Source organism: Pagrus major, chromosome 1 (assembly GCF_040436345.1).
Source record: "Pagrus major chromosome 1, Pma_NU_1.0".
Taxonomy (NCBI): Eukaryota; Metazoa; Chordata; class Actinopteri; order Spariformes; family Sparidae; genus Pagrus; species Pagrus major.
The window spans coordinates 5,732,900-5,877,078 of NC_133215.1; the positions used below are offsets into that span (position 1 = coordinate 5,732,900).

Sequence of the window (144,179 nt, forward strand, 5' to 3'; positions counted from 1 at the left end):
AAAAATTCTCATTTTTTTCCTTCATGTTTTCACAGATGAAAAAATAAGATGAAAAAAGAAATTCCTGAAAATAAACGCGACTTACATTCATACACTGATAGTGGTGCCTGCATGCAAGGTGCCGATCAGCACATTAGGAGCAGTTTTTGGGGTTCAGTATCTTGCCCAAGGACACTTCGACATGCAGACCAGGGGAATCGAACCAGTGACCATCCCATAACAAGATGCTGGCTCTATCCCTGAGCCACAGCGGCCCCTAACAAAACAAAAATCCTGGAAAAATCTCCCGAAAAAAGGAAAAATTTGAAAAAAAAATTATAACAGCTTTTCACAGATGAAAAAAGATGATCCTGGCAGAACTTTTTTCCACCAGTTCTCAAGTCATAAACACAGGAGAGAAAAATATGTAGACCAGATTTAGAAAATGGATCTGGAAAAAAAAATTCTACTAACAAAACAATAATCCTGAAAAAGAAAACCTCCTGAAAAAAGGAAAAAATTCTCCTGAATAAACAAAATCCTTAAAAAAAAATTCCCTGATTTTTTTTGGTCATGTTTTCACAGGTGACAAAAAAATTCCCCAGTTATCTCGCTGAGCGTCGGCTCCACCGGCTGACTGCAATCTCCCTCTCCACCAATCTTCTCCACCAATCTTCTACTTCCAACCCGGACCAGTGTCTGACTAGTGTCTTTGTTTGAGATATGTAAACCAGTTGAAAGTAACTCAGCTGCAGTACAATTTGTGAATTTGTAAATAGACAGACAGTGTGTTAGCATAGTAGGAGGAAGAAGCCATTTTCTTTGATAACCCCTTTTCTCCTATTTATGCTGATTTTAGGAGTTAGGTTTGTTTATATTTTTGATTTGTGGCAGGAAGTTAGGGTAACAGATTCTTGTGTTTGTTGTGTTGGCCTTGTTCTCCCTCTGAAGAAAAATAAATGCTACTTTGAACGTAACTCGTCTGTGACACTGGCTTTCTTGGGAGTGAAAAGAATGGGGAGACACACATCACATTATGTCCCTGGGTTCCCTTAGACCAGGGGTGTGACATCAGACTTAAAATGGATCACTACAAAAAACTTTTTTTTTTTATTCGTCTCCTGACAAAACAAAAATCTTGAAAAAGAAAATCTCTTTAAAAACGGAAAAAATTCTCCTGAAAAAAACATTCCCCTAACAAACCAAAATCCTGAAAAAAGATTCTCCGGATTCTTTTTTCATGTTTTCACAGATGACAAAACATTTCCACCAGTTCTCAAGTCATAAACAAAGGAGAGAAAACTATTTAGATCAGACTAAGAAAATGGATCTGGGGGAAAAAAAATAAAAAATTCTCCTAACAAAACAAAAATCCTGAAAAAATGTTTATTAAATTCTCCTGAAAAAACAAAATCCTGAATAAAAATTCTCATTTTTTTTCCTTCATGTTTTCACCAATGAAAAAAGATGATGAAAAAAGAAATTCCTGAAAATAAAAGAAAATCTCTTGAGAAAATTGAAAAATTCTCCTAGAAAAATTTTCCCCCCAAAATAACTTCTCCAGAAAATAAATCTCCCGAAAAAAAGGAAAGATTTCTCCTGGAAAAAAAAATTCATGAAAGAAAATCTGAAAAAAAAGGGCAACACTTTTTTTCAACCAGTTCTCAAAATTCATAAAAACAAGAGAGAAAACTATTTAGATCAGACTTAGAAAATGGATCTGGGAAAAAAAAATTCTACTAACAAAACAAAAATCCTGAAAAAGAAAATCTCCTGATCTTTTTCCCTTCATGTTTTCAGATGAAAAAAGATGATGAAAAAAGAAATTCCTGAAAATAAAAAATTCTCCTGAAAACAAACTCCTAACAAACAAAAAATCCTGAAAAAAGAAAATCTCCTGAAATTTTTTAAAAATTCTCCTGAAAAAACTCCTAACAAAACAAAAATCCTGAAAAAAAATCTCCTGAAAAAATGTTAAATTTCTCCTGAAAAAATGTTAAATTTTCCTGAAAAAAGAGAAAATTTCTAAAAAAAACAAAATCCTGAAAAAAAATTCTAAGAAAAAAATCCTGAAAAAAAATTTCTCCTGAATTTTTTTTTTAAATTCTCCTGAAAAAACAAAAACCTGAAAAAATAATTATCACAGATTTTCACAGATGAAAAAAGATGATCCTGGCAGAACTTTTTTCCACCAGTTCTCAAGTCATAAACACAGGAGAGAAAACTATGTAGACCAGATTTAGAAAATGGATCTGGAAAAAAAAATTCTACTTACAAAACAATAATCCTGAAAAAGAAAATCTCCTGGAAAAAAGGAAAAAATTCTCGTAATTTTTTTTTTTTTTTCATGTTTTCAGAGATGACAAAACATTTCCACCAGTTCTCAAGTCATAAACACAGGAGAGAAAACACTATCAGACTTAGAAAATGGATCTATAGAAAAAAAATTAAGTTAAAATTCTCTTGAAAAAACAAAATCCTGAAAAAAAAATTCTCCTGATTTTTCCTTCATGTTTTCACAGATGAAAAAAGATGATCTTGGCAGAACTTTTTTTTCCCACCAGTTCTCAAGTCATAAAAACAGGAGAGAAAACTATGTAGACCAGACTTAGAAAATGGATCTGGAAAAAAAAAATTCTACTAACAAAACAATAATCCTAAAAAAGAAAATCTCCTGGAAAAAGGAAAAAATTCTCCTGAAAAAAATTTCCCTGATTTTTTTTAGTCATGTTTTCACAGGTGACAAAAAAATTCCACCAGTTCTCCAGTTATAAACACAGGAGAGAAAACTATTTGGATCAGTGTCATGACCCTGAGTCATTATTGTGTTTGTATTTTCTGCTGATCTGTCTCTCCTCCTCAGTGTTGTGTGTGAGCAGTCTTGCTGAGTGTCGGCTCCACCGGCTGACTGCAATCTCCCTCTCCACCAATCTTCTCCACCAATCTTCTACTTCCAACCCGGACCAGTGTCTGACTAGTGTTTTTGTTTGAGATATGTAAACCAGTTGAAAGTAACTCAGCTACAGTACAATTTGTGAATTTGTAAATAGACAGACAGTGTGTTAGCATAGTAGGAGGAAGAAGCCATTTTCTTTGATAACCCTTTTTCTCCTATTTATGCTGATTTTAGGAGTTAGGTAAGATTTTGTCTTTTGTTTATATTTTTGATTTGTGGCAGGAAGTTAGGGTAACAGATTCTTGTGTTTGTTGTGTTGGCCTTGTTCTCCCTCTGAAGAAAAATAAATGCTACTTTGAACGTAACTCGTCTGTGACACTGGCTTTCTTGGGAACGAAAAGAATGGGGAGACACACATCACATTATGTCCCTGGGTTCCCTTAGACCAGGGGTGTGACATCAGACTTAAAATGGATCACTACAAAAAACTTCTTTTTTTTTTATTCCTCTCCTGACAAAACAAAAATCTTGAAAAAGAAAATCTCTTTAAAAACGGAAAAAATTCTCCTGAAAAAAACATTCCCCTAACAAACCAAAATCCTGAAAAAAGATTCTCCGGATTCTTTTTTCATGTTTTCACAAATGACAAAACATTTCCACCAGTTCTCAAGTCATAAACAAAGGAGAGAAAGCTATTTAGATCAGACTAAGAAAATGGATCTGAGGGAAAAAAAATTAAAATTCTCCTAACAAAATCCTGAAAAAATGTTTATTAAATTCTCCTGAAAAAACAAAATCCTGAATAAAAATTCTCATTTTTTTCCTTCATGTTTTCACCAATGAAGAAAGATGATGAAAAAAGAAATTCCTGAAAATAAAAGAAAATCTCTTGAGAAAATTGAAAAATTCTCCTAGAAAAAATATTCCCCCAAAATAACTTCTCCAGAAAATAAATCTCCCGAAAAAAAGGAAAGATTTCTCCTGGAAAAAAAAAATTCATGAAAGAAAATCTGAAAAAAAAGGGCAACACTTTTTTTCAACCAGTTCTCAAGTCATAAAGACAGGAGAGAAAACTATTTAGATCAGACTTAGAAAATGGATCTGGAAAAAAAAAATTCTACTAACAAAATAAAAAATCCTGAAAAAAGAAAATCTCCTGAAAAAATGAAAACATTCTCCTGAAAATAATTTAAAATTCTCCTGATTTTTTTAAAAATTCTCCTGAAAATTGTTTTAAAATTCTCCTGATTTTTAAAAAAATTCTCCTGAATATTTTTTTTAAAATTCTCCTGATTTCTTTTTTTAATTCTCCTGAAAAAAACATTCTCCTAACAAACAAAAAATCCAGAAATCAGGAAAAAAATCTCCTGAAAAAAGGAAAAATTTCTCCTGAAAGTTTAAAAAAATTCCCTTAAAAAAACAAAATCCTGAAAAAAGAAATTCCTGAAAAAAAAAGAAAATCTCTTGAGAAAATTGAAAAATTCTCCTAGAAAAATTTTTCCCCCAAAATAACTTCTCCAGAAAATAAATCTCCCGAAAAAAAGGAAAGATTTCTCCCGGAAAAAAAATTCATGAAAGAAAATCTGAAAAAAAAGGGCAACACTTTTTTTCAACCAGTTCTCAAGTCATAAAGACAGGAGAGAAAACTATTTAGATCAGACTTAGAAAATGGATCTGGAAAAAAAATTCTACTAACAAAAGAAAAATCCTGAAAAAGAAAATCTCCTGAAAAAAAATTAAAATTCTCCTGAAAAAACAAAATCCTGAAAAAAAATTCTCCTGATCTTTTTCCCTTCATGTTTTCAGATGAAAAAAGATGATGAAAAAAGAAATTCCTGAAAATAAAAAATTCTCCTGAAAAAATTCTCCTAACAAACAAAAAATCCTGAAAAAAGAAATTCTCCTGAAAATAATTTAAAATTCTCCTGAATTTTTTTAAATTCTTCTGAAAACTGTTTTTAAATTCTCCTGATTTTCTTTTTTTAAATTCTCCTGAATATTTTTTTAAATTATTCTCCTGAAAAAAACATTCTCCTAACAAACAAAAAATCCAGAAATCAGGAAACAAAAATCCTGAAAAAAATCTCCCAAAAAAAGGAAAAATTTCTCCTGAAAGTTTTTTAAAATTCCCTTAAAAAACCAAAATCCTGAAAAAAGAAATTCCTGAAAAAAAAGAAAATCTCTTGAGAAAATTGAAAAATTCTCCTAGAAAAAATTTCCCCCCAAAATAACTTCTCCAGAAAATAAATCTCCTGAAAAAAAGGAAAGATTTTTCCAGGAAAAAAAAATTCATGAAAGAAAATCTGAAAAAAAAGGGCAACACTTTTTTTCAACCAGTTCTCAAGTCATAAACACAGGAGAGAAAACAAGATCAGACTTACAAAATGGATCTATAGAAAAAGAAATTAAGTTAAAATTCTCCTGAAAAAACAAAATCCTGAAAAAAAATTTCCCTGATTTTTCCTTCATGTTTTCACAGATGAAAAAAGATGAAAAAAAAATCTCCCAAAAAAAGGAAAAATTTCTCCTGAAAAAAAAATCCTAAAAAAAATTCTCATTTTTTTCCTTCATGTTTTCACAGATGAAAAAATATGATGAAAAAAGAAATTCCTGAAAATAAACGCGACTTACATTCATACACTGATAGTGGTGCCTGCATGCAAGGTGCCGATCAGCACATTAGGAGCAGTTTTTGGGGTTCAGTATCTTGCCCAAGGACACTTCGACATGCAGACCAGGGGAATCGAACCAGTGACCTTCCCATAACAAGATGCTGGCTCTATCCCTGAGTCACAGCTGCCCCTAACAAAACAAAAATCCTGAAAAAAATTCTCCTAACAAAACAAAAATCCTGAAAAAATTTCCTGAAAAATCTCCCGAAAAAAGGAAAAATTTCTCCTGAATTTTTTTAAAAAAAAAATTCCCCTGAAAAAAAAAATCTCCTAAAAAAATAAAAACCTGAAAAAAAAATTATCACAGCTTTTCACAGATGAAAAAAGATGATCCTGGCAGAACTTTTTTCCACCAGTTCTCAAGTCATAAACACAGGAGAGAAAACTATGTAGACCAGATTTAGAAAATGGATCTGGAAAAAAAAATTCTACTTACAAAACAATAATCCTGAAAAAGAAAATCTCCTGGAAAAAAGGAAAAAATTCTCGTAATTTTTTTTTTTTTTCATGTTTTCACAGATGGCAAAACATTTCCACCAGTTCTCAAGTCATAAACACAGGAGAGAAAACACGATCAGATTTAGAAAATGGATCTATAGAAAAAAAAATTAAGTTAAAATTCTCCTGAAAAAACAAAATCCTGAAAAAAAAATTCTCCTGATTTTTCCTTCATGTTTTCACAGATGAAAAAAGATGATCTTGGCAGAACTTTTTTTTCCCACCAGTTCTCAAGTTGTAAAAACAGGAGAGAAAACTATTTAGATTTAGAAAATGGATCTGGAAAAAAAAAAAATTCTACTAACAAAACAAAAATCCTGAAAAAGAAAATCTCCTGAAAAAAAATTAAAATTCTCCTGAAAAAATTCTCCTGAAAAAAATTTAAAATTTTCCTGATTTTTTAAAAAATTCTCCTGAAAATTGTTTTTAAATTCTCCTGATTTTTTTTTTTAAATTCCCCTGAATTTTTTTTTAAAATTCTCCTGAATTTTCTTTTTTTAATTCTCTTGAAAAAAAACATTCTCCTAACAAACAAAAAATCCAGAAATCAGGAAACAAAAATCCTGAAAAAAATCTCCAGAAAAAGGAAAAATTTCTCCTGAAAGTTTTTTAAAATTCACCTAAAAAACCAAAATCCTGAAAAAAGAAATTCCCGAAAATAAAAGAAAATCTCCTGAAAACAAATTTCTCCTAGAAAAACTTCTCCAGAAAAAACAAATTTCTCCTGAAAAAAAAAAAAATTCTAGTAATCACAAAAACATTGAATATCTGATCCACTAATAGGTCACGCCAATAATCAGTCGACCTATAATATGCAGTATATAAATACATGTAAATGTATAATTTTTACTTGTACTTTCGATACTTGAAAGACATTTTTATGCAATAAATGTTCTTGACACTGAAGTTCAAGATATCTTTACTTTTACTGAAGTATGACTTCTGGGTACTTTTTACGACACTAATGAAAATGGTACGCTTTATACAAATCATCATTTAGTTTTTGTCACTTTAAGTATGTTAGCATATCAGTATTAGCCTTTAGCTGCGCCTAGCCTTCGTACAGCTTCACAGAGTGGCTAGCATGTTTGTTGTGCTCCAAATCGCATACTTTTTACTCTCTGTACATTCTGCAGTATCTTTATTCTTATTCTAATAGTTTTTATTATATTTTCATTCAAATTGTTATTTTATTCTCTCCAATATCTCATTTATTATTGTCTCTATTTTTTGACACTTACTCTTGTGCTGCTACTTATTTCCCTCTGTACTGCTGTGTTACCTGTGAATCTCTCCCAGGGGGGATCAATAAAGGAACATCTCATCTCATCTCATCTTTACAAACTATGTACTGCTGCATGCAGTATGCTTAAAATTGGGACATACTACTTTGTCATAACACTGCGCCTTAAACATTCACCCTCTTGCTCAGACATCCATTGCAGTCTGTGCAAAGGATTGTGGGTCAGAATAGCCAGAAAAACATGCTGCCTTGCATATTTGCAAAGGGACGCAGTAGGCATATTTCTGTCACACTGCTTTGACACACTTCCTATCGGACATGACAAAATCTTTTCTGGCATACTAATGAGTGTGGTGGGGTCGGTGCTGGAACATACTGATGGTCTCCTGCTCGTGGTCCTGATGGTGGTGTCTTCAAAAGTAGCTCATTAAAGATCGTCGTCAGACATTCAACATGCCATGATTCTTTGACAGCAACTGGTGGCTACAGTTCAGTAAATGTTGCAAATAATCAATTCAAAATATATTAAAATCTCTGCTGAAACACGATCCAGTCGTACTGGATGCCATTTTTTGGATGAAGATGTCAGAAAAGGTCAATAAAGACGCGACACAGCCGTAAGGTCAATCCTGTTTGTTAAAAACCTTTTTTATTAAGATATTCAGATTTTTCCTCATTTTTAATCAGTCTGGTTTCTTTTTCTCTTTACAGTAGTTAATGTGCAATTATCTTTATTACTGGGTCACAGTTAGGAATTCACAAAGTTATTGGCACTTGGAACACATGGGGGAAACACTGGCATGTACACGGGGCGGGGCAGGAGGGGGGCGGCGCGAGGGGGCATCAGGGCGATCGGTCGGATGGGGGGGGCAGGGCGGGGTAACACGGTAGGGCTGGGGTAAAGGTCTGGGGGACGTGTGTGTGTGTGTGTGTGTGTGTGTGGCGGGGGTGAGGTCGGGTATTTTCTTTGACATCAGTAGATGCTACTGCATTGTTTTGTTTTTTTATTTTTTTTAATCCTTTGTTGTTTTACTTCCAAAAGCTCTTGTTTCACTTTTATCATTTTTCTGGGTTATGAAGGAATAATAAAGAATAATACCTCATGCTGCGAGTGCACATCTAACAATCAAACTTCGATAGTGCTTCTATGTCATAATGTACAGTTTATATATTTATATATTTATAGTGGAAAAAAAACGGAGAAAAAGAAAAAAAAAAGTTTCTGCAGAGTATTTTTCACCCGACGACACCAGAGACAAGGAAGAGAAGGAATAAAAAATAGTCATTCACGGTTGCTATGATCATATAGAAGCCCGGCCCGCCCCCCCTGCTGTTCTGTAGTATGATTCTGAGGTAAGACTGTGTTGACATGGACTCTCAACGTGTGTCCCGTGTTCCTGTAAAAACCCTGCGATGTATATGCATTCAAATGGTTTCCGAGAGGCGCTCTGCTGAGGCTCCCGGAGAGTTTTTTGTTCCTGAAAAACAAAAATGTACCTGCTTTTGTAACGGCAGCCACAGCAGTTCAGAAGCTGCTCGCAGCGCTGAGATATATCTGTGGAGATTAAGGTCTGCTATGGCTGAGAGCTCCCGAGGTAAACTGGTACGATTTTTTTAAAACTGCATCAGTGACACGAAAGACACGCACACACACGTTTCCGGCGTCGCATCCTGAGAGAGTCTGCAGGGGTGTGTGTGTGCGAGCTTCTGTATCTCAGAGGTTTGCCCGTTTTTGTATTCATTTATACATATACAGTATTTATATATATATTTGTGTGATTGTGTGTTTGTCTCTGGTGTGTGGGGATTTGGGAGAGCGGAGTAAATGGTTCTGGATAAGAAGACTACGGACCTGCAGACAGCAGGAAAAAAGAGACTCGCGGAGCTTGAGGAGCGCGAGGCGGGGGGATAAGGGTCGGGCGAGGGGTCGGTGAGGTCAGGCCGCAGCGCCGAGGAAGATGAGGAGGAAGGCGGCTGAGCTGGAGAGGAAGGGATGGAGAAGGGAGAGAAAGAAACGAGGAGGATTCATCCTCCTGATCTTGATTCAAAAAAACAGTCTCGCATCCACTTCCTCTCGGCTCCTCTGTTCTCAAGTTTAGCCAGTTTTTTTTACACACTTAACGACACGACTCCTGACATTCATCCGGATTCTCAGCCGGGTCCCTACACAGGAAAGATCCACCCTCTGGTTACAAAAATTCATCTGGTGACAAGTGTCGAAACTTTGTAGTATTGCTTCAAATTCATTCTTTTATCCAACCAACAGTCCAAAAACCCGAAGACTCTTCATTTACTGTCATGAATGACAAGCAAGATGCAGCAAATCCAAACATTTAAGAAGCTGGAACCTGCAAATGTTTGCTTAAAAAATGACAATTGATGATCAAAATAGTTGGCATTTCATTTTCTTTTGACTGATTATTATTATTTGGCATCTTTCAGCTGATCGTTTTGTTTTTTTAAAGCCAGCAAATTCACTATTTTGACTCGTTGTCAGTGAAAAAGACAAGTTTAACTCGCTGTACGTCGACTGTCCGGCACCAGCACCAAGTTAGCGACCAGCTGGTGGAAAACAGTTGAGTATTTTGGCAGCGACGGGAGATGGTGGAGACCAAAACAGAGCTAAAAGTGGAGTCAATGTTGCCAAATTAATGCAAACTCTCCTCGACGTGTTGGATGAAAATAATCAGCTAGTGCAGCTTTAAGGGAGAGACGCCAGGACTTGATGTTCACTGGTGAATACAGCAGAATATGTGATTTTCAGGGTGGATTTTTCCTTTGACATTTCACTGGATTTGTTAAAAAGTGTTTCCATACAATACATATGACAGTACAAGTTAAACCTCACAAGCATTTAGGTGGGAACTGATCATAGAAGGACACTGAAGTCGTCCATCTTTTTGCTTCATTGTTGATTTTGAAATCAGACGTGAAAATCTGCTCGGCATCAGCCTGAATCTGGTTTTTAAAGAGATATTTTAGCTGTGATTTATTGGCGAACTCGAAGCTTTGTGCTCGTTTGGGTCGAATCATCAGATGCGTGCTGAGTGAGCAGTTTTCTTGCTGATTTTTCAGGGATTTTTTCTTGAAGACCTGGAAAATGATCAGAAATCACTTCATCCCAGACTCCAGATCTGTGTAGGAACCCTGTCTGAACCAACTCCAACCTTCACCCTTTAACCCCTCACCCACCTGAACCCTCCCTCCCCCCCACACCCCCAATCAGAGGGAGAGTTTGCACAGTCTACGCTCCCACTTCCCACCTGGGGGGGAGACAGGTCGATGGGCACATCATCATCATCATCATCATCATTTTTACAGTACACAACAAATGTCATCGAGAGAAGAGAAAGCAAAAACATACAAAATAAAAAAAGGGAATAATAGTACAAAAAGATAAAAACAACAAAAATAAGGAACTTACAAAAAGAACCCTCACATTACATCTCGATTCCCGTCCCTCCCCCGAGTCAACAAAAGTCCCACTTCTGACGCCAGCATCCAAACCACAGACAGGAAGTGACATAGTGAGCGTGCTCAGAAAGGTGCAGAGGGCTTCGGCTCTCCGGGACAGTTGAGCGCTCGCCCAAAGGTGCTTTTTTATTTTTTTAAAGATTATTTCACTCTCTCCTTTGTCACTTTTTGCTCCTCTCTGTGGGTCTGCAGCTGGAGCGGAGATCAGGACTGAAGACAGAAGGACGGACGCAGCGTGGATGGACGGGTCGAAGCACAGAAACAAAACAGCTGCTGAGCTCTTTTTTTCTTTTGGAAAAGTCTCGTCAGCAACTTTTCAATCTACTGACAGCTTTATTTGGCATCTTGGGCCCACGTGTGGCGGACATTTTGGCGGGTTTTGCGTCTTGTGTCGGATTTGTAAAAACGGTGAGCAGCAGAAGCCTCCGGCAGGTCTGCTGTTAAGGTGCTCGGATGAATACAGTGATCGAGACTCATTACAATCGTAGCTTTGCGTTGGATCACTGCTTCTTGGGATCTCGCCCTCTGGTGGCGCCGGCAGCTACTGCGGCCTCTGAGCCCCCCCCCTTTTCTCTGAGGCCCGCGGTAGCTGCATTTGGCCACCAGGTGGCGTGTAAAGAAAAACGAACATTCAAGCAGCAGTAGCTTATTCTTTGTGGAGAAGCTGGTTCCAGAACCAGGTCAAGTAAACTTACTTTGGGTCGTTTTCTAATGGAAGATCATGTCAGCTTGGTTAGAAACGTATTTAAATCGTCACAAGACAAATGGAGAGCAAGTTTTTTATCCGTGAAGAGATTTTTTTTTAAACAGACATTCAGACTTGTAGCCTTTAAATGAAGTAAGCCCAGCAGTGTTTTGTTTTGCTTAGACTGTCCGTCCATCCATCAGTCGGTCCAATCCGTCCGTCCTGCCCGACAACAGCTGCAGTACAGTAAAACCAAAACATCTGGTCCAGCATTTAAAGCCCAAACCCCTCAACCCGCCCCGCCCGCCCGCCCGCCCGCAGCACCTCAGTCATACAACAATCGCAATGCAAAAATATGTGGTTCTCTTTCTCTAAAACTATTTTACAGCTAACCATGTCTCCACTTTCTCTTTTTCTCACTTTTTTTCCTTTTTTTTTTACACATCTTGGCATCTCTACGTACAAGGTGTTAATGTTGGATTATTAGTAGCATCTGTCTCAAAATAACTCTCAAGGACTACAGTACACTAGTTCAAATGTAGAAAACGAAAAAAAAAACAAAAAAAACACAATAGCAACAGAAAATTAAACGTGAAAGTTTCAAAGAATAAAAATGTGTACAAAGCTCTTCTACAAGCGCGACTCGACTCGTATCGCTTCGAATAAAAACGTCTGCTCTGGCCCCGCTCAACCTTTAGTCGTGAAACTGTGCTCAGACATAGCTGCCCTACAAAGAGGCAAAAAAAGCTGCGACCTGTGTCCTAAATAAAAAGATAAGATATTCTGTGATATGCAGCCCTTCGTACTCGGCTGACGAAGCTTTACTGTTCAGTTTCATTTCCATGTTTTGCTCTTTGCAGGGCAGGAGTGTTCAAAACTTCTTTAGGAAATCATCCTCTCTTTTCTCCTCTCAGCAGCACTCGGCTACCGGCTCGTAACATTTTCCTCCCGATCAAAAGAGGAAACACGACACGCACAGATGGATATTACGGAAAATATCCCTTTTGCTGTGCTCGCTTAAAGTACGCCGAATTTCTCTTAAATGAATCCTCAAACCCCTGGATGTGAGAGCCCCTGTGCACCCCGAGGCCCCAGGAGAACCGGGCCAAGCACCGACAAGACAGCTGGAAACTGTTGGATCTGCCTAAAACCCTCTACAGTCACAACTTCCACATTCTTTGCTTTTTTAAAAATAAAAAAAAATCTTGCACAGTGACAGAAGTTCCTTTTCAAAAAGTACAAAACCTTCAACTTCAATCTCGATTTCCCGCCCGTGTGTTAGAAAATTAAAGCCCACGTCTAGACTGTTTGTAAAAACACAACACTGGGGTCTAATACTGCTGCTGCAGTGGCTCCCGACCTGTCGACTGACTAATTTAAGGGGTCGTTAGATGATAAAAGTACATTCTGATACATACATTTACACAAAGTATTGCTTTTTTCTCTGAAGAAATTCTGTATATGGTCAATCAGGCATGAAACGTATTTTCATGCTCTCGAAAAACTTGAAATTTCTTGTCTTGTTTGACAAAAAACAAATGATATTCAATTTATTATGAACGAATACAAAAGCCGAAGCTTTATTTTCCACGTCCGAGCATTAAATAACTGTTAAGTCGTCTTTTTCTCAGAAAACCTGTCAGATAAAAGGTATTTATTAATGTTTATCCAGTGGACAATATGCACCAGATTCTGCCTTATTTTGCTTGTTAAATAGTCTTAAGATTTTTATCTAAATACAGGCAGAATAAACAGATTATAGCCTTTGTTGCAGAACATCCACTGTGGACTGATGTATCATCAGTCACAGGAAAACGTGACTAAAAATGTTTGAAGAAAATCTCATTAAAATCTGGATAAAAGCATTTCTAACACCTCTTATTTAGTTGAAAAACATCGTTTGTACTCGTCTGGTTTCCTGAGCGTGACAGTTATCAGCACTGATTTTCTTTATTTAAATGAAATCCGAGACGGGAACATTATAGTTCGACTGAACATGGAATGATTTCGTTGTGGGGTCACAAGCTCGTAAAGGTCAGGAACCACTGTGCTACTTAAAACAGCCCCTTTAAAATGGCCTCCTGCTGATCCATAACTCCACTGTTTCTCCTGACCTGTAAGTGTGGACTACAGATGAAGATCTGCCTGGTGTTCAGCATACCGACACGCTGACGACAGCTGCCGATGAGGCCGAGATCACCTCTAACAGCTGCAGCAAAAACCATCTTCACATTATCATATCGCAGTGCTTAGAAAAAGGAGTCGGGTAAAAACATTCAGCCAAATGTGTTTCTGGACATAAAAGACATTTTCTCCACTCTCTTACAGATATTTAGTGCAATTTCAACTTTGTGGGGGGAAAAAAAGATCAAAGCTCGATCTGAACTAAAGTTTTAGAGGCTTTATTCCTTATCTGGATCCCCGTTATCGTCCGGTAAGTGGGTGCTCGTCTGGTCGGGGTCATTTTTAGAAAAGTCGACTGTTTAATTCATTCAGCCTCACGACCCCACCCCTCTGCAAAATGCCACGCTACATAAATAAACAAGCACCCAGGTATTTATCTTGGTGGCACAGGGCCAGAGAGAGACGATCACCTCCTCCCTCCTCCTCCTCCTCTTCCTCCTCTCTGTCATTAGCCTCCTCCTCTCTCCTCTCACTCTTGTCTCTTTGTCTGGATTGTGGCTTCGCTCATGTGACGGCAGACTGCCGCAATGCCTCATCTGTCCTGGGAGATTCTTAACAAACATCTCCTCCTCAGGAAGAACAGCACCACCTCCTCCTCCTCCTCCTCATTCCCTCACTGCTCAAGTCTAGGATGATTGTAATTATTTTTTTAACCCCACTTGGTCACTTAGTTTCGACAGTATGGTGGTTATTTGCGTCACGCTCGGCTGCCTGTCGCTCGTGTGGACGTTGTGATTCGTCGGCCACAGCAGCCAGGGGGAGTACAGGGACACACGGACCTTCCTCATCAATAGTCTGATTATTAAAGGTGCAGTAAACATAAAAAAAAAAAATCACACAACTGGACCACAGTGTCAAATGAGAGGGGGGGAGACGGGCAGCACGCACACACTTACACATACTTAACCACACACACACAGCACTGATGTGCCTGGTCAGATGTACCTACACCCATTTATTTGCATATTTGCATTCGAATAGCTCACATGCACGCACACACACACATGCAGCAGCATATTTGGCAGCCCCATCTGTTGTTGTAGACGGCAAACACTCACACTCTCACATACACACACACACACACACACGCTGGGATACACAGATATACGGGTGAGAGTTTGGCAGGGATTTGCATTCAATGAGGAAAATGGAGTCGACACAGGATTGAAGCAGCGGCGGATGGAAAATGATGGTTTACGTAATGAAGCAACGAGGGACCGACACTATTTAGCTCCTTCCTCTGTGTGTGTGTGTGTGTGTGTGTGTGTGTGTGTGTGTGTGAGTTGGAGAGAGAGAGAGAGGGAGACATATAGGGACAGCAAAGGGAGGGAGATAGAAATGTATACATAAAGAGGAGGCGAGGCGGAAAGAGATGTAAACAAAGAAAATAGAAAACAGAGGGAGGCAGGCGAGGGCAAAGAGGGAGGGAGGAAATTAAGAGATGGAGGGGGGGAAGAAAGTGTGTGTGTGTGTGTCGCTGTCCCGTGCAGGAGTACAGGACGATTAACCAGGCGGAGCCGGGATGTTTAGGGAAGAGAATCTAGAGGACGAAGAAGAATAAAGAGGGCGATAGAAGTGCTGATGATCGGCTTCGTCTGAAGTCTGTTTTACTTTCCAGTGGAGCTGCGGCCGTGATGTAACGCGCAACATGTCTGCAACACATCTGCATGTGATGTGGCACAGATGTATAAAGACTGTGTGCTGAGGATATAGATATGTGACTCTGCAGATGTGTGTGTGTGTGTGTGTGTGTGTGTGTGTGTGTGTGTGAGGCAGAGGAGGCAGACAAAAACAAACAGCCACTCATCTCAACCTCTGCGCACATACCACCCACTCACACACACACACACACACACACACACACACACATACATATACAGACCTTGCAGAGCTGAGCACCCAAACCACCCACACACAGTGACAGACATGCGCAGTCGCCACGTGAAGCCAGACACACACGTATGCAGCACATAGATCGAGACGCAGACCCAGCCTGGCATAGGCATGCGCATTACACACACACACACTCTCTCTCTCTCTCTCACACACACACACACACTGTACCACTGTCAAAGGCTCTTTCGACTGAGGAGGCAGACATTAACATGCCATAAATGGAGATGGAGGGAAGCGAGCGGGGAGGGAAAAAACTGCATACATACATTAATATGCACACACACACACACACACACACACACACACAAAACATTAAAAACACACCCACGCATTATGTTTGCCCACAGATGCGCACACACACACACACACACAAAGCCTTTACAAACGGCTTCCAAACCCACCCTCTACAACACACACACACATTAACACACACTTACGTACACACCAGTATGCATGCATGCATTCACACCGAATCATCCGACCGTCCCAGCCTCCTCCCTCCTCCCCCCTCCTCCTCTCTAGGGAGGCTCGACTGTCCTCTCCTTCCCTCTCCATCTCTCTCTGAATTATTTCTCCTCATTTAAGGCGGCGGTTTTTAAACAAAGCGTCGGAATAAAAAGATTTTTTTTTTGTTTTTTTAAAAAAAAGGAAAATGTGCAAACTGTCTCCTCCATCTCCCCCCTCCTCCTCCTCCGCCCTCCCTCCCTCCCCCAATCGCTTTCACTCGTTTCTTTCTCTTTCGTTATTTCTCTCGCTTCTGTCCTCAGTTACTGAACTTGGATAAGTCTCTACGGATCGTACCATGTGCTCCAGAATAGAGGGTGGGGCAGGCTGGGGATTAAAAAAATAAAAGTTAAAATAGATACCCTCCCCCCAAGTGACCTTTCACCCCCGACTGTAGGACCTTTAGGTGCTCGTCTCAGGACCAAGGGTTCTTTGACTGATAGCCTTTTTTTTTTTTTAAAGAAACTATAAAAAACTTGATATACATGCAAATATATATTAAAAAAACAAAACGTAAACATCTTTCCTCAGAAGCCAGGCTGTAAAAAGCAGACGTTTTTTATAACACTGGTCAGTTCAAGACGATTAGAAGACGCCTCACAGGCTCTTTTTGGTTCTTCTCCGGGGTGTTTCAATGTGCAGCGCCGCTTCTGTGTTTCACTTAAGGAGATGGTTTAACGACAGACCCTTTAACTTCAGGGCCTGTGTGTGTGTGTGTGTGTGTGTGGGGGGGGCAGTCTAAACATCAATTTAAAGCCGTGACAGTGACACCAAACAGTTCACCACAGCGGCCTCTGCCCATTTCTGACGCCACGCTGGCAATAAGGTGCTCGAGTTGTATTCTGCTTTTGAAGGAAAAAAACACCATAATAGACCAAACACACGTATAAAACTAACAATAAAAATGAATGTCAGTCGGGTCCGCAGTGTGTTTACAATAAGGCAAATCTTTTAAAATGTCAAATCCTTCCTTGATTAGGTTTTTTAAAGTGTTAAGTCATCAAGATTATCACGCTCGCACAGGCAATTTCGTAGCAACAAGAATCAAATTTGGTTCGCTGGTCGTGGCAGATATTCAAATCTGAAACACACACACAGGAAATAGGGGGATTATATACAATAAATGAGGATGTAACCGCTGGATTATCTTTCAGATCAAACACTCAACGCGTTCCTTTTTTAACCTTTGACACTGAAGGCACACCGCTGCCCCCTACAGTCCATACATCACATTTCACGTCCACTCAAAAAGGGAGAATCTTCCGACCAAACACACAAACTTCTGGACGCAAACCAGATCGACTCTGTTTGTGTTCACTAGTGTTTACTGGCCTTCATAACAAAGCTGTAATCTGAAGGGTTAGTCTGGACAATATCACAACACAGATTATGTCTGCTGCTGCTGTCTACTTTACGGGAACAAAGTTTGTTTTCCAGTCCGATTATTTTGCCAAAATGCTGTCACACAGAGAAAACTCAGTGCTCGGGGCTCCAACGTGAAACTTTCCAGGTCATCTAGTGCCACTTCATATTTTCTTGTAACAAAATGTTTCCAATCACACAAAAGTGCACATTGAAATAAAAAACAAAAGGTCCTGATCCAATTAGATTTAGACATTTGTCTTTTCGGCATCGACGGCTATGACATGGTTTGACTATCGCGTCAGAATTTGTGAAGATCAACAGATCACTGGCTTTATTTTCAAATTCTTCTTCTTTTTATATGATTGGGGTATTTCACAGTAAAAGCTCGACTTTATCCTGATTGGTTTTGGCAGGTTTGGGTCCAGAGTTCAACAAAAACATCGACGTTAAAAAAGTAGGAATCCAGTTTTCGTAGAGTAAACCCTCTTACTAAACAAGGATTGTATTGGCTCAATGCCATTAACACCATCAGTAATTTCCACCATTAAGAACGTCCCAGTAAAAAAAAAAATCTCTTTACAAATTAGTGAGATTAAATCTTCAATTTCTCTCCTGCAACAGGGACCAATAACTGCCTGACATGTGATTTAGAGACTTCACAACAGTCTCTAAATTGGACTGTTGTGAAGTCTGACTCACTATCTCACTTCGGTGTGAAGGCAATAAACCACCTCCTGTAGCCTGGATGTAATTAACATGAATCAGTCTACTTCAGCTCCGACATTACCCTAAAAAAAAAAAAGGGGGTTTGGAATTTGTTTGAGTCTCCGAGCTGCAGATTAACGTCGGAGACACGAGGAAACTTTTCTGAGTTTTTACCTGCTGTTGAAGTCTACAGATACAAACTAATGGGCTGCACACAGCGATGATCAAAATCTGTTTAACATATAAAAGAGAGTGTATACATTTTACGGTCGGCTAACTCTGCCTGCGTGTTGTTCATGCTTTCATCAGGCCCGACCCATCCCCCCCCAGAGCCAAACAGACAGATGTGTCAGGTAGAGGCTTCCCGACACTTCATTTACAATCGCTTTTATTCGCTTTTCTGCAGGATGAAAAGAAAAAAAGAGATTCAGGACTTTTTCACCTGATAAGTGAGACAGCTCTTTTTGGAAAGAATGAATCACTCTAAATAGATAGGGGTGATTTTGTAGGGAAGTTGTTGTATTTAACAACCAACGCCAGCCGTGCTTTGTTTGATACACTGATAGAGAATGATTGTAATTGGATGGTTCACTCCTATGTAGCCAAGAACCCTTAAATCAGACTCCTCTGGTAGATTAGTCATGGAAAATGAGAACTGTGCGAGTTTTTACATTTTGTATCAAGTAGCAAACAAGTTGTAGCATGATGTGTTTGAGTTCATTTGCATTACTTGACATGCCTTACTGTGCAGGAGCACATTGCGATGGCGATGCCCAAAACAGTAACATTTCTCGCCCAAGTTTCAAAAGAAAGACTGACTTTTCTATCGATTGTCTAGGATTGATTGTGTGATAATGAGACAAGAGACCGAGGTCAAACTGAAACTGAAATATCAGTGGCACTAAATCATAAAAAGTTCAACTGGAGCCCACTTTACTCAACCTCAAGCTGAACAAGAGAGAGAGAAAGCCCTCTCTGGGGTTTAGCTGATGAGCGCATTCAGCTGGATTGTGGAGGTCAATTTTTCTAAAAGAGAAAACATCTCCTTCTGTATACTTGTTCTTTTTTTTTGTCTGAGAGCTACCATTCAGCCACGCAAGTATCAAAGGCTGCAGGATGACATTCAGGGTTGTTTCTATGCCAACATTCCTCTGTGATTTCCATTATTTAGCAGCTTTCTTTTTATAATGCTAAAAAACTCACATAAAGCCACGAACCTAACTGCAAAACCAACAAACACACAACTTTCAGCCAGCGAGGCAAAGTTTAGCTTCTTCATCACATCAGCTGGAGCCTCATTAAACAGGAAACTAACGCTTTTCATGTGCCTCTCCTGTCTGCTTTGGTGTAATTCCCCTTTAATTCCCACGTTGCTCTGGTGTACTGTAGCTGATGTAGCTGATGGCGCCCAAATGCGTATCACAGCGCTCGTGTGTGTGTGTTCAGCGCAGTGATGATGGGTGAATGAATCGACCAAGCGTGTGTGAAAACACACCGTCTGGCCTCCCGCACTTTTCTCTGCTGCAGCACACACACACAAACCGTGTGGCTGTACGAACACACACACACACACACACACACACACACACATAGCGCTGTATTCCTCGCAATGTACCAATGCCTGAATTAGCACCTTTGTCCGTGCCAGGCGAGCACGCATCCAGGCAGCAGAGCCGGAGGAAACTTGTGCTGCTAACCGGCACGGCTGCGAATATTCTTTAAGCATGAGCTGAAAAACAAAAGAACATCGCTGCTGTGTCCTCACACACACACACACACACACACTCACGTCGTTCCTAAGCTCACAGGCAGAAACTCATTTTCTTGACTTTCCTTCAGATTTAAAAAAAAAGAAAGGGTGATAAACTGATATATAAATTGGATTTCAGCTCGTATTTTTCTCCTTTTTTTTTTGCCTTTTTTTAAATAAAAACCACCCTCTTCTCTTTCTGATACGTACAAAAACGTAGTTTCGATTGTACTCATACCGCAGGAAATAACACAGTGCATTTTATCACGCGCAAACTCTTTGACAATCATCGGTAACAAGTTTTCCTCTCCTTCGGGAGGCTTGGCAAAACAAATCACACACAAAAAGGAAAAATTCAAACAAAAAAAAAAAAGTAAAACTGAAATGTTTTTGTTTTGGGGTCAATAAAAAGTCGGGGAGGTTGGGGGCCAAGCGAACCTTTTTTTCCCCGTGTGCCACCACGCTGTCCGTCAGAACTCACCAGCGTTTCTCTAAGGTGTGGGGAGCTCAGTTTCCCAGCATGCTCAGCAGGGGTTAAAGAGCAGGGTTGCTGGGGTCTGGGATCATAAACCATGCCGATATACATATTAATATTCATTTCCACCCCTGACCTCATCAACCCTGCGTTTCTCAGAGAAAGCTCACATATGGCCGTCCAGACGAAATAAAGCAGAAAATAAAAAAACAAATAAAAACAGACTCACTCAACCTCCACTGACGTACAACGCTGCGGTCCGGATGCTTCTCCACGCATACATTCAATATCAAAACAACAGTGTTACCGGAGTTTGGGGAAGGAAATACATCACTTTCTTTCTCCACACAGGATCACCCCTCCCTCCCTCCCTCCTCCCCTCCCCAGGGAATGTGTGTGATTGATTATGGTAAGAAAAGGGCCTCAGTGACAGTACACACTTTTAAAAACATAAAAAAATAAAGGCTGAAACACTCTTGAAAGGTTGCAGAGGAATGACGAGGTGTTTGGGGGGGGCGACTATTCGTCAACCTCGTCCCTCTGCTACCTTTCTCTCCATCTTTCAGACTCTCTCTACCAGAAAAGACAGGAGGAACAGCCCGAAGAGAGGCATTGTGGGCCGTTGAGAGAGAGAGAGAGATGGAAATCTGGACAGGGAAGGAAAGCAGAACAGAAAGAGGTGGAAAAGAAGAAACAGATCCCCAAACACGTGGCGGCCGGGGGACGAGTGATAACCACCATTGCGACCACCGTTCTCGACTCATCGCCCCAGAAAAACGCCACCCCTCCCTCCATCAATCTGTCCATCTGTCCATTCATCTATCTGTCCGTTCACTCACTCAAAACAAAGTGCTGCCGTCTCCTCCCGCCCCCTGGAGGGTGTCTGCTTGCGTGGCTCCCACGTCGTTATTGTTGGCGGCCGCGGCTGCCGCCGCCACCGCCTCCAGGGAGGCGGGATCAAAGCCCTGCTCCGCCCCCAGAGCGTCAGCCTCCATCTTCACGCTGTCGGCGAGGAAGGCGGAGTAGGCGTCGCTGTCGGCCATCAGCAGTTTGAGCTTGGGGATCCAGCTCTTGCGGACGACGCGACGGGCGTTGGTGCACATGTCGGCCGCGATGGCGTTCATCTCGCTCTCCTTGAAGCTCGGCGCAAAGTTCTGGCAGTAAACTGGAGGAAGGAAAAGAGAGGAAGATGAAAAAGGATGCCACAGGAGAAACACCAAACATAAAAAAGGGAAAAGAACGGATTTGTGAGGAGTTTTAACATTTTCAACTCTGCAAGTTCACTCTCGAAGAGAAAATAAAAAAAATAAAAATCAAGCTTCTTTCAAGGTGTGTATTTAAATTCAAGCGTATTTCTAACCTTGAAAACATAACACTTCATTTAAAACCTTCTACAAACCCTGTTTATAGTACTGTGTGTGTGTGTGTGTGTGTGTGTGTGTGTGACTCACATTTGACGGCGTGCAGCACTCTGTTGTCCAGGGGTTTACGACTGGGGTCATTGGTTGAAGAGCGGATGCCAGTTCCACAGCTGTTAGCCAGAGTGCTCCTGAGCAAGGACAAAAAAAAAAACAGATTAAAAAAAGACACAACATACACAGAAAATAATGCCAACAGAAGCTTTAAGAGAACTAAAAGACTACATTTACTGGTAGGTGAGACGTGTTGAACGCTCACCTGTCAAAGAATGCAGCCAGCAGGCGTCTGAGCAGGACTTTGTGGCGGGTGCCGGCGCTGACGTGGCAGTTCATGAGCTGGGCGCGGGAGATGAACACGGAGGTGCCGCTCACCAGCTCCAGCTTCTCGGCCGGGTCGCCCTCCTCGTACAGCTTCGGGTGGCAGCGGTTCCCGATCTGGCTGATGAGCTCGGCCGGCAGCGACGCCAGGTCCTGCCGAGAACGCGCCCCCCTGCCGCCCCGCCCGCCGCCTGAGTCTGGGGCCAAGTCTGGAAGGGCCTCCACCCGCTCCCCGACCACTGAGGGGGGAAGACGGTGGATTGTTATCAGTTTTTAGAGTATCGTCTTCGTCATCATATTACTGAACCAGAGCTGGAGTTTCAGATTGTATGACTGTATTTTTCTACAAAAAAGACACCAAACTTCTCAAACATTAGAGGCAGTCATACAAAAACTTCATAATTGTGGACTGTTCACTTATTCTCATCTCAAAATACTATTTTCATCACTCACTATCACTGTAGTAGACCGTTTTCTTGGGATATACTTGCTTCTGATTGGCTGGAGTGTGCACATAAAAACATTTTAATGCAGACATACTGTTATAATTAGAGTCGCAACAATCAATTGATTATTCGATGAAATAAACAAATAAATAACTGCCAACTTTTTTGATAATTGATTAATCACTTCAGGCATTTTTCAAGCAAATAGGTCAAACAGTTCCTGGTCGCAGCTTCTTACATGTGAGGATTTGTGCTTTTATTTGTCATTTATGATCGTAAATGAAGGGTGTTTCAAATATATACGTATCATGGATAAATGAAGCAACCTAAAGATGTCACTTTGGGCTCCGGGAAACAGTGAGGAGCATTTTTCACTGATACTACATAGACTAAATGATTAATCGTGAAAATAACCTGCAAATTAATCGATGAAGAAAACAATCGTTAGTTGCAGCGCTAGTTGTGAATCCATATTCTGTTGACAAACTTGATAACCAACATCTGTTCATAAACAAAAACTAAATGTTTGAACAGTGAAAAGACTTTTAGCCCCCTGCGGACGATCCTGTTTAACTGATTTCATCCACACTTCTTGTGTATTATGAATACACCGCAGTTTGTTTTACTATCAGTGTTCTGAATATTTATTTAAAAAATTCAAACAACCATCCGATTGTCCTTTTGATTATATAAACTATTCAAAAAACATTCAGAAGTTTAGCCAGGATCCAAAACTTTTAGTGGTTTCAGTGTTTTTGGAACATTTCATTCACCCTCAACATCCTCTGCTCCTGAGACGTTTGGGTAAACAAACTTTACAGGACGGGTACTTAAAAAGAACAAACACTACAGCGTGAGTCACAGATGGGAGGCAAAAACCTGAGATTCACATGAAGACACAGCGACTGTGAGATGAACTCACCTGCTGCTCCAGCGTTCAGCATGCTGTACATGGTGTACATGTTGCAGATCTGTCTGTACTGCTCTTCGGCGCTGTCGTCCGTTATGTCGTCCTCTTCCTCGTCGTCGTGGTAGCTGATTGGCGAGTCGCTGGTGTACATGCTCAGTGTGCCCGGGCTGGTGCCTTCGGGGGTCCCGCCGTTGTTGTTGTTATTGTTATGGTTATGGTTACTGTTGAGTCCGGCTGCTCCCATTGAAGCGGCGCCACCGTTGCCGCCGCCGCCCACCATGGCAGCATTGGCTGCAGGTCCACGTCCAGAGGCATCCTGGGTAGTGTTGTTGGAGGATGAGGAGGAAGAGGAGGAGGAAGAGTAGCGTGCTGCCTTCCTCATGCTGCCTCCCCCGCCCCCTCCGGACCCCCCTCCCCCGTCGCGGTTGCCACCCTCCCACAGCCGCTTGGCCACGGGGGTGCAGACCACCGAGTAGGGAGAGCCCTCCTGCTGAGTGAGAGACAAACAGAGAAACACTCGTCACTCATCTTTTAAGAAAACATCAAAACTAACAAACATAAACCACCAACTTCAACATCAAACGGCAACAATAAAGAGATTCAGATTTACTCAGCAGCTTTCAGTGGCCGAACGCCAAAAACACTCTTTGGCTTCCAAGATTCAACTGCAAATTCCATATTTTTCATCTCAAACAGGGTCAGAGAGCTACTCTTGTTAGCAGAGCGAACAGAGATTCAGCTGAAAGTTTTGAATGTCAGTGCCAATATAACAGCAGAGATTGTCTAACATGAAACAAAATGATAATATCTTTTAAAATCTACCAACGATGAATATATCTTTCCCTACACAACTCCATTTTTAATTTACCCAAATATCTAAACTTCTTGAATGTAAAATGTCTTTTAGTATCTTACAGTTGACACTTGTTACTACAGATACATTTAAGTAAGCACCAAAAAAGGACCGACATTCAATAGACAGTCACATTCACTATTGATTGTTTCATGCTACATTGATTAGCTGTTTGCTCTATCAAATGTCTTTCAGTGTTTTCAAAAGCCCAACATGACGTCCTAAAACAATTCACTTTGTCCACAACCCAGAGACATTCAGTTTACTGTCATAGAGGACTGTGATTTGACTTTTCCTGAAAAATTACTAAAACTGATTAATCAATTAACAACACTGTTGGTTGCTAGGCAGCAAACGGAAGTTCAATTAGTCTTTGGCAAATAAATCCACATACTTCTCCCGATTCACGAGTTGCTGACATTTCCAGTAACATTTAAATGATTCTGTTCCTCGGCCTGTAACTGTGAGCAAAATCCAAAAAACTAATCAAAAACACAATCTTGGCTTGTCTCTACTGCCGACTGTCGAGAGGCTGGTGAGTAAATTTACACAAATCAGTGCTGACTTTAGACTTCTTACTTCATCTCATAAAAACAACAGATGAAATATTGAGTAAAGGAACAATATTGTGTGAAAATAGCAAAAGTGAGTGTCACCCATAAGAATTTACCTCCAAAATGTTGTGGTAATGGAGATATAAAGTAGCAGGAAATGGAAATACTGAAGCACAAATACCTCGTTAATTGTACTTAACGACAGTATTTGAGTAAATGTACTTGGTTACATTCCATCACTGACAACGAAAACAAAGATATATCCTGCGTATAGGCAGGTAAAACAGTTCTCAGCAGGTGAGCAAATATTCATAATTACATAGCACTTCTTTTTCAATAGAAGATTAAATGAGAGGAAATGGAAAGAAATCAGTGGAATGCTATTCTAGTATCTGTATTGAGCCACCATTACGTGACAGTAAATGAAGTGAGACAACCGTTACTACAGTTTGTGCTCCTTTAACACCCACAACTAATTAATATGGATGGCAACACGATAAAAACCATACTCATCTCTCAGTATTAAGGCGCTTTGACACCTCTCTGGTTAGAGCACTTATATCAAGGCTGACTGCACACAGATTCAATGTCTTTCCCTGAAAAAGATTTTTTAACTGTTTACGCCATATATAAGAAAATAACCTTCAGGTAATGAATCATCAAACAGTATGTATACATGGTGTTTTTTAATAAATCTTTTCAGCTGCTGTTCAACAAAAAGATGTTTCTTTGTAGCTGGAGCTGCTGCGAGCGAGCGAGCTTTCCTTGAAAGTCTGTCAAAGCCTTTTTAAATCTCATACTCAAAGAGACACCTACACACGATGCCCCGTTTCAAATGACATTACTACTGAATGATGTTTTATTATCTCTTCAGACTACTTTACATAATTCAGAGATAGAAGAGGCCTAGATGCTGTTAATTGCCTCATCAATGCAACACTTTGCTTGTTCTGAGGTTATCAGACGCGGCCTACCTGCTGTGGCTGTGCGGTGGGCTGAGGCGTGGAGGCAGCCTGTTCCGTCTTCACCTTGGACACCAGGGGGAGGGGCGTCAGACAGGAGGTGGGTCTTCCCGTGGCCGTGCCGACGACGCCGACCCCGCCGCCTCCCGCGGTCTGAGTGACGGGGCTCTGAGGCTCGGAGGTCGGGGTCTCCTCGGCGTGGAGACCCTGGGAGTCACAGCTTGGAGATGAGACCTGGAGGCGTGGTGATATAGATTAGTTTCATTTTGCTGATATCATTACCAGTGAAAACATACAATATATCATAAGTGATGACACACAATACAGCATCACTTGTGTTCCTGTTCATGTCACGGCTTCTTTGTATGAGTCTTCTCAGCCTGACCAATCACTTCTTCTCCCGCTGGATTGGGTTGAAATTTGTCCTGAACATCCATAAAACCCTCCGGATACTTGGAAACATGTATTCATTTAAATAGTTGATGCAGAATGTTTACAGTAAATCAATTTAGTCACAGTGAGTCATTTTTTTACCCAATTGAAGAAAAAGTCATTTCTCCACTGGTTTTCACTTTCATGCAAACAAATTCTGGTTCCGAGCAGTAAGAATGAACTTTTGGGGGAAAATCCACGGCATGGCCAATAAAAAGTTAGAATTCCCCGTCCAAACCAGGGCCGGGCATCGAGTATAGGAAACTAAAGTCACCAAATATCTCGCATATTAATAATCTTGTTGACTTACTTCATGGTCAGATAGTTCCTGATTCTGGACATTTTTGCCAATTTGGGACTTTTATATTTAGGTGATGTAACTGCTCTGACTGCCTGTAACAGTTGAGGCTTCTTATGTCAAAATTGGATCCATGGGAAAAGTCACAAAAATACTGATGAATACTGGAAATTTTTCATGGTTCTTACAATAGTTGGAGCCTTTTTATGTGCGTTCAAGTGCAAGAATTTAGTACGATCATAGTTTGCAGTGACTATTTTAGCTCCAACTAGATACTCCCCAGAATAAGAGGAAAGGAAGTGTTTGGTGGTCAAAATAAAGCCCTTGAAATCGGTATCTGAATCAGGACCCAGAAGCATCCCATGCACATGTAAGCAAGTTGATAGATGTATTACTGAAGAAGTGGCTACTATCCACACACAGCACATCCATAACATAACCATACAGGGTTAGTAGTACACAGCTGTTAAAAAGTAATAAGTATCGGCTAGAGTTCAGGTATCAGCATTTGTATCAGGAAGAAGAAAAAAATGCTATTGGCACATCTCTACTTGGAAGTACAGCGTGTAGTCTGCGGGGAAGCTCCCCGCGGGGCAGTTCCTCTCAGGGAATCCCCACAACTCTTTTGTGTGAACACGCCTAATGAAGCAATGTTGCCAAAAATTCTTTGGTTCCACTTTCTCACAAGTCTGGTTTTGCTGCTTTTCTCTGTTTTATATGACTGAATGAAACTATATATCTTTTTGTTTTAGACTGCTGGTCCAACAAAACCTTTGCCTCAGCCTCTGGGAAGTAGAGATGTAATCTGTAATCTGGACTGATTTTTAGTTTCAAACTTAAGTTTCCCATATTACTTTAATGTAACGCCACAAAACACCAATATTACCAAGAAACAGCATTTTAAAACCAGGAAGCAACGTAACACCCTGCACTGACAAACACTTTACATACCTAATGTAACACATAGCTTGGTGCCATGTTAACTCTGTGTGTCTGGGAGCTGTTGAGGGGTACGTTCAAGGAAATCAGTTTTTTCACATTAATATGCAGATTTATGCAGCGAGGCACTCCAAATCTAATCAGATCATCTGCTACTATAGAGGGAACCTGTAGTGTCAGGACGATGTTTCAATTATTCTGGAGTCACACGAACGTGTCTACAAACACAGACACCCCCACGACAACATAATGCCATGCATAATGTCACACACACACACACACACACACACACACACACACACACACACACACACACACACACACACACACACACAGGTGCCATGATGGCAGCACATAAACAAGGCTGTGTAGATGCATTCAACTTTAAGTAACAATTAAATCATCGTTTATGAATGCCTCATTAGAGCGGTTACCTTGAGGAAAAACTCTGTTCCTTTCTCCATGATCTGCTGGATCTGGAGGAAGCCGGCGGTGTACATGAGCAGGAACTGGTCTCCAACGTTCATGCTGAGGCGTCCGGTGTAGCAGAAGGCCAGGATCTGCTGGAAGCTCTGCGGCTGCACGGCCGGGGGCAGCTCCACCACCGAGCTCTTACCCCCGGCGTTAAACAGATCCCGGAAGTAGGAGCTGCTGGCTGCCAGCACCGCACGGTGGGCCTGAGGGGTAAACAGCAGGCGAAGGTAAGCCATGCGGATGTAAACATATATTGTTTGTAAAGGAAATCCATGCAGTAAGAATATTATGATCCATATCATAAAAATGTAGCTGATCTGGTTCCATTTAAACTTCTTCTGGCTCCACAGTTTGCAGTTTCCATGTTTGGTGGAATGTACTTTCTAAAAGTATCTTATAGTAAAAGGAATCATTTCTCATTATGTTGCAGTACATTATGAAATACAGCAAACGTCTAATTGTAGCCTTACAGATTACAAAGATTTATTCCTCTGGTGAGAGAGAAGTGGCCAGAGGGAGCGCAGGAAATCTATTAGAAATTATTTAAAAGCATGACTCTGGCAATTTTTGACCTGGACCATATTTTACCTATTGATTCTGACCAAAACCTTATCAATACTTTCACTGAGGAAATAATGACGCCTTCCTGCAGCCCTCACAAGCAGTCGTACTAGGCCATGAAAAATACCAAAGAAAATTGCACTTACACAAATGTAAATAATTTTTTCTCCCCTTCCAGTCAGAAACGTTTTTCTTCTTGTTCCTAAAGTTGCAGCTTTTGACGCCGTTTTCACATTCATTGCTCAAAAGTGTAAATTTTCTCAGTGCTCTGATTTTAAGACGGCGGGGCCTATGAGCAGGATTTGTGACATCACAAATAGTTTGGAAGCCAATGCTGGTCCAGTATTCAGTAGACATTAGTGCAATGAGGAAACATGAAGCCTCCAGAATGTACAGTAAAGTAGGAGAAGTATCCAGCAGTTAAGCTGACACATACTTTCATAATCACACATTCAGGATTTTTTTAATGAGGAAGAAGAAGCAGATGACCAAAACAATTACTTCTACAGCGTGTCCGGCATGACGAAGTCTCTGGAAGCCCTTAGATCCACAACTGATTTGAGAAGATGTTATTTACACCCTTTTAAAGCCTAAATCTTCCCTGTAGTTGCCAAGCTAAAAGTGTTAGCACACCTGATGTTGTTGCACGAGCTTGACCGCGGCTCGTCGGTATAATTAACGTCTTTTTAAATCCATTTGGGATCTCGGAGCTTCCAGAGGATGTATGGAGACATTTCATGTTATTAATCAGCTGTAACTTTACATTTTAAGACAAGTCCCCATCTGCTTCCGTTGTTTAGGAGAATGCTGCATCACTGTTTTGCTGTGAAGCTCCAGAAATGGTCGGTGGACAACGAAACTTTCCACTGACATGAGGGTGAGTAGATGATGACTGAATTTTCATTTTTGGGTGAACTTATCCTTTAAACTCTTATCTTTCTTATTAAGTTTTTATTCCAAAGCAAGTACCCCGGTGCAGCTGTTTAGTAACCAACAACAAGAGGCTTCGGTCACACTGTGCAGCTCCCAGGTGAACTCTACACAACCTCTCACTATAGGCCGTCATTCCTTGAATATGTGATATATATGTGAATCTAAAAAAAAAAAAGTTATGGACCTTGAAGGCGTGTCCCTTGACGACCACGGAGACATCACAGTAGAGGCCCTGCAGCCGCTGCTCGTTCAGACACTCCAGGATGTTGTTGCCAAAGTTAGGGATCGCCATCTGCAGCGTCTGAGCCATAACGCTCTGCCCAGCACCACAGGGTCTGCAGGAAAAACACAAAGCTACAGGTTAGGGTAGGGATAACAGGATTTACATCAGAGAAAGGTTATTAATAAGACCGGGAAAAGAGTGAGATATCTGGGAAAAGGAACGGTATATAGATGAAGGTAAATGATGAGGACGTGGAGATGATTGAAGGGAAGGTCAGGAAGCGCGTGAGGAAAAGGGTAGACGGAGACACATCAGAGGAGTGACGAGGAAGCAAACAGTAAATACAGGAGTGATGAGTCAAGAATAACAGAGTAAAGAAGGACTGGAAGACGTAAAAAAAAAGGAAAACAAGAAATAAATGAGGAGAAGAAACAGGGTTGGTAAAGCGTATAATGATTAATGAATTAAGTATTTGGTAAACAACTTAAATTCAAAAGCTCCCAATTCCAAATGAAAGAGAATTTGGGGCCACCAGCGTCAGTTATATAAGCAATCTTTCTTTCTCTTTTTTTAAAAAACCACATTTCATTACATCTAATTCACTGTTAATAAACCGTTTGGTGGTTTTTGGCCTACTTTGTTATTTTCTCGACGTTCCCCTCGCAGTCAAAACACAGTCGCTTACATAACTCATCCACTTCACTCGTCTTCATCGCCGTCCAACAAAGAAAGCGTGTGATCAAAAGTGGAGGAACTGTCAGACTTGACAGAAAATAAACAAGGAATCCATCTCAAATTCAAGTTTTTGCTCACGGCTGATGCCCTCACTTCAGAGTGGACCCTTTGTTTTTGTTTTAAATGCACAGTATATATATATATAGAACTACTCTAACGCCAAGTTTGATGAAGCGGAAAACAGATGAGAACAAAAAAAAGTGAGTCGCCGGTCTGCTCAATAAGATCCTGACCTCCAAATGACTGCAAAAGTGGATACACACAAGTATTTGGACAGAAGCTGATTCTGAGGAGATGCTGTCCAGCTCCTGGCCTGGCTGCAGCCCAAAACAAACCGCTAACAGGAAACAATATGATAGTGATCAGCCTTGTTCCTCTAACGGGAGGAAAAACTCACAGACGAGACCTACTGACCCAAACAGCAGGCCGCTGCACCACCTCCAGCTCTGCTCCTGACCGCTGGGCAGAGCGAACACTGATGCAGCAGCCAAAAAGGCTAAAAGGTCACAGAGAGGCCGGGGCAACAGGAACATTTCTGTTGGAAAAATATGTTTTCAAGTTTGCCGACTTCTTGCCGTCTGCTTGGACTGAATGGCAACGAGGCAAACTTTACGATTAATAAGAAAACGTTCATCGGGTCGGGGTCATAACTGAGCAGCGGCTCAACTGTGTCCCTATAGGGTAATTTGCAAAATGTATATTAAAAACACAGAAATATTTCTCAGTTAAACAGCTTCTTGTAGAGTTCGTGTGAGTTAAGAATCACTTATCCTCCTTCAAGCTTTGGATAGGGCTGCTACTAACAGTTTCATAATCTGCCGAGGGCTAAAGTATCTGCTTCAAACTGCTTCTCTCGTCCAACCAACAGTCAAAAAAAACCCAAATCCTCACACTTAAGAAGGTGGAACCAGCAAATGTTATATGATAATGATATTTTTGCTTGAAAACTGACGATGCAACAATTAATCCAAAATCAAAATCCAAACTCGAAATACTTGGGAACTAATCATCCTTTCAACAGACTGATCAATCAACAACATTTAATCATTGCAGGTCTCGTTGTTTAGTCTAATAAATGTCCGGAGATGGTGAAAGACACTGATCAATACTTCCCACAGCTCAAGATGACATCCTCAAATATTTAAGGATATTCAGTTTACTGTGAGGATTAAAGAAACCTGTTAATGTTCTCATTCAGGAAGCTGGAATCAGACATTTTGACATGTTTTCTTAAATAATTATCCAAATCAATGAATCGCCACACCAAAATAGTTGGTGATTAGTTTAACAGTCGTCAACTCATCGACTAACAGCTGCAGCTTCACTCTGGTCCACAGAGAAAGACAATGATCAGCTATAGTACACAGTGTACTGTACTGAACACTCACCGCTGCACCACTCAGGCTGCAACTGACTGAAGACTTAGATCATCAATTAATATATCCATTATCTAACGACTGATGCTTACTCAAAAACGCCAAATGCAAGTTCCAAGAGCTCAAGGTGTCGACTTTCCAAGTGCTTATACTGCCTGAACGACTGTTATTAAAACCCAAAGGGCTTCGATTTGTAAAAAAAAACTGCAAATCCTCTTCAAGAAGCCGCTGACGCCTGCGAAATGTTTGACATTTAAATCTAATAGATGACTTAAAATAACTGATTATAATGTTCGTTCACTCCAACTTTGTCATTATGCTTGGAGAACACATTCTTGTCATTCCAAGACAGAGCGATGAATAATTGATTAATCGACTTATCATTTTGGCACAATGCAGCACAGTAAGAAGAGTAATTTACATAAAATACACAGCGTCACGTTATGCAATCGTTAAGGCAAAAAATAAATGATTGTGTTTGCATTTTGAATTATGCACATGTTCCCTTCATTTTAAGTTTGGGTCACTGGAGCATTTAGAAATAGGTCACCTACAAAAGCGTGGACTACACACTGGACTGCACGTTTTCTCAAATCATTATGGCAGACAGCTGATTCAGTGATTAATATCAGTGTCGTCTCTTCGTTTGTTGAAGACTTATGTGCATGTATTTGGTGAGAGGGTGTGGGGGGTCTTCACACAAGTGGATGTCTTACATTTTTAAGTAACGCCAATGCAATTTCACATCAATTTAAGCCTATATTATTAATATATATGTGTACAAAAAGTTGGAAAAGCAGATAATTAACTAGAATGACACTTGGTAGAGTGCATACCTTCACCAAGGACAGCAGTCCCCTCTCATTTGATCAAGTAAATCCTTTAATCCAATATCAAACTCTCACATCAAACTGTAAAATCAAAATCCACGGATTTGTTCCCTAAGAAATTAACAAAATTGTCACAAAAACGTCCCATCTTGCAATGTTTAAGAACATCCCTGGATCCATCCCTTCATCCAGATCCCCACCAAAAGTTATTGGGGTCTATTCTTGGCCGAGACCCATCCTTTATCTAAATTTCTTGGAAATCTGTCCAGCAGTTTTTGTGTAATCCTGCTGACAAACCAACCAACCACGCAAACAGACACAGGTGGAAACATTCCCCCTTGGCGGAGGTAATAAACAACACCCAATAAGCTTAATGATAAAACTCATTTTACATTCAGCTGCATAGCTGATGCCCAAAACAGCTTGGGTTCTGCTCCTAAACCTTAGAAAGGCAGGAAAAACCCTGGATATGTAGAATTTATGTGGTTCACAAAAATGTGTATTACAGGTCTGAAATAAAAAAAGCGCCATGACAAATGCTGAGTAAGACTTATTGCTGTACTGCCCAGCACTATATTTGGGTGTTCAGCCTTAAGCCCGAGCAGAAAGGCAGCCTGATCAGCGCTAACAGGCTTATTATGAGTGGAACCAAACCAGTTGGGACTTTTGGCCGACATGCTGTGCAGCGTAGGGTGTTAATTTTCCTTAAACCTCACTGATTGGCTTTTGTTAATGTCGCTCTGAGGAATTGGACAACTTCTCACTCCGGGACAAGAGGCAGCCGTCTTCAGCCCACTCTTAATACAAGAAGGACTTAATGACAGTCAGCACCAACAACCGGGTCCGACTTGAATTAAGATTTGAGTCGGATTGGTCCACAGCTGGAGAAATGTAAACACAATCCAATCTGCAGATCCGTCCTTACATATAAGAAAAACCTGCTGAAACTAACCTTAGGAAGTATGGTTGTTCCGATACTGGTACCAGGTTGGAAATTCTGCTTAAAATGCTGGAATATGTACTGATCCGATACCACTTTATTCAATATTTTCCAAACAAGACGCTACACTTCCCAGCCTTTTTGCAACAAACAGATTTCAGGTATCAGGCAGGAATAAAGTGGTATCGACACATTATTGGAAATAGCCACGGGACAGAAAAATCTCTCGACCATCTACATCGGAGAAACGCTGAGACGGTACTCGTTCAAAATCCCTGAAGCCATCATCACAAAGAAACCCAGAGGATGGTTATCAGCTCCTTCAACAGCTATCATCCAGATGTCCCTGAGCAAGGCTCTTCAAGGAGGAATTTACTCTTAAAAAAAGTATTTAATCACACAAGCTGCTCCTTCACTGGTGCTGCTCCTCAGCCAACAATAAAAGATAGTTGTTGTAAAGGGAAACTTCCAGGTGTGCTGTAAGCGTGCACGCTCAGCAAACCTTCCCTGGCTGAAAAATAAAAAGGTTGAAAAAGTGCAGTGAAGCAGTCCTGAGCTGCCGCCTCACGCCTACATAAGGGCAGCACTGAGAACCAGAGGGCCATCAGCGATTCATCATAATTAATTTTTATGTTTATGGCAACCAATTAATTTTGATAGATATAGACGTAGTATGTAGGGCAGTGGGGTAAGAGAAAGAGTAAAGCGTGAGTATTTACAATCCCAGTGCGACACATTTGTTTTCAGTTTTATTTTTCAAACTATCTAAATTGAAAAAATTATATTAGTGCGCTCACGGTTATAGTTAAAATAACAACCTTATCTGCATCTCTCTGTTTTTTATAGCAGCCAGCGGGCAAGTATTATATTAGTATGTGTATTAATTGTGTAAAACTGCCATTACAATATTATTATGCTTAATTAATTGAGCCGCCATATTCCGGACTAAAAACAATTAAGGCTGCAGACGGCTGCTTATTGGATTCGGGAGCACTTTGTACAATTTGATCTGAATAACTTTCCCATAATATCAAAACACCATTATCGCCCGAGTGTATAAATTACAGTTTTTCTACTGTTTATTTAGTCAAAATCAATAATGCTTTGACATAACTAAGTCAGTGCTGGCTAGCCATTGTACCTTGACACATTATTATGCCTTGACAGCTCGTGTCGATGTAAAGAAATCAATGCGCATTACATTAACGTGATTATTATTCAGCCTGAAGTGGCTCAGAGTGATATTTTCCTCCGTACGTTCTGGGTCCTATCCAGGATTTGTTTACATACATTACTCCTGCTTTAATTAGCATCTCATGATCTTATCAAAACAGGCTACGGTACCTAAAGGTGTGCTGATAGAGCCGCAGGATTAAGATTTAAAAAGCTGCTGGTTTTGACCTCTGGGGCTGGCTGGGAAAGCTCGGAGCACTAAAAATGCATAATCTACACCGTCTGCCGCCTGACATCTGCACTTCCCGTGGCCTTGAGCAGGGAAATTGAACCGACGTGAGTCCCAGTGAAGCTTCTCGGCGACCAGTGGTAGACGCCTGTGGTTGTTTTCCAGGTGTGAATATGTGCAATAACATGAATAATAAGCACGCGGTTGCAAAGACAAGGCAGGAACAAAACTACAAAACACAGGAAAAATACTACAGCTGTGCTTATATTCTCAATAAAAGCTGCATTTGTGTTAAAACTTAAAATGTGCTTTTACGGCGGCGCAGAAGCAAAACTTTGCGCTGCTCGCCTGATGCGATCTCAACACACTGTGGAGCATTGAGATGTCAACCGAGGACATCCTGTCAGCCACCTTTCCCCCCTCACAGGTCAGCGAGGTCACAACAACTTCCAGGAAACATAAAGGGGAGTTAATTCACACCACTTGACCCTTGCCCCGCAGTCCCCATGTGCCCCATTATATGCCCCGACTTAATGCTAAACTGTGTGTGTGTGTCTGAGTCTGTGTGTGTCCTCTGCAACTTTTTAAAAAACCCATCTGCAGTGTCACAACACCAACTCTGATTCACTTTGTGCAGACTATAAACCACATGCTCCAGCTAGCAAAAACCCCAAAATACCAGAGAAAGTAACTTGATCGCTGCAGTCAGCCTTCGCTGGCACATAATCAAAACCCCACAGCAGCTTATGTGAATCAAAGCTTGTGATATCAACATCAATCACAACCTGATCACATTCAGTTTCCTGGTTTTTTTAGGGAGGTTAAAGGTGGCCCTGTTAGCAAGTAGCAAGCTAAAGCTAAGGGCTAACACTGGCATGAGTAAAAACACTTCACCTTCACGTTTAAATCGCAAACATGCCTTTAAATCACACGCACACAATCCCAACCCTGAGTGGACTTTAGTTTACAGACATTTAAGGCTGAAAAAGGGGCTGAATTCACCGAGCACACAGGCACCAAAAAATGTGGCTATAAGTGTAGCCCTCCCCTGAGCACGACCAGAGCTGAAACTTCACAACAAAAAAAACCCAAATGTTATTTATACACATCAATTATACATCAATTAATCTCACGTGGAAGTCTAGCCGAGCCGATGTCTCGCCGGTAGAGAGAGAGAGAGAGGGAGACAGACACAGAGAGGGGAAGGAGGAAGCCCGCCACCAGCGAGGGGCAGCAGGGCAGCCAGACCGGGCAGGAGACGCTCTCGGTGCCCCGCCGTGTGCCAGCCTCGATATCCCCGGTAGGATTTGGGAGAGTCCTCGGCTGGGCTGGGCTGGGCTGGCCCGGGCCGGTGTGTGCGTGCGTGCACGGCGGGAGCCTCTTCTTATTTATTTTGTATGCCAGCCCCCGGCTTCAACTCTCTTCTTTCCCCCCCGAAAAAAAAAGAAAAAAAAAGCACACACGCGTTTATCGTCCGAGGAGCCGGGGACACGAAAATCCGCCACAAAAATAGTCGGAGCGGATGAAATATTCAGCAGTCCGTCGCTCTCTCTCTCTCTCTCTCCCCCGGTCTCTCCCCCTCACAGCCGCGGTGTGATGTCCGTTGTTAGACCCGAGTTCCCCTCCGCCTCCTCCGGCCCCGAATGGCAGCTACCGATACGGGACAGACACGCGTTGTCCCCCCTCCTCCTCCTCCTCCCGCAACACCTCCCGCACAAAATGTCGCTTATGATATATCCCAGCGATTCAATTATTTATTAAAAACTCAGGAAGCGTGAACGGCTACTTCACTGTGTTAGCATTATTTATTTTATTTTATTTTATTTTTTACCAGGGGTCTATAGCGGAGGGCGACACTGGCACTCCATCTTTAGCCGACATCAACAGGTCATCCCGGGACACAAATGCGCTGCAACTGTGGGCGAGACAGACGGATGGATCCGGCATGGCGAGAGAGGAGAGGAGAGGAGAGGAGAGGAGAGGAGGAGGGGGGAGAAAAAGGAAAAGTAAAAAAAAAAAGAAAAAAGAAAAAGGGGGCTGGCTGTGAAATCTTAACCCGTTTACCGACAGGACACCATGATGTGGAGCGGATCCACGACAACAGTGCCTGCGGGGTTTTTTGTTTTTTTTAATTAGAAGAAGAAACCTGCAACCCGCAAAAAAAACACACCAAGTACTTTTTTTGAGAAAAGTTCAGGAATGCGGGAGAAAAGAAGAGCCGAGGACTCATCAAGTCACTCACCGAAGAGGAGGGAGGGAAGGAGGGGGGGAACAGCCCGCGGCGACGTGCGTGAGTGAGTGAAGCCGGTGAAGTGGTTAAAGTTTGGGTCTCGTCCCCTCGTCCCCCCCCCGCACACCCCACCCTCCTCCTCCATGGAGCCCATCCCCCCATAGCAAAGCTAGCTACAACTTTACCACCAACATCCCCTTTAAAAAAAACAATAAAACAACAATAGCTTCACCCCCCCCCCCCCCCCCCCCCCCCCACACCGCCGCCAGCTCCACCGCACACCGCCGCAGACACCAGCCCCTCCATCCGAGAACGCACGCATACAGTTCGGGACAACTGGCCCCCTCCGAACCCCCTCTCCACCACCACCACCACCACCACAACACGTCCTCACCGACACCGGCTGTCCTCGGTGACCCTGCCTCCGCCGCTCAAACTCAACTCACCCCCTCGGCTGGTTGTTCCGCTGGAAAGTGCTTCAATGGAGGAGCAGCAGCAGAAGAAGCGGTCTAGTGTCTCCCTCCGCCTCGCTACAGGCAGCCATTCATTGTGACTGTACTGCCTCTGTGTGTGTGCGTGTGTGTGTGCGTGTGTGTGTGTGTGTGAGAGAGAGAGAGACCAGCAGCCGCCGGGAGAGCACGCACACAATTCACGCATACGCGCACATTACTTGAAAAGGCGTGCGCGCGGAGGTGCACGCATTCACACATGCAGGCGAGGAGATGAGCGCAGAGCGATCGAGGGGGGGAGGAGGAGGAGGGAGGAGAGGAGAGGAGGGGGGAGATTTTTTTTTTTTTTTTTAACTCTCCCAGGGGTTGCAGACTGATCGCAGAGCTACCGATCGGCTAGACAGACAGGTGAGACAGACAGACAGGTAAGACAGACAGACAGGTAGATAGCTGAGGAGACGCTACTTTTCCCAGCGCTGTAATCCCTCAGATAACAATGGTGAGTGTGTTTGAATTAAAAAAATAATAAATAATACTAACTGGGAAACCAAATAAAAGCTTTATTAGTGTATTAATATAAAGCAAAGTAAGAGGTGTGGTTTAATCTGGGTGGCTGTCACAACAGACATTACATCTTCACCTTTGTCACTCAAAATAATAAATAATAATTAATAATAATAAATAAATAAATAGCGTGAGTGAGAGTAAATTAAAGACTCGCCTCCACGTTTAATTTGTTTTCCCTCAGCGTTACTAAATATAACTTGGCACGAGCACAATCATTTGGATGAGTAATGGCAGACAACTTTAAAGTGCACGTGGGAAATGCTGTTATTTTTTATCCAGTCAAAACAATGTTGAGATCACTAAAAAAACAATGAAAACCATTTAAGGCTTATTATTATTATTATTATTATTATTTGTAATCATTATCAATTTTAATTTGCATTTTTGTTTTATTTTGAAATTATTTAATTTTTTTTTTTTTTTTGGCGGGGTTGTCAAAATGTAACGAGAAAATGCCACAAAGCAGGTGTTGTATGAGTAATCAGATTACATTCGAAGAAGGAGTATCACAGGGATGAGCCCACGCGCCGCTGCAAGGCAGGTAGACAGGCAGCGTCCCCAGCCGACCCGACCGTCTGAGCCCCACCCACCCACCCAGTCCACCCACTCAACCCACGCACACGCACACACACGCACTGGGCTCACCGGAGTGCCTTCTCCCTTGGGTGGTGGATCCGACTCTCTCCTGACCGACACCGTGCGCAGAGGGGGGCCCGCCGGTTCGATCCCGCCGTCTCAGCGCGTGCGATGGTGCGTCTAGACTCCGGGCAGGTGAGCCCTCCGGGGCCTCGAGGCGCTGCGCACAGTGAATACTAAACAGGATGAGACTGCATTCGGGCACGGCACTGCGCTCCCCGCTCCCTCTCCCTGTCATGCCAAATACTATTAACTCTATAATTCTCCTGTGTCAGATGTATAGCGCCACGCTCTCTGGGCATTTATTGTCACAGCGCCCCCATCCAGATGTTCAGGCTCGTGTGCAGTGTGTACAGTAGAGGCACATCTTATTCCTTCTTCACTCCATGTCCCTTTTTTTTAATTTTTTTTTTTATGGGAACACCACAGAATAAAACAGAGTGCTGCTGGAGGATATGACAGCGAGGGTGAAATGCTTCAGTGTATAGTGCTTTTCAGTGGGTTTCATCACATTTACGAGGCAGCGGTGGGAGAAGTACTCTGATGATTGTGAAAATACTTTATTACATGCAGGGCTGCAGCAAATGTGGAGGTCATGACACCCACACCACCACCCTCACATAACTTTGCACTCTAAAAGGTTTATGTTTTCACATTTTTTCTGCAAACAGATTATAAACAGCACCGCTGCAATGAGTACGCACATCAATTAAAACAGTACATTATGAGGAAAATGTCAATAAAGTTGCTATATAAGAGCCATATAACAACATTGTTAACGGCAACGACTTATATAGGTGATAGGAGTAGATCACTAGAGGCTATAAACATATAAACATTATTTTCTTTAACCAAAATACATCAAATACAAAACAAGTTATCACGTCTTTGTGTGAGGTATGTGTCACATTTTACCCAGAATGCATCACATTTGTCCTTTAAAAAGTCCTTTTTTAGATATTCATTTTTCTCGGTAACGATTTAATTATTCTTAAAGATGAAAGTGGAAATACTGTTTCAGGAATAAACTTCTGTGAGATCAGTTCTTAAGCGTCACTTTACGAGCTGATTTCCACATTTTTAATAGTAGTCAGTTCTCAATGTTAAGTATAAAAGTAGTTATTCTCGTCAAAATGTTGGAAAAACCAAAAGTAAAAGTCGGCTGTTTAGATGTAACAGATGAAGATAAAGCTCATTTGAACTTTTAGGAATTATTTGAGATATTTTTGGGCAGTTTAATCAGTAACAACAGGCTACACAGTGTTGTAAAAAGTACCCAAAAGTCTTACTCAAGTAAAAGTCTTAAAGTATCTAATATTAAATGTATGTTTAGTATCAAAAGTTCAAGTAAAAGTAAATTATAGGCTACATGTATATTCAGCATGTTTCTGATTATCAGAGTCTTAAAAATGTGCTACTTTGGCTCTGATGCACCATGAAATCTGCAAAGTTACTAATAACTAAAGTTATCAAATTACAGTACAGTACTTCAGTAAATGTTACATCCCATCCCTGATGATACATCCTAGTTTTTAAAGATGATCTTTTGTATGTAACATGTGGATGTGGAAGTTTGTTACTATAATGCTGACAAATAAAAGCATCGTAGTTGAGTATAAAGTGTAATATTTGCCCTCAGTGTGGTAATTTGATTAAATTAATTAAGAATACGCAACATTTCGGCAAAAACCTGAAATAATGACGATCCTAAAACTGTGATTTTAACTCATTAACTCAATTTGAGGCAGGATTTAAAGACCAGGTCAGTTGATTTTGTGCTTAACGTGAATATTCCCAAAGTATTTTAATATGACGAACCAGTAAACACACAGTGAAGCTGCAGCTATCAGGGCCCCTGCAGCTCTGGGGCCCCCGTGTAGTTTGCTCTTGCCGTCTTCAGCAAACCAAAAGCCGAAAAACACAGAATGACGAGCTGAAAAAACAAATCCTACACCTTTTAGAGAGCGATGTCATGTGAGATAGTGTTAGTGTGTCTCACCCTTTAGGCCTACACTTAGTCTACGTGTCCCAGATTAAAAAGTGCACACTGTAAACAACACCATCTATTTAATTTATCGTGGTTAAGCAGCATCACACTCGCTCACGCCATAAAACGACCTGAATTCACTTCACTGTTCCCTCCATAAGCAGCTCAGCGCTGACCTGCACTGACCCTGTTTTCTCTCTGAGGCAGTTTTCATCTCCTCACATCACATCATAGGTCCCTGGGATATTTCTGGTTAATCCATAGGCTATGTTTAGCCCTTGTTTTTTTTTTTTTTTTCTCATCACAATGCATCACCAACTTCAGGCACGGTGAGATTAAATTAGATTATTCATGAAAGCACACTGATGTGTTTTCCAGTCCTCCTCACATGTTCACTGCGGGGGAAACTAGGCCAGTGTGCGCGGCGGCTGACTGATCGACCCTCTCCCTCTTGTCCTTACGTTACACCGTCTCCCTGACAGTACTGCGCTCTGCCGCAGGGGGGCGAGGGCGGCGCTGGGCTCTTTATGGGCCGCGCGGGTTGCCGTAGAGACGCTTCCAAACATGGCCGCTCCCATGTGCTAACGTGAGAGTTGAGGCTTAATCCGAGACACAGCAGCGAGCGAGCTGTCACCGCAGGACTCACTCGTATCGCTTTTTACAATAAAACAACTGACTTAATATAAAAGCAGTGTCCGCCTAGAGGAGGTGTCACAGGTAAAATACGCGGTTTACGGAGGGTTAGCTTAGCTAGCTAGCCGGCTAATAACTTTGAGTGCTACGAAGTTAGCATGCATCATGTTTCTGTGGTGTTTAACAGCTCAAGTTGGCTTTATTTTATCATAACGTCATATCTTCACTGCACTGTAATGACAGGCGTGCTAACATGTCAACTAGCTGCTGTTTGTATTGAAAGACATGAAGCTAAAGTGACTGAAGGTAAAGCTACAGGTCAGATGTCAAGTTAATCCCTGGGATGACTCGACTGCAAAGAAGGGCTTTTTATTTATCTGTTTTTCAAAGATGTTATTCATCAGTCAATAATTTAAGGCTTTTTCGAGCAAAACAGTAAATATGTTGTTAAATAGCATCTCTCAAATGTGAGGCTTTGCTGTGTTTTTCACTTTTACATCAATAACAAGTGAACATTTGTGGGGTTTTGTATTGTTTGGCTTTAAAACAAGCAATTTAAAGACCTGAGATCTGGATATTTTTGATTGGCATTGACATGTACACTTACTGTTATTGTACTGAAAGACACAAAGGTGCTGGAAGGAGAGATAAAGCTCAGAAGACTTGTCGATCAACAATCATTTTGATAAAGAACCATTTAATGTATATCTGTCAACTAAAACACTCACTGGTTCAAGACTTTCAAATGTGAGGATTCGCTGCTTTTCTCTGTGTGACCATCGCAAACTAGGGCTTTCGACTTGCAGTGACACATTATACATATGTCTGGGTCATAATTCTATAATAAAAGAATTATAGACAAATAAATAAGCAAAAATGTTTCTTTTGTGTTGTGTCACTGCAGCTCTAATTGACTTTGGTAATAGCCCTAAAAATCCAGTGTTGGACAGGTTGTATATGTAATCTGCACATCATGGGATACATTCATTCAAACATGTTATTTGTCTTATTACAGAGGGTGTACCTTTATGTTGGCGCGACTCTTCCCCCTCCTCATCTCCCATCATTTGCATCCTTCCTGCACACATTTAGCCAGACAGACGTTTCGGTGGAGTTTAGGCCGAGGTGCCGCTGCCAGCAGGGGACTGAGATCCATGGAGCCCCTACAAACTGCTCAGCACCCCGAGACGCCCGCCACCAAACCTCCTCCCACGCCTGCTGAATCTTCAGCGGAAGGTACGAGCCCAGCCCCCGTCAACACAGCAGCTGACAAGGAGAAGACGCTTGCAGGACTGTTACCTGGGGAGACGGTGGTGAAGGAGGGCAAGGCGGCCATCTTGTTTCCCAGTGCCAATGAGGTGTTTTACAACCCAGTCCAGGAGTTTAACAGAGATTTGACGTAAGCACAAACACTGGCTTTACCCTGAAGACACATTATTACTTTACACCATCAACAGTCTCTATGATAGTCACGCTATCATTTTGGACCCGATAACATCTTTAAGATTATTATTTCACAATCCTAATTATGTTTTTAAGGAAAAGAGTCTTGGCGTCCCGGGCGTGATGGTCCTGATCAGAGCTGCTGTAAATCACCTCCATACTGTATCCCCTGTGTGCAAACTGGAGTTCGTCGGACTCAGAGGCTGTGTTTAGTCCTAGTCTGGTGTCCAGGCGTGTTTACTGGCATGCAAACTACAGTCAGCTTGTAGGGCCAATTAGCTCCACAGCTAAATGAGCCATTAAAATAAGCTGCTAATGGCAGCTAGTAGCTAACATTACACCAAAGAGTTTAGTGAGCAGCAGTCAGCGGTGATGCTGGCCCCTATATTTTTAGATCTACCCCCTGACATGTCTTTTTTTTAGAAATTACACCTTTAATGACAGAAAATCTCCAATAAAATAACTTACATTTCTATTTTTTGTACAACAAGGTAATGTGATTGTAATTCATGGAGATCTCTACAGGAATACATTTTTCTTTTACGCCCTCAGTGATATGAACAGCCAGCACATGGTGGTCCTGTCTGGATCAAAAGCGAATCAGTTCTGTCTCTGTCTCCTGCGCAACTTTCTGTCGACTTTTATCAAAATTAGTTTGGTAGTTTTTGAGATGTTGTACATGAAACACACAGGAGGGAACATCTAACCTCCTCAGTGCAAGAAAAAAAACTCACTGTCAGCAAGACATTTTCACTTCAGTCTCACACGTCTTATTTTTGATTCTGCATACCATAGTCACAGTTGTGTGTCACACACTCACTCCATCACTCAGCGACAGCGTGCATACATGTTTATATTTAAGCTGTAAATTTTTGCTTCCCAGATGTGCTGTGATCACAGAGTTTGCCCGAGATCTGCTGGCTCAGCGCGGGGTGAAGGTGGTGGTGCCGGGAGAGAAGGAGAGGGTGGTGGTCTCTCTGTCAGACGAGACGAATGAGGCCGACGTACAGACGGAGGAGAAAAACGGGGCAGAGGAGCCGGCTGTGACTGCAACAGTGGGGGAGAAATGTGAAGTACGTAGGACTGATTTTACAGTTTGATTGTGAAGCAGAAGATTATTCGTTACTATCATCTATTTAGAAATATATGTCTGCAGCTTATCCAGTTTAAATACACGTCAGCTATAAATAAATATTTAATTAACTCCAAATCTGTAAATCAAAGGGTTAAAAATCCCAGGAAGTAAAGATGTCACTGTGTTAGTGGATAAAAAGGATCATAATAAGCGTAAAAAAAGTGACCAAAGCTGAAGATTAAAGAAGTAAAGCTAGGGAGAAAAAGGAGGAAATGTGTTTTGACAAATGTTCTGTAGCTCGGAGCGAAGTACTAACACTACCAGAGTTATAGTGGTTGGAGTCCCAGTGGGGTTTCCCGGTGCTAAAATTATCCACACTGATGCCAGTGTCAAGCAGTTCGGATAAGGCCCTCCACGAAATGACTTATGTTAATGTTGCACTAGGTAATTTCACACTCTGCTGGCCCCAAGTGGTAGACAGAGGTAATTAGATCACTTTTGGAAACTTTTTAAGGATTTTCATTATGTTGAAAATAATGACATCAAATGTCAGTCAAGGGCTGAGTTTTAACCCCTCTGTTTAGTGAGAGACATTTTGTCAGTTTCTTCGCTTGTCATTCTGTCAGTGACAATGACATCCTCTGTGTTAACCTGCCATCCCCACTCTCCATCCTCGAGAAGCAGAGAGACAGCTGTTGGTTAGTCTAGTTGGCCTGACTCATTGATCCTTTATGTGACTGAGGAGCCTAACTGTGCTGTGTATTGATTAAATCCATGGTGCTGATTGTTGTGCAGCTGAAGTAGCAGACGGATCAGTAATTGCTCCTTTTCTCTAAGTCCTGCCCCTCTCTCTGTTTCATCTTGGATCTATAATATTCTCTAAACTAAATACTATAAATACTCAAATCTATACTGTATTGCAGCTTGTTTACTCCAAGAGTAGTGTCACCTTCATAGTCAGTCACAGCAGAGCGAGAGGATCAGTAGTTTTCAGTGAAAAAGCTCTAAATAACCGGCTGTACGTTATCTGTTTAGTACCAAACGTCAGACTGACATGATTATTGACTAGCTGGTGAATATTGTGGAGCTAGATATTTTTCTCAGGAGTTGGTAGAGACCAAAACGGAGCTTAAAGAAAAGTGAATATCGTACTTGGGTGGCAACAACTTCAAATGAGTGCTAATGTCTCGATCTCGCGTCGACAGCTTGCTTCTGCTGGCCAAAAAAAATCAGTTCATGCAGCTTTATGGTTGTTTTTTTTTAGCGTGGTCTTCGTGTGCTCGAGGGTCTGGCGGCGTCCGGCCTGCGCTCGGTGCGTTTCGCTCTAGAAGTCCCGGGCCTGCAGAACGTCACCGCCAACGACTTCTCCACCAAGGCTGCGGCGCTGATCGCCAGGAATGCCCAGTACAATGGAGTCAACCACCTGCTCCAGGCCAGCTGCAGGGACGCCAGGTATGATTACACAGCAAATGGAGGGAGATGTCGTTTGCTGCTGGTCTGCCTCGGCCCTGTTATTTATCTGCTTCACTGATTTGCTGTGCTTTTTTGTTTTCTCTCATCTTCATTCCTCTCCAGGCTTCACCTTTTGACCTCTTGTTCTATTCATTCCTCTGCTCCTCTTCTCATCTCCGCCTTTACTGTCTCTTTGCTTTTTCTTCTTTTATGAACCCTCCCGGCCTTTTTCTTTCAGTCATGTCGCTCTCCTCTTTTCTCCGTGCTTTGCTCGTCTTCACGCCTCTCCTCTTCTATCCTCTTCAGTCGTTTATCGTCTTTCTTCTCTGTACTAATCTGCCCTTCTTTAACTGGATTTGGCTCATCTTGTTTCTGCTCCTCTCTCTTCTCCATCCCTCTCTGTTTTTGTCTCAGCATCTATGTCAATTCTTTCATTGGTCATGGATGTGGATTTGTCTTTTCTTTTCACTGCTCTCTCTTTGTTTTCCTCAGTATGCTGATGTATGAGATGCGAGGGAAGAAGGAGCGTTATGATGTAATCGATCTGGATCCCTACGGTAGTCCGGCTTCCTTTTTGGATGCCGCTGTGCAGGCTGTCAGTGAGGGAGGTGAGTGAGTCTGTCAACTATTGAACCAACCCTTCTGCTTGTTATTCCTCTGTCTCTGTCTCTGTCTCTGCTTTGGGGTTTTATTTAGTTTTGTGGTGATTCCACTGCAGAACACTCCACTCAACTCACTGTTTTTTGGTTTTTCATTGTCGCCATTGTTTCCCCATGTAAACTTTTGATAACTTTTCTGTACATTTTACATGTTTTTTATTTATTTTAATGTGGGCTACGAATTTAAGACTAATTAAATGTAATTTTACTTCACATCCTTGTATTTATTCTATTAATCTTGACAACTTTAGTGTCGGGTTATATTGGGTGAGGGCACTGAGGGTGGGCCATTTATTTCGACCCCCAGGTAATCTCCCACTTTTTCACTGCCTCATGTTGGCAGACGTGAGGCAGTGAAAAAGTAATTCTGAATCAACCAACTACAGGCTGCTCCTGTCAGTACACACAGTCCATTATATTACTGATTAACATTTAGAAAAGTTTCCAAGGACAGTTTATTACCATGAATCTAACTTACAACTGAGTCATTAAAGTATTACTGTGTCACACTGCCGGCTGCTGATGTAAAATGTTTCCAGTGTGTTGTTGGTTTAGTCCTTGTATAGTCCTTCTCTGAGAGCTTTTTTCTTTGACTCCCATTCTCTATGGAGTCGGTTGTCATTCATAAACTTAGTTTACTTGCTGTCTCTCAGTGAAGGACAAATCACATTTTTATTCTTTGTGACGTTTCAAGAATCGGCATAAAATCAGCTCGACAGTTGGATCAGAAGAAGGTCGGATATTGTTTGTGAAATTTGTTTGGTCTTGTTTGGTTTCATCCAGTTTGAGTCGCACAATGAGTCTGATTTATAGGACGCAACAGTGAATTAAGTTGAGACCTGACAGCCAATAGGAAACTCTCTGAACTGGCCTGATTTTTAAAAAAAAGTCTCCACCCATGTGGTGCCACCAGGAGGTTAAAACAAACGCCAAGAGTTCCTTTTACTATAGAAATGTAACCGGTGTTTTAAAGACAGTCTTTATATTTCCTGCTCCTTTTCTTTTGTCATCTCTGCTGACTCACTCTGACTCCGTCTCTGTCTTCCCGTCTGTCTCTCAGGTCTGTTGTGTATAACGTGTACAGACATGGCGGTGATGGCAGGAAACAGTGGAGAGACCTGCTACAGCAAATACGGTTCAGTCTCCATCAAATCCAAATACTGTCATGAGATGGTGAGGACACACACACACTGCACATAGATTACATGCACAGGCATGTTTGTAATGTCTTTATCCTTTGTGAATGAGCGTCTTACAGTTTGTGTGTGTGTGTGGCTCTGACAGAAACATGTCTTGGATTCTGTCCTGAGGGTTCAAGTTGGTGAACTGGGTTTTTGTGTACGAGTGTATTTATAGAAAGAGTTGAGAGTTATAGAACGAGTAAAGATCTTCCAAACTGACTCCTGGCATCTTAAAAGTTTAGATTGAGAACTAGTAGTATGTAGTAATTTGCATTGTTAGAGGATAATGAAGATTTTGGTGATTACAAAAAAAATCTACCAAACAAAATCTGTTAGTAATGAGATGTTTTCAGAACATGGTTTTTTGTTTGAGTAATTAATTAATTGCATGCGGGTCAAGCTCAGGTTTCTTCTCTAATGAGAGCAGTAGCAGCAGGATGTTCCCCCTCACCTGTTACGGGCCCGGCTTCCTTTCCAGACATCGTTCACATCAATGCTCGTGTCTTCTCCCCCCGGCAGGCTCTTCGTATCATCCTCCACAGTCTGGACCAGAGGGCCGGGGTGTACCAGCGATACATCCAGCCCCTGCTGTCCGTCAGCGTCGACTTTTACATCAGGGTCTATGTGCGCGTCTTCACAGGACAAGTCAAAGTCAAAAACTCAGCCAGGTACACACACACACACACACACACACACACACACACACACACACACACACACACACACACACACACACACACAGAGGTACTGTCTTCTAACAAAAGCTGATATATGATGAAAGTTGAATGAAGTGAAACTGGGTCACAGCAGCAACAAAAAAACAATGGCAGCAGCAGAACTTGGTGAGATAAAGAAGAATAACAGGAATATGTTTAAAAACGTAATGTAGATTATTTAGGAGACTTGTAAGGAAAGTAAAAATGAGATCCAGCTGCCAAACAGGATTTACTGTTAACATGCTAACACACATGAAAATGGATATTTCTGACATAAAGTTAATAAAGACACCGACAGTATTTAAATCTTACCTTCTCTCTGGTGTCGCAGTAAACAGGCTCTGGTCTACAACTGTGTCGGCTGCGGGTCTTTTCACCTACAGAGGATGGGCAGGAGAACAATCAACGGGAAACAGTAAGACAGTCACACTCAAGCCTTTGAGTTGTTTTGCTTGTGAAATGAAAATGTGTCAGCAAACTCACCTGCAGCACACTGCTTTAAATAAAAGCTCTCAGACTCTTGGTCTTTTGATATTTGGAGGTATCGGATCTAAAATTTTTACAGGGAAATAAGATTTAGTGCGAGAACATCTGAATCAGAAAATGAAGGACTTCTGTTTTATGCTCCAATAGAAAATGGCGGTCGAATCACAAGGCGAGCTGGAGTTAGATCCATCCGTTTGTTGAGCCCTGTTTGATCATAGTACTATCAGACCTGTCAGTCACAAAATCTGTGGTTAACCTTCTCTGTGAAGTGTGTTCTTTCATTTTCTGGAGGCTTTTCTCCATCAGAATAAAGATCATAATAAAGTTGTGACAGCTGACTTCTGTCTCTTGGTTGCAGTGTGTGTGTGTGTGTGTGTGTGTCTGTGTGTGTCTTTGTGTGTGTCTGTGTGATAAAGATGAATCTGCTGTGTTTGCAGCACAAAGTATTCAGCTGCTACTGGACCCCCAGTTGGACCAGAGTGTGAGCACTGTGGACAGAGACATCAGGTGAGACACGTTCAAAACACACGCGCACACACACACACACACACACACACACACACACACACACACACACACACACCAGCTGAATCCTGTGTGTGTCCTGTCTGTAGCTGGGTGGTCCCATGTGGGCAGAGCCGATCCACGACTTGGCGTTCGTCCAGAAGGTTTTGTCTGCCGTGTCGGGGAACCCGTCTCGATTCGGGACGTCCAAACGCATCGAGGGCATGCTCAGCATGGTGACGGAGGTATTCATGTTCCTTTTTATATCCTGCTCGTCCTCTTTTATAGAGCTTTTTATCACCCGCTGCTATTGTCATGTGGGTGCGGTTAGTTGCATCAGGTAACTTTACATGGGACACTTTCTTCCTGCTGCGCTAACACATTATCACCTGTGATGTTCTGTTTGTTTCAGGAGCTGGAAGATGTTCCTCTTTACTACACTGTGGACAGTCTGAGCAGCACGATACACTGCAACACTCCTTCCCTGCTCCAGTTTAGGTAACACACGGATGTTTGTTTTTGTGTTTGTAAAATTTCCTAGAAAACTTTGTGCTTTAGCTCAGATAAGAACCAGGAAGTCAAGATCACACAGCCTGGATCAGTGGTTGTTCAGCTTCTTCACATCAAGGACTCTTAAACTGACACAAACTAGACTACAGGCCTACGGGCCTTTTAGCCACTTTTATCTTGTTGTTTTGACTTTGAAACACTGTTTACATTTCACATTTACGACCATTTAAATTACTGGAATAATTAGGTTTTTTTTCTTGTTCTGCTGCCATCAAGTGACCAAAATGCAGCTTCAAACTTAAGCTAATAAGTTAACCCGACTTCTTCTGACTGGATCGGCTTCAGACTTTTCACTAACGCTCCATGTTCACATCACAAAAACTGTGGTTTCCTTTTTGTTTTTTTCTTTTATTTTCACCAAATAGCTGCTTTTCTTGTCTTTGAGAAGTATTTCTAAATTAATCCGGGTTGTACCGACACCTCAGCATGCACACTGAATCAACTGACTCTACTCCTCTGCCTCTGCAGGTCGGCTCTCCTTCACGCCGGTCACAGGGTTTCCCTCTCTCACGCCTGTAAGAACGCCGTGAAGACGGACGCTCCCCCCGCTGCCCTCTGGGACATCATGCGCTGCTGGGTAAACACTATTTACGGCGAAAAATGACTAAAGCTATTTTTAATAAGCCTGAACCTCCCAGTGTTGTATGTGCTGAGTCAGAAGCTCGAGGGAACGCTTCAGTTCACCAGAATTAATTTAAAAAGCTGCTCTACTGAATCACATGATGAGTCATTTTTTTACTTACACGTGTGATTGGTCGTCTGCCACAGGAGAAGGCCAATCCTGTGAAGAGGGAGAAGCTGTCGGAGACAAGCCCCGCCTTCAAGATCCTCTCCACGGAGCCCAGGTGAGACCACGTCCAACCAGGTTATCAGCGACCCTTCAGGAGGGACCACAGGGTTAGAGTTAAACACATTTTGTGTAACCTCAGTGTGTTTACTCAACATCTTTGTGCTGCATTGTGTGTGTTTTGTAGCCTGGAGGCCTGTTTCACTGTGAGGGAGGACGCCAACCCTCAGTCCCGTAAACGCCACCTGACGCGGTTCCAGGAGAATCCTCAGGCCTTTTGGGGACCCAAAGCTCGAGCCAAAGCTGGGTAACTAACACAACCTCCAAGCTCCCTGGTTACACACACCTCACACACAGACAGACTAACACACAACAAGCAGCCACAGTTGTGAGGATGGTCCAAGTTAAGACAACGTTTTTAATCTGTTAAAATGTTTTTAAAGCTACTAAGAATTAATGAATAACCAGCATGAATTCATCAACAGAATGAGTTTGAAGATGAATAATTAGTGAACATTTGCATGAAAGGGCTGATTTCTCATTAAACGTCTCATTAGTACCAAAACACCACATTTAACAGGTCCAGCTGAAACTAGAGAGGAACAGGTTGTATTTCACAAATATTTTATGAACCTGAGAAGAGATTTATGGCTTTTATGATGATTCAGATTCATCTCCCCTCATTATCTTTCCTTTTTCATCTTACTCCTTCACCTGTCACGTCCCACCAGCCTCTAACCTTTCCCTCCTCTCCTCCAGTGGTGGCGTTTCTGCTGACCTGCAGGACAAGAGGAAGAAGTGCCAGAACAAGAGAAAGAACCAGATCACAGACGCTTCTCAGCTGAAAGACTTCCCCTGCAAGAGGTTCAGACAGGTGAGTTCACCCACACAGGAAGTGACACAAAAGGACCCTGTGAGCTGCGAACAGACGAGGAGAAAATATGTGCAGCCTCTTTTAAAAATAGGAGCTGGAATAACAAAGCTCCACATTGTTATCACACATCTCGAATGTGTGGACTGAAGTTAATTTAAAGCTAACTGCACCTGTCAGTCAAACTTCTTTGATATTTTCTGTCCTGATAACGTTTCTGTGGGTAAAACTCTTTGTTAATTCACGGCAGCTCATTTCTTCCTGTGTGACGACGGCTGTTTTCCTGGAAATAACGACCGAGTATCTTTTTTTCTTCTGAGAAAAGACCAAACTGACTCATTTGTTTTCCCAGAAAAGCTGAAAATGAAAATGAAATGTTTCATACCTCGAGTGATCCCTGGAAGATAACAGTCCTGAGAGACGGGCACATCTTAACACAAACGCTAATGTCTCCAAAGTTCATTAATGATTTATGAATTATTCACAAGTGCTCACTGACTGCCTGGTACAGTGTTGAGAGCTGCTTCCAGGAATCAGCTGTAGGTTGTTTTATTGTTTTTTTATCCTTCAGTGAAGAAAGTGTTGTGAAAAATCGCAGCCAAAACTTTCCCTTGGCTGTCGTAGAGACTGTGATATTTCACCTGCCTCTCTGAGATCTGTCATTTATGTTAGTCGTCTGTTTGTTCTCAGGGAACCTGCACCTACGGAAACAAATGCTGCTACTCTCACGACCTGGAGCCAACAAACGAGGAGAAAATGGAATGATTCTATCAGTTATTTAATTTTTTAATTATTTTTATTTTTGGACTCTGAATGGCCGAGTGCAGCCTGGATGAATTGACGATGACACACTGCAATCAGATTGTATTTCAATGGGAACAAAAACCCTGAAAGCTGTTTAACATACAGATCATTATTCAGTTTTATCCCCGAGCTGCTTTGTTTTAGGTTCATTCATGTTTTTTTTATGCAGGTGTTTCAGTCCAATAAAGTCGTCGCGCTGACTTTACTCGCACTGTTTTGGTCAACATTTAACGTGTTAGTCGTCAGTTTGGGATCATTATAAGCTTTTTAAATACTCAGGATGAATCTAAATGTACAACAACAAGCATTTAAGTTGACATGGCAGCAGTAAAACTTTGACTTAAACATTTCTGGAAGCTTTTCTTCATTGATTTTAAATGTGTTCTGCTCTGATTTTACAAAACGATGTTGGTGGGCGGCTTCAGAAATCTTAGCTTTCATTGCATTTAACTGGTCTTTAATTTCATAGCAGGGCAACACAGCATGGCATGATTTAGCCAGGTAGATTAGCTTCCTACATATCATCAACCAATCACAGCTCTCTGACATCACTGTGCTGCTCCTGGACTTCTTTTGAGATACTTTTGTGCTTCTTCAGACGTTAGCTAACTTTTCCAAATTGAAGTACATACAGTTTCACAGAAAGTCTCAGTAAAACCGAACAAAATACTTGATTGCATATCTTTAACTTATTAATATTGCATCATTATACTTTAATACCTACACACAGCTGTAGCTACGTGAGCTACTGCAGGGCTAGCGTGTTAGCTTGCTTTTCTTTAACGACCATCACAGCTTAAGAAGTGAAATCAGGCCTCAGTGTGTGTGTGGATGTGTAGCTGTGACATTAACATGCAGGTTGACATGAAATATGAATTACAGACTTTATTATCAGCTGCTTGATGATCAGTATAAAATCAATTTTCAAACTCTATATACACATTGGCAGAAATACAAAGATTGCACTTATTGTACACGTTGGCAGCAGAAGATTTGTGTGTGTGAAGAGCATCAGCTGAAAAAAATCTATTAAACTGAAAGTTTAGTTGTCGGGATGAAAAATGGATCGTGTCCACAGTACAAAAGGCAGCTCCAGTAAATACTGTACGTCTCAGAGGAGGAACATGTTCAGACACAAATAATCAGCTCCTCGTCTGTTTGGACACGAGGAAGTAAAAAAATATCACAGCTGGGTTCCGGTTGAATTTTTGTCGAAACGTAATAAAACCTGATGTTGACGTGTTTCTGGAATCCCAGGTGTGTACGACCACAGGGTTGATTTGATTTAGTGTGGAGGGGCAGTGTTGTAGTTTTGAAACTTGTGAAAAAACGGTCCTCATTTGATCGAATCAAAGACGAGCGAGAGGCCACGCGAACTCGCATTGATTGAAATTGTGATTGGCTATCTGAGGCCGACTCTGAGCAGGAAGGTTCGGATCTCCATTGGCTTCAAGGTCACCTCCCATGCGGACGGGTCTTCGAACGTCTTCAGCAGGGGCCTCTCCTCTGAAAGAAATCAATAAAAAACAGACGAATTTTACACAAATGTCTCGCTGTCATCCGGTCAAAGGTAAGTAAATGTACCTGCGGCAACAGGAAAGTGAAAGAGCCTCAGTGAGCCTCTAACACATCCTACAGTTTACTATTAAAGCTATAAACCATAACAAAGTCTTTATGAGTCATTATACTACCCGGCTGCTTGATTAGTCCCTGCAGGAAAATACATTTTACAGTTAAGTTGACTGTAATGGGAGCAGTGATTACCGCCCTCGTAGAATTAAAAAGCGTCGGTGGATTTCTGTGTTTTCACGCTCTTCTCTTCTGTCGACTGTTCAAACTGAAACTGGAACCTGAACTGGCAGCCAAGTGGTCCATCAGTGACTGGCAGCTAACCAGCGGCGGCGGCCTCCTGCCAGTACAGCTGACAGATGAGACACATTCACCAACATCTGGCTGTCTGGTGTTCAATTTGAAGTGATTGTAAACTGAGTACAGGTTTCTCTTCTGGTGTCTTTCCCCTCATCTAACAGGAGGTTAAACATCAGGGGTCTTCTAGTGCGACCAAAAGGATTGAAGGTCCTCTTTTATACATCTCTCAGTGCTGTATCGTAGGCAACTGGACTTGTTTCAGTCTCTTGAAGAGGTCTCACCTCTCATCCAAGAGGCTTCTTCAGTTCTGACTAACTGTAGGGGAGTCGCAGGCTTTTAAACTCTGTGTGGGAGTGTCCTTACAGAGTCGTTAAGGACACCTCCTTTGTTCAAAGACGGTCGTTCCAGTTTCAAGTCGATGGATTATTTTATTCCTCTTTCAAACCATCTGTCTTCTCTGGCCAATATGTTCACATTGTTGTCCTCAAAGGAATGATTTTTCTCCTTCAGATGTCAGTGGACAGCAGAGTCTTGACCTGAGGAGTTGTTCTCCTGGGTTGTTTTGTTTCCACAATGTACAATGTTTTTTTTTTTAATACAGGAAGTATCAAAATCTGATGGATGAATTTCCCAGAAATCTACTGAACACATTCATGCTCCTTTACCGTTCGGGACACTCTGTGCACTTCCCTCTAACAAATCTTAATCTGATGGGCAGATGGCCAATCTGTTTTATTCATTGTCCCTGGAGGAGGAAGCTTTTTATTCTGTGCTACACTTTTGTGTCTCGTCATGTTAGAAACATTTAAGCTGCTAGATGAGCTTCAGCTTCAGCTCGTTTTTAATACCCTGAATGTTTGATGACATTTCATTGGAAAATAATCACATTGAGAAATAACTGCTATTAAAAGAGTTAGATTAGCAAAATATGAGATTAAATCCAAAACCATCCAAACCATCCATTTTCCTCCAGTCCAAACCTGCTGTCACCATGTTCGGATGTACTGTAGTGAAGTTAATGACAGGTGTAGGTGTGCTGTACCTGACTGTGGTGTCCAACTGAAACGTTTCATCTCGTCTTTCCACTGATTGGCTGACAGGTTCAGTTCAGACACGCCCAGAACATCCAGAGTAGAAAACAGCTTCTGCACAGACAGGAAGCAAGACAGCAGTTAGAGTTAATTAGTAATTATATTATATTTACTTTACATACCAGCACTTTCAGGATTAATTTTTATCAAACCTGTAGACTGACAACATCACAGTGTAAGATGTGTGTGAATGTCTGACCTGCAGGTTGACGGTGACGGGCTGTGAGTTCACTTTGCTCTCCCAGCTCTGGAACTGATGCTCCAGTCTGAGCAGCACCGAGTCTTTGTCCCACTGAGTCAGTGTGAGCAGGTGGACAGCAGGGGGCAGCGCAGCCTGCAGCCCCGAGAACTAGACACAGACAGACAGACAGACAGACAGACTTACTGTTACTCCAGTCATAAGAGCATTTAGTTGGATAAAAACATTTAAAAGTTGCCTTTGCCTGTTGCTTTTTTAGTCCCGGGGGCTTCATGTCTCATGTGCACTGATTTACTGCTCCCTCTGAAAACATGTCAGCTTATAGAGCAAACAGAGCTTAAAACAACAAGCCCCAGCCTGCTCTCCTGAGAGCTGCTGAAATGAGAACAAGGTCTGAAAATGCAAACATGTACGAAACAGAGAGGACAGAAGTGGAGCAAACACAGGAGACGAGCTGAAACACAAAGACCGAAACAGGCAGCAGACGGACCTGCAGTACAGATCTCCCTTCATGTTCGCAGTTCTGCTCAACGTGATAATGAACACACCCTGAACCAAACTGTTTAAGGTTAAGATGACTGTTCAAAAAGGAATTTGTCATTTTTGTGCCCAGCTGTGTGTTGTTGTACATGTCGACACTTGCATAAAGCAGATACTTCACCTGACCTCAAAGATGACACCCGACATGCTTGCTTTGATCTACACTGCAGCTGTGAAGTGTAATCTTATTCTTACTCACCTCCAGTCGAGTGTTCGGGTGCAGATCTCCGTCAGTGAACGTCAGCAGCGGCTGCAGCACCACCTCCTGGGCCAGGGGGCGGTGTGCGTCAGCCGCGCTGGGCGGACGGTCGAGGGACAGCAGGAGGCGGCCTCGGACCACCAGCCCCTCGGGGAAGATCTCAGAGGACTCGTTCAGAGGTTCGGCGACGCCGCGGACGTCATCGTACAACAGCCGGCGGTGGAGCTGAGGGGGAGGAGGGTGGAGTTAAGAGGGAGTCCAGTTTAACTACCCGACATGGATTACATTCTGTATATGTGCATGTGTCTCACCATGATCTCCAGGGAGCCGTTGTTGATGCTGCCTCCTCCTTGAGAGCGATCCGTCACCACGGTCAGCTGGTCGACATCATCCTGAAAACACACACACAGTGTACAAGTAGCAAGATGAGAAATGAGCAGAACTTACAGTGATGAAGTTGGAAAATGTCACATTAAAACAGATGAACATCATTCATTCACATTCAAAAAGCTAGTTAAAAGCTTTAATTTGGACTGTTGGACCTTCTAGTTCGTCTAAAAGGTGGATTGTCTCAGAAAAACATTTATCTCTCATGCACCTTGATGAAAGCGCGGGAGTTGATGGGGTAGTAGTTTCCAGCGATGGGCTCCGACTGCCTGAGATTCCACGTGGGCCGGAAATCTGTCCTGCAGGAGAAAACAACAACAACACACACAAATATCTGAGCTTCCTTATGAGACACAGTGAGAGCAGGAATATACAAGCTTTTATTTTCATTCTGAAGAAAAACCCAAAAAGTTATTTGCAATGTATTTTCAACATCTTTTTAAAAAAAAATCTAGTCTCTTACTTTCTCTGCAGCATCTCTCTGCCGTTTGAATCTGTGTAGAAATACTGAGAGGTTTGGATGCTGGTGTCCAGACGAGTGATCACCTCCTTCCCCAGGTCATCGCTGATGGATACAGAGAGTGAGTGAGAGATGAAGTGATGCATTTTGGACACGATTAACACATAAATGATTAAAACTACAAACAAAAAATTTAAAAAAAAGAAAGAAGAAAACCTGAACGAGTCAATAACACGATTTATCAAAATCTCCAAAAAACACAGTCTACAAAACAATTATATACTGTAACTTAGACAGTAGTACGCAGACTAAAATACCACTTTACTGTGTATGTGATGAAAACAAACCCACTCAATGGGCAGCGGTCCGACCGTCCACTCCAGCTCGAGAGCTCTGCTGTCAGCGTAGAGACGAACCACCTGAGACACCCAGGGAGCAAACCACTGCCTCACCTCCTGCACAGCCGGGGTCTGGAGGGAAGGGAGGTGGCAACAACAATATAAGAAATAATCAGTTTTAACATCTTCCTGACTCACAGTGGTGCCATTATTGGGTATGAAATTGCATAATCCAGATGTCTCAAATGTTACATCTGATACAAACAGATGTTATCCAGCAGCCGGTTATTCATGGCAGGATAAACAGATGTTAAAATGAGGCTGTAATTAACTCAATGGACTCTACTTTTTAAATAGATATAAAGGATTCATTTTTAATGTGATAATGTGAATGTGAATGTGAATGTGAATGTGAATGCGATGCTGCTCGCTCTCCACCTGAATGCTCTCTGTCTTGGCCGTCTTGCTGATGACAAAAGGTGTGGACGAGTTGGGTCTGAAGATGTAGGCGCCTGAAGGCTGGATGCTCATCGAGTTGTTACCGTCACTGGCGTTGTACCTGGAACCAGCACACATTAAAAATCACACAAGACCAGTCCAGTAATCTACGGGTGTGTTTGTGTGTGTTTCTGTCAGAGACACTAACCAGTAGAAGTTCTGCGTCAGTTTGATGGTCTGTTTGGTCTCCAGGTTGCTGAGGCTGCTCAAGAGGCCGGTGTCGGGGTCAAAGGTCACTTGTAGGTACTTGAGAATGTACACAGATAGTTTAGTTTGGTTCTGCTGTCTGTAAAGCATTATGTACTTATTTCCCATGTTTGATGCTGTGGGTAAGGACCTTGTTCTTGATGGCTGTGGGTGTGCGGTGCCGTATGGACGCGGGTGGAGGCCCGTCCTGAAGCAGGGACACGGAGTAGGTGGTGTAGCCCAGAGGAGGAGCCTGCACCTGGAACACCAGCTCGTTGACAGCGAAGCCTCGGCTCCTCCTCACCTCCCGGGTGGCTGTGGACACTGGAACCACCTGGAACGGAGACAGAGAGGAGCTGATAGCTTCATGTGTTTTTTGTTTCACATTTCCAGTTTTAAAAAGTACAAAAAAAACCAAAACGCTTTAAAGTCTTAAAACACACACTGACCTGGCTGTCCACAGATTTGCCGTTAGCATCTGATACGACATACGCTGTGCCGTTTACCGGCAGTCTAACGGGCCAAGTGACGGGGCGAGCGAGAGGGTTGTACACATTGACTGAGAACTGTGAGAGAGAGGCATTTTTCAGTAACAGTACTGATAGATTAATAACAATAGGTTCATATATAGTTTATATTTACACAAGATATAATTCTTTTAAAATTTAGTGTGAACATTTACTTACAAACCTGTCTCTGTAGATTCAGGGCAGGAATGTCTAACATCTGTCTGTGTTTGCATGAGTATATATGCGTGCACAGTTAGTTTCATTTTGTATGTGTGTGTCACCTTTTTGCTGGACTCGGTGACAGGACACACGCTGATGTTGAGGTTGTCACAGTAGACTCTCTCGGCAGTCGAGCCGCTCAGAGCAGCCAGACTGTTACTGACCAGAACCTGAGAGAGAAATGAAAGGTGCGTTACGTCCTCCACAGTCAGATCTATACATATATATATATATATATTTATACAGGATTATTTTGAGCAGGATAATGTCATGTGAAGCTCGACATACCTGACAGTGCTGCCAGCCGTTAGCGAGCCTCCTGGCGTAGTCATTCGCTACGTGCTGCTTCTCCGTGCCCGACACTGCATCATGGTGCTGAGCCACCGCCATGGCTTCCTCTGACAGCGAGAGCACAGACAAATAAATGTTGGCGAGTCTTTTCTCTGGTCTCCACAAACGCCATCAGTGATGTTTTACATTAAGAAATAAAAAAAAAAACAAATCTTACTCATAGTCTTGCTGTCACCCACGCCAAAGGGACCCCTCCTGGAGACCGGACCACCCAGTACCTCCAGCTGGTTACACGTCTGTAAAAAACAAAGAAAGGTGATTTTGGTTGTAGAAGATGAATCCTTTTGACTTTGATGATCTGTGACCAATGCCTCCATACTACATGCATACTACTGGGCTAAATGAAACAACACTTGTACAATATGTCTGGGGGAAATTCACTGCTTTGTTAGCTTCGAATGTGGATTTTATTTTTAAATACTAATGAATCTCTGTTTGGACCTCAAACTACCTGCAGGTTGCTGTTGCTGATCCTCTCGTAACGTTTCAGCGCCGGTCGGCTGGTGAAGTAGCCGGTCCAGAAATCATGAGCGTCGTCTGCGTAGGGGAAGAAATCATCGTTCTTCAAAGCCCTGCGATAAGAAAGAGGATGAAGTGGAAGCATAAATACACAAGATAACTGTGATTTTTGATGTGGTGGGTATAAATCTGACATCGCTGCTGCAACAAGCTTATTTCAAGTTTATAATACCAGGTGAGGTTCGCTCTGTGCAGCTCCTGGAGGTAACAGGAGGGGGTGGAATAGAGCACGTTGACTTTGACGCCGTTGGCCTGCTGGGCGTTGACGTAGTGGATCAGCTTGTCCAGGTTCTTGTACCACAGGTTGGCGTTCTCATACTGGAAGTCTGAGCCCATGGTCATGATAATGTGATTGGTCTTATACACCGCAGACTGAGAGAGGAAGAAGATGAGGAGGTTACAAATGGCTAACAAACAACATGATTTAGGTTGTCAATTAAAAGTAGGTTGTAATTAAAGAATTTAACATTTCGTGCGTATGTGTTTCTAACCTGACCGTCAGCGATGGCGAGGAAGCGCTTCACCACATCGTCAACGTTATAATCCTCCAGGTCAGGGTCGTCTCTGATTGGTGCATCGTCACAGGACTGGTCCCAGCAGAAGCCTTCAGGAGGGTTGTACCCGTTGGGAAGGATCCCTGTTAGGTGGGGGGACAGAGGGAAAAGGTTAAAGGGGCAATATGTAAGAATTTGTCAACGATGTCTTTGAATTTTGTTAGCTCCGACCTGTCCGGTTTCCTAATACCACTCTATGCTCCCTGTCTGGATCGCTAGTTGCATGGCTAACTAAGCTAATCAGCTAACAGCAGCTACAGTTAGCAGCAGGTATTGGTTAATCTGGCGGTAAACTGCCGCCTATATGTTTGGATTGACCTTCAACAGCTGGCCAATTCTTAAATATTGCACCTCTAAAAGGGTCGGTTCACTTACCGGTGAAGAGGTCAGCCATGGGGGGTGTGAGGCTGTCAGAGGCCCTCCACAGAAGCTCCTGCTCCCTGTACATCATCCTGCGAGCCCGATCCTGGTAGTCCAGACGACCAAAGAAGAAGCCGTCATACCCCATCTGGAAGAAAACACAAAGAAAGTTAGTTGTCATCCCGGGTAATACACTTATTTCCTTTCTTGCTGATAAAGGACAGGGTTAGATGAACTACCTGTGCAAACATGGAGGCGTGTTCGCGAGCGTGGCCAAAGGGGTCAATGTGCCAGGCGACACGGGGGCGACCACAAGACCCAAACGTCTCATTGAGGAACCTCAGGCCCATGGTCATCTGGTCGATGACGGCGCTGTAGTGGGTGGTGGCCTCGTCACTCATACACCAGCCGCCGTTCACAAACTCCAGCCGGCCTGGAGAATGAGTTCAGTCAGTTTACACGATGAAAACCCTTCTAGTGTGAATGCAAAGTGTTGCTTCATGTACCTTCATTCACCAGCTGCTTGACTGTCTGCTGCATGCTGGAGCTCTGCTGTCTCCACCAGCGGTAGAAGAACGCCGTCTCCACATAGATGAACCTTCTGTCCGGATTCTTCAGCAGCTGATCCACCACCGAGTCCAGGATGTACTGCACCCCAGCATGCTGGATGTCGTTACGGTCTACACACAGATACACAAACACAGATTGAGGATGAAAGTCACATTAATTTGCAAAGCAGGAGTCACAATTTAGAGAAGATGTAAGGATTTAGTCGCTGGAGTGAAAAACAAGTTCATAAAACTGTGGACGCAAAAGGGTCGGGACATTCATGTGGACCGAGACAGCGAGCGACAGACCGACTAGTAGTCACAGCTTATCTGTCCATCTACAGTGCAGAAGATCTCTGCTTACATAACCACACACAGGTTCAAGGACAGACGATGGTCACCTGCAGAACATGTGGCCGTTCTTACTATAAAAAAGTTATGTGATGCTGAAACAAGCAAGTTTGAATCGCACTAAAACTATAAAACTGTTAACAGTGTTTGTTAGTGAAGACCAGGGACAAGACTGGACATAAAATGGCCAGGAGGGAACCGAAGAGGTCATTTCCAACAGGCTGTTATCCATCTGAGTAGACGAGTTGTTAACATTATAAACACCAGTAAGAAAGTGTTGTAAAAATATAGGACAGCTGAAAATATGGACATTTAGGCACCAGTGATGTGCATGTGTGGATTGTTATACTGGAATTAGTATTTCTACATAAAAAAAATCATATTTATTAAATCAAGTTTACAGATTATGTCACTGCAGCAAAAAGTACTGTATATTATTTTATTATTATCTTTTTCCTCACAGTTGTTTTTCTCTGGAAGTGTGAGCTCAGCACACTGGGGGTGAAATAGATATTGTTTGTCAAAGTGTTCTTCCTGTATATGAATAAAGGTTTCGCTTCCTCTTTTTTTTTTAAAAAAAAAAGGGGGAAGCAACAGTGTGTGTGTGTGTGTGTGTGTGTGTGTGTGTGTGTGTGTCAAAAGTCCTGCATTCAAAACCTTACTTAAGCAAAAACATGCAAGTATAATAAAAACAAAAAATACTTTGAGTATGAAAAGGAAAAATACTCAATTTGTAGTCAAACGCTCCCCGTCAGTGTTTTCTTATTATATATACTGTGTCTGGATTAATGTTACTGCTGCATTCATGTGCATGTTGCATTTTATTGCTGTACATGTTTAAGGTTGAACTCACCTTTTTAACTACTTCATATACTGTTGGCTAGTTTAATCTACAGCATAGTAAGATCGTTATATACTTGTAGCATCGCTGGTCCTGTAAGAGTCAACTTTTCACGAGTTCAGAAAAACAGCCCTATTTCAGCTTCGTCCTGAGCTAACAGTGTCAACGCAGACTAGCTGATATATTTGATGAGGAAGTATATTTGTAATTCAGATACTTTTTGATGTATCGGTTAAATTCTTAACAGCGATTAATCGATTAATCGTCAATCATTAACATCCCTACAATTAACTAAAGCTTTTTTAAAATGACCAGAAACAGAGGTCCCCTCTTAGATAGTGGAGAAATGTAGTGCCCTGTTGGCAATATTGACGTGTACGTGTGTGTACGTGTGTGTCTGACCTCCATAGAAGTACTGGTCCACAGTCTTGAGCCAGCCGACGTCATCATGTGTGTGAGGGACCAGGTGGACGTTCAGCATGTCGGGCTTGGTGGCATGACATGACTGCACACACACACACAAATACACACTAAAGGGCACATGTACAGCACTGGACTACACTACTCTACTGTACAGAGAGATAAATACTTTATATTTCAGAGACATTTCAGTTTATATTCTCAGTTTAGTGTCATGTCTTCAAACAAACAGGAAAGTAAAAGACGAGATGAGTGAGACTGAAAGTGGAAACAAACAACAAAAAGTCGCCATTTTTTAGCTAAAAGTGAAGAAAACACTCGTGTAAAGTTATAAATGTAAACGTGTCTGACCTCGTATCCGCAGGTAGAGCTCTGTTTGGCTTCCTGGCCGAGAGGAAACGCTAAAACGCCGCCGAGGAGGAAGAGACAGACGACAGCCAGCTGCAGAGGCATGGCCGCCATGTTGGAAACTACAGCGCGAGTCATATGACATGTGTGTTTATGTCCGGAGAGGTCACGTGACAAGACTTCCGCAAACATGGCGGAGGGAGTTTTGTCCCTCTGCTCAGACTGTCAGGCAGCTCAGAGGAGGAGGAGGAGGAGGAGGAAGGCACAACATGAGATATAAAGTATGACAATAATTATATAATCTATTGAGTTTTAAAGGATTTACACATGTTATTGATTTACATTTATACAATTACAATAATTTAATTGGACAATATAATAATATATAGACATGAATTCACAATGAAAGGAAAATAAACCTTGTACTTGACATGTTTGATAAATAAATAAAAACAGACAATTAAAAGGAAAATGCAGACATACTCAGCAACACAACAATTAAAAAAATGACCATGCACCTTTCTATTTTTACTGTTTTTAAAGCTAGGCTGCTGCTATATGTTTTACTTATTAAAGTGGGCTAATTTCCATTTTATTCATCTTCACAAACACAGGGAGGATTCAAGTCGCCTGCACATAGCTCTGTATTGCTACTCGCGTGTTTTGTTGGTTATAGCATCCCCCAATAAAAATAACATAAATTTGAAACTGTTGCACCAAAACATGGTATTATTTTGTTGGAAATGCCAAGTACAGTAATTTTTGCACTGCCTACACTAACCAGTAATGGCTAAACATCAAATCCTCTTAGCCTGGCTGTTTAATTGCTTTGATTTGATAATTTGATTTATCTGTGTCCCGAAACATGTGAGTATGTACAGCATTCTTTCCCTTGATTTAAATGCCACTAGTTTCATTTTAAATTCAGTGTTTTCTGTATTTCTTACACTTTTAAATCATCTTCTCTGTTTTGCTGTATTCCTAAATTGCTTTAATGTATGATGAAACCGCCTGGGCCTTGCCTTGCCAAAATGTTTCTAACAACGTTCAATCCCAGAGAAATCCAAAGTCTAATTCAAGGTAATGGTGCATTTCATTTGATCACCTGTCGCTAACTTCCAGGAGAGTCAGAAAGTGAAGGAAGGAAGACGCCAAAGGAGAAACATAACGTGAATAAAACTTTCAAACGCTACCCTGTTTCTCCCTGTCAGGTTGACGGATTTTCTCAGCAATGGTGGTTTATTAACAATCAAGACAACTCCTGTCTCGACCTCACACTGCGTAAGCCTCTTGTTTTGAGACCCATAGCGACAGAAATTACATACTGGGCCTTTGTTTTTTTAAAAGACAAAACGATTAATTGAATAATTATTAACGGTAAAACAAATGTCAGAGATGACATCTTCAAACTGTATTTAAAATACAAAATATACATGTCACAAAACTGCAATGTCCACAGGTCGACTCTTGGCCAGGGAGGCACCTATCCTTTCCACAAAACTTTGGAGGTCATTGGGGGAGTGTCATCTGCATAGAAATGGAATAACACAAAGCTGTGGACAAATATGAGGGACAGGAAGCATGTAAAGAATAGAATAAAACAGGGCTGAAAGTAGAGCCCTGAGGGACACCAAGAATAATGTATCCAGAGGAGGATGCTTCACTGTTTGTATTTCATGCAGCATCTGTCCTTCCTGTCTTTGGGTGCAAGTCAAGGCAATTTTTATGAGAAGGGGAATCAAAAACATGTCTACAATCTCTGTTAATGTGTACTAATGTTTCCAGTTCACAATACAAAACAGGCTCACACTGTTAATTCAGACCCCCATGGATCAGTTTATTGCGAGTCAAGGTGGAATTAACTCATCTTGGAAAAAAGCAACACAACAACAACAACATACATACATTCAACAAATTTTACAGTCACTTTAACGAACAGTAATTGAAGTACAGCGAGTAAACAGGTGGAGAAAATGCTACAAGATAAGAATATACAGCTTGTGGAATAATGCACTTCATGGCCAAAAAAAAAAAGGTTTCTTACTTACTGTTACTATTATTTTTATTAAAATTCTTACTGTACTTTTTAACAAGCCTTCAAAAAATGTTTTACAAATAAAGATTTGATGTTGTTGTGTCTTTGGAATTAAAATACTCGATTCCTTGGTAACAGTTTGGTTTTAAAGGCCTCACACAGTGCTCGGTCAGGTGATCGACAATCCTCTGGAATAGCACCGTTCAAAAGCAAAAACTTCAATGAGGTGTAGAAAAATAATCCAAGAAAACCTGTGGCTACAGTATGGCATCCGTTCAGATGGCGGAGGAGGTCACTCGCACCGCATATCACGTTACAGTTAGCGCTGCAGGTGGATCCTCATCCCTTATAATGCTACCGTCAAACTTTTCAACCTTGACTGAATGGATATGAGGTAATAATGAGACTGGACTTGATTATATATGATTGAATATGAGATTTAGATGCATGCACAGCACATTTCTCTGATAAAAACATTATTAAACCAGTGTTGCAATGACAATAAATATATTCTTAAATCATTAATCATGTTGCTGGATGGTTGTGGTGCCTCGTGTGGCTTTGCCTGACAGCGTTATGGAAATGACAGTGTGTGCACGTGCCTTTTAAAACATCACTTTAAGGTATGTAATCATATATTGTTATTGAAAATTAGATATTTAGTTACAAAACATGGATATGATATGGATAAAAATCCTATTGACAGGAATTGGAAATTGAAAATGAAGCTTTGCCTTCTTGCCAAGAATTAGATGAGAAGACCACGCTTAAAAAAAAAGAAATCATTGGCTACCATATGGCCTTCGATGTCTGGAGCTGAGGTCAATTTTGCAGGTGACATTTTCATCATGAAAAACAGAGTGAGGTGTCACATGTCACATGGCAGTGAGGTCGATACAGAAAAATCTCTCTCTGTGGGCGTTCAAGTAGTCGTAGGTACTAAATATTCAGCCTGTTGTTGTAGGGAGTTGAGTTAAATAAAATAAAATATTTACTGATACTGAACAATGTACAAAAAATGTATCATAAATGTACCTACAAATAATTTTAGTGCAAAGAAAACGATATGAAACACAAATCAGAGTGAATACTTTTAGTGTCTTTGCGAAGCTGATTCAGGCTAAAAAAGATATTGTCCCACACGTCGATTATTAGAGAATAAAAAACTTTTTTTTTTTTCTTCAGATTTTAAACAAGAACGGATGATTCTCACGTTTTCATTCAACACATCACTTCTTTGCTCAGGCCTTTTTCACAGGAGACATTTTGACACGTCGCAGAAGGAAAAGCACAAGTGAAAATTATAAAATTGATGATGGCTAAAAAAATCCAGCTTAGAAAAATTGGAACACTATGACAGCATGTTTATGTTAAAGGAGACATATTATGCTCATTTTCAGGTTCATCATTTTAAGTTTGGTTACTAGTAGAAAAGGTTTACAGGCTTTAAACACATCAGTTTTCCCATACTCCTCCCAATTAACCCAGTTTGCTCTGATTGGCCAGCTCATGCACGCCTGAGCCAGCATCATTAACAACAACAGAGCAGCAGCGCTAAATCATTTCTGTGGGAGAGAGGAGCTTCTTTTCAATTTTCTTTTACATGTGAAAGAAAATATAAAACACTGAAGGAAGGGAAAAAAATTAAAAAGCATAATACATCTCCTTTAAATACTTTTAATTTGACTTTTATTTCTCAGGAAAGAGCGCAGGATAATTCACCCGGGGAAAATCAGGAAAGTTGGCAAGTATGCTGACCCACTGACAACACCAGTGCTTTTTCCTACTATGACATGTCATCACGTATGCTGTGAAAAATGCATTTATGCTTTACAGCTCAGCCTGACCGAGATCCAAAAGTGTATTTACAATCAAAGAGAGTGTTACAAAAATGAAAAAGAAGAATCAGGTTGTTTCAACAGAGATATGCACAGAAGGAGAGCCTATGGAAAAAGTCATGTATGGAAAAAGAAAAGTGTTCCTGACTGTAATGATTCTTCCTGACGTTGTTGTTTCTGCACCAGCAACCTCTTCATGTTTCAGTGTTGATATACGTAAGCAAGAGTGAGCAGCCCTTTTCTGCAGTGTTTAAATGAAGGGTCTTTGGATGAGAGGCGGGGGAAGGGTTAGGTCGGGTTTCCGTTGCCTCCATCATGGGGGCAGATGAGCAGGGTGGAGTCCAGGTCCAAGCGGAAGGCCGGGTACAGCGGCTGAGAGAACGGGCACCGAAAGGTGTGCAGGAGCACCACCGTGTCCGACACGCTGTAGAAGGACAGCGCTCCTTTCTGGCGCTCCAGGAACACGCCGATCCTGGGGCAGGGCGGCGCCGCCACCGTGGTCTTACGGTTGTCATGCCAGGCGGCGTATCCGGCCTGCGTGCACCTCAGACGCCAGGAGTTCTCGTTGCGCCCCAGCAGGCAGGGCTTTCCGCCACCTTTACGTCCGATACCTCGGTAGGTGACGCCGATGTCGACCCATCCCCCGCCCCTCCACTCCACCTCCCAGTAGCTGGCGCCGCCAAACTGGCCCTCCCTGCACAGGACCTGGGCCACCGAATCAAAGCGCTGTGGGTGAGGGGGGTAGGATTGGGGCTCCTCGCCACAGTGGGCACCCTGAGGCCCCTCGAGGAGAACCAGGGTAGGGTGGGCGGTATCAGGGTCCAACGACAGACGACTAGAAACTGGAGGGAGAAAAAAGGAAGGAAGAAGAAGAGTTCATGGGGCAGGAAATTAGATTTTTACAGTCACAAACAAAATGACAAAAAGAGTAAAAGCCATTTAAAGGTACGACCATGACATGTGGGAACTTGTAATTGACATTTTTCATTATTTATAGCCACACAAGAAGCTCAGCTCTAGAAACAGTGATGCCGGTCTATCAGTAAATCAATCACCAAAATATCTAAACAACTATCGGATGGATTGCCAGACAGATTTCATGTTTCTCGGACGATGAATCCCAGGTGATCCTACACTTAATACTATGACCACATAACTGCAACTCAAAGTAAAGACAGAAGAGAAATCGATTTATGTAACATAACATAAATAACATTGAAGACATTTCTTTGCGTTTTTTCTTCTTTACTTTGTTTTTCCAAAGTCCCAGAGTTACGTGGGACACAGGATGAACAACAGACATTAAGCAGCCCGGTGTTTCGGTTAACATTTTGGCACGGTTGGGACAGAGGACACATTTGGCCTTAATCCTCCTCTGACCAGATGAATAATTAAAGCCTAACAAGGCGATTGTGTGCCATCATCCTGTCAGCTGCCCTGTTTCTGTCGGGACAAGACACTGGTCCTAATGACGGACCTGGATGTCATAAATACAGTATGATCAGCCATCCATCATTGATGAGGAGCCGGACCGGGCTCTCAGATTTCTTTTATTATCTGTTGAACTGGAAGCGTGGAGAGAATATGGAAAAGGAGGAGGAGAGAGGGTGAAACAAAGAGAGGAGAAATGATGCAGAGCGGAAAGAAAGGAGTAAGAAAAAAAACATTTATGAAGAGGTGGGAAGTAGAGGGGGACGGAGGATAGAGATGGTTACTTACACCTGAGGAAGACCGCCCTCATCCTCTGATCGGCCGGCTGCAGAGACAAAGAGGAGAGAGGGAACGACACCGGCACTGCTGAGACACAAAGAGAAACTGGTATTTAATAGTTTCATCAATATTATGGAAATAAATGGAAAGGAAACAAAAGCCTGAGAAAAAGAAAAGAGCATGATTGAGGCAGAAATGCAGAGAAATTAGGTATGATTAGCAAAACAGGAAGGAACAAGCAGAGTAACAGTGAGCCCACACAGAGAGAGAACAGCCTGGCAAACCATGACGCCATTAATCCAATAAATCTCATTAATAATAAAGTTCATGAGCAAACTTCACCAACCATGTGTGCATGCAGCGTTAGTGCAGAACACTAAAGTCACCACGTGTAGAGTTTTTTATGTAAGCAGCATCTTTTTATTCTCGACAATCTGAGACAGTCTCGGTGACGACTGGTGCCGTTTATTTGATGCTTTTAGTCCATTATTTCACCACCGGGTGGAGCCAAAGTATTGCATTTTTTAAAAATCCTACACATGGTGGCTTTAACAGTGGCTGAGCATTCTGGGGAAATACACCTATGTGCTGTCTTGCTGAGAGTTGGATGATAGTGTTGCTGTTAGTGGTCAAACTGTGAGTCACTTAACGTTGTCTATGGACCGACATAACTCCTCCAACTTGGCAACTCTATGTCGCTCTATTATCTGTCCGTTCAATATGAAGCTCGGGCTAGGGAACAGTTAGCTTAGCTTAGCATGAAACTCCACCTTCACATCGAACAGGTGGATGTGAGACCGATGTGAATCTCCTCATTTGCGAGAGTATTCCTTTAAAGTTGATAAATTGGCTAAATTAGCCTGCTGGTTAGTTAGTTAGTTAGTTAGCATGCTGAAAGTCGGCTGCTTGTGTAAGTTAAAGGTTCAGTTCACCCAAAAATGGCCACATGTCTCCACTTACCCCCGTGGTGCCCTGCGGACTGTGTTTGCTGCGGTTTGGAGTTCTCTGCACCACCACCTCCCCCAATACAATGATACGAATGGTTTTTTAAACGTTTTTTAAGAAACTCAACATTATCAATAAGAACATTAAAAAAAAAGTGCCATCTAGACAGAAAAATCCATAGATGTAGCTGTGGATGGTTTTTTACTGTCTGAACTATCTTGTTACCATTTATTGTAAGTAGCAAATGGAATGCTGTCTAATTAAATATGTGGTTATCAGCATACATTTCCAAAAGAGAAATCTGAATTAAAATCAAAACCCAAATGTGTACTTTGGACATTTTCTTCTTCTCAACTCGTCTGAAAGAAAACGTCAAAGAAGCAAAACAGCCCCAAAATCTCAAAATTGTCTTCCCCTGAATCTAAACAGTCGGACTGAACTTAATCGTTTCCAATCAAACTAAACAGAACGGATCAGAACAGAGCTGGACGTGAGCCAGAGTGAGTTGTTATCAGACATCGTCCTGTCCTCTTCGGCATGAATAATTAACACGTCCAACTGTCCCTCGCAGTGTTAAATGTCATGTCAAAACCTGCAGCCTGGTAAAAATGGGTCACCTCAGACTTGACACTGTCACACAGGGTGTGTGTGTGTGTGTGTGTGTGTGTGTGTGTGTGTGTGTGTGTGTGTTTGGGTATCACGTTTCTCACGCTTACCTTTTACACACTCTGCACCAGACACGTAGTTCTCGTTGACTGGAAGAAAGAAGTGATCACGGTGTGAAACTGACGGCACATTTAGCCTTTTGTACACTTAAAAAACACTAACTCCTCTATGCAGACATTTGCAATAATTAAGTGCTTAACCTTTAAATTTGCATGTCTGAATATTTGGTATATCGTCTTTATTGACCGTCTTTCCTGCCCTGGAGGTCATCTGTCGTACCTGCTCTGCTGATCTTGTCCACCTCCTCCCTGCAGACCTCCTCCATGCGGCTGCGGAGGTGACACAGCGCTCTCCTGGCGCCGCTGAAGGCCTCTGTGGGCAGGCTGAGGGCTCTGGAGTGCCGACCGGTGGCGAGAGCGACGCATAGCAGAGGAGCAGCCTGGGTTGATAGAGAGCGAGAGTGGAAAATACAGGCTGGCATCACATCTACAGCCAGCACTCCCTCCATCCCTCCCTCGCTCCATCCTTTAATTCCTTGTACGATTGAATTTGAAAATAGCACTTAAGCAGCATGCCGTCTTTTTCCACCGGTCACTGCTGACTCATTCTCCCCTCTCCCTCCGTCTGCAGACTAATCTCTGCGGGCATTTCAGGACGCACCCTGGTGACTTCTTATGGGCGAACAGGATGCATTAGATGTAATGGGTCTGTTATGTATGAGTAACTAATGTGGACGAGAGGAGAGAGTTCTCAGATTCTCTGCTTAAAGATATAATGTGTAAGATTCCCAAATTAAAATGACTAAAAACGTAAAATGTATTTTGTCTTGTCTGTTTCCCGCCTCACCTGTAAGAAGTGTGCGTTGTCCTCAGTTTGCAGCAGCTGACTGATCTCCTCGTCTCTCCTCCTCAGCTCCTCCAGGTCTTTCTCCAGCATCTCGACGTCCCGCTCGGCCCTCCCGACCACCGCTCGCTCCTTCGCCTCCAGTCTCGCTCGAACCTACGACACACGAGTTGATGTTGCCTCACAGATCCATGAGTGTATTTAAGGGTTCACTGATCCTTATAAATCAAAGTTTTAGTGTAATATGTTCAAAATACCACTGCCTCCCAAGACCTGCCGACGATTTTGATGATTGATTAATCGGTTTGAGTACATTTTAATGAAGAAAAGGTCAAAATATTCTGATTCCAGCTTCTTAAATATGAATATATTCTGGTTTCTTTCCTCCTCTTTGACAGTAAACTTCAGTAAACGTCACCTTAGGCTTTGGACTTCCTCTATGGCTACTCTTCTAAGAAGTACTGGTACTGCACCAGACTCCCTCTGATCCAGCACAGTAGTACTACATACTACTGTGCTGGACCAGAGGGAGAATCACTGCTATTAATACCATCACTCTACAACTATTGGCAGCATTACAGCTGATACTTGTAGCTGCTGCTCCTCACCTCCGCCTTGGTTTTCTCCAGGCGCAGTGCCATGTCTGCAAACAGAGCTTCACCATCCTCCAACACGGCCGACGCTGACACCTGAAACACAAACACAGAAAGTAAGACCACATGAGAAGTTCAAGGGCATAAAGAGTAGAACAAAACACTGGAGCGGAGAGTTCAGACTGGACAGGAATGATATCAGGTTAAGTGAGTAAAGTTGCCATAAATACTGATGTATTATTATTAAAGGAAACACACTGTGCTCTATCTGACATGTTGGACACAAACATGACATTAAATCTGCAGTCCGGCACATATACACGAACATCTGTATGGCGTATGGAGTATGGCGCAGACGATGGCGTTAGACACGTAGACAGTGTTTTTGTAATTACTCTCGTTGCCAGAAGGGGGAGACAAAAGTTCTGCACTGCAGGTTTAAGGTTTTCTAAAGGTTTTTGTTGACCTTTGGTGCTGATGCTCTTTATCTTCTGTCAGAGTCAAGTCTGCTGCCAAGTCTTATTAATAACCCTCAAAGGGCATAGAGAGCATCCTGGAACAAAATAACTCTCTACAGAAACAAATCAAGAATGAACCTGCGACATCTGAGCAGCGGAGATTACAAACCAACATCCAACGTCTGATAAAAGGCTGATTTCAGTTTCATAATTAAGAGAGATAATACGATGGTTTTTCAAGAGGCTAGAAGCAGCCGCCTCACTGGACGGATGAGGAGAGGATGCTCAGGGGAGGCTTTCCTGGAAGACTGAAGGAGTGGCATAGAAACTGGAACTTAAATTAGCCGTGCAGTGGAAACTGATACAACAGCTCCTGTGAGGCTGAGTGTGTGTGTGTGAGTGTGTGAGATTGGTGTTACAAGGAAGGCTTTGTGTGTGTGTTGAGCCTCCAGTCAAGTTTATTTATGTACCTTATCTCATGCGCTTTATATAGCACATACCACAGAACTCTCCTGTACACTGTATATGACAGACATGAATGACTTTGCTCAGTGTGGAGGTCACAGGTAATCCACGCCTGGGAGCAAAACACGTGTACTGCTTGATTTTATGCTTTTTTTTTTACCTGAGAAATATATCGCAAAAGTCATTTCTGGATGCAAAACAACTCATTCACGCGTCCGTGTCCTCGCCGTCTGCCTCGGTGCTCCTCTAACATCGGCTTCCTGTCTCCGTCAGAATTGATTTTTAAAGTTTTATGACTAGTTTATGAGGCTCTGAATGGTTTTAGCACCTCCATACGTGGCCATCTGTCTCTGCCGCGACACTGCTAACCGCCGCATTAGCTGAAATATTACAGCATTAAAATGTATCAGCAAAAAAAAAAAAGTATGAAGAAGCTGCCTCCTCTTATTCTGCACCAAAACTGTGGAGCAACTTGAATATCCAAATGCAACTTCTGTTAAATCCTTCAGAAACATGCTAAGACTCAGCTCTTGAATATTGCTACTCAGCATCAGCACCTCTTTCCTTCATCTACCTACCTCGACCCCCTTCCCTCCCCTCAACAAGCCTTCTATCAATTCAAATAGGTTTGTTCTTGGAAGCCTTCAGATCCCGTGATGAGATACTGAACGTCAGCAGATAAAAAAACGAGATGTCCCCTCGTCCGTGTGTGTGTCTGTCTCACCTTGAGGGACTCCAGGCTCTGCTGAAACTCCTCCAGCTCCCTCTCTCCGCTCCGCGTCCTCTCCTGAATGATCCTCTGAGTCTCCTGGAGCTGAAGCTGACGCACACAAAGACGTGTTTGTTAGACGACGAGACAAAAAGAGACGGTCAGCAGGTTAAAACCTTACTTTTCACTACATATCAACAGGTGCACTAACACCTGTTGATACGCATGTTTCTGTGCTGCATTTTCACTTTCTCTTCTCCTGAATTAATCGTTTTCCATTAGGTGAAAGCAATCAAAGCATAATCCAAACTACAATGAAAGATATAAATAAAGCTAATCACATGTAATTTTTACGTTTTTCTTGTTTCTTCCCGTCAGCTGCAAACTGCCTGGTCACTACACTTCAACTAAAGAGCTTGTAAACCAAAGTCACCGACTCAGAAGCAGCTTCAAGTTCATCAAACTTTAGTTTAACAGACCTTTAAGGGCTTTATTTGATACAGTTGTTACTTTCCCATGAATCTTGGTGGACACATTGAGGTATATTTAACCGGCTGGATGCACAGTTTGATGCAGATCCAAATAAAAATCTGGATCTGGTGGATTTAAATGTTTTGTTGGATAATGGAGCAGGATTTATTTGAACAAAGAGGACTGTTGGAGGAGGCACATGTGCCATCACAGTCAGAGCAGAGGACTGATAACTGCCTCTGGTTTATTTCTGGTCGTCTGTTCATGACAGTAATGTGGTTTGATATGAAGCAGGAAACACTTTTTTGCAATTATTCGATTAGAACTGCTTAGATTAAGTTAAATGTGTCTGTTTCTGGGAGGAAGTGGTGTTTGGGTTGACTCATGGATGAACAGTCAGCAGGTTATGGGTGGGGTTTGTTGTGCCATCTATAGGAGGTCCACAGGGGATCCAGCTGAGAACAGCTGGAGGGTTTTATTCTGCTGTCTGAGGATCCTCAAAGCAAAATAAAGCTGCAGCCATTAATCACAGATGTTTTTTCCAAATATAAAGAGTTTGAGTGTCAGATTTTTCACACTTTAAGACCCTAAACACTCAACATGATCTAAATCCTCAGGTGTGTGTCTGTACCTGTCTCCTGGCTCTGTGCGCGTCCACATTGTGCACCTCCTCCTGGTCCGCCTCGCACAGCAGGCAGTCCCCGCTCCACTCCACCGCGGCCTCCGCCTCGGAGCCTCCCCCCGCGGGCTCCAGTCCGAGGCGGTGCTGCGCGCACAGCCGCTCCGCCGGACACTCCACCGCGGCCACCAGCTTGTGCCGCCGCAGCGTGCCCACCTCCCGGTGCGGCAGGACGTGCAGCTCGCAGAAGGACGCCAGGCACACCAGGCACGACTTGACCGCCCTCAGCTTGCTCTCCGCCGGGCAGAAGTCGCACGGCACGTCCCCGACTCCCCCGAGGTACAGCTCCGGCGCGGTGACCATCTCGCTCAGCTTGAGTTTGCCGACGACCTCGGCGAGCACCGTGTTCCTGCGCAGCACCGGCCGAGGGCTGAACGTCTCCCGGCACTGGGGGCAGCTGAACTGGCCCGACTCAGCCTGGTCCCAGTAGTTGTTGATGCACGACATGCAGTAGGTGTGTCCGCAGGGGGTGGACACCGGGTCCTTCAGGATGTCCAGGCACACGGGACACCTGAACTGGCTCTCCGTCACCGAGATGTTCGCCTGGGCCATCGCTCCGGTTGGGGACGTCTCGGGGGGTTCGGATGTGGTTCTGATCCGCCTGTTGACTCCGGGTTCCTGCTGGTGAAGAAGCTTTTTCCTGACTCCCGGTGTGTTGTTGTGAAGGGGAGGGGTGAGGATGCAGGAAAAACCCTTCCGCAATGTCATCCAGCCCATCAGCGTGAGCGGCAGCTCTGCGCCCTCAGCCTGGTCTCACAGGCAACGATCACACTTAAAGGTTCAGTTCACCCAAATATTCATTTCATTTTCAAAGACAAGAGACATGACAGGTACAACGATTAACTTTTAACTGGTTATGAAACAGTCTCAAAAAAGATGGAAGAAACCTCAGGAGGAGCCACAGAGGAGGGATCCCGCTCCCAGGACGGACAGACATGCAGGAGATGTCGCATGTACAGAACAGAACAACAAAATCACAGATTACAAGTTGCATTGACAGAATATCTGATACAAATTATATAATATATGTGAAGTGTGTGGATCCAGGAGACAACTGAGCAGGCCGAGGCATCGCCAGGTGGTGCCCGAGCCACACGACCTCCTCTCCACCGTGGTGACCTGGAAGAGGGCAGGCCATACGAGATCAAACATCAGAGTAAAGAGGCATCACATTTTATAGAAATACAGATATAAGGAGATAGTAAAACAGAGGAGAGCAATGGTGTCCAGGGTGTAACGATCCAGATCTGTCAATATGTGAGGCAGCAGGAGCCAGAAGAGGTAGATGATCCCAGGGGCCCGTGGTCCATCAGAAGGGAGCCTGAATGAAAAGAGAGGAGGAAGAGGAAGCTATAGAAGATTGGCTACTACTTTGGGATGGATAAGTGATAAAATAAATTTAAATTTCATTAATTAAGAGTGCTGAGGCTGAATTTGGGCCTCACATGGACCTCTAGTGGCAACAAGCTGAAACTGCTCAAAGCATTTAAGGAATTACAGTAAAACGTCCACACTGACAGGAGGTGAGCTGACGTATGCACTGAAGGCTGCTCCTGCAAATCAGTGATGTGGTTTATCATTACAGGTCTTCAATAAAGGTTTAATGTGCTTTATTTGTTGGTGTTTTGCTGTTTTTGCAGCAGGAATCAGGGACAACACATGCTGCATTGTGTGTATTAATGAGTACATTAAATATACAGTATTCTGGTTGTTGCATTTGTATACATATGTTAAGTCTAAGCTGACAGTTGAAAGTCTTAAAGTTGTTGGATGATTTTGTGAGGATGCACAGTGTACAGCTGTATACCAGAGTCTCCAGCCCCCTCTGCTGACCATTCCCTATAACACAATACTCTTCTCTCTACTGTAAAGGAAACAGTAACACCTCCACAGTCTCTGACACACACCTGACTTAACCTGATGCATCTGCATCTGCACAAAGGATGCCAGAGATTTTTTATGCATCAGAGGGACAAAAATCAAAAAGACATTTAACCAGGCAGAGAGTGGTGTGAGAGACATGTTGCATTATGGGAAGATGCAGGGTCAGACTTTTGGAGATAAGGTAAAATAAGATAAGATGGTTTTACATTCTTTAAAATTACAGTAACATAAGAATAAAAAACAAAAGCACAATAGAGATATAATAATTAAATGTTGACATCGGTGCCAAATAGGATGACTTTAAGAATATAATAAAATAAAAATAGGATAAATGTAGGAACATAACAAACTACTACTACTTGCTTCATGTCTCTCTCCCTCCCATCTTTCCTGTCAGTCTCTACAAGCTGTCCTATCAAATAACAGCTAAATGCCTAAGAAATACTTATCAGTAGCAGATCATCTGTTTCCATCTCAACTGCAAACACCAGGCGCTGCCAAACCCAAAGCATGGAAATCTGAATCTACGATCAGCATCCTCTCCAGTTTATTGGCTCGGAACCACCAATAGGAAACGCATTGACTCGTGCAGCCGCAGTGCCCAAGGACACTTTGACATGTGGACAGGAGGAGTTGGGGATCAAACCACCAACTCTGTGATCAGTTACCTGTTCTTGTCTCATGAAGCTGAGAGTTTACATCATTTGTGACGCTACTCATGAATGTTGTGCGAGTCAAAATGTTGTCTGCTGTCGTCTCTGACGCGTTCTCGTCATCCTGCGCCGGCTCTGAATTGAATTTCAGCAGCAGTTCAGCTGGAGATTGAAGGTTAAGAGGGGGGATTTTCAGGTACTTAAGCTTTAGCCATATCACTCACACACACACACACACACACACACACACACACACACACACACACACACACGCACCAGGTCACTTTACCTGCTGGTGGAGTTAAATGGTTTCCTCTGTGAGGTTCAGTTTGTCAGTGGGACTCAGGATTAGTGCTTCATGTCTCCTTAAATGCACCAACGCTTTTTACAAAATGATTTCTAGCAGGTGTAACGAGGACTTATTTACAAAATGGATCCTGGCGTTTTAGAAATTACCTTCTTCACACTTTAACATCGCCATTAAAATGTTGAAATAATGATTATATCAAAGCTAGACGTCTATTTTTACTTTCCTGGAGTGTAGACACTTGTTTCCATTCTGCTTACAAACTGTTTTTTAAGAGTAAATGCTTCTTTTGGCTTATTAAACTGTGTTAAAATGCAGTGAAATCTCCTGCAGCTCTTGATCTTCTGACTTCTTCACTTTTCTCCAATCCCAGTTCTTGAGTGCGGTCCAAGTCTCTGTCTGACTCCGAGCTCAGAGCAAGGCGGGCAGACAAAAGCCCTGAAAGGGGTCCGGTCCCTCGACTCCCCTGGCTCCTTTGTTCAAAGTGGGGCTGTGATGTACTCTGTGTTTTAGAAAAGAGCCCTTTTCAGCTAGGCCGTAAGGCGATCCTGGGCCTTTCCTACCCAGGGTGTGCCCCGGGCGTCTCTGGTTTACCTGCGGGACCTGGAGGGGAAGGGGTGGGGTGGGCTGGTCCTCCCCGGGCCAGGTTGGAGGAGAGGAAAGCAGCTGGTCAGTGGGAGACGGAGAGGGAGAGAGAGAGAGACGTAGAGAAAGGAGGGGAGGGATGGAGGGATGGATGTAAGGCGAGAACGCTGAGAAAGGACAAATAAACAAAGGTGGCGATGAGGGTCTGAGGTGAATTAATTGTATCAAGCTCTTTCTCTCTTTGGTGACGGTCTCCAGAGACGCAGCACCGGGAACAGTAGACAGTGGATACAGTACTGGAGCACTATAGAGCAACTTACAGAGACCTGCAGCTCTTTAAGAGTCAGCCGGCTGGGTAACACGTACACTTCATGGCTCCTGTAATGTACATTTTATTGTTTAAGTTTGTGACATCATGTTAATGTGTTCCCACGACGAAGTAATAATATGATTATCTGACGTTTCTGTGTTAAAATGTCCGATAAAACTGGACCCGGGTGTGTGTTTGAATTCAGGTCAACCTTTCACTGCACTCAGCACTCACTAGAGACTCCAGTTCTCTCTCCTCCCCCTCTCCCCTCTGTGATGTTATGAAGTAAAGTACATTTCTTCCTCCAGCTTCGGTCAGCGGTCAACATTTCAGAACATAAAACACACCGACAATGGAGGTCACGTGTGCGTATCGCTGCTGGAGTCAGGTTGATAAACAGGAGTGAAGACAATCCTGAAAGTTAAAGACTAATGTCTGAGCTCTGTAAACGGCTCAGTATGTATCATTCTAGAAACTCACTGAGCTTTTCCTCGACATCACCCTGAAGCCAAAATGCTACATTTGCACACAGGATATCTCCATCTATCTGACTGGAAGATCTTGGAGTGTGATGAGCTCATTGCACCAGACAGTTGTGAGGTTCAGCTTCACACTTACGCTTTAATTTGACTCTCTCCGGTCACTTCATCAGTCGCCGGTCTTTCTTCCGTCAGACTTCTTCCTGTCACTTAACACCAATTATGTCGTGACATTCAACCAATTCAGTTTCTGGTGAATGAGACAAATTCACACCCATCAACTTCTAACTCATGACTCAGCCTGTTGTCGGTTTTGGATGCTGACTTACAGTCTCCATTCAAAATGAGACGGCAACTTAGAAAAACAAGCTTTGCCCACTGTTTGCTGACACGAACCTTATTGCCAGTAAACGTTATGAGTCAACCTTTGAGAAAACTTAGAGAAACTGTGGGTGCTGAAGAGGAAGGAAGAAGGTGGAGTGTTTTGCTGCGGTTTGCTGTTTCTGGCTGAGTGAAGAGACGACACCAGGCTCAGCGGGCTGTGATAAGATGTCTGCTGTGTCGTTTGTGATCGAGTCGTATTTTTTGTACATTTTTTGCCTGCTCTTCTTACTCATCCGTGGTTCCCCACTTGACTATGGGGACCCCCCCCCACAAGAGGTCGCAAAGGCACGTGTTTGCTTGGACGTGATGGAAATGTGGATGTTTAAACTTTCCAGTGTTTTCTGTATTTTTAGGACTTCTAATCCACGCTCATGAGAAAAATGATGATTGCAGTTTAATTCATGTTTTTACACAGTGTCCCAACAGTCAAACAAACTCATCTGCTGAAGAAGACCATGTAACATGGTACAAAAACATCGGCCCAGTAATGGAAAATTTACATCATCGGTTATCGGCAGATAATGAAATCATAGCTGATGAATATAACTGTTAAAACAAAGCCAAATTGCTTTAGTTGACTTAACAAGTGCAGCATTTACACACAGGATGTGGCGGTACGCACCTTTAAAGTTGGTTTTCCAGCCGGCATTAAACACCTGCTGCTGCTGCACCTGTGTAGAGCGATCCGATTTTTAAGAGGCGGAGCCTATGAGCATGATTTGTGACATCACAAATAGTCTGGAAGCCAATCCTGGTCCAATATTCAGCAACTTGTGAAATGATCTTGAGGATCTTTATATATATATTAGATTGAAAAATCCTATTTTAATGTAATAAATGAGAAAACATAACATATGTTATCCTGATAAGTATCTTTGTCTCATATTATATGATGCATGTTTATTCTAAACTCACAAATTAAAGCTAATTAATACCGGAAGTACACAATAATTCTCACTGTTGGGGTTTTATTTTGAAATCTAAACCAGGAAGTTCCACATTTTACTCCGTGGAGCTTGACAGTGGTGACAGTCAGTGGGCAGAGCTGTGACAAAGTGAAATATACTCCGCTGGTGGCGGCTTTTACGCAGAAAATGGGAGGAAATCAGTCTGGTCGTGTAGCTGTAGTCTGTTTCTAAACAGGTGAAATCCTAAAAAGTGTTTAAGATCATGCTCGGATCATTAATTCATTCTGATAACCTGGCAGTCGTTCAAATAATGAGTTGATAAATGAGGAAGACGGAGAGGTGATGATGGAGGAACCGACACGAAATGACACCAACACAGACGAGCGTGAGGGATTTAATGTGAAGCGACCAGCGGCTTGGTTTTAACGCTTTATGGAGTCTGAATAACTTTTTTTTTTCTACCATGCATAAGAGATGGATACGTCGGAGGTTGCCTGTCTTAATTTTCACCTTCTTCATCATTCTCTACGTGGATTTTCAATTACGCACCAGCAGCCTCCCCAAACTCAGCGTGGCTCAACACCACCCGTCACCCGGCGCGCGTCACCGCTCCATCCAGCAGGCTCCATCCCCGGGTAAAGACGCACAGAGCCCGGCACAGAGGAACAGCAGCAGCAGCAGTAAGGAGAGAGGAGGTCAGCATGCTTCTGACGCCGCACATGTCACACAGCCGAAACTGAGGCTGGAGGACATCTTCATCGCTGTGAAGACCACCGGGAGGTTCCACAAGACGCGTCTGGCGCTCCTTCTGGAGACGTGGATCTCCAGAACCAAGGCGCATGTGAGTGTCTCTGTTTGTTGTGATTCTTACATTATGAGGCAATCAGCTCTCAGCCAAAGACACCTGCACCTGTGAGGCAGCAGAGTTTCCCCAAACTCAGAGACAAACTAGTCTGCTTGTTCTGCTGTGAACCAAAAAAAGTGATGATTATAGAAAAGTCCTGGGAGGGTGTCTGGTTACACATCATGTAACAGATCATGTCTTCATCAAACTGTCTCAGAGATGAAAGATTGGAGCTCCTGAACTCACTTTAAGTCAAGTCAAAGTCAATATCTGACTCATCATTAGGCCTGCATGTGCTGTAGATCTAATGACGATATGAAAACATTCACTTCCTTCCTGCCTCGAGGCTCCAGGTCTGATGATTGAGGGTGATTAAGCTTCAGTTCTGTTTTATGTTGAGCAACTGATGAACACACAGATGGAAACATTAAAATGGGCTCTGTTTGCTTTTTGGAGCGTTTGGCGGGGACATAGATGGATATTCAGAATCCAAATCTGTATCAATCATCACAGTTTAAGGGTTCAGATTGGACCAGAGACTCCAGTGAGGGTGAGATCAGGTACTGTAGTCAGTTTGTTGTGTGAAAAATTGGACATGACAGAATTTCTGATGCTCAGTCGGAGACTAACACATCTGATATTCTGCCACAAGTCCAATTTTAAAAAGGTTTTGTTACCGATCATCCCGAGTTTGGATCATACAACAGTTCTGGTGTTGAGTGTTGGATTTCAGGCAGCAGGGACCCGTCTGTTTATTGTTCTGTTCAAAGGTGCTTTATTGGCATGAAATAGAAAATCAGTCGCTGGCAAAGAAAAAATCGACAAATAACAGTCTAATCAGATTGAAAACAGTATTTTGCTGTCTCTCGGGTCGCTGTGTCTCTGTCTGTCTTCCCAGCGAGGCTTTCGCCAACTCCAGAGTGAAGTGTCCTGTCAAAACAACACACAACACCTTTACTGGGAACATTATCTGAGGGCTCGGCGTTTCAGCGAATCTGCAGAGGCTTGGCCAATCAAAGATGAGCTAATGATGATACGTGAAGGGTTCTGGGTCGGTTTTGCTCACTATCCTCTTTGCTCTTTGGCTGTAGAGACTAGCTGCTTTTTGCAAGTAGCTCAGTTGTCTGTGGAGCTAAGTACGACTAATTACAGTGTCTGAGACCAGCAGTTGCCAGTTTGACGACAGGGGATACAGTACAGATACAGAGGTGATTTACAGCAGCGCCGACCAGGACTATGACTCCGGGGACGAGAAGGACACGGCAGGCAGGGGGACAGGAGAGGCATGACGTGGGAGAAGAGAGTCAAGCATCAGCAGCTGGCGTAGAGTCGCAATACTTGCAGTAGAGAGTAGTATTACGAGACAAGACGGGCCGGGGCTAGCTGGTTAGCATGCTACCTTAGGTAGACATCTCTGCAGCACATGCACGTCTTTGAGATAACACCAACACTGTTGTTTGTTCACAGTGTGGCCATAACGTCATTTTTGAGTGTTTTAAAGTAAAATTCTGGCCTTATCTTACAAATAGTTCCATTAAATGGAAGTGTTTTCTGGTTTCTTTCCTCCTGAGACATTTGAGGACGCCTGTTTGACATCTTTCACCATTTTCTGACCTTTTAAAGACCAAACAACTAACCAATTAGTCGAGAACATAACAGACAAGTTACTCCACATTGAAAACCATCGTCAGCTGCAGCCCCAGACTACACATTTAATTTGAGTCCATGTTGTGGCTCATGAAGAAGAGTTAATTCCCTTTTTTTGAAAAACAAGTGAAACAGATGAGCAGCGATCTTGACGGGAAGTGTTCATCTTTCAGCTTCTCGTTTTCTGTTTCACTGTGCTGAAAGTCCTTTAATGTGCTTGAAGTTATTATTATTTTTTCGTGTGTGAAAGAGGAACTGATACCGTCTTCCCCGAGCTTTACTTTGGCGAATCAGATGCAGAGACACATTTACACACAAAGATGCAAGTATGGGTGCAACATAAGACAGCGCACACACACACGAACAGGAAGCTGTGCAGGCAGGTTGTCTGGGCCGAGGGGAAGCAGCCGCCGTGTAGCAACCCTGTTAACAATACTGAAACGGAAGCTGGTCATAGAACAGGAAGTGGAGAGGCAGATTGCAGAAACAGTGCGAACCTCATCTTAGCCCCGCCCACACACACACATACATTCACACACACACACACACACTCAAAAACCGCACACACACACATTTCACAAGACTTTGTCCCTGTAACAGGGTGAAACGTCTTTTCTCACTGTCACTAAACAGAGCCGGAAACAGGAGGGTTGCGACAGAGACCGTCGCCTAACAGCGACTTATTTAGGTCCCTCGAAGCGTTAATATATGCTAATGATACCGCACATGATCGAGGGGCCCTAGTGCAGCTCTGGGCGCCCAGAATAACCTGATCGTATCACAGATGTGATGTTGTGACGATGTTTAGCAGTCTCTCTACCCTTTACCCCTTCTGCAAATCCATGATTTGATTCGTAATCCCATTTTAAGGTCACGATTCAATAAAAATTTTGGTTTAAGAATTTTTTTAAAGCACTGATGTTAACTTCCAGGCACGCCCCTGATTGGACTATCGAGAAATCATTACTTTTATAACCCGACAACTGTCATTTACACTGTCAGATTCTTCCTTAATGTGGAAATTTAAATGATTTATCTTGAATGTTATAACTGTAACTTATTTCAAAAGTCTCCCATCACCTCTAAAACGCTGTTATGTCTTGATGGACGACAGCATCAGTATCAGACCAGCACTTGTGTTTGTTACTGCAGGTAATTTGCTGTAAAACCATAAATTATCATTATGTATCCGTGCGGGCGATATACGAGGGAATTTCTTCAACGTCCACGACTCATTTTTGGCCATTACCCGACAATTCATATGATAATTACAACAAACCGTACGCAAACATAGCTCACGAACAGCAACTTGACTGGTGTGCAGAGGCAAACCTCCAACCACAAAGTGGTAATTCTAGTTTTTACATCAGAGAACCAAGCTAGCTGTCTCTTCTGTGTCTTGATGCTGTGCTACCTGAACTCGATTTTCAATTTCCTCATTTAAATCTTGGAAAGAAGGGTTAATTCACAACTCGGCTCACCTAGCCCTAGCAACCCATGTAGGCCGGAAAGGGTCAAAGTGGCCCTAACGGCTCTGTAAGGACACTCCCACGCAGAGTTTAAAAGCCTGCAACTCCCCTCCAGTTAGTAAGAACTGAAGAAGCCTCTTGGATGAGAGGTGAAACATCTTCAAGAAACTGAAACCAGTCCAGTTGCCTACGATACAGCACTTAGAGATGTACTGCAGTTGTTTTGTGGTGAGTGGCAGTACAGATCTTACCTAATGGCTCTGTAACAGCAACAACAGGTAGTTTAGTTTGAGTCGTGACCAGAGGAAAGGAAAGTGTGATGCCGGCTCTTTCTCATGTGGTGTCACCGGAGTAGATGGTGTCGATGCTGGTTGCTCAAGGTCTAAAACTCTGAGCCCTCACAAAGACAGAGGAACAAACACATAACACATCTGGATGAAACAGTAACTCTGTCGCCCTCCACTGGACGGCTGCAGAACAACAGCCCTCTTCTCTGTCTCCAGGCCTCTTTCTGATCTCCCTGACCATCAAAACGTTTATGAAATTAGCACTACTGAAATATTCTGTATACAATAAGAGGCCACACGCTTTCTCAAAAAACGCACCCCTGGATGATATTTCTCTAATCTCATCATGTAATCCAGGGATTACAGTCATTAGCTGGAGCTGCCTGTCAGGCAAGTCTGGAAAGCTTCTCTCTCGTGTCTTCTTATTCATGCTGTCTCTGCACACACACACACACACATACACACACACATCATACATTCAGTGTCGCTCTACGGTGGGAAATTCAGTTTCACACCCCGATGGCTTCACACTCTAACCTGACTATCTCCTCTTTTACTATCTGTATCTCTTTAAAACACACCCACACATACACACATATCCACACACACACACACACACACACACACACACACACACACACACACACACACACACACACACACACACACTCTCTCTCTCTCCAGCCTGGTTTAAATCCACATCTCTTGCTTCTGCTGTCATTTGTATGGATGCCAAGAATGGCCTTGCTTGCCATTATCTCTATTTAATGCCATCATCTCGAGGTCAACAGTTAATTCTTTTATTAAGGTTGATTTCTCAAGATAACGAGAGTCATTTGTTAATAAGCTTAAAAACACCAGCCTCACATTTAAGTGTTTATGTACATTTTTTGTTGATCTCTCATTTTGGACTTGAATATAATGTCCTCATTCACGTGTATTCCTTCGTGTTTTTCTTCCAGATTCTGGTTTGCGAGTATAAAAAAGTTATCTAACAGACGTCTAAATGCACAATATGTAATTTTTTGTGCTGTTAGGGATCGCTTAATCGAAACAATGAAGACAAGGGACGCAGTTTGATGATGTCGTGAAGTAGTGTGGGATCATGGGAGTTGTTGTCTTCAGGGTTAAACAGCCACCATTGCAGATGAAAATCTATCTGACGTACGTCAGGTTCATGAAGAGGTAACACGTTAAACTTTTATTGATGTTACCTTTAGTCACGTTCACCGACTTACTACCTCATTCTCTGAAGTATCTTCGGATGTTTCCCTTGTTTACTTGAAGTTATAGCGATAGGCAACAAAATACAGAGTCCTCTGTTTAAACATTATGGAAATCGGATATCATCGGATATTTACAACCCGAGGTGGTAGAGGTCAGACGTAAGATCTATTTCTTCTTATTATTCTTCGCTCCATTATTTTCCTTCCTGTTACTCTTCTCAGTGTATCCATCAAATGATACAGGCCCATATGTTGTACTCAAAGCTCATCTGAATCGCTTTAAAATGCTTTAAAACCCTTTAGTATTCTTGTATTCGCGCCAACAGGCAGCGAGACACATTAACACATTTTCAGGGGGTTGAATAAAACATGAGTTATGGTTTGTGTTTATCTCATCTAACGGGTGATTTGTCCCACTCTGAGGTTATTTAGTGGCTGCCGGGCAAAGAAAGTCGAACACGCCGCACCGTTAAGCCTGAGGGGGCTGCGGAGATGGAGTGTGGCGCGAGGGTTGCCTGTTCAATCCCCCCCCCCGGTACAAATCTCCCCCCCAGTCCCGGTGACTCACGGACCATACAGACCTCGAGTGAAGTGTCTGCCGGATGAAACTGGTGCAGGACGCCAACTGGCAGAATTTCTGCAATGTTGGTGAATTCGAAAGGAAACAGGATGACATGAGGTTGCATGTGAGGGAAAAAAAGCTATCTAATATGATACATTTTTTAAATCTCCCAGGGGCAAATGAAGAGTGACTGGTGAGCAGCTTGACTTCATTCTGTCTGCTGTCAGGTCTCAATATAGACCGAATCCCTCTGATGTTGTGCAAACAACATGAGTCACTTCCGGCTGGATGACTGGCAGATGACTTGCATTATGAGATATGTGAGATGTGTTTACTTCCGTTGTTGTGTTTAGCTGTAACTGTAAAGCTTAAAGATCTACAGTAAAAACACGGTGGTCCCACTTATGTGACCTGAGCCTGGGGAGTAAAGCTGCTGTGTAGTCTGGTGGTACGACAGCGGATACTTCTGTATCTTTTGCCAGACGGCAGCAGAGTGAACGGTCTGTGGCTGTTGTCTTTTAGTATCCTCTGTGCAGACACCTCATCTCATTGATGTCACTGATGCTCTGCAGGTGGGTACCAGTGATGTTCTGGCCGGTTTTAATCACCGGAGTCTTCAAAACATAATACAGTTTGGATTATATCATTATATCAGTTTGGATTTTTAAAGTTAAAATCAGATTAAAACTGCTATTCAAGGGTTGTTTTACCAATTTTACACCACTAGAGGTCAGTGTTGTATTGATCTATCTATCTATCTATCTATCTATCTATCTATCTATCTATCTATCCTGTTTAATGACTGTAACAACAGGCTGTGAGCGCAGTGACACCAGGATGTTTGTGGGTGTGTGGTTTTCCAAACTTCTTTGACTCATATATCTGCCAAACAAAACAGTGTGCAGTGACTCATTTCTTTAGCCTCTCAGTGGGAAACCTTGTTTTTTCGTCACATCGATATTTGCTCCGTTCGAAAACGATATCGATCCGGCGTGTATGACTGTGTTTGTGTTCTCTCCTTAATGAAGGTGTTCAGGACGTTCGGTTTCAGACACGCAGGGGAGAGAATAAATAATCAAAGCTTGAGTGTTTGAATCTACTTCTCTCAATTTGTCTTTCTCTGTTTTTGTCTAGACGTTCATTTTCACAGACACGGAGGACGAGGAGCTTCGCTCAGAAGGTAAACAGACACCACATTTTGTTTTTCCTGGTCCCCTGACTTCAAAGTCGATTAGTTTCAACTTTAATTATTTTGATAATTCATTAACTAACCCTAACCTTTTAAGTAAGAAAGAAAAAAGTCAAAATCCTTTGATTTCAGCTTCTTAAATGTGAATATTTTCTGGTTTCTTTCCTCCTCTGTGACAGTAAACTGAATATCTTTGGGTTGTGGACAAAACAAGACATTTAAAGGAGTAATTTTGTGCTTTGGGAAACCCTGATCAACATTTTATAGACCAAACAACTAATTGATTAATCAAGAAAATGATCAACAGATTAATCGACAATGAAATTAAATGTTAGTTGCAACCCAATACAACATCCAACAATATTTTAGACAATAATGTGCTTCCAACTTGGTGGCGACAAGAAAGAAGACGACAGTAACCGATCTAGTATAAGACAGGCTGGTACAGAGATGCCTTGACACTTGTTACAAGGAAAGAAACATCTTAACGTATTGCATTTAATGCTGAATTGTCAATGAAGCACGAGTGATTTATAATATGCTGTAACTGTTTCACAGAGTATTTTAAGTCTCTCGTCATGCAACAACTCCAGAAAAATCACGCGGTTAGTTCAGGGAGTCTGGAGATAGATCGGTTACAAGTTTAACGGTCGGATCCGTTGAAACACACGGTGTGATCACTAACATCTGCTGCTAACTTCGGCAGGTTAAGAGAGCCCAAACATGTAGTTTGCATTACAGTGAATGTGGATCGGAGTAATCACATCTCAAATGCGTCCTCACCTGTACTCAGAGCTGTCCACTTGTGATCGGATCACTCGGGACGGTTGTTAAAACCAGGTCTGAACAGCTTCTATCTCCCATCTCTCCCCCACATCCTGTCCAGATTCTCTCTGCCATCACTTGCATTAATCTGGTGCATATATAATCATGTGGATACACCTTTAAAGCTTCTCTCTCCCTCTTTCTCCAGGCCATAACATGGTGGTAACTGGCTGCCAGTCAGATCACAGCCAGCAGGCTCTGTCCTGCAAGATGTCTGCCGAGTACGACGGCTTCATGGCCTCAGACAAGAGGTGAGACAGATTAATGTCCGTCTATCAGTCCCGCCTGCTGTGGATTTACAGATCGGATTAAGATTACAAACTTTAATGATCACCGTGGGGAAATCCAGCTGCAGTCGGTGAGAGGAGGAATCAGAGACGTAAATAATCTTCCAGGGTTACATAACATAAGAATATACACATGGTGAATATTACCACAGTCAGGGTGACATTTAAAGTCAGCCAGTGGCTCACCTGCCAATCAAACAGTGCAGGTGATGCAGAGGTAAACGGCATGCGAGTCACTGTACTTAGCAAGATGTTATACAGTGGTGAAATGTAACTAATACCCTAATACCCCCCCCCCAAAAAGGAAGAACAGTTGACAGCTGTGAGGCGTCGTTAAACTGCTGCGATCTGCCATTAAACAACCAAAGAAGAAGAAAAGCGACGGTGCTCTTCGCTCTGCTCGGTCCCAGCTGCACGTCTCATGTCTCGTGACAAGGTTATTTGTGATCATTTTTCTCTGCTGTCCTCAAGTGGCCAAAAAAGCTAAAAAAAAAACCAAAATAAATAATAATCTTCCTAAAACATGACAGTAGAAGGAGTATTTCTGAGAAGGGCCACATCATGTATCAAACAACACGCCGTGCTTTGTTTGACTCGGTCTCAGCTCACGACCTCGCCTGAGGCTTCCACGCAGCGTACTGAACTCCTCTGTTGTTGCTATTCGTTCATAATTTTGAAATCGTGTGAAAATACAATGAGGCTCAACAGCTTGTGTTTGGTGTGATTCAACTGCTGTCACGTCACTAAGATGGCAGAGAGAATGAAAAAAGAGGGTTTCTGTTGTCTCCCAGGGCTCTTTTGTGTGTTTTCAGATTGAAGAGGGAAGTGAGGCTGTTTGGTTTGGAAGGAAGCCTCTTGTGTTTGTCGGGCAGCCATTAAGGATGGCAGAGGAGACGAGCCAGCACTTCAGTTTTGGTACCAGCAGCTTTGTTGTTTGGACTCTAATGTTGCAGTAAGAGTCTGTTCGGTTTTGGAACGAGGGCTTCGACATCATGTCCAGTCATAAAGGTGGCGGGAGCATCCTAAAACTCGGCTTTTATTTTTATCTCAGCTGCGCAGCTGTGAGGTTTCGAGACACGGTGGTGTCTAAGGGTGTCACGATTCTCCTAAATCCACATTCATTTGATTTGGGGTTCGATGCCATTGTTGGATTATTGCTTCTGGATTTGTGAAGATTGACAGATCACTGGTTTTATGCCCTGCTAACTTCAAAGATAGCCGTATTTTACAACTCTTTGACTTTATCCTGGAGGCTTTATGCAGGTAAGGGTCTGACAAGTTAAACATTATTCACCATAAATAAAGATTTTTGGTTAAAAAAGATCTCTACAGTTATCAACAAAAGAAATTCAGTTTACAAGTTACAAAGCTTGGTTTCTCAAATCGGTCCTGAGTGAACCATCTTCCCAAACAAATTAATAAAGGATCTCTGAAAAATAAAATAAGCCCAAAATCTCTGTGACTGTTGGGGTTTCCTCCGGTGCTGGTTAATTGATTGTCTTCGTGCAGACAGGAAAAGCTCATTTCAGCTGATTTTTTCGATTAAGAGTTGAAATCGTGACAAAATCTGTCCACAGACGGACACAGTAGGTGTCTGCAGGACCACTGTTAGCTGTGATGATACACACAGACTCACAAGATGAAAACATTACCATTCACACTCTCATAGCTGGTAATCAATTAAAATCGTGACTCTGCCCCAAGCTTGAAAAAATAAAAGAAAGAGTTCAGAGTATTTGATCACAGAATATTTCCTGTGGGAGGTTTTCATTCCTCCCTGTGAGCAGAAGGTAATTCAGTGAAACAAAATGGATGCACTGATATAAAAACACTCTCCGCAGGCGCGACCATAACCACAAACTTTTCACTTTTTAAAAACAAAAAATGCTAATGTTGACGAGATGCATCATCTAGTGCAGCTCAGGCAATTTTCAAGTCTTTGGGAGTTTTTACTTGGACTCATTCTGTGCAAGAATGAAACCAATAAAGGGGAAAATTAGTGTTCAGATCTGTGATCTGCCCGACTGCAGACATAAACAGAGGGAATGGAGATGGAGAAGAGGAACCCAGACCGTTAAATAAAACACCAGCCTTATATTTTGACTGACAGTGTTTTCTGTTCTTTCCTCTGTGGCTCCTCAGGTGGTTTTGTCACGTGGACGACGATAACTACGTGAACCCGGACGCCCTCCTCTCCCTGCTCTCGGCCTTTCCCCAGGACGGTGACATCTACGTGGGCAAACCGAGTCTGGACAAGCCCATCACTGCTCACGAGCTTCTGGAGGGCAATGCAACGGTACCGTACCACAGCGTATATTTAATTTAACTCACAAAGGAGCTTTTAGATTTTCTGTTTGGTCTTGCCTGCCCATGAAAACAACACAGTCTTTATCGTGGTCAGGTTAACAATAACATTAATGCTACGTCTGGTTATATTTTCAAAATAAAGGCACTAAAACTATTGGTTAAGTTTAGGAAAACATCATAGTTTCCGCCCGACCATCCCCAACGTCCTTCTGACATGGACTCTCTGGCTTTTTGAGTTGTGTTCATCTGTTGTTCCGATCATTATCGCCCCCTGCTGGTACTAAGCCAAACCATCACCCTCACGCGCTGACCTCTAGTGGCGTGAAACTGGGCCGAAAGATCACATTTCAGTTCACATCATGACATCAAATGAACCATCAGATACACGTCCATTTGTGATTTTTTAGCATTGCATTTTTTTAGTCTCATCTAAAAGAGAATTAATGCCTGCACACTTACAAAAGTGTTATTCTAGAGACTTAAAGAGACATTCAGAAACGGCCAAATGGTGGCAAAGAGGCAGAATGTGTTTTGCATGAAGGACACCAGATTGTTTTATAAACGGTGTGGTAATTTGCTTAAAAAAAGATGTGGCCTCTGTTCTTAAAATAAAAGAAAAGGCTTAGGCGGTTCAGCTGTGTCCAGTTTAATCTTCAAGAATTAAAGAAAGTCCACAAGGCTCCCCAGAGCTGTTTTTCTTGGCTGGATTTGAAAACAGCATTTGCACCACAACACACGAATGATTCCCCGACACCCAGACAGAATCTAATTTATGTGGGCCGATAACTCCTTGAGGCAGAGTGACCCCCTCTGTGATACTTTACTCTCTTTATTGTAACTCCACAGATTTATTTATTTATTTACAGGCCTACGATGTTATTCACTCACTGATCCTCATGAATCCTGTCGCTGCTTTCCTCCGTCCTCTGATTACTTGTTTCTTTGCATCCGTCCTCCCTTCCTGTCGTCTTTGTTTCCTTTCTTCTCTTTTCTCTTTTTGCTGCTCTGTGGAAATGAAACCAAACCGAAGTCCTTCCCTGTGGACGGGTTTACTCTTCTCCACGTTCTCTCTCAAAGATAAAAACCTACATGAGATACCTTTTGGATGTAACGATTTAAAGCGATCACACTGGTTTTTAAACATCCAGCATAATCATTCATCACATCTAATAACAGCTGATAATGGTAGTTATTAAAACAGGGTAGCATTTTTCAAAGAAATAATCTCAACCTCCACCTCTAAAGAGTCAGACTCAGTTGTTTCTCATCAAAATATGCTTCAAACGTGTCGTTTCATATCAGCCGGTCTCATGATCCTGGTCTCAGCGCAACTTTTTGTACTTCACCACCCCCTGCTGGTACTGCACCCTCATACGTGTGTGCAAGGTAAAATCCTGACACTGCCCTCTAGTGGACACTTTGGCACGAGACTGGGCTGGAACTGGAACTTATAGCTGTAGTCATCGTGGATCAAAGAAGATGCACTATTTTATCTGCGGGAAAATAAAACGACTGTAAATAAAAGCAGCCCAGTTTTTCCTCAGATATGAACTATGATTGTTTTGCAGCTGTGTTAGTTCATCTTGCAAATCACAGTGGCCACGTCAGCACCTCAGGAGTTCCTCGAGTTTGATGATTGAACTTTTGCTATGAATTAAATGAGATTTTACATTTTTGAATAGGTAAATCCGTCCTGTCTCGCTACAGCGTCTCATCATAACTGACGAGACTGGCCATCTCTCCCACATTTTTTGTTCTCGCCTCTCGTGTTTCCTTCCCTTTGATGCTCTGCCTCTCCGAGGACACTAATGAACTGTAAAAACAAAAAGAGCTGAGGTTTCCTTTAACTGGGTTTGAGCCAAAAATGCAGCCCAGCCAGGTGAACCACTGCCTTTCAAAATCTAATCCAAATGTACTCACACTTTACATCTTGGCTGGCGGTCGCGGCTGAAGGAGACGTGAGCGGAGGATGCAGTCAGGGATGGATGGATGGAAGAACAGGAAACATGTCGCTCTTTTGTTCACATTGGGAGCATTTTTGGACCCATGTGGATCAATGAGTGATTAGTATCTCGTTGGGATTATTGATTGGTGGTATATCACACATACACACACACACAATGAGGAAGACTCCCCCGGGGGAAGGAGGTTGTCAAACTGCAGGAGGTCGATAGTTTGTTTTAAGGATACAGGCGCAGCTATTCACAGGTGTGTGTGTGTGTGTGTGTGTGTGTGTGTGTGTGTGTGTCTTCACATGCTTTACAGTAGAATTAATGCTCCTATTGAGTTAAAGTGCCTCCTGATTCCAGCGAGCCTCCATGAATAACTGTCACCCCCCACTCCTCCTCCCTCTCTCTCCCTTCACTTTTCAATCTCTCTCGCTCATTTCACTCGAAATTACTCTCTCCGTCTCCCCCGTGTCACATTCTCCGCTCTGATTGCACCCATTTACACCGAAAAATAGATCTTTATTTATCTTTTTTTTAGCTTCCTAACTCTCCTTCCTCCTTCCTCCTGTTCCCATCGCTCTCTTTCACTTTTCGCCCCTTTCTCGCTATTTTTCATCATCTTCATCCTCCACTGAAGATTGGATGGGTGATGGAGAAAACAAACAGGAATGTCAGGCTCCTCTCTGTCTCCTCGTCTCTTTTTTTCTTACATTTTTTCGATTTCCTGTCACTATTGTGAAGCTGAGAGGAGGAGGAAGGGGGGAAACGACAGGGAAAGGAATGGAAAGGAAAAATACTTGCAAAAAAGGATGGATTCACAAAAGAAAGAGCCGTAGGAAATAAATGATAGAAATGGGAGGAATGAAATTAAAGAAAGGGAATTGCCTTTAACACAAAAAGGAAGGAAATAGACGATTATGATCTGTGGGAATGAACAGGATAAGAAAAAAATCAAAAGGAGGAAGATGAAGAGGAAGGAAGACAGAGAGACGCAAAACATCTGGTGGGAAATAAAGAAAAGAAAGAACATAAGGAGAGGAAATGATCAAAATGATAAGAGAAGGAATGGGAAGGAAAGGAAGGAAGGAAACAACCGAATCACCAGAATAAATGTTGGCATTTAAAAAAAAGGACTTGAGGCAAAACTTCCAAAAATTCTTTTTGAAGACACCTGATTTCGTCGCCCTAGAAGGGCTGCGAAATGTCCAACGTCTCATTAAAAATATCTGATTTTTTGGACTCTGAACTGCCTGCAAAAAGTCCATGATGTTTTTTCAACCAATAACTGGTTTTGTTGCCCTGAAGACGGCTGCAAAAAGCCCCAATGTATCAATAAATATATGAGATTTTTTTCCTCAAAGACAGCTGCAAAATGTCCAACGTCTCATTAAAAAATATCTGATTTCTTTTTTAAAGTCAAAGACAGCCACGCAAAGTTCAGATGTCTCGTTAAAAATATATGATCTTGATGACCCAAAGGCTCTGCAAAAAGTTCTGATGCCTAATTAGAAAAATATCTGGTTTTGTTGCCTCAAAGACGGCTGCAAACGATAGAGAGGTGGATGAAAAGATAACGGAAGGAGAGGATGGGAAAGAAAAACTGTTTGAGAAGAAACAAACAAAATAAATAAGGGATACTGAAAGAAAACAGAAAACACATGGTGCACTCTACGTCTGTAATTACAGCCTCCTAATCTCACTTCTGTGACTCAGACGCAAACAAATCACCAGAAAGATGAATTTCCTCCAGTAAAATATCACCTGAACGGTTTTATACTGCAGGAAATAAAACGAAAAACAAAGCTGCTGCGTGAGAAACGGCCGAGAGTTTGCAGATAAAACGACACACAATTCATATCAGGCGGGTTTTGTTAAAGATGAACGATCAATACGAGTCTGAAGGGAAACCAGAGAGGGAAAGAAAAGTATTACACTTCATTATTTAGGGTCAGTGATGGAGGCGCCTGTTCTCTTCTGTGTTTCTTATCTATTACAGTTATTGTGTCTGTGTCGGAGGGAACGATGCGGCAGTTTATCAGATCTTCTTAATATTTCCTTGTATGTGTGCATTTCTATACAGTTCTTTTATTCTCATTTGAAGATGTTCACACAATATTTCTGTTTTTTACGTTCAGTGTGTGTTAATATCTGTGTGTGTGTGTGTGTGTGTCTCAGAGGGAAGTGCGGTTCTGGTTCGCTACAGGAGGAGCTGGATTCTGTCTGAGTCGGCGGCTGGCGGAGAAGATGGCGCCCTGGGCCAGGTATCTATACACTGACACTCCCTGCACATGGATGTACATTGTCTTCACAGGGAGACGTTTACTCATTGTTTTCCAAAATGCACTGGAACTTGAAGGCATCCCGGACTTGAAATTAGTCTTCTTTTGGGGTAATAGTTGCTCGTTAATGCCGCAAAGAATGTAAATGCTTTGAAAATATCTTGTTGAGCCTGAAAACAAATAAAATAAGCACACATAGATGTCATACAATAACACCCGTCCTCTTGCAAGTTTGCTGTTTTCCTGCAGACACCTGAACGCACCAACATTTAAAAACAGTCTCTTTCTTCGACTGCATTAACCAGCAGCATAACTTTGACCAAAGAAAAAAATAAAGCTGACTAAATGTTCAAAGTGATGAATCACCAAATCTAAAGTAGGTTTCAGGTCTCTGCAAGTTTGTATTTATACTGCCCGGAAAGAACTGAGACTAATGGCTGCGCAGGGCTCGGCACAGGGTGGGGGAATCAATCTAAAAATGTACGGTGTTTCTTTGGAAAAGGTCAGCAGTAAAGTATGTGCAAGTTGCTAATGGGCCAAAACATGCAAAATCACCAATATTGTCAGTTTGGGATGAAAGTTGGGAAGTTCTCTCCTCATAACGAGAAAAGTAATAAAAACGTGTCTTCAGGCATTTGTGTTTCGTCGAATATAAACCCGCAGTAGCCCTGATTGTGTATGCTCGTGGGGTTTTTCAGCGGCTCTCGGTTCGAGCAGACGTCAGCGAAGATCCGTCTCCCTGACGACTGCACTGTGGGCTTCATCGTGGAGAAGAGGCTGGGCGTCTCCATGGTCCACTGTCCGCTGTTCCACTCACACTTAGAGAACCTGCTGCTCGTCAGCCAGAGAAGCTTACCCAACCAGGTAGTGACACAAACACACACAGAAACCACACAGAAATGCATGCAGATACACTTCTTCTTATATATGTGTGTGTGTGTGTGTTTTCTCCACTGCAGGTGACTCTGAGTTATGGGATCTTTGAGAACAAGATGAACAGCATCGAGGTGAAAGGAAGCTTCTCGAAGGAGGATGACCCCTCCAGGTTTGTCCATCATCTCATGAATCTGGAGATATAAGCCACATTATTCTGTGGAGTGTCTTTGATAACTACTCTTTTGGTTGTTTACACAGATATGTGGCTACGATACATGTTTTACTTCCTTGTGGATTGTCAAAATACCTGGAACTCATGTGGAATTCATGCATTTTCCTGTTGTTGTCAGAAAAGGACGTGAACCCTTCTGTTGCAAAGCTTTAAAAATAAATAATGCAATGAAGGAGCCTCAGGAAATGACCTCCCAACAATACCTGACTGACAAGACAAACTGAAGTTGGACCAAACTTGGCTTGTAAATTTTCTACCTATCTCCTTGAAGTTTCAGTCTGTGAAAGTCAAACTTCTGAAATAATAAATAGCCTTTAATTCTTTTAAAAGTATTTAAATCATAAGCAATAAAATATAGTGAAGTCCCTCTTTGGTTTGTGGGTTTTGAAGCCTTGAGTTTGACATTAAGTCCATTTTTGGACGATCAAGCATTGGGTCAATTGGTTGCTAATGCTTGCACAGTTGCACTGAGGGTGGGGCTAGATGATCGGTCACAGGATTATTCAAATCAAAAAGGTTTATCGGGAGACTAGAGGTCGGAAAATTCTAGGATTCTAGGAAAGCGTCGAGGAGAAACTTGACATGATGGCAGCTATGGATTCACCAAAATAAAATGATTCTGGTCAAAGATTACACTTTTTTCCATATCAGTGGAGTCAAAGTGATGGACTGACTGACTGACTGTAACTTGTGGAGCAGATGGTCCATTCAGACGGACTAAAATTAGATGCTACTTATCTCCAAATGTACAAAAGTGGAAAAAAACACTTAAAACCTGTCATCAGACATTTTTTTTAAGCACAATTACATGTTATTACTAAATATTTAAGACTGATTCACCATGGCATTACATGAGTAGTTCATCTTACTTGTTTACCACGGGCTGCTTTGCTTTTAGAAATCCCCAGCACTCAGTCCTGCAGCTCTGCTGATCCGAGCTGAAGACGTGACACCCCCGCGGCTCCGGTTCATCTTGTTCTCGGTTCAGTCAGAGATAAAAGCAATTTGATGTAACACCACGGAACAACAGATGTGTTTGTCTTTCCCAGTCCTCGCCATCTCCAGCTGTAGGAACATATCATCACAAGTGCTCCTCAGTGAGCTCTTTCCATTTGTTGCCGTCCAACGGTGTCGCACAGAGTTACGTTCAGCACGGCTGCAGCCTGGGAGGAGCAGGTCAAATGTTCATCTGTCAGGTTTCTTAACAGAAACTTTTTTTTCCATCTCATTTGTCTTTGTTTTTTTTGGAAGTTTTTCCAAAGAAATCAGGTCGAGAATGAAGCGGCATGAGATATGCAGAGAGCATGGCAGAGAAAGAATACAAATCTTGTCATATGAAAACACAATCAATAATAAATGATAAGAAAAGATAAAAAACAGAGATGTGTGGACAGTCTGGGATGCAGTCGGGGCTTTGAGTCAGCGCAGTGAGACCAAGTTGCTGACATGGTTTCACAGTGCAGCATTCGTCAGGGACAAGATGTTAGATAAGTGCCGTCTCATGGCACAAAAATTGGGGTTAATGAGAGTTTCTGCTGAAACTCTGAGCAAAGGTTTCCCTCTCATTAGGCCTGCATCAGTAGTCGGTGTTACTGGTGCCATTAAACATTCATGGAGCTTCCCAGCAAAACTGGGGACTTGTTTTAAAATGTTAAAAACAACTTAAAAAACAAAACAAAACATAAAATGGCTCCAGCACGTCCTGTGTAACCCAATTTCCGCAATTTTATTATTATTTTTGGTTGTCCCAGCTCAGTCGCCAGCTATTTTGTGGATGACTTCACCTGACTTTCCATCAGCAGGGGAGAGAATAGAGAATGACTGAGATTACATTTTTGGGGTGAACTGTTTTTAACCTTTTAATAAAGGTAAAAGGAGTTAGTTACCTCACTAAGAAGTTCAGCAGCTCTTCAGCTTACAACTCACTGAAGCTTTTCCTTCTTAAAATGTTGCATTAGCAGTAAGTTAACGCAGCGTTCTATAGATAAGTAAGCACCCAGCATCAAAAAAGGACAGTCAGTGTCAAGTTAAAACTAAGAATAATAGAAATGACAGAAGAGAATGTTTTAGGAATGTAACACATGGAGGCACAGTAACTGGAGGTGTGCCAGATGTTTTTCTACAAAATAAAAAATGCCTCTCACCATATTAATAAATCCTTTGAAAACTAAAGCAAAACTTGGCGAAACAATATTGGCAAGAAGAAGAGCAGCACAAACAGCTGATGTATTAAAAGCAGATGTAGCACTCAAGGCCAAAAATGCCAAATATTATTCAAATCTGTCCAAAACTTTTAGCATCCGTGCAAAAATACTAATGGTTTGCTCTTGGGCCTGTAACCTTTTTTTCCCACCAATTCTGATTTTTAAAAACTTTGAACAAGTGTTTCTGAGATAGAGACAAACAAAACGGAGCAAAAACATCATCTCCTTGCCGTAGGTAAAACAATCATAAAGAAGCATGAACACTAGATCTGTGCATTACTGTATGTCATCTTCATTAGATGCCCACCGCCCTACTATTTTTAGCTGCGTAAGCTTTCTGTTTTTTTTGTAGTCGCAGCTCATCTGTATCAGCGCTCTGATCCTCTCTACTGGCTGCTGACGGAGGACGATACAAAGTCACAGATAACTTAATGTCCCCTGTATCACACACTGCCAACTGACAGACCCCCCCGCTGTGCATACTACATACTAAATGGACTTTACTGATTCTTCACTGATACTTTAATGAAATTTAGCTGGAATTTGTGGTGTCAAGGCTACTGAGGATCTGATTCATCCAGCTTCCTCTCATCAGTGAGGGTCACTGCAGACTCTGACCTGTAGAGCTGCTCTGTCAGCGGGCCGTTAGAGCAGCCAGTGCTGATACTCATTTGCACTAATCTATGCTCTTTATTATACAAGTCTCGAGTTGTATGGAGATGTGAGGCCTGCTTCGTTTGTGGTTGACATACTGATGTTGTTACTTGAGTAAAAAAGTTCACAACATGTCATTTCTGCCCAACACATTCTCATATCTGAATGACTGAGTAGGTTGGTTGCCAGTGACTTCCAAAACGACAACATGCAACATGACCGTTGCAGCGTGAAAGTTAAAAAAGGTGAAAGTCCGTACCGACACAGAAAACACGGCTCCTGAAACGCCTCATCAGTTGTCCCGCCTTTAATTCCGTGACTTTGTGACATCACACTTTGGGAGGAGGGGCCTTAAAGGGACAGGAGCTTAAACAGAGCGTTTCAGACAGAGGGGGAATACAGGGAATATGTCTCATAGTGGACATGAACAGTGGTCGTCAGGGTGAAAGTCTTGTCCATCCACTCCAACCTCCTCCTTACGCAAACTTTGTCGCTCTTTACACTCTGTCGCCTGACGTCCTTCTTTGTCGCCCTAATTACTACGGCCACTAGAGGTCGCGCCTAACAATAAACGTAACTATTGGTAGTAACTAGCTGCTCTTAGTCGATCTATGTGGTTGTTTTCTGATGAGTGCAGCCTGTTTCTGCCACCTTTTTGTTTTTTTAGATGCAAATCATTGATTGTCATTGTTAGATATTATTCTATTGTTATCGAAAATACATTTGTGAAAAGTCAAAGGTATAAAAGGGGAAAAAGCTTTTGTCAGGAGGCCAAATATTTTTGTTGGAGGGCAAAATTTGCGTGTAGCACGGAGAATACAGCGTCCCAAACATGTTTTATTTATTCATCGCTTCTGTCTTTCACAGGTTCAAGACCGTCCACTGCATACTGTATCCTTTCACCAGCTGGTGTCCTTGAGCTCTTCATGGAAGACTACGACTTCCAAAAACACAGACACGGGACGAGGCTGGTAATCCTGCTGGATGAACGGCTTTTCCTGGGTATCATTTGAATGCAGAGAAAACTGATGGATTTCATTTGATGGAACAAACTGAGACCCAGAACTGGAAGAATCAGAAAGTAGAAGTGAAGCTCTGGACAACAGAGGACTGAACAGATTCACCTCCTGAACCTGCTTATCAAGCGATCAGATGGACACTTTGACGATGAGCTGGGAACAAACAGACTGTTACATGAAGAAAATTGTGACTTTTATGCATCTTTTATGCAACCACTGAATGTTTGGATGATTTTGTCTGTGGGAGTGAAGCACTTAAGACGAGGCAGCACTTAACGTTTTTTTCAGTTGTTTTGTTGACAAAATAAAACTGAAATGTAGATATTTCTAAAACTTTACACACACGTCTGTTTACACTGATTTGATTAAATTTAGATTCATATTTTGTTAGTTTTACTTTTTCTTTATGATCATAAAAATTGTCAAACTCCACAGAGTGCACACAACAGGACCTGAGTTACATTCAGGTATCGTGGAGGCTGAAGTCGCTGAATTTATTTTAGTTTTCTTTGATTTCATACGTGGCCTTCTGCGTTTATGTGTGTGTGTGTGTGTTGTTTTGAAGGTGACAGTGTCCTTGTGTGCCAGTGAAGTCTGCACACAATGAACCATTCTGACCCTCCCCACTCTCCCTCCTTATCCAAACCTCCTGTTCCCCCGCCCTCCTTTTCTCACTTGCTCCCTTCGTTCCTCCACCCCTCCATCTGTCTCTGTGTTTACTCAGTTTTGTCCACAATCCAAGGCCATGGCTGAAAGTAAAATGAACTCCCACTCATCCTGCTTGCCTCAGTTGTATTTATTTATATATATATATATATTTATTTTCTACCTCAAATTAAAAAAAAACAACCACTGAAAGAGTGAAGAAGATCACAAATGACAACCTGCTTCCCCGACACGGCCTGAAAAAAAACTAGCTCGCATTTGCAGGCAGATCTCATCGTGCTGCAAAGATCAAGTTCAGAACCAGAATACGAATCTCACAATGACATGCACACAATCAAATGTTAGTGTAGGAATAGGAGGCAGAGGCCATGTGCAGAGAGATGACACCATGCTGCCGGCGGCCCACAGGTTGCTTGTTTGCTGAGAATAGCGATGTGATGAATAAAGATATGCTGCTGAATACTTCTGGGGGCGACCTTGTGAGAAGTAGACGGCGAGTGGTTGGGAATGTGCCGGAGTGGCTGTGTGGCCCCCGACACATCTCCACGAGAATATTCAGACCCATCATGTGAAGTAAATAACACAAATGTTATTTACTCGCCCCGAGTTCACCGTGAATGTAAAATCGATTTTGCTGCAATGGTTACAGAACGGACTGTTATTACAAACACATACTCCTTTCAAAGTGTGTCTGCCCTAATACATGGAAAATAGGATGATGAACAGTGTTTAGAGGATGTGTGACAAATTAAGATTTGTTTCACTTGTGTTAACACATCCTGTCAGGATGTGTTTTCATTCAAAGTGCTTTACATAACCATTGGTGCGTAGACTATACCAACATGATATCCATAAATTTCCTGAGTAGGTCACTGGGGAAACGATTATGGGTGATACTGATGGTTGCTAATCTTCATAAATGACTGATATACCAATATGAAAGAGGATTAGTGACCTGTTACAGTGGAAAATGCCAGGTTTGGTTAAGTGGAGAGTGGATGTGCTGGGAGTTGCGCAGTGTATCATGTGGGGCTTGGAATAAGGTGGATGAGGGCCTGATTAGACTGAGCGTGTTTGTCAGGTTGCAAAACATGAGACACACTGCAGTGCCTTTTTTGTTTTGAGCTGTCCTAAAACCCAGAAATAAGTTTTTCCACTTGAAGTCAATGGGTTTCCAGTTTCACATTTTGTTCTAAGACCTAAATAACATCAGTTGATACACCACTTCTGAATCAAAAACATTGACGTGTCTTTAAAAAGACTCTGGCTAACAAAGTGGCTAAATGAGACTACAGAGGTTGTCGGGGACATTTAACGTCATCACACCCAACACAGAGATTCATCTACTCACTACTTCATCTTGCTGCAGACTTTAGTTGCAAACTACTCTAACTGTAACTTTAAACTCATAGATAAAGTGTGTATAGTATGGTATAGTAGGACGCTTATTGGCGGTGACGTTGAAGTCATGTGAATGCAGTGTCGTTTATAGCCATAAAGGAGCGAATAATCATAAAAGTGGTGTCATCTGCAAAGATGTTTGCTGAGCAAAACTTCTAAGTATCATAAACTTGTGTTCAGAACTTATTTCTGCAATACTCCAAAATCCATTTGACAAAGGCTTTGTGATGAGGTAACCAAGGCGAGGCTAGCTTCCGGGGTTAGCCTGTAAAAATACATCACTTCCGCTCCATTTTTAAAAAAAAGACCAGATCAGTTTGGCGTTTTTTTGTGATACATTTTGTTTGCTTTAATGTCAAATGGGATAAATCTACTACTGTAGATCTCATCACACCATTTTAAAGCTGAATTAATAAATTTTTGGCCACTAGGGGGCAGAAAAACACAAAATACAGTGTAATACAACAAATTGTAAAGTTGTCATGGCAAATAATTCCCTATTTACACATCAGGCACACATGAAGTAACCTTATCATTAATCTGCAGTATTAGTAGTAGTAGTTCTTGAGAGCAGACAAAGTCCAAAAGTGACTCTGCTTTAAACTTTGTTATAAATAATACAAACATCTTATTAACTGCTCAATGTTGCACTTTCTATCCTCACCAGCTCGTCACTGTCTTATTTGTTATTGTGTGTTAATCACAGTATGTATTTCTGGCTGATTGCCACATCAACGCCTCCAGTTGAAGTCACACTATGCAACTCACATGTCGTTCTGATTTTTATAGAAACAATTTCACACAAGTTCATGGCTGAAGGTAATACAGTATGTATCGAGGTTGTTTATGGTGTTTCTATACGACCTTCAATAATCTCGTGGAAGCGTTTCTTGTCTTTTTGCACACTGCAACTTTGCGTGAGGTCCCGTTTCTAATTGATCTGATTACAATGACTTCAGTTGATACACTTGTATGGCAATTAAATTTGTGTATGTGTTGGAATGTGATTAGCTCATTCTTAACACAATTACAACTCCCAGTAATGAGCACGGCACCCATATGTGCGCCAGTGAGTTTCAGTTCTCCACCTTTAATACACTCTCACAGAAAAAGGAGCTCTTTGCGACTGACTTGTTGTTGAACCTTCTTTTTTACATGTTTCTTCAAGGTTAGTCCAAAAAAATCTGAACTACCAATGGAGCAAAGTATTTTCAGCAGTCTTAATTACAGTTTTATTAGTGTTGGATTTGGAAAAGACAATCACTATCAAGGTTTGACGAAAGCATGTAGGCTCTGGAAACCAAGAGTTAGCATGATGGCTAATCATTTTTAAGGTCTTTTATTTGGAGATCCCAAGTCAACTTTGTAATGTTAGTTGCCCAACGCCAGAATAATTGTTAGCAAAGTACTATTCTGCAAAACCACAGATAAGTTCAAACTTTACGTTTCCTTAGGTTGAAATTTTTATTTCTCTCCTGACACAACGTTGTGCTGCTCTTGTTAGGTTTAGGGACAAAAACCCCTTAGTTAGGGTTAGGAAAAGATTATGTTTTGGCTTCAATTACCTGTTTTGGTTGCCACAAACACGGCTGGAAATGTCCCGAGGTCTCATTAAAAACACACCCGGTTTTGTCGCCACAAACATGGCTGGAGATGGCTCGACTTGCCGGCACAAATATCCTGTTTTTGTCACCACAAACGAGGAATTTGTCCCAACGTATCTTTAAAAATATCCACTGGTGTCACGTTTACAAATGTTGGACTGCTGTGGTCCCTTGTCAAAAATATCAAGAATGAAAGTAATAAACAGGTAACAGGTAATAAACATTTGACGTGAATGTGATATGACGCATTTCGTACTAATATCAACATGGTACATAGCCTTTGACACGCAGAAACTTTAACTGCTAACGTTTTATCCTGGCGATTTGGCTGGATTTGTTAAATTAATAGTTTTGGTGGTGATGAAATTTGTAGGAATAAGGGTGGGAAGTGTGTTAAGCTTCTTTCTTGGCTGTTATCACCTCTGCATAACCGAGGAGGTGGTGCTTTCAATTCTGTTTGTCTTTTGGTGTGTTTGTTTGTCTATTAATAAACAGGATATCAGTGGAACAAGGAGGGATGCTGCACATTTCCTGGAAAAACAAACATGACGACAAAGGCTGATTGATGTTCAAAGTGTTCTCTGCAGCACTTTTATATGTTTACAGCAAGTACGGGGAAATATCATAAAGACCCCGTTAATGATTTATGGATATTAATCAAGCTAAAGCAGGCGCAATCTTCCACATTGCACCTTTAATGACTTGAAGAACCTTTGATATATGTACATGCGTATGAACATCTTGCATTGTCATCTTCGGAGCTTGTCATGTCCAAGTGCGTGAGAATCACATTCCTGCATCCTTCTCCCCTGTGTTTGTCCGTGTCCCTTGTACAGTAGATTTATGACCTCTGCTGTCCATAAACAGGACTAACTGTGCTAGCAGAGGACCGGGTCAATCGGAGGAAGAGTGTTACAGCTGTCAGAGGGATGCTCGCTCTCATCTCCCCTGTCCATCACATTAAATCGACGGGGGGCCTTGTAAAGGACAGCCGGGCAGAAAGGAGAGCAAGGGAGGATAAAATGATGGAGGAGGTGGGCAGGTAGGTTCAAGCAAAAAGACTGAATTATTTGTTGTGAAATTTGATTTTTGAGTCCCGTTCTCCACTCGTTAAATACTGATGCTTTGGATTGTTGGTGAGGTCATCGCCATCCCAAAGCATCAGTGTTAGACTCGATGGAAAACCCAAACTTCAGTGTCTGATTCAACATCTGCTGCAGGAGTATCAGTACAACTATCTGTCATAGCGGAGAAAATCGACATTTATTGTAGTTTCTTTTCATGAAAGCTGAAAATAAAACAGTCCAAAACATCAAACATTTATGAATCCTCTTCATCCGTCTCTCTCATTTATTCAGTCTGTCAGTCCTACTATCCTTTTCAAAGAAGCTTTATTGACGAGAATGTCAAATAACAGTAATATCGAAGGTAAATGATCCGTCTGCGTGCTATATCTACCGTTCCACTGCCTGCATGTTTGTCTCCTTCTATCTCATTTCTTTTTGTGTTTCCATCTTCTATCCTCAGCCTCCTGCTATTAAAGTCTCTAGTGGCGTCTCAGTGTCAATCTTGTTTCTCAGTTTCCCTCTCCCTCTCTTCTGCCGTCAAGTTTTTTGTTTCATGTTTCCATCTTTCCGCCTCAGTTGTTTCGTCGCTCGCCATCTTGCTGCGTCTCGTCTTCCGTATCTCTGCTTTTAGTAAGCTCTCCTTCTCCTGCATGTGCCGAGCCTAATGAAAAGATGTCGGGCAGAGCAGGTGTGACTGGGGCTGCCTGCCATGATTTCTTCTGTGTGTGTGTGTGTGTGTGTGTGTGTGTGTGTGTGAGTGTGTGTGTGTGTGTGTGTGTGACAGAGGGCAGATGTGCAGATGTGGGAGGAGAAGTGAAAAACTTGTTTACTGCTTCTCACATGTCTGCCAACTGTGAACAGCTTTGCTAATTATGGATTCAAGTGAAGAAAATAATGACTGAAGTTACTGCGTGCAGCAAAGTTGAACGAGTTTGGTGATCCTCAACAAAAGTTTCAAGGAATACTAGTCAATCTGGGAACTAGTTAGATCAGAGCTTGGCACCATCTTATGTTTGCACAGTGAATTCGAACTTCTGCGTATAGATTGGTTCCCTATAAGCCTTAGCTGTCACTGTGAACGAAGATCAAATTATGGCACAGAAGAAGCGGGTCTGCCTTCATGCAACCCAAACAGGAAGAGGCATTGTTTTAGCCGTTGTTTTTTTGTTTTGGACATTAGCCAGGCTGCTAGCCCTGTTGTTGTAACAGGGGCACTATCAGTAATACCACAGGGAAATGCTAGGATAGGGGATTTTGAAAAGTTGTCACTGTAACTTCTGGGAAAACATCAGATGAGCGAGGAAGGAAGTCGCAGTAACAAGTAACAAGTCACTAAACATAACGTGAATAATTTCAGTTTACCAGAGCCTTAAACAAATTGCTTCTTTTGTCCAACAAATAGTCCAAAACCCAAAGACTTTTCATTTACTATCATAAATGACAAAAAAAAGCAGCAAATACTCACATTTAAGGAGCTGGAACCAGCAAAGGTTTGACATTTTTTGCATTAAAATTGACTGAAACTAAAGTAAAATTGATTATCCAAATAGTAACACACCTACAGTTTGTTTATGCTGGCTGATTATGGCAGCATTGACAAAGTGGATCTCAGAGATCACCCCCTGCCTTCTTACATTTGGAAACTGACAGCAGTTACCTTGTTTGTTTCTATTATTTAAATCCACCTACGATGAATTTCTCCAAAATCATCAAACATTCTGATGTTGTAAAATCTTATGGCTCACCATATCAGTAAACCAGGCCTCTGCTAACTAGTAGAATACTTCCACAAACATTTTGAATTATATATAAGTCTGAAAAAAAAAGAAGAAAAATCCCCCAGTGCAGCAGAACTGAAAAAAGCCACAACAGCACTTACAGTGCACCCTTTGGAGAAGCATTTAAGGCACGCACAATTCAGCCAGGACCAAATGAAAATCCCCATTTTTTTCTTGGCCTGATCAACACATGAAGCTTTGACATGAAGAAAAAAGAGAATATGAAATCATGTAGGAGGAGAAAAAGAGGAGATCAAAAGACACATAGCTGCTGTGTCCCAATTCAGGGGCTCCGTCCTTTGAAGTCCACATTTTCCAGATCAAAATATGTCATAATGGGTCAATGAGGCCTGTCCTATTTGAACAGATCCAATAAATGCAGCCCCCCCCCCCCCCCCCCCCCCCCCCTTTTTATTGGATCATACAAGCAGCATTTTTTTTTTGCAGCCCTTTGTTGTAACGTAACCCACTGAGCCCTTGTCAATTATTTAACGTCTTATTAAGGCCTTCCTGCTACGGAAGACGGAAAGTTTATATTGGTGATGTTGTATTTACAGTTTACAGGGTGCTTTCATTTTAGGTGGGCAGGCAGTCACCAAACTGAAATATCAGTGAAATATCTGCACATTCAGTTGATCAATTTCAACAACATATTTGATGTAGGTAAGTCCTGTATTGTAACCAGCGAGTGTTTCAGTTTCTTGAAGACGTTTCACCTCTCATCCGAGAGGTTTCCTCAGTTCTAACTAACTGGAGGGGAGTTGCAGGCATTTAAACCCTGTGTGGGAGTGTTCTTACAGAGTCGTTAAGGACATGGTGAGCTCTGAGTTTCAGAGTCGTTAGGGCCACTTGTGGGTCGTTGACCCAACCGGCCTTAATGTGGGTTGCTAACAACCATCCACACCTGGGCTCAACTAGCCCTAGCAACCCACATGAAGGCCGGTTGGGTCAATGACCCTCACTTGTCCTTAACGGCTCTGTAAGGACGCTCCCACACACAGTTTAAAAGCCTGCAACTCCCCTCCAGTTAGTTAGAACTAAAGAAGCCTCTTGGATGAGAGGTGAAACGTCTTCAAGAAACTGAAACACGTCCAGTTGTGAGGAGGTGGTGTAGTGTTGGATACGTGAGTAGGTTGAAGACCATTGTGGATGAGCTGCAGAGGAACATCGTTATGTTTCATTTGGCAACGTTTAATATTCTTCAGATTCAAAGCAATTTTAAAAAAAAGGCGTTAGAAACATGTCTGATGGCTGTGTGTTTCTACGCTCGAAGGCGGAGGGAAATGCCAGCTGTCATACAGATGATCGATGAATTGTACAAACTGGGAGAGCGATGCACTCTTTCAGATTGGTGGGGTTGCACTTTTACACAAGAAAAGTGTCTGAAGCAGTTTTGAGTTTTAAGACTGAAAAAAGCTGGAGAAAGAAGTTCAAACCCAGCCAGCTGTTTAGCTCTCACACACCTGCCTAATCTCTGTATGAAGTGGCCGAGCTGCATTTCAATTTTTGGAAAATAACCAAAGTTACTGGATGCAGCCGCCCCAATTGTGGGTCTCAGACAGTGTTCAAGGATCCCGAAAGCACTTCTTTTGAAGCATATAAACGCCTTTTAGTTTTGGTTTCTTTGACAACACTTCTGAAAGACATATCGCTCACATTACCCACCCCTGTGTTTGATTAAAAACCAAAAACTGTTATCTAATTAACAGGGTTGTGAAGTGCTTAACCTTGGCGCTTTGCTTTGGCTTGCAAATGAAAGAGAGGAGAGCTTTTTGAGGCCTTTTTCACAAGGCAATAATTATTGATAAGAAGCAAAGCAACACCTGTGAGACGCTTGAAAAGTGAAAAAGATTGGGAGTGAAGGTGGAAGCAGGGAAGGTAGGTTCAGTTGGGAAAAGCAAAGTCCCTGAGACAGATGGCGAGGGGCGCTGGGAGAATCCTCCCCCCATTATGAAAACACCACAGAGCACAAAACTCCAGCTGTGAACGGCACCAAGCGTACCGACAGCAGCCACCGAGAGGCAGCAGCCTGCCAACAAACACCCACTAATGAATGGAAAAAAGGCTCGATTCAGAGGCAGGAGCAGCGTGGCCTTGTTTCTGGTGCATGAAAGAGGCTCAAACATGCTCGTCTGCATCAACAAACAGTCGTGGTGAGTTCCTGTGTGATCCGTGGATTGGATAGATTCGGAGGCTGATCACCAGTGACGGGTCGGGAAATGGAGGGAGTGGATTTCTCGAGGTTTCTCTGGCGGCTCTGGTGGAATTGAGGTGAAGGAGGGGAGAGGAGACCAAGAAAAAGATGGACGCAAGAAATGGAAAACAGCAAGAGGGAAGAAATCAGAAGGACAAATGACGAAAGAGGTAAACAGGGAGGCAGGAAAGGAGCAAAGGGAGATGATAAAAAGGACAGACAACAAATCCTACCAACCCAGTCGTCACTGATCCGACCATGTTGTTTGTTCCAATTTTGATCCAAGTGCATTCAATATCACAGCAGGTCTCTGCTTCTTACCCACAATTACTGTTTACATGTCATGTCAATCTGGCCTACTCCTCTCCATAAAGAGCAACTGGAGAAGACAGGTCAAGCTGTGTTTTCATATGTGTGTGTGTGGTCATACAGTACAGTACACGTCCACCTCCGTTCCCCCATTTAGCGTCGAGAGGCAGGCGAGTGTTCAACAACGGGCCAATTTCAGATTCCATTTCGGTTTCAAATTAATCCAGGAGCAGGAGAGTCTGACACAAAACACTCCGATTCAGCTGGATTTTTCAGGATTAGCCTCTCCACGCGTGATTTGCTCGGGCAGTTTCTACCTGAGTGGTGCTCGACCGGGCGAGCTGGAGGTACCATTGTAATGACGGCGATAGCTCTCACTCAAGATTAGATGAGAAACATGACTTCATCTTCATGTCCTTTGGAGAGCTATTGGAAATAGACCTACAAAGGATGTTATGCTCGTTCCAGTGCTCGACAATATCAATATAAAGAACTGTAACCAGATAAGTTGTACTGATTAAATAAGATATCCGGAAAGTTGTTTTCATGGCTGCACCATTAGATTCTACTAAAGCTTAATTTCCTATTTCTCAAACTTGTCTTAATGTTTTGTTTCTTGATGTCTTCCTACTTGTTTTAATGTGTTTTAAATGTAATTTTTAATGTCTTTGAATGTAATTTTATGCCCCTGTGAAGCACTTTGAGTTGCCTTGTGTCTGAATTGTAGTCAATAAATAAACTTGCCTTGCCTCAGGTACCCCTGCCCAATGCGTTGACAGTTTTTGAATCCTGTTTTAGCGCATTTAAAAACATTAATACAAAGAAAGGAGATGCTTTGTGTCAGCTTTAGCTGCTAGCTACTTCCTGTCTGCAGTCTCTGGGCAGATATTCAGGCTGAATGTGTAGATACTCACATCCGCTGCATTTCAAGGTGTAAAGTGAAGTCTGTATCGCCAAAAACAGGAAGGGAAGACAGGAGGGAAGACTTCGACAGCTACTAAACTGCAATTGCACTTAAAATTCACACAAATGTAAGACTATCAATTCATTTGCGTCTCAACAAACAATTGAAAATGAAAGATATTCTTCTTTGTATCTTTCTATGGACAGGTACGGTCATATCTCTGCAATGCAAGTATGAACTTTGCATTCTGTTCACAACGACTGAAGCCTGACTGACAAACCAAAGCAGGTGTTCCCCTGATTCCTGCATAACTTTACAAATGTATTAACCCACATCACAACTGTGACATCACATCCTTTTTTGGGATGAAAGACCTCATTTTGACTGTTGTTCTTCTGACTCATAGAACTTGGCAGCTGAAAAAAACACAACGTTCAGAGGATTTGGAAACAAATGCAGGAAGGAGCCAACAGTGTGCAGATGAAGGTGGCTGCTGAACACGACCTCGCTAATTATTATTCTGAGTGCACTGGGTTAAAACTCTGAAGTAGAGTAGACAGGAAAGGTCCTGCATTATTTATTTGTTATAGTATTTTTTTTCTAATACACAGATTTAGTGGAGAATTAATAATATTCGGCTTTTTCGTGCAAGTAATTTGCAGTGTTGTTGAGACAGTTTTTAGTCTGAGTACTGAAGTCTGACTGGCTCAGAGACAAACACATTTGGATCCTTTCTAGTCGGGCTGTCAGTTCAAATGCTGCTAATTTGAATGAATCCACATGGCAACAGTAAATGTTTATGTAATGGAGCCAATGAAAACAAGAAAAAAGACTTTTCAGACAAAATTATTTTCATAAATATTTTGAGTAATTTGGATTTAAATAGAGGAAACTGCCTGTAACAGGTGGTCAACTTAATGCTCATGTACTGCTGGCCTACGGGCAGATAAACAGTGTGTGAGTAACATGAATAAACCCTGAGGTCACACTTGCTTCGCTTGCGGTGAATACACCATCAAACAACCACCGTTGCTGATGACAATCAACGGTATCTGATGTGACTCAGGCAAGAAATGTTCACAGACGAGGTAATGTTTTAAAGTTTTATTCGTGTTAACTCCTTGGCCGACTTCCCCATCCTGGAAGTAGCGACGGGCGAAAGAGATACGTGTTAATCGGTGAGCTTTAGAGGTGTTGGTGGATGGATTTTGTTACCTTTGGATGGAGAAAGGCTCCTGTTTCCCCCCTGTTACCAGTCTTTATGCTAAGCTAAGCTAAGTGGCTGCTTGCTGTAGCTTCATATTTACTGTACAGACACAAGAGTGATATTGATCTCCTCATCTACCTCTCGGCAACAAAGTGAATTAGTGTATTTCCCAAAATGTCTTCCTTCGAGTGGGAAAGAATAAACGATACCTGAACAAAGTAGTTAATCAAGAATAAAGATTGAAGTGAGAAATGTTTATCTAATAGATTAGAAATGGTCAAACAGAACAACACATTTGCGTTCTGATTAGCAGGTACGTCTGAATAGTTTACACGTTGATCTATATCGACAAAGCAGCCTCTACTCTGGAGAACAAGGTGCTGGAGGTGGTGGGGGTGGCGTGCTTCCTTCTAAAAGGTGCTACCCTGTGAAATAAACCGAACCGCAGAGACATGACTTCATACAGTTCAACCAGCAGTGATATGAACATGCATGAGCACACACGCGCTTGCAAACAAGCTGGCAGGTGGCGGAGCAGCGAGTCAGCGAGGCATGAAGACACACACAGAAACACACAACGACAAATCCCTCTCCTCTCGCACACTAACACACAGAGAGCTGTCTTCTCCACACATGCGATCCTCACACCCACCAAACACCCTAATCGCTCTTGACGTTTTTCTCATTTTCCCCGCGGACACATACCCTCACTCAGTTCCAGCCCCACGGATGCCGGCGTCATCCTCGGACATCCCGCTTCTGCAGTTTGCTCACGTTCCTGTTGCTGGGGCGCCGATACATCAAGGCCTGGCCGGCCGTGCGCCTGTGGGAAAAAGGTTCTGAGGATCGGCCCGGGATGACTAATGGAGTTTAGGGTCAGGCGGGTCTGAAGCCACCCTGCCTGCTCTCCACCCTGCTGGGGGACACTTTATTAAGCAGTTGCCCCGTTTCCACAGAAGGAGAAGTTTTATTTTCAGGGGTCGTCTGCCCCAAAAAAAATTATGTTAGAGAAAGAATACACTGCTGTGTGAGACTCAATAAGCTTTATTGCCCCATAGCTCACAATAATATACTTTATCTGAGAGGTTTATATGGTTGTTTATCAATAACAACACAACGGGATGAAGATTACTGTACAGCCTCAACTTTCTGTTGGACCAAAAAAAACTACCAGACTTTTCAGACACTCTTAAAGGACTCTTCCAGTGGTTTTACATGTTTCCACCAATTTATTATGAAGCAATATTCTTTATCTCACAGAAAACCTTTTTGAAAACATATAGTTGTGTTTTTTCAGGGGGGATGTTTTTAGGCGAAAGCCCCAGAACCCCAATGTAGTCAGTTTTGTAATGCCTAAAAACTAAAGGAGGTAAGAGCACAATCGTTGACATCCTCATTTGCTTAACGAAGCAGAAATACAGAACGAAATATGACAAGAAAATACAGCGATATCTATAATATTAAAATTAATTAAAATATCGGGATTTATTGAGTCAGTGCTAGTCCTCCATAGATAGAAAGAGCAAGCAATGATAACACATGCTTTTTTCAGTAACTGTGTAAAAATACATTCTTAATATAGAAAATTAAAAAGGGGGCTGCAAGAAAATACTGTATATTGATGCATCTGTACAAACAGCACACCTGAATCCCAAGAAGACAAGAATGTTTGTTACCAATTAAAAAAAAAAAGCTGCACTGAAAAGATGAAGTGCAAATTATCAATTCGGCAAAACATCTGCCCTATTTAAATGATTTATAGCACATTGTGCATGACACAAGTGCATTTAGCACGTGTCAAACTCCCTTTTTGCGGGTTAAATTGTGCATAAATCTGGGCACGAATAAGGCGCAAGGTGCAAAGGGGTTGTATGTAGTCTCTGAATTACTCATATTTGTGCTCTGGGTGAACATGAATTAAACCAATCAGAGTGTAATCTCCCATATCCCTTTAAAAGCCAGGTGTGCCTGCACTTCACAAGTCGGTGAAGCGAAGTTTTCTGCTTGTGTCCTAAGTGCAAAAACGTGCGAGCAGACCGCTGACAGGAGTAGCAGGAATTCACCAAAGCTCAGAAGCTGAGGTGAAGCAGGCGTGGGAGGAGGTAGTGGTGAGCGCACAAAGCTGAAAGTGGTATAAATGATGACAGGAGACGGGGAAAATAAAAGCTCACTGCTCACCCAGAAACATCAAGTGGACTCAGAAGGAGGAGGATCACCTACTTGGTGAAGACCTGACTCCTCGTGTCAAATATGCAGAAAATGCTCCTGACCACACCTCATTTTTAAGACCAACACACCTTTTGTGCACAGATGGGCACAAAACAATGTGGCCACAGGGCGTGAAAAAGATAACGGCATTGGTCAGAAACTAGCGATGACACTGCTGCTGGCTGCTTTGTGTCAGGTGTAAGATCCTTTATGTTCCCACAATTTAAACTGCTATTTATTTCCATTTCTTTCTGTACATCGTGACCATTAATTAGTGGACTCTTTATAAAGTACCGACTGATTTATCTGCCCCACATTACGAACCACTGATCTCAAATCAGATGAAAAACTGATGTGGTTGGGCTTCCTAATTAAGACTTTTATGTTGATATTAATGGAGACACCTTTAGCACCTTCTAATTATTCAGCTGTAATAAGAAGCAACTCGTCTACAAGATTTATTATCTCACACGGTTCTTAAGCCATCTGATCTGAGATTCTTTATTTTCACATCCCATTTTTTTAAAGTGAGTTTTCCTTTTGATGTTTGCTCCGTTTGAAGAGCAACAGATAGAAGAAGCACAGTTTCCACGGAGGGTTTTATTTGGTTAGTCTTTGAATTACACTTCAGATATGGACACCGGCTTATTTACCTGTAATTCCCCCGTTCCCTCCACTTGTGGCAGCTTGAAAAACTCTAAATCCACAGGGCATTTATTTGAAATCGAAACGTAAATTTGTAGTTAAAGAGCTGACGCTTGATCCTCTAAGTCTTCCACCTGTTTGAATTTTAAGCGACTGATCATCCGTGGAAGAAGTTAATGGAGGGAGCGACTGCTATCACAAGACATTTTAATGAATTAAAGACATGAAAACAAAATTGTACCATATTTCCTTATTCAGCTAGATGAAAAAGCCTCCTCGCTGGGTGTTTATACTTTTATTTCAGCATGATTTAACTAACATTCTCGAAATTACTACCTTGAACACCGATCCAATTACAGTCCAGATGGACGGGTGTCAGGGAATAACTATAAAACAAATATAAATTCATCGGAAACAGACTGTATCAATCAATCAATCAATCCAGAGCCACTTTCAGAGTGCATCTTGAGTCATGTTGGGAGGACAAGCAGAGAACTGAAAAACAAGATTTTCCCAACATGAGAGTAACATGAGGGCCGGAGATGAAAGACCTCCCACATCTAGATGCCCTAGTGCCACTGGCCATGTGAAGACTTGCGGTGGCCACTGAGGAGAGGAGGAGAATCTCAACAGATGCCCTACATCATTTGTAAACTGAGTACGACGCTGTTCTGAATGAGGAATTGATATTGTCGTGCTTCTTATTTAAAGTATTTGATGGTGATAAATTGTCAGCAGTGTTTTGTTTTTGCTACGGTCATCGAAGAAAGGAGGTCAAACGACGAAGGACTTATTAAGCTCATTTACTTTACTGTGTTCAGGCTGGAACTGACACTGAAGATCATCCCACTTGTCTGAACACTTGACTAAAGATGAGATAGAGTAAGGCAGCATTACTTTGTGTAATGTATGAAAGGAAAGATGGAAAAAAAAGGAAAATATGGAGCCATCGACAGCTGGAGGATGCAGACAATATGGTATCTGCTCAGTTTTATATCACAGCAGCCTCAAAACAACACTTTTAGCCACAACATGTAAAATACAACTCCGACATTATTAAAAAACACACTCACGTCAGTTTGTAACAGATCTTTTGACAGCAGTCATGTGGAAAACCTGACCCTTGAACTCAAACTGCAGAAATCCATCTGGCGGCAAACTGTTGACTGTTCGGGCGTCATGAAACTGCATGTCAAAGAGAAAAGACGTGAAAAAAAAAATACAAATGCTAAATTTAGTTGGGGGGTTAAATGGGGCTCAAGACTCATTATTGTTCTGTTCTGTAGCGCCGGGTCAAACCAGCAGAATAAGAATCGACACCGCACAGCACCACGACAGTTGGAACGATCCCATTTATGTTTTTCTTTAGTCTTTTATGGGTAAAAATGTGCAGCTCAATACTTCCCTAATTACAATTAAACGAGGAGCTTGTGAGCAGAAATCACACTGTAATGACTGTGGACAAAAAGCACAAGTCTTCAGGCAGGTCAGCCGACATTAAATACAAATATACAGTTTACTCGGTCCTTCGGGGAAGATTTACAGAGAATAAGCAAACAAAGCCACGAAGAAAACAGCAACAGGAGATCAGTTAGCAACAGCTACGGGCACCAGATGAGTAACAACGGGTCAGAAAGTTTTCACAATCTGATGAATTCAAGGGGAACTGCCATTAAAAAGGTCTAAATGTCTAGTGAGTTAATGGTGAGCAGCTGTGCAGCCTTTTTCTGGCGGGGGGTTTATGATTCCCATCAGCTTCTATCAATGTGTTTTCCTTCTGATTAAAGAGCTGCATTCTTCAACGTCTGCATTTCTGAAGACATACTTAAGGTATTTACTCATATGATAATGATCACACGCACTGTTTTAACCCACATAACAAGCAATGAAGGGGGTCAAAGGTCGGAGCCAGTGTGAGCTGGCGTAGTTCCAGTTACTGACGGATGATGGATATTTGTTTATATTCATGCTGGGAATTAAAAAGAAAACAAAAGCTGAAGCACGAGTTTAACGCCGCGACCGTGTTCTTCATCAAACCCGGCTCATTCACATCGATTAGGCTCGGGCTGCTAATCGTCACACTACACCACTTTGCCGTAGAGCTCTGCTGCTGTAGCACATTTTAAGTTTGCTGTGTAATTTGTTACCGTGTTGGGGACATTTTTATGATGCTCACATTCATTTCCTGCTGAGCTGCTTTCCGCTTAGTTCCCCCGCTGGAGTGCATTCGAGGCAGTATGTGATGCATTTCTGTTGGCACCACTATGGTAAAAGGTTTTTTTTTTTTTTTTGCTTCTTTCATTTTATAAGCCACTCAGCCATTCTGACTCATGGACCATAATGCACTGGGCCCTGCTTTTTTCACAGCGCTGAAGCTAGGGAGAATGGAGCAGATCACATGTTGAGCTCTCGAGCTGTAGTGCCTGCTAGCATGAATAATATCTGTGCGTAAATGAAAAAGATGAAAGCCAGACGTGTGATTAGAGCACAGGTAATGTCATAGTCAGGGTGACGGGGTAAGTTACTTATTAAGAGTCTATTCTGGAGTTGGGGTCTTGGCTACAATGATGAGCATGTGGTTAAAGTTAGTGAACAGTTGCTGCCATGGTTAAAAGAATCAAAAATGAGAGAAAAAGACCTGCAGACCTGTTTCCCAGTTTCCAATGTTAAAAGTTTGGTTTTGTGGCAAGCAGGTTTATTTGCGGCCATACAGTAGCGCCAAGACGTGCCTACTGCATGACACACGCTTGAAAGGTTTAGGTTTAGTCACCAAAAATACTTGGTAAGGGTAAGGGAGAGATCACGTGTTATGTAGTGAAGTGGAGTATCCCTTCCTTACAGTTTATGTAGCCAATTGATAATTGTGGGACTGTGTAACCCCCGATCAGATATGCTTTTCCAACAAAAATGTTCCAGTAGTTTCCACTTCCAGCGTAAATCTGAATACAGGTATTTTTGGTCGGGTAAACAGACACAGATACAGAGAACAGCTTTGTTTACACCTCACAGTGAGGATGTGTGTTGTTGGTGTTAAACTTAGTGCCACTGAGCAAGGCGGTGGTTTTCCACTGGCTGTAGTAGAGCAGCTGTGAGGTGAGGTCTGGATTTTTCCAAGGCGCAGCTCCCAGGTGTAAATACTACTTTGTAGGTTTAGAAAAGAAAAGGTTAGGTGTGCTAATCCCTTGATGTTTGTGAACCTGAAGAGAGAGTTCAAAACTCTCTCTCTCTCTGCCACACACACACACACACACACACACACACACACACACACACACACACACACACACTGCAGCAGGACTAGTTGGTGTGTGTGCAGTGTAGCCACTGGTCTCCTTGCTGTCAGTCCATTTTTCATCAGGAAAGGGGAAGAAGAAGACAGACGCAACCAGGGACTGAGATCAGCTGTCCACTAATCTTTGGGGCGAGAGACATACAGAGACACCGAGAGTGAGAGAGAGCGAGTCTGTCTGTCTGCCGCTCGTCTCGCCTCGCTGCTGTTACCATGACAACGGGCCGAACCCAGGAGCGGGGCGCTTGAGATTCTCCTCGTATTCTCTTCTCCCTCTCTCTTCCCCTTCTTCTTCGAGCTGTCTCTCCCCTTGACCCACTCTCCCCCCCTCTCTCTCTCACCCCATGCTAAGCTCTCCCCCACGTTTGACTACTTCTTCCTGTCAACCCTTCCACATTGTCTCCCTTTTCACTTTATCCCTCTTTCTTCACCACATAATACCACCCTCGTACTCTCCTTTCCCTTCCATCATCTTCATTTCCTTCTTTCTCCCATATACTCAGTTTAACCACCCACCCCCTGACCCTTCCTTTGATAGAGATGAGATGCAATGTCACAAGTTTGGACCCAAAAGCACAATTCAAAAAACCAGATGGGGATGAAAGAGCCATAAGAGCAGCCAGGATTCATTAAACCAGACGGGCAATCAAAGAAATGCAAACTTAACCAGGCAGGGCGGGCAAGAACAAAGGAAAAGAAGTCCGAGGTTCAGGCAAAAGATCATGTAGACAGGCGACAGGATGGCAATGGCCGGACTTCTTATTGGGGAACACATAAGATGATCCGATCCGAACATTAAAAGGACTACCAGGTGAAGCAAACAACATTGATCATCTTGTTACAATGCAATGTTCTGCTGGGAAACCTTGGATGCCAATTTAATTTAGTTCAAGACCAAGTATACCCCAGATCCCGAGCATGCATAATATGTGCCTGAACAAGTCCGATCTATGAAGACCCAGCTGGATTGGACTTGGCTCTGACCCATTGAGGCTTGGACAAAGGACTTCTGCGGGTGTCCTGTGGTGCCTTTTGCCAGGGTGTTGGCGGTGGATCCTTTGAGTCCTGTGTCTTTCTCAGATAGGGCCTCCCTGGATCGGGCATGTTTTGGCGCATCCCACGAATGCTTGATCGGGTTGGGATCTTGGGAATTGGCCGCATTGTATATTGCAGGGATAATAAAGGAGGATGGAGGTGAGCCGGTGGGAACAGGGATTATTGTAGGTCATGAGGGAGCAGCCAGGTTCTGAAAGGACGGCCTTCCTCTAGCTGTCCACTAGATGTGCTTAGACCTTCCTTCCTGACTACCCCAACCATCCTAACCCTAACCTACTCCAACTCCTCATCAGCTCTACGGTCACCTGAACTTCCACATTCATCACCTACAGTTCATTCCCAGATCACCCTTAACTCCACAAATTATATACTGCAGACCACTCAGAGCACTTTACAACCCATGTCACATTCGCACACATTCATACACATACATTTTTCCAAGGTGCTGACTTGAAATTGTATTTCTATGCTCACACACACTGCAATTTTGGTCAGTATCTTTCCGAAGGACACTTCAACACCTAGCAACCTTGTACTTGAACCCATTTCTGCCTGCTTGATCTGCCTGTTTACCCTTTTTTCCTGATAATTGGATTTTGGATTCTCGCCTGCTCCTTTCGGATTTTGTTTGCCTGTGTTGGACTGCTGCCCTCTGCGTTTGACCCTTGACCACCTCACTATCCCGTAAGCTTTTCGTACCTTGATATTTGAAATAAAATCGCTGAAATGCATTAGCTCTGCCTCCAGTGACCGATGGTATGAGAGTGAGACTGTGTTGGAATAGAACCGACGGCAGCTTGGTCAGTGGCCTTTAGCTTCACACTATGATGCTTTTGGATGTGAATGGCTCTGAGGTCAAGTTACAAAATAATACATATGCAACATCTGCTGACAAACATTGAACATTTAATGACGTATGACTTTTGGACCGTTATTAATGTTGTGAAACGGTTGCGTTTTGGTTTGGTTTAGGTACCGAAACTCCAAAGCAAAAGATCATCCTTTGGATTTAAATAACTACGTCCAGTGATGTCACTTGCGTAACTAACTTATTTGAAGCATTGGTTGTAAGAGTGAGCTGCCTAATCCACTTAACATCCCCCACTGCTTTTAGGACCACAGTTTTGAAAGCCTCGAGTTTGGCATTACAGCCATAGGTCTTGTTTATCTGAGCCAGAAGTGAACCATATTTGGATGGAGAGGATCTGAGCTGGGGAGGATATATTGAATACCGACTGCATCTGACTGAGAACCCAAGGACATGGCGTGGTAGCGACTTGTCAATCAAAAAGCTTTATCGTCAATTTTACGCTCAATTGGAACATAATTTACAAAATTAACATCATGCGGTATTGAAGAAGACTTGAAAGTAGCGATTGAGACCATAAACTCATCAGGAAACTGTTAAATGAGGTAATAAATCAAGTGAGAAGTTGAAACCAGTTGAGTTGCCCCCTGCTGGCTATTTGAAAGAATGCAGGTTTAAGGCACTTCTGCATTAGCTTCAGCTCCATCCATATTGTATACAGTCGATGATCTTATCCCATGTGTGTTCATGTTAACAACACCAGCTGTTACATTGATTCTGGTCTGCCTCTCTTACCCTTCCTTCTTTTTGCCTCCTTCCATCGCTTCTCCCCCTCACCCTCCCTCGTTTCCCCCTCCTCCATCCCTCCCCTCCTCCATCTCCTCCCTCCTTCACCCCTCTCTCTGTCTCACACAGAGATTTCCTATCGACTGTCCCTCCAGCACTCCGCAAATTAAAGCATATTTCATCCGAGGAGGAATCTACAATGACCCAATAAACTGCAGGGCTTCCCCCGTTTCTTCTACTGCTCACACAGAGTGTGTTTAAATGCGAGTGTGTGTGTGTGTGAATGTGTGGGTGGGTTGCGTGTAAGATTATATTAAAACAGCAAGCCTCTGGGTTATACAAGTTCTCATTCCGACACAAAATAAGGCAATTTGAAAACAAGAAGCTGATTTTTTTCTTGTCCCATGCGCCCCTCTCTCTCTTTTCCTGCTCTCTCTTTTCTCTCTCTTGTTTCTCCACCAGCTCTGTTTTTGCCTGAAGAGGTAGATGCAGCAGCTCCCCACAGGGCTTCATGCATTCCCTGCACTACTGACACGTTCACCTCCTCTTCACTCTCCCCATTGTGCTTTGTCGCCGTGTCTTTCTTCCTCTCTTTCTCCCACATTTGACTTCTTCTCTCTTGCCTTCCTGCTTTTCCACCTCCCTCTTCCAAGGCTGTAGAGTACCTTTTTTTTTTTTTTACTTTTCTTCTTCTTGTAAGTTTCTAGTACATGTAAGTCAAAAGAAACTGGACTTGCTGCGTGGTTTTGAAATGTTTCGTCACTCGTATATCAGAGGGTTTGATTTTTCTGCGAGATGGTGGGAAGTTCCCTGGTGTTAATCTTCCGAGGGGTTACTCACTCCTTGATATCAGCATGTTCTCTTTGTGTTTTTAGAAAGTTATCAAACTCCTTTTGATAACTTTATAAAAACACAAAGTAACTTTCTCAGAGGACCATGTCTTCAGATGTGAAGGTGTCCCTGTATAGCCTTGAATAAATGTCTTTTGGCGCACTCACACTAGGCAATTTATACAGAGATAGATCAGGATTTGGGTTAAAATTATTACACATCTGAAAAAGTTGGGACACTGTAAAACACAAATAAAAACAAATTTGCAATTGGCAATTTGCTAATCTTCTCTGTTAGAGGGTTATTACTATATGATAGATATTCTTGTATTCATATCTTTACAACTTTTGGGGAAAGTTGTCACTGTAAAATAAACTAACCAGACCAAACCAAACAGCCTGTCGTCCTCAGAAAAATGACAATATAGGTGGACTGTGAACGCAGCTTATTACAAAGCATATTGATGTTTTTTGTTAAGTGGCATCCTCTAGTGGCCGACGTCATTATTACAGCAGCAAAGGAGGAAATCAGGACATAGACGTTTTCATGTTAAACCAGAAGTCAACACTGTCACTTAAGTTAATGTACTCATTGTGACCAAAACCATGATGTTTTGTAAACCTGACCAAGCAGTTTTTTGCCTAAACATAACGAAAATGCAACCACACACTGAAGGTCAAGTGTGCCTGCTATAATAAACATTTCAAACATGAGTTATCAGACTCATCTTCCATAAAAAAAACACAGGGCAGCCTGTACAGCATTGAGAGGCAAAACCCAGGGCAAGAAAGATCAGCCACGCACTTAATAACACTTAAAGCTGACTCAGATAAGCATTTCAACAATAGGATACTGGAGAGAGACATGCCCTTCCCCTCCCCATCCCCTGTGGACTGACTTATTGCCGCCACGAACACTTATTACAATAAAATAATGCAGATTACCCTGAAAATACCTGTCTTTTAAATTAACTACACAGCCAGAACTTTTACAGACATCATGGCCTTTTCCTCTCATATACTTGTCTTTTTACTTTATCTTCTCATTAGCAGCCCGTCTTCACTTTCCGGCTGTCAGCATGACTGGTTACTGGAGCTCATGTCACCACCGCCTTTCTTAGCAGAAGAAAGTGTGAAACGAAGGAAAGAAAATGGGTGGTATCACTCAGTCAACCTTTTCCTTTATTATCAGTCAGTCAGGCAGTTTCACTCCCTTTAGACTGTGGAAAATGTCTTAGATAAACTTGTATTTCTGACACTGAGTGGATCAGCACACATGCACCACAGTTTGACAAGGGTCAGACTCTCATCGCCAACGCAACAGATCCCTTCTCCTATCTTAGCGTGAGTCCATACAGTCTGGTCCACATAGTTTATTCAGACCGAGTCTGGTGCCGCTTTCCTCATTCTGGGAGGGCAAGGTGGCTCGATTCAAGTCCGGCCTCTTCATAAGAGTCTTCAGATCGCTCTCCCTGCTGCTCACCTTGCCTCGGGATGTTCCAGGATGAGCTGCATGATGTCAAATGGAGAAGGATGTCTGGCCTATTTTTTGCTTAGTTTACTGCCGCCACAATCATGACTGAGATAAGTGAAAAAAAGATGGATGGATGGGGTGGGGTTTACCCGAGAATGACTACAAGATCACTATAATCAAAAAGTACTCGATATTGGCAATGTCTATCTCTCTCAGCCCTGAAGATGAAAGTTGAATGTTTTCTCTGAATTTGCATTGAAAGTGGTATTTGAATGAAGTGTGCAGTTACTTCTCTCTAGCTTGTGTCTGCTCCAGTGTCCACAGTCTAGAGCGTTAGCTTACAGCTCATTCACACATAGGCTCCTCTCGATAGCAAAGATGTATAGTGGTATACTGTAATTGCAAAATAAGTTGTTACATTAAAACATTTTTTAACTCCCTCCGCCAAGATGGATCTTCAGAATAAATGCTGTAGTGGTCGCATTAGGGGGAAACTGTCCTCAGCAGAAAAACAGCAGCATCTGCTGCTTGTTTAATACTTAAAATGACCTCCTGCATGTTTACTTTTTTCCAAATGACCCTTTTTTGGGTGTAAAAATAATGACTGTCCTTTGTTAGAAGCTACAGTGGAGTCAATGTTGTTAGTGTCTGACTTAAAAAAATCAAAGACTGCAGTCTGCATCCCGTCTTCAGCCGATGTAGAGTACCAAGATATTTTCGACTTAACAAAGTTGTTTTAGTTGGATCATTTTTAAAAATCAGATCAGAAGACTCCAACCTCATGAATAATAAAGGTCTTAAATGTTGTTTTGGGACACAAAAACAACTTATTTTGGTGTTTAGGTATTAGAATTATTGCTTTATACATAGAATATGTAAGAATTTTGGATTACAACATTATAACATTGACTAAAATTATCAACTGTCAATTGTGAGGAAAGATGTCTATGTTTTGTGTTGCAATGATATCTACTGAAATTAGCATGCTAACCAGCTAGCCCCACACTACGCAACAGTTAGCAGTTACCTTGCTGGTTTGTATGAATTCAACAGGTGGACAAAAACTGAAGTCGTAAATGTTCTCACCAATCACACACTGGAAATTAACGTCATATATAATAACAGAGAGAAATATATCACCATAATTCTCTTGTACCTGAAGGACACATAATTAAGGATTTAATTTTCTTTTCTCTCTCCCTCTATTTCTGTCATTCACACTCACACACACACACACAAGGTCAGAGCATGTGGTAAGTTATTCGCTGTCAACCTAACAGCACTTGAAATATGTCAAACCAAACGACTGCCGGTGGATGCTAAATGCATATCAATACACGGTCTGTAAGTGTGTGAAGTGCAGGGAAGGCCCCGTAGCAGGCATCAAGCACCATGTTAAAGAAGGTTAAATAAGGAAACCTTCAGTGCAGACTGTAGCAGCTCAGAGTCACTCACTGCTTGGTTGAGAGTCTAGAAAGACTCTTGACTTTAAAAAGCATCTGTGAAGGCCGCTGCCATGACGCCACGTCAACATTAATGGGCCCTGAGAGTACTTGACGCTACAGCTCGCCTGAAAGCATATGAAGCATTTCACTACACTGGAGTTGGCAGCAGAATCGGAAGGTGTCCAAGTTCAAAGAGCTGCTGTAAAAATAGAAAGCCATATGAACAGATGGATGGATGATGAAATTGTAAGAACCGTTTGAAATTATTTTTATTAGGCTGAGATTTGAAGCTGCAATATGTGACATTTTGACATCGATATAAATTCAATATATTATTAGACTTTTGCTCTGAGCTGTGTTTAATACCAATTATTTTGTTGCATATTAATATGCGTTTGTGGGTTGTAGTGAAGAGGTAGGAGTCGCTCTCATCTGTGTTGTCGTCATGTTCTCAGCAGAGAAGCTCTGATAAAAACTGCTCTGCGCTCTCAGACAAAGCTAACGATTAGCTGGTGAACACCGTGTAGCATTTAGCTGCTAAAAAGCCACGTGTGGTGGAAGCCAAAACAGCTGATTCACCAGGTGGCCAAAAAAATAAACGCTCATGTCGCTTTTTATTGGTGGATGTGCAAATAGACAACTCTAACACCATGCAACAGCTTGTCTTTGCTGCCCCCAGTGGTTACTGTAGAAACATGGCGGTGCAACATGGTAGACTCTGTGGAAGACGACCAGTTCCCTCTGTAGATATAAAAGGCTCATTCTTAAGTAACAGAAACAGAATGATTCTTAGTTTCAGGTGACTTTACACTAATGAAAAGATGATTATCATAATTTGCACTGGATCTAGAGGGGTGTCCAGTTGGTTGCAATGTACAACCTCACCACTAGATGCATCTAAACCCTACACATTGGACCTTTAACACTCACTACAAAAACAGCTTATCATCACCTTAAGAATATATCTAAGAATTAAAAAGGATTTATGTCTCATACTATACTGTACTTATGCTGTGCTCACTGATCTCTATAAAAAGTCCATCAGCTGTAGCGGACTGAGAAGGCTGCTGTTAGACGCTGGATCACATCAGTGCAGTTTTCAGATCTTTACACCGCCTTCTGTTTGTCAAAGCACTCACTTTAAAAATATGGCCGTTGGTTTGGAAAGCACTGAATGGCTGAGGGCCAAAATACAATTCTTATCTGCTGCTCCTGCCTCGGAGATGGTCCGAGACAAGTCCGCTTACTAGTCCTCAGAGTCAGAACTAAACACGAGGAAGCAGCCTTCAGTTTTTATCAATGTCCTTTGGGAGACACATATCTGGAACAAACCAAAACTTGGGATCTGCTCCAAGTCTTTTCAAACAAGGCAAAACTTTAACTATTTCCACTGCATTTTAATTCAATAATATGGGGACTTTTTATTCATATGTTGCACTGCACCGGAGCTGCTCTGAAAATGTTATTCTGCTGTCTGCCTTATTTTAATCCTTGATATTTTTTCATCTTCTATTTTATTTAAAATATCTAAATATTTATATTATTTGTTCTTTAGTTCTTAAAGTTACAATGTCGAAATTATCTAATAGTGGCCAATAAATATCACTAATCTTTCTCTACTGAATGCTAACGGTTATGAGCACATGTGAACCCATCAACTCCTCTTGAGATCGTCATCCTTGCGAAAGTTCCACATTTCGCAAAAAAACTTTATTGGTATCCCTTTGACTCATTTTTTTTGTCTTGCAGCTTATTTTCTGTCAGCAAGAGTAGAGCAATATTTGGACAGCCCCCCGGCCTGTGCTGATTGGTTGATTCATGGCTTCGGGAGCTGGTAATTGGATGATGACAGTGGGGTGGAACACGAGTAAGCGATGATTGATGGCTGGTGCTGCCTCAACTGGCTGTAGCTAAGATGTATGTTGCGATATTGTTCTTTGTGTGTACAGTACGTCTGTGTGTGTGTGTGTGTGTGTGTGGGCATGGCAGCCCAACCAGAAGCTTATCCTGAGAAAATACTTTGGGGATTCGAAGGATGCATGTGGGTCTTTTTCACACCCGACTGCACCGGTGTCTACATGCTTCTGTGCATCCACATGTATGAATATCTACTCCTGAGTGAGTGTGTGTGTGTGTGTGTGTGTGTTTTCTCTGCAGGAGGCCCGACATGAAAAGCATCTCTGCCTCTGTTATGCAGATCAGGCTTTGATTGACGGGGCCATGTCATCCATGTGCAAAAAACTCACTCCTTCCCCAAACAGATCCTCTGCTCCCAGCGGAACGGAGGTAAGCGACTGGCAAGCGAGCAGAAGAAGCGCTTTCAAGTCAATGTCAGATGAACTAAAGAAATTTTATATTACGGCTCAAAAGTGGGGAAAAAGGATGCACACTGCAGACAGCTGGAGGACGTGTCTGCAAGAGGAGAGAGCCTTTTTGATGACAGGGACCTCCACAGAGCCACAGAAGAAAAATGGCAGCCATGAAAGCAGAGCGGTCTTGTCATCACTTTAAAAATGGTCCTAAATCTGCCTCTACAGACATCTGACCACAGAGCAGTACGCAGTCTCTGAAGGTGTTGTGTGTAGCAGCAGAGAGCAGAGTGATAAGCAAAGCCTGAGGTCATCCATCACACACGATGTCTATAACAGACAAGCAGCCGGAGGAACAACAGACAGTCACAATGGCAGCCTGCAGACCAGACAGATGTGCACACGGGGGGACGTGAAACATCTGCCCCCCAGCTGAGGGAAAAATGGAGGATTTGTTTCTCCTCTTAAAGCTCCATCAACTCAATTGAAGTAATATGGATCATATCAATGTGAGCTGACTTTAGTATCAGGGGGAGGGGACGGTAGTGACATGGCACCCAGGGAAGATGGTTCGAGAGCCACTTTAGATGCGTAATTTAGAGTTGTCACAGCATAAAACTGAAATATAAAGCAATGTAAAGTTTCACCATGTCTGTATGATATGAAACACATCTGGGGTTTGTAGAAATGAACAGTGTCAACATTTATTCTGGTGGTACATCGGGGTGTACGTGCCTCCAGTGACGCTCCATCTTGACAGGTGAAAATACTGACAAATGTTTGTCTTTTCCCTCCACAGTCCAAAGTGGCATCTTCTGTGACCTGAGGGCCTCAGCCCATAAAGAATTAGACATTGCAAACTGGTGAGAATACAATGGTAAAAAAAGGCTATTTTCCTTGAATGTCACATCGTTGGTTAAAGATGTTATTCTCGCATAAATACTTGTCACTTTTTCAAAATAAAAATGTTCTCAGCTCTCAAAAGGGGAGAAAAACGGACCATTAGTTTTGGAAAGAACGGCAGTTTGATTTGAAGCCGGGATTGATGAAACCTTTGTGAGGACTTAAATGGTTTGACTTTATCGTTTCGCCCACAGGAGCAACTCGAGGTCACGACTGCAGATGCACTTTTTCATTCTAAATCTTCACCCTAATCTCACTTAACTACAGGTTTTCAATGAAGAGGGGTCTTGATGAACAATGACGCACATGCACAAACACACACATTAAGCGTATTGTGCAGACGGGCTGACCGAGGTGATTCATACCCGTCTCTTTGCTCCATTATGTTCGGCTCTTATCTCCCTTCGTTGTTTGTGTTGCTGAGGATGTAGCCTGACCACCATGACACAATGTAAGGTTAGTCAGAGAGGCAGATATATGAGGCCTTCATGCTGTAATTATTGAGTTACTGATAATGATCATTGACTCCATCTATGGCCCACAAATACATTATGGTCAGCTTGTGAAAGCGATCACTATGCACTCACAGTGAATGCACTAATTCTTACTTATCTTCTGAAATGCTAACACTTTAAGAAATATTCTGGAATTACAAATTGATGGACATCAGGTAATTATATTCTCCAGGCTGTTTTGGAAACTCACACTTCCCGTGTCTGAACACCTGCTCAGTTTCACCTTGATCAGTGTTCCTCTAATGGGCTCGGAAGACAAATTGAGTCCCCTCGTCAGCTGTATCGAGCCACAATGGCGGCACACCTGTGTGGTTTCAATTTCCCCCGGTCTCTCTGCTCCAATAGCTCAGCGCAGGGACGGCAGAAACAAATAACATTGGGAAGCTGCCACAGATGTGACACCAGCAAAATGATGATGGGGGCTGACCAGAGCACGATAATTGGGTGCTGCTATCTGTGACTGGGTGGCTATCGACTACATTAGCAGATGGATTAGCGATAGGACTGCCGAAATAATGATACTTCTTCCCCGATTTAGACTGAGGATCACGTTACTGAAGGAAAGTGAGAGGTATGTTGTCCTATTTGCATATTCAAACAAACATGCATTAATAAATACAATGTTTTATTTTCAGGCTTATTACTCCTGTGTAGTCTACATTTACATATTTTTTTACTGCGTCTGTATAAAAAATTTCTCTTAAAAAAATGTTCTGTTCGTCAAGGAAGGAAAGCCCAGGACACACCAGACAGGTTTAAATCTCCCCAGACAGTCCTGAAGTCCTCAGGGATCCACTATGAAGAGCTGTGCTCTAAGATTTCCCTGCTAACGCTACCTTGATCTGGATATGTGGCCAGGAAACCACTGGATAGATCGACAGAAACAAAACTTTTCAAGTAAACAAACGCTCATCTTACTTTCTTATTTTAAGCGTGCTGGGTGGCTGTTCGGATGGCAGCGTCAGCCATTATCGGATGGATTGCAATAACATTTTCGTGGTCCCCACAGGGTGAAGCGTACTGACCTTTAAGCAAAGTGAAGAAAACAATATAAATAATGGAAGCATGTGAACCAGCATGATCATGTTTTGGCCACCTGTGTGTACCATCAATTATTGCTCCGGGTAGTTATTTTCTAATGAATGCAGTTATTGTACATGAAAGAAAGATTGTGAGATGCTTTGTTTTCTGCTCAGTTAAGCCGTAGGAGGAGTTTTGTATGCCAAATTAGAGCTTTGTATTTGTTTGGGAGTCCAAACTCCTCCACGTGTAAATGATCTGACATCCCAGCAGCCTACAGTGCTGATTAGCAGACAGTTATAGTCAGGCCAACCTACAGTAGCTAACAGTAAGACCTACTCGTAAGGTGGTTGCTTATTCAGGACGAGGTTAAGGTAGAAACACTTTAATAGTATATTTGCTGTCTTAAAAAAACACTGAAGGGCTTGGCTGCCCTTGACCAAGTCACTAACTTAGAAATGGAGTTGGTCCCCGGGCATCGTATTGTGCGTATGCGTACCCCTGCAGAGTTCCCACAGCGAATTGATATTCGTATGGCAAGTTTCAGAACTTTACAAGTATCTACTGACGACCCTTCAACAGCTAATTCAAGACAGAAGCACACTTAAAAAGATACACAGCGCAAATCAACTGAGTAGAATTGGGCAGCACGGTTCACAACACAAACAATACGAGGGAAATCTGATGCAGAGGTAATTCTGCTAATTGGTCACTGTAGGTGAGAAAGGTGAAATGCAGTCAGGCAGATCAATGGCAGAACTGTATTCCAGGATGAAGCACAGGGGGAAGTTAAATGACAGCACAAAAGACAACCAGACAAAAGACCGAAGTAACAACTGGACTTCAGTACAAACTAAACTAACGAGGGGGGTGAGGTGAAGGTGGAGAGGGGCGTAGAGGCACAGGTGAGGAACAAAAGAGCCGGGAAGGATCTGATAAACTGGTAACAACATGGAGGCACAGGGCTAATGAGGCTGATGTCAGACAGGTGTGGAGGGGGAAGCAGGCTGGGGAGGAACACGGGAGGGAAACAGAGCACAAACCCAGAAAACAAAAATAATGATGACATGACGAATAATGAGACGACCGTGACACCAACAGCTGTAGCTGATTACACGCCCACCTCCGATACATTATGAGTTATCTCAAACGAAGGACACCATTGATTGCTTAGATACATTATTTTAAATAATATTTTCTAAATTTAAAAAGGTAGCAGCAGTCGATTTAGAGAAAGATAGTTGATTGTCTTATTCCCAGGTCAACAAACACCGATGTTTTTTACGTATTTGATGACCCGAGAGTGAGGAGGCGAAGCAGATAATGGCTGAATTTGTATTTTTGGGTGAGTGTGTGTGGTTGAAAGAGCTGCCAGATGAGAGATTTGTTCGGTAAAATAGAATAATTGATGTTTAATCTTCTCCACCAATCAATGCCCCTCTAAATTATCTACTTTGATGTACCTCTTTAAAAATTAAATCTCTGGATAGGAATACGAGAACACATGCATTCATTTAATTTCATCATCTCACAGCTTCCCCCTCTGCCAAAAACACCAGAGTCTCCTCTGACCAGCAGCTGCCTGTTTCTGGCACTGCCGGGCTGCTGCTCTCTGTTCATTCGTCCCCGTTATAATGTTCGCTGTCATTTTCGACTGGAAAATAAAATAAGACATTCCTTCCCGGGAAATTAGAAAACCAGGTTGTGGCTGATTAACACATCTCAACGGGGGGGAGGAGGGTTCGTTTGCTCAAAAATGATCATAAAATGTGGTGTCACATGGATTGATCAGGAGAGAGATGACAGCTCAGGGGAGACTGGCAGCCGTTAAGTAACCAGACGAGCCAATTATCATCAATCAACAGGCCTGTTTGCAGCCTTCAAGAGACACGCAGGGCAGAACAGGTTGATCCTCTACAGATCTGAACTAAGTACCTGTTTAACATGTAATCTGTTCTGACACCAAGCAGAGTCCTCAAACTGAGTAAATCAATATATTTTACTGTGTGAATTTTGACATATTTTATTGGCAATCAGTCAAACTTTATTTGTATAGCAATTTTCATACAAGGTAACACAAAGTGCTTTACACAACGGGAACAATAAAATCAATACCTTCCACCGCAAGCAATATTAAACAGGAACTTAGGAAGTGAGGAAGCGCTATCATGAGTAAAACACGTAGATAAACACACTGGCATTAACACTTAACAAGAATATATAATAATATATAATATCATTAAGAAATAGTTCAGAATGCACAATGTACCATCAGATAAAGACGTTTGAAACAATCGCTTGGTTACCAAGTCCATTGAATTGTAGCACTTTGTAGCTTAAAAGGAATACATGTATTAAGAGTGCATTACCAAACTAGTAATACATCATACTCGAGGACGTTGTCAGCTTTGAGTAGATAAAAACAGGCTCATAACTACAAAGGAATAACAAATCTGTCTGCTGCTCCACAGTCGTTTCCTGCAAACATTTTAAAATATTTACAGGAACACAATGACAAAATAAAGATAGGAACCTCAGGAGGATGCACATTAAAGTCTGCTGTGTGGCTGCACGTCTGGATCTAGAAGCACAGTGTAGAAAGGGTCTTATCTTGCATTGGTCAATAGATGGAGGGCAGAGACGGACAACACGTCAGCTGCAGTTACAACAGCTGAGCAAACACAAGCAACAAATGAAATTATAAAGCTTAGAGATAACAACGTTGTTTGACTGACAGGTGATTTCAGGGTCGTGTCGTGTAAAAATGCACCAGCAAAATAACAAACACAACAGGAAACACAGCTGACAGACGCTTTAAACTGCCGTTATTTGCAACCGTTACGCGCTCAATCAGCAATGCTGTCTTCAAAAGCTCCCGAACTCATAAGCAGTCGGCTCACTTTTTTAATTTACATTTCTAATTACGCCATCTCCATAATTAATCCAATACGCAGTTTAATGAAGTTATGCAAATCAGAGTAATTGATGGATCATTTGTCCGATGGTTATGGATTCTAGTGTGCTCAGATAGCAACAATTGATTCACATTTTCCCAGACAATAATTTTGCTGAAATGTACATTGAACGGATTAAACAGGACATGATACGGAAAATGTATGCAACACATGCAAAATAATCTAAAGAGAGTGTTTTCGCTCTGAGCGGCGTGTCAGTCATTGCGAAGGGAAGACGAGCCAAATAAAGCCATCAGCCGTCGTCAGGGGTCCTTTGAAGTGGAGGAGGAAGAACACACATTGTCGGCTAATGATAACACACACACACACACACACACACACACACACACACACACACACACACACACACACACACACACACACACACACAACCAATTTTCCTTGGGGATTCTGTGTTTATTTTCTACATCCTCGTCTCCTGGAGATTTGTGTATTGCTGATGCCAAATCAACAAGCTGAATACATATTTTACTTGCAAATCTTCTCGCATTCTGTTTTTTTTTATGTTTCCTTCACTGCTTTTCTCTTCTCCACTCTCTTCAACATCCTATGTTACTTTGTGCAGCACGTTACTATACAACAACACAAACATGAGTCCATATTGTTCCATTATCAGTAAACATTACAGGATCTGTTGTAGGTCATAGCTGAGTACAAAACTTAGAACAATCGTCAGCTATCATGTGCAAAAATCAAATGTGGTTCGATAATCTTTGTTGGGAAAATTGGAGAATCATTTCAGATCAAATATGTGCAACAACACAAACAAACTTTGCATCATTATTCATATAAACATGCATCTCTTTGACACATTTGGGCTGCAGTGTAAGAGTATTATGGAAAGAGATTTCTATGTAATCATAGTAATAGATGGCTGGAGCACAAGGTGCTTTGCAGTCTCCATATACAACTTCTGCATATGAATGCAGGGGCAAGATTTTAGTATCAGTTTCCATTTGTAGTCTAAGTAGAGTTACAAATGTATGAGATTTTCACAGTATGTAAAAGTATCACAGTGTACGGTATTGTACAGTTACTTATTATTACAGCCAGTTGTAATGACCCTGGAGCTGTTTTTTGGGTTAAACAAACACTTGATATAAACTTGTTTTTGCAGAAACTTGTGGAGTCCATGCCAGCTTGAATGCATGCCGTCATCAAAGCAAAAGGGAGACATACGAAATACTAAGATATTCTGAAACTCATGTACATTTTTTAAAGATTCAACTTTTTACTCAAATTGTTAAGCTCATACATTCAAAACAATTGCAAAATAAAAAAAGTGTTTAGACTTTTTGATCCTACTATAGCTTAAATAACACTAATACACTAGAATTCAATACTGCAGCTAAGAAAATCAAAACGATAACCATAAAATTTTATACTGCGATACACCTTGAAACCAGTACACTGCTGCAACCCTAAGTCTAAGTAGTATTACAGTCCATGTCGGGGTGCAGTGGTTGAAATGCAGCTATCATCATTAGCTTTTTATTAGTGTTTTTAACATGTTTCTGCAGATATTAGTTGACAATCAACAATCAACTAAAACTCCATTCTCAGGTCTGAAGTTGCGAATCGGACTGGAAACAACGACCAGGGAATGGAAGAGGAAGTATCTGTTATCCAGATTATTTTTTCCTTATACGAATGAAAACAACAAGGATGCTGTTTTGGTCATTATAGAGGAAGGAGTTCTATTATGTTATGGTATGATTGCTGTCTACCATCTTCATGTTTGTCAAAAGGTTTATAAATTGTGTATCCCAGCACCAAAGTGGAGTCCAGAATGCATCTGGGTACGGCTCTGAGTGGTATGATATTCACATTGTTAGAGTAGACCTCACTTCCATCCCCACCTGCATGACCCTGAGTGGGATAAAGCAGTTAGAGGAAATTAATAAACGTCATAGTACATGTATTTTTTCCATCTGAATGCAGCCCGTGTGCTGCCAGGACCGACTGTGTGTGAACCCTCCTGCTTTATCTTGGACTTGCAGCAAAGCCACTGTTCCTCGGAGGCTGCCAAATTTACTTCACCGTTAGCGAGAGAAATGCCACCGATAACATTAAATAAATGCACTCCACTGGCTGAGCACAAATTAAAAACGGTGGTCGTATGTTCATCCGTGCTGCAGTTTAGTTGGTGATAACTGTGTCGGGATGGAGGAGGGAAACATTACATTTCATCGGCCACGGAGTGTTTCGTGGGAATGGTTTGCCAAGAAAACTGGAGCAAATTAAACTTTTTAAACTTCATGCAGTCGGAAGTGAAGCAACCAAAATCTTACATAGTAAGATAGAGGAGATGTTTGGCTGTTTGTGAATAAATCATGTTGACATGCTGCTGGACCAAGGACAACTTTGGCTTACAAGACAATAGATATGTCAGAGCTGTATGTGTGTATATGTTAGCTTGCTTTGCAGTTACTCTTCTCCCTAGTGGCTAAACTACTATGTTTTATGAAGTGTTGTTTGACCTTGTCTAAAAAGGTGTAAAGTGTTTATATCACCTCCAACTCAAAGGCAGAGCGAAGAGACCATCGTAAAGAAGAGTCACACTCAAAAGCACTCATGACGTAGCACACGGCTGTACACATGAACAGTAAAACGAGTAGTAACAGGAAAGTGAATAAAAGAGTCACATGCAGGCGAGTTCAGCTCAGAGAGTTCGATCAAAAATGTGTGAATAGCTGCATAACAGACAGAGAAATGGAGTCGTCATCGCACTTGGAGCCGGACAGAGATAAAAAGTTTTGCATTCAGAAGCACTAAAGAGCAACAGAAAGACTTTGCGCTCTGTGATAATAATCAGAGACAGACTATAATAAACATTAGCGGCGGAACCATTAGCTGTCTCTGGTTTTAAAATGGGGCTTCTAACAAACACCAGGAAGTTATTGACCATAGCTATCAATGATGGATGACATTTTCAGCTGCATATTAATTGTGGTGAAATGCTTTTATTCGGGACGAGGCTTTCCCAGCAGCGGTTCGGCGTAGCATATTTTAAAACCCATTACAGCAGCTCAGGGAAATCTTGAATGAGATCATCGTTGTGTGTGCACCGTGTGTCGTCTATGAGGTCTTGAGGAAGTTATATGGAAATCAAACAATACTGGGACAGAGCAAAAAGTGTATCCGTGCCTCTCTGACACAATCTCTACCTCCAAACCCTTCTCTGTATGAATGCGTTTGAGTTCAGGGGCTAAGATGTCTTCCTTATCTCTCCTTCCCAACTCCATTTTTCCGCACTTATTCAAGTGCCTCTTGGCTGAGCCGGCATCTTTGTCACCTCCAAGGTATCCGGCCGTCTCCCATCGTCTCCTCACTCGCTTGCCTCCTCACCTCCCGGGCTTAAGAGTTTTAAAAAAACACTTCAGTGACTCTCACTCACTCTCCCCCCAGAGCAGGCGAGGAGATTGTCTGTAGATCTTTCAGGCGGACACAGATCGGGCAAACTGCAGCGAGGCAAAATAAGAGAATTATCTCTCGCTGGTGTATGTGCAAGATGGATTTTGTGGCGGAGCGGGGAGATTGCAGCTTGTGTGATCTGTGGTTGAGTGTGTCAGACGTTTGGGCTTGTGTTATTTTCAACTTTCATTCATCCAGGGAATGTCAACCCAGAACCTCTCGCTCCTTCGCAGGGAATCTTTTTGCTTTTTTCTTGACATTCATACAGTTATACATAAAAGATGTGTCCGATTTTTTGAGTTCACCTCCCTTGAAGCCTTCTTTTGGAAAGGAAAATACACCTCAACCTGTAGACAAGAATTGGCAGTCAAAAGGATTTTCCAAAAAATAAAACTACTCGGATTCATTTAAAAAATGACTCACCACTTTACCATGATGGGAGTCAAACACAACGACTTACCACCATATTCGTAGCTCTTCCGATGGTCTTTTGGGGGATTAGAGCTACAGCTAACTGTCAGGCAGGTGTTTCCACTGAAGAGTTGTGTCTATGTTATCTGCCTGCTCACCATTGGCTGTAAGGCAACTTTTGACATAAAAAACAAACAAAAAAAAAAACATGACTTAAGTTGGCTTGGTGTCAAAAAATAGGTGTACCTTTTGATAGAGGTGGCACTGAGTAGACAGGTGACAATGTCTGACACGCTACAGTAGATGTAGACCAAAATACATGACTCGAGACAGTTCAGGTTTCCAAAAAAAAAAAAACAGTCTTTACTGCAGATTAGTTCGGTACACAAAAGATCAGCCAGCGAAGCAAACATGCACAAAAAGGGATCAGGCAGAGGCAAAAGTCAGGTTCAAAAAACACGAGGAAGGCTAGCACTAGGAGAAAATGCTGTAACGCTTGACACAATGGATGAAGAAAACAGGGAGCAAGCAGACTAAATAAATACACAAGAGAGGCGGGGATAATGAGACACGGGTGAAACACATCAGGGAAGGGTGGACAGTCACAACGGTGGGAAAACACACAAGGGCAGGAAGGGGCTCAGACACCAAAATAAAACAGGAAACAGTACTGAAAGAACGAGAAAAAAACAAAACATGACCTTGTAGCAGACGAGACGACAACAGGCTACGCAAGCAGCCAACGTAGCTACACACCCGGGATAGGTAATACACAGGAGGTTAATCAGGGACGGGTGAAACAAATCAGGTGGGAAATAAAAGACAAAGACAGGAAGTAACAAAAGATGAGAGATGAGGAGAGTGACACCTTCAAAATAAAACAGGAAATAACAAAACTAAAAACCGTGACAAACATTTGTGTGTGATATATTTGTGTAACATGTTTTCTCTCCTGCTGGAAAATACTCAATTTTGTACTCCTCTCTGGATGACGACCTGCTCTCTTCACCCATGGACGGAATCAGACACGGACTTTGTACAAGGAAGCCGGCAGAGAAAAGTTTGTTTAATGTCGAGTCCAACTAATTTGGACATTTGTGTTCATCTCCGATAAAAATCTATACTCAAGTTAGGTCTCAAGTCAGTCGAGACAAGTTCGAGTCGTGTCTCTAGGCCTTTTTTTGCCTACCTGTGTGTGCACGCATCACCGCGTGAGTGTGTGAGAGTAGCAATCCCCGGTGGTGTTGCAGACCGTTGAGCTCCATTCAATAGTGGCTGAGTCCAGTTCATTTCTCCAGCTGTCTATTTGCAGGGCAGTCAATGAGGTGCACTCCCCAACCGTCTCAGTGTCCCAAACACCTAACCCTGCCATCCATCTACCTGACACACACCCCTGTCTTTTTTTTAAACCTTTATTTATCCAGGGAGGGTTTGCTGAGTCTGCATCCTGCTTTTCAGTTACACCCTGTCACACACCCACACGGGTCAGGTATTCCCCATCGAAGAAACAATCTCAGACTGTGCCCGCTAAACCCCAGAGCTGGTTCAGTAGTAGTATCAGATAATTGTGTCCTGGCTACTCTATAAACTGTCCACTGAGCCTTCTGTCAGTATCAAATGCAGGGCTGATGGTGATGATGCCTTTCTGTTTTTGAGGCCAGTTGGTACTCACAAGTTACATTCATAAATTTGCTGTAATGGTTATGTTTTAAGGAAATGAGACATTATAGGAGTTTGTGTTCTCCCTCTGTCCGTATGGGAAGCCTTACATGTGAGTGTGAATGGATGTCTGTCTGTATATATGCTATAGCCTCGTGATAGACCAGAAACCTGTCCAGGGTGTGCATTGGCTCATGCCCAATGCTGAGATAGGCTCCTGGCCCCAGGATGACTGGATGGGTGGATTTGACATAATCACATCACAACTGATCACATCTTATCCTTGTATGACGTGCAGTTGCCAAACCTTAGATCAGATCACAGACAGTTGGCAGTGAATATTTAAAATACAAAGTACGTCATTTCTGCTGCTCGGGGTCTCTAAATTTAAACCAAACATTAAGGAGCATGGGATCATTGGAGTTGTCGTCTTCATTCAACAACCACCATTGCCGAGGGAAAATCTAACTGACGTGATTCGGGCAGAAATGTTCACATACAAGATAATGTTTTAAAGTTTTGTTCACGACACGTTTAGTCCAATCACCAACTTTCCTTCTGCACTCTGACTCTCTCCCAGAAGTCAAATGAAATGCACCATTACCTTGAATAAAATTATGGGTTTCTCCGGGTTTGAACATTGTTGGGAACATTTGGGACAATGAAAGTGCATATCTCAACAAAATATACAACAAAAGTCCAGTCATATTTAGACATTTTGGTGCAGAAATGTTACATATTATATCTTTTAAAGCACCACAACATTTCCCCTCCAAACATGACTTCCACTGATTGCACGCGATTATAAATTGTGGAGATTCAATTATTTTGCAAAGGACATTTAGCTCATTTGGGCAGATCAACAAACCCTGGAAATTAAACCCTGCACTGCAGTGAAGGAATTGATGAAAGTTCACTTTTATGAAAAATGTTCAGAAGGCAAAATCTCTGTTACTGTCGTCTGTACCACAAGTTTGAGTGTCATTTTAAGAAGGTTTTTGTGGCGCTGATTTCAGGGGAGGTGGATCCAAATGCGTAGAAGATCAAAGGATGAAGTTTTATTCAGGAGGAAACACAACACAAAGAAAAGGCAAACACGACTGCAGGATCAGGGGAACAGAACAGATGATCTGACAAAGACTGGACTAAAATACAAACTAAACTAACGAGGGGATGAGGTGCAGGTGGCGCGAGGCGGATAAACACAAGTGAGGGGAGTGAGTGGAAAAACACTGGGAACAGGGCTGAGCTAATGAAGGAGATGAAGGAAACACGGCAAAAAACACCACAAAACACATATATAAGAAGAGAGAATCAACAGTTTTGTTTTAATTAGTGTTTCCTCTGCTCATTCATGAGATGCCAACAACTCTATCAGAATTAGATGATAATTAGCTTGAAGCTAATCATGGTACAATGCAACAAATGCTAATGTTTATGTTTAAGAATGCACTTGGTAGCAAACAGGGAGTGATTTTGGACACAGCCTCAGAGTACGAACAAAACAACTTTTCCAGTTGGATGAACAAACACGAACCGAAACAACAGACCTGCAACGAAACAGTATCTCTGTGGAGCTTGTATTGTTCGGTTGTCTGTTGGGTCTGTGCCAGAGAGGTGTTGATTTAACTCTCCAGTGATTTTAAGAGGCTGTAGATTGCAGTATGGTTGTACTGAATTGCACGATATCATACAGATGTTACTATTTGTGTCTGACTCTTGTGTACAATAATTCCACCAATACAAGAAAGCAGAGTTTGCCTGTTCTCAACACAAACTCGCTTGTTCCCGGAGCCTCCGACAGACTTTTCCCACATGTCCCTGCCTGTATTGGGTGCAGACTCTGAGGTAATCCTCGCTGATGGAAAAACAGTCACAGTCACAAAGCCCACTGTCTGCCCGCTGAGCGTGTGATGAGATAGTGAAGAGATTTCCAGGGATACTTGGAGAATTTTCCCCCACTTTGACGGAGAAAGGACACCAAGGAGTACATACAGAGAAATGAAGGTGACAGGTGGCTTTTTCGCTATAGTCTGGCAATATAGAAAAAAAAGACTTATTTTGCACTACAGTTGTCCCATATGTGAGGGTGGACGTCGGGCTGAGATGGTTCATTTACCACATGCGATATCTCCAACAGTACGTCTCTGTGGTGGTCATTTGTTGGGATGATGCATTTTGGCAGTGTTGCAAAAAAAGTAAAAATTGCACTTTGCTGTTTCTGGTTATGTTTAGTGATGTGTAGTGACGTGGAGAGCGGTGTTTTGCTGGTGCGTTGGTCACTTTGGTCCCAACTGAAATATCTCAAAAATAATGAAGCAGTGCCTATTCGGGTGTGAGTAATGTAGCAGACAAATGATCCTGCAATCAAACTTATGCAAGTAACTCGAGGCAAAAATTAGCTTTGTGTGTAATCAACACCATAAGTGGCTGAACTAAGTAGCGAGCTTGGTAAATATTAACTTCTATAATAGCATGCTAATGTTAGCATTTAACTCAAAAGCACCTCTGTGCCTCAGTACAGCTTCACAGATCCACTATCGAGGCTGTGGATTCTCTCATCACCCCCTAAAGTATTCCCATTTCCAACCCAGTGCACACTTGGAGCATTAAAGTAAAAACATCTGTTATTTACATCAAGCTTAACCTCTGCACATCTCCATTTTGGTCTAAAAACATCACGGTCCCAAATATCACACACAAGGACAAGCATATAAAAAAAGGAAGACGAGGGAAAAAGGATTAACTAGATCACTGTCATCTCATAATCCTTCTGTCACATTTCCCTCAGCTCCGGTTCTTAGACATACTTCAGAGAGAGGATATTTACAAGACTAGAACAAACACATGGGCAAGTCTAATGTGGATAAATACATAAAAAAATGAGAACAGGAGGAGAGAAAACACAACAGAGAGGTGGAGGGAGGGTTGTCATTTTGTTAAAAAGGGTAAAGATTTATATCAACTGGAGGGAAGTTTTTGTTTCTATGACACTATTGGTCCGTGCCTGGAGGGATGATCCATTGTGTTACGGTCTCTCGCTTTTAAAAACATTCCACATCACATATTTCAGCCTCATTAACGGCCTTGAGAGGCAATAATAATTTCAACCAGCGGTCTGATTTGAATAAAGCTTGGAGAGATGATGGATCTCGTTGCTCTTTGGCCCAAGGGGTTGCTGCATAATTTGTGTGTGGGGGACGAGATGTTTACATATTGAGATGCTGTCATATTTCAGCTTACCCAGCCTTCTTCAGCACAGACGGCTATCTATCTATCTATCTATCTATCTATCTATCTATCTATCTCTACTGTTTTCTTTAGATATCTTTGGCTGCGGCAACTAGCTGCCGTTTGCAAACTAGCTCAGTTAGCCTTGGATCCACAACCTCGGATGATGATGGCAGTCCCTGTGGTAAGTGGGGCTCTGCTGACCGACCTCCCAGTCCTGAACACAGCCTCTGAGACCAGTTTGCGACAGGGGATACAGAGTATGGAGGCGATTTACAGCCGCTCCGATCAGGGCTATGACTTCAGGGGACAAGAAGACAAGGCAGGCATGGACGGGAGAGTCTTGAAGCTGAGAGGAGCGAGAGAGAGTTGGGCATCAGCAGCAGGTAAAAATGGGGTATAGAGGAGGAATATTTCACATCTTACTCTGTGACTCGAGGAAACCAGAGGTGATTGTAGAAAGACTACAATCAAGACTGTTTTGGTGAGTTTTATTTTGTTTATGTCGAGTTTTACAAGGTAATTAAGCTCGTTTTGGTTTGGTTAAAGAGACAAACTTGTATTCAGACGATGTACGGTTGTATTTTTCTGTTTAGTAAGAGAGTAGGTGTAAAAATATCTCCTATCTTTACATTTTGCGAGGTTACAGACTGAGTAGTAAACTTGGCACTTTTACATTTCACAGTTGAAACGACGGGGCTATCAGCCTAGGGGCTAGCTGGCTAGCATGCTAACTTCAGCAGACTCAATTTCACTCTCTCTGCAACACAATACATCGTTGTCTTTGACACAACCACAACACTTGTTTCTTCACATTCGGCACTGTTGGTATTTTTTTTGTTTTAAACTCAAATTCTGGACATATCTTACAAATTGCTCCTTTAAATCATTCACTTATTTTACATTATCCTGACAGCGGATGAATTTTCTGAACATACGTGCAGACCCAAAGTAAGCATGAAGAGAGATGAGAGGAATATTTCATAAATCCAACTCCCATTGGTGCTTAATTCAGCTTCTTTTTTTTTGCGGGTCAAAAAGGTCAACTTAACATCTCTCCAGTGCTGAACTTCGGCGTGGTGTGGCCAATCACACTCCTCTCTCTCTGCCACGGTTCACTAACGCAGGCATTCATTGTGCTCACAGGGGCAGAGGGCAAAAGTGTGGGAAGCTTGAGGCATTAGACACAGCAGAGCACCATCTGTATCGGCACCGTCAGAGCTGTCGATAAAAAGAACAATCTACCGATCGAACCACGGATATGGATAACGACCGAAAGTGTTTAGGTTTATTTAGCTCTACATACGTTGACTGCATGACTAGACAGGAACAAATGTAAGTAAATGAGAAAACCTCTGACAGAGTGAGAGATTTTTCGTTGATATTCAAACACAGACTTATAGAAAGAAAAGAAAAGAGACACCACCCCCTCCCTTCGTATTAAAATGTTGTTTATCTAAGTGTAGCTCTGCACTGTGCCCAAATTCATATTCCCCAAAAGTGTTGTTGCTCTCGCAGTGCATCTTTGCCTCAATTTCACGGCAGACGGGAACATAATGAAATCATTTCTATTTTGTGTGGATTGTTTTTTCTACCGCTGCTTCTTTCAAATTGTGAAACAAGCGTTTAAAATAATTTCACGGGATTTACAAAGAATGAAAGTAACTCCACCTAGTCTGCCTGGTAATGAAACAGAGATCAGGCTTTTTTGTGATCTTATTATTGCAAATCACAAGCGTGCATTGATTCGGCGAGACAGAGAAACATTATGGAACGAGACAATCCCGTGCACACGCTCATTATACTGTACTGTGGTTTGGATAAAAGAAACATATTCTCAACTGTGTCTCCCAGAAAACACTTATATAATGCTGATTTGTTTTCGCAAGTTAACAAGTTTTGGAGGAAAACATGACTGCTACTTACAAAACATCGACTGTCAATTATTTTCAGTCAGTGAAATGTGACATTCCTCTACCACAGAGATGTTGTTAGTAAGAGGTTGGAGTGGGTGAATCTCCATCATTTTGTGTCATCACTGACAGGTACAGAGTTGCACAATGGTAATTTTTGCACTTAGTGTCGATGACATGTGCTGCAAATATTTCTATTTTTTGAGGCACTATGCAAAGCATGAACTCTACATGCAGAAGACTAAATATAGTCTGCTGTATGATCGATAAGGAGTCATTTCGTGTACAACCTTTGTCTTATAGTCTCTGTGTGTAGGTGCACAGCTACTGCATGCAGCGAGCTGAACAAACTTTCAATAAAGGTTGAAGAGTTTGTCTTTGAAAATAACAACCCAATCGCCAGAACAAAGTACGTTTCTGCAAAACCACAGATAAGTTAAAACTTTGCCTTTCTTTAGATTCAATTTTCTATTTCTGTCTTATGCTCTGGTTAGGTTTAGGCACAAAAACCAATCGGTTAGGTTTAGGAAAACATCATGGTTTGGCTTAAAATACCTGTTGTTCGCCACAAACATGGCTGGACATGCCCCGAGGTCTTACCACCTGCACAAGTTCCCAAAACCACCCACAAAACAGTGTCTTTTTTAGATTTGGAAAATAATGTTTGGGACATTTTGCTCATTTTCTTTTGTTTGCATTTTTCAGCATTTCTTCACAAGCCTCTTGTCATTCCACGCTGTAAGTTCCTTAAAGATTGAAACACCCTGCAGGAAAAAAACAGCGTGCACTTTTCTTATTTCGATGGATCACTGGCCAAATGTAGAGGACGAGAGAACATCGCCTCGAGATATTTCCTGCAGCGTTTGAAACAGCAAAAAGTTTGAAAAACTGCAGCAAAATAAAACAAGACATACGTGTTGCAGTGAAGTGCAGGCTTGTACGTACGGCTGGGTGGTTTTTTATATCTAAAGAAGTACATAGTCTTCAAAATGAGGTCTTCTTTTCATTGCATCAGTCAGCCTACCAGTATTTTGTGTTCAGTATTTTCCTCTTACGTGAGAATGTTGTTATTTCTTGTATTTTTAGCTCAATTAGAAAAATATAAGGAACATTTCTGCATACTTATCTTCAGGGACATCTTGGTTTTAATTCAGAATTACCTTTCGTTTACCTGACCACTTTGTATATGAGCAAAAAAGGTAAATAATTACTTCAATCTGGACTTTCTCAAGACTGCATCCTTCATAAGCCAGCTCACGGTGACCGTATGAGCCTGAGCTCTCTCCTCTGCATTTCATTTATCAGCAGCAGCCAGGAAGTGGCTGGGAAATTGCCCCCATCATGAGACAAATGTAGAGGCCGTGAAACTCCTCTCCAGCCTTATTGCTCACCTAAAACAAACAAATGTAAGGCACTTACACTACAATTAGTCTCTAAATCATGACTGATGGGTCCAAATAAAAGCCTTATTTAAACTGTAACAGGTAGTGAAACCGATGCATCGAGCGGAGCCGACTGAACGCTGCAGGTGATGTGCAACATTAAAGTCCACTGTCCTCTTGTCATGTTTAGGTGATGTTTGAAGGCCGGTGTGGCGACAACCAGCAGATGAGTTCATGGAGGACATCAGCCTTTCATTAACCTTCTTCTGATTTCTCATTACTCACTGTCCAATAAGCCTCCACATTTTTGTTGAACACATGGCGTTAAAGCGAGCCGACGATGGTCTATATGGCTGAAAAATCCACTTTAAGGTTTATTTGACTTTTTGTCGCCTTCATGGGAATACATGAACATGTTCGGCAGCTGATGTTACATGATTGCACTGAGTAGATGCTGTTACCTTTGCAGCGAGCTTTGCTGTTGATGTGTTTTGCACCATTTACCACCCTTGATGCACTCAGTAGTAAAATATCCAGTCTGACTGAAAAGGGAAAAACCCCAAACAACACATGTATTTATTTGATTAATTAATTATTATGCTTCCCAATCACAAATCAGGGCATGTTTGTAAAAAGTCATTTTGTGGTAACCTTTCGTTACGCAAGGCTGGAGTTACATAACAGAACTAAACTCAGGGCAGATGTACATCTGGACTGATGACTGAAGCAGTTAGGAACACATGAAGAGAGAATGAACATGAACACGAGATGAGGGAAACTACGGCAAAGAGCGCAAGGCGAGTCTCCATGATTCAGATAAAACTGAGGAAGAATTAAAGGGTCAGTTCACCCAAATTACTATCAAGAGTATTTTCACCCTTGTCACAGGACTGAGATCGGGGTTTCGAGGTCAATTTGGGATTCTTATGGTTGTGTTTTGCTTTGGACCGTAGCCATGTTGCTAAAACTGTTTGCGACACCAACAGTAATGCAACAGGGAACAGGCTCAGGGGGGAGGGAAAGTTGACAGTAATCCTATGCTAGCACAATACTTAATAGTTTATGGTGGTTGTGATTACATACCTTTATGAGGAATATGCACCATGTCAACTAAAATATCAGTGGTACGAGAATTTACAGGGTCCCCACAAAAGCAGCTGGTTGATAATGAACTTCAGTGGTGCAAGTTATCTAACGAATCTGCAATTAGTGAAATTACCGAAACCATCTT

The 144,179-nt window shown here is 42.3% G+C and overlaps 5 protein-coding genes across 10 annotated transcripts; 2 read left to right on the plus strand and 3 right to left on the minus strand.

The window, feature by feature from the left end:
• Window positions 1-16,243: 16,243 nt before the first annotated feature.
• Window positions 16,244-37,697, minus strand: nacc1b (nucleus accumbens associated 1, BEN and BTB (POZ) domain containing b). 4 transcript variants are annotated; one of them, XM_073478733.1, is made up of 8 exons: window positions 37,607-37,697; window positions 29,609-29,759; window positions 27,891-28,133; window positions 25,800-26,021; window positions 23,431-23,905; window positions 22,004-22,301; window positions 21,778-21,875; window positions 16,244-21,491 (listed from the first exon to the last, which is right to left on the minus strand). In XM_073478733.1, the coding sequence occupies exons 2-8, from the start codon at window positions 29,732-29,734 to the stop codon at window positions 21,166-21,168; spliced, it is 1,788 nt and encodes a 595-aa protein (XP_073334834.1). In that variant the 5' UTR covers window positions 29,735-29,759; window positions 37,607-37,697; the 3' UTR covers window positions 16,244-21,165. The 4 variants fall into 4 exon arrangements, with proteins under 4 accessions (XP_073334834.1, XP_073334813.1, XP_073334829.1 ...); XM_073478712.1 differs by having other exon boundaries at window positions 23,431-23,908; XM_073478728.1 differs by lacking the exon at window positions 37,607-37,697 and adding an exon at window positions 36,064-36,588.
• Window positions 37,698-41,354: 3,657 nt separating this feature from the next.
• On the plus strand, window positions 41,355-52,180 carry trmt1 (tRNA methyltransferase 1). 2 transcript variants are annotated; one of them, XM_073463144.1, is made up of 16 exons: window positions 41,355-41,516; window positions 42,448-42,831; window positions 43,759-43,948; window positions 45,215-45,402; window positions 45,895-46,010; window positions 47,122-47,234; window positions 47,762-47,910; window positions 48,290-48,373; window positions 48,882-48,951; window positions 49,059-49,193; window positions 49,361-49,446; window positions 49,987-50,095; window positions 50,287-50,363; window positions 50,493-50,612; window positions 51,065-51,179; window positions 51,867-52,180. In XM_073463144.1, the coding sequence occupies exons 2-16, from the start codon at window positions 42,461-42,463 to the stop codon at window positions 51,939-51,941; spliced, it is 1,998 nt and encodes a 665-aa protein (XP_073319245.1). In that variant the 5' UTR covers window positions 41,355-41,516; window positions 42,448-42,460; the 3' UTR covers window positions 51,942-52,180. The 2 variants fall into 2 exon arrangements, with proteins under 2 accessions (XP_073319245.1, XP_073319253.1); XM_073463152.1 differs by having other exon boundaries at window positions 41,435-41,516; window positions 42,525-42,831; window positions 51,867-52,034.
• A 670-nt stretch (window positions 52,181-52,850) lies between these two features.
• On the minus strand, window positions 52,851-62,887 carry man2b1 (mannosidase, alpha, class 2B, member 1). Its single transcript, XM_073463132.1, has 23 exons — window positions 62,771-62,887; window positions 62,402-62,504; window positions 60,766-60,939; window positions 60,499-60,692; window positions 60,275-60,407; window positions 59,837-59,982; window positions 59,518-59,717; window positions 59,278-59,398; window positions 58,984-59,062; window positions 58,764-58,873; window positions 58,538-58,645; window positions 58,197-58,313; window positions 57,899-58,081; window positions 57,710-57,807; window positions 57,502-57,622; window positions 57,077-57,195; window positions 56,729-56,830; window positions 56,477-56,564; window positions 56,190-56,270; window positions 55,879-56,103; window positions 55,140-55,289; window positions 54,892-54,994; window positions 52,851-53,486 (listed from the first exon to the last, which is right to left on the minus strand). Exons 1-23 carry the CDS (start codon window positions 62,879-62,881, stop codon window positions 53,383-53,385), a joined length of 2,970 nt encoding a protein of 989 aa, XP_073319233.1. The 5' UTR covers window positions 62,882-62,887; the 3' UTR covers window positions 52,851-53,382.
• A 1,696-nt stretch (window positions 62,888-64,583) lies between these two features.
• Window positions 64,584-74,920, minus strand: LOC141008708 (E3 ubiquitin/ISG15 ligase TRIM25-like). 2 transcript variants are annotated; one of them, XM_073481220.1, is made up of 9 exons: window positions 74,132-74,920; window positions 73,045-73,140; window positions 71,413-71,493; window positions 70,808-70,960; window positions 70,241-70,400; window positions 70,012-70,050; window positions 69,311-69,367; window positions 68,360-68,434; window positions 64,584-67,482 (listed from the first exon to the last, which is right to left on the minus strand). In XM_073481220.1, exons 1-9 carry the CDS (start codon window positions 74,894-74,896, stop codon window positions 66,929-66,931), a joined length of 1,980 nt encoding a protein of 659 aa, XP_073337321.1. In that variant the 5' UTR covers window positions 74,897-74,920; the 3' UTR covers window positions 64,584-66,928. The 2 variants fall into 2 exon arrangements, with proteins under 2 accessions (XP_073337321.1, XP_073337303.1); XM_073481202.1 differs by having other exon boundaries at window positions 68,360-68,437.
• A 4,895-nt stretch (window positions 74,921-79,815) lies between these two features.
• Window positions 79,816-100,320, plus strand: mfng (MFNG O-fucosylpeptide 3-beta-N-acetylglucosaminyltransferase). Its single transcript, XM_073478686.1, has 8 exons — window positions 79,816-80,530; window positions 86,859-86,904; window positions 87,887-87,989; window positions 90,168-90,321; window positions 94,457-94,542; window positions 95,259-95,424; window positions 95,520-95,605; window positions 99,394-100,320. The coding sequence occupies exons 1-8, from the start codon at window positions 80,153-80,155 to the stop codon at window positions 99,443-99,445; spliced, it is 1,071 nt and encodes a 356-aa protein (XP_073334787.1). The 5' UTR covers window positions 79,816-80,152; the 3' UTR covers window positions 99,446-100,320.
• The last annotated feature ends 43,859 nt before the right edge of the window (window positions 100,321-144,179 follow it).

Bases quoted from the DNA above. Each gene is read 5' to 3' on its own strand.
- nacc1b (XM_073478712.1), bottom strand. From the start codon at position 29,734: ATGGCTCAGACGCTGCAGATGGCGATCCCTAACTTTGGCAACAACATC. The intron at 23,909-25,799 runs GTAGGCCGCGTC...TCTCTCACTCAG, and splicing joins CCACCGCACAGCCACAGCAG to CAGGAGGGCTCTCCCTACTC. The intron at 22,302-23,430 runs GTGAGTTCATCT...TTCCCCCCTCAG, and splicing joins GCTGAACGCTGGAGCAGCAG to TGGTCGGGGAGCGGGTGGAG.
- trmt1 (XM_073463144.1), top strand. From the start codon at position 42,461: ATGTTGGCGCGACTCTTCCCCCTCCTCATCTCCCATCATTTGCATCCT. The intron at 47,235-47,761 runs GTGAGGACACAC...TCCCCCCGGCAG, and splicing joins CCAAATACTGTCATGAGATG to GCTCTTCGTATCATCCTCCA. The intron at 48,952-49,058 runs GTGAGACACGTT...TCCTGTCTGTAG, and splicing joins ACTGTGGACAGAGACATCAG to CTGGGTGGTCCCATGTGGGC.
- man2b1 (XM_073463132.1), bottom strand. From the start codon at position 62,881: ATGGCGGCCATGCCTCTGCAGCTGGCTGTCGTCTGTCTCTTCCTCCTC. The intron at 58,314-58,537 runs GTGACACACACA...TCTCTCTCACAG, and splicing joins TCACCGAGTCCAGCAAAAAG to TTCTCAGTCAATGTGTACAA. The intron at 57,623-57,709 runs GTTAGTGTCTCT...TGCTGGTTCCAG, and splicing joins CTGACGCAGAACTTCTACTG to GTACAACGCCAGTGACGGTA.
- LOC141008708 (XM_073481202.1), bottom strand. From the start codon at position 74,896: ATGGGCTGGATGACATTGCGGAAGGGTTTTTCCTGCATCCTCACCCCT. The intron at 70,961-71,412 runs GTGAGGAGCAGC...CGTGTGTCGTAG, and splicing joins TGGAGAAAACCAAGGCGGAG to GTTCGAGCGAGACTGGAGGC. The intron at 69,368-70,011 runs GTAAGCGTGAGA...GTATTGGGGGAG, and splicing joins TGGTGCAGAGTGTGTAAAAG to GTGGTGGTGCAGAGAACTCC.
- mfng (XM_073478686.1), top strand. From the start codon at position 80,153: ATGCATAAGAGATGGATACGTCGGAGGTTGCCTGTCTTAATTTTCACC. The intron at 95,425-95,519 runs GTAGTGACACAA...TCTCCACTGCAG, and splicing joins AGAGAAGCTTACCCAACCAG to GTGACTCTGAGTTATGGGAT. The intron at 95,606-99,393 runs GTTTGTCCATCA...TGTCTTTCACAG, and splicing joins AAGGAGGATGACCCCTCCAG to GTTCAAGACCGTCCACTGCA.